The 102,016-nt window shown below is 45.1% G+C and overlaps 2 protein-coding genes and 1 long non-coding RNA gene across 8 annotated transcripts; 1 reads left to right on the top strand and 2 right to left on the bottom strand.

Annotated features, from left to right (window-relative positions):
- Positions 1-1,296: 1,296 nt before the first annotated feature.
- LOC134810395 (uncharacterized) lies at positions 1,297-20,187 on the bottom strand. Its single transcript, XR_010158254.1, has 4 exons — positions 19,941-20,187; positions 17,112-17,206; positions 2,064-2,222; positions 1,297-1,411 (listed from the first exon to the last, which is right to left on the bottom strand). It is a non-coding gene; the product is annotated as an uncharacterized LOC134810395 (long non-coding RNA).
- GPR31 (G protein-coupled receptor 31) lies at positions 8,596-11,325 on the top strand. Its single transcript, XM_527566.4, has one exon. The coding sequence runs from the start codon at positions 8,745-8,747 to the stop codon at positions 9,702-9,704; it is 960 nt and encodes a 319-aa protein (XP_527566.4). The 5' UTR covers positions 8,596-8,744; the 3' UTR covers positions 9,705-11,325.
- Positions 20,188-23,797: 3,610 nt separating the features above from the next.
- On the bottom strand, positions 23,798-55,971 carry CCR6 (C-C motif chemokine receptor 6). 6 transcript variants are annotated; one of them, XR_010158252.1, is made up of 4 exons: positions 55,309-55,711; positions 30,486-30,591; positions 29,202-30,391; positions 23,798-26,095 (listed from the first exon to the last, which is right to left on the bottom strand). XR_010158252.1 is itself a non-coding variant. In XM_063813675.1 (4 exons), exons 3-4 carry the CDS (start codon positions 30,492-30,494, stop codon positions 29,276-29,278), a joined length of 1,125 nt encoding a protein of 374 aa, XP_063669745.1. In that variant the 5' UTR covers positions 30,495-30,591; positions 43,660-43,744; positions 55,309-55,597; the 3' UTR covers positions 27,481-29,275. The 6 variants fall into 6 exon arrangements, 5 of the variants coding, with proteins under 5 accessions (XP_063669745.1, XP_063669747.1, XP_063669748.1 ...); XM_063813675.1 differs by lacking the exon at positions 23,798-26,095 and adding an exon at positions 43,660-43,744 and having other exon boundaries at positions 27,481-30,391; positions 55,309-55,597; XM_063813677.1 differs by lacking the exons at positions 23,798-26,095; positions 55,309-55,711 and adding exons at positions 43,660-43,764; positions 44,985-45,179 and having other exon boundaries at positions 27,481-30,391.
- Between the last annotated feature and the right edge of the window lie 46,045 nt (positions 55,972-102,016).

Here is a 102,016-nt window from a genome sequence, read left to right as displayed (position 1 = left end):
AAATGTGGATACAGCTATGTTTGAAGAAACATGTTATAGGAAAAGAAACTCCGACCTCAGAATCTGAGGATTTGTATAATTTGGCCTTTACACAAAAGAATTATGTAATCTGGGGCAAGTCCCTTAATACAGTATTTGAACTTAATTTTATTGCCCCTTCTAGGTCTAAACTCTCAGCTGTGAGTACTAATTTGTGGCATGATGGTGAGGTGAAATGACAGAGGCTCATGGCACGTCATTGCAGAATATCCACTAGACTTTCACAAGTCACCAGTCATGGATTTCAGGATCTGACTGCTTGTCATCTTGGGAGACATCAGGATCTGACTGCTTGTCTTCATGGGAGACGTCAGGATCTGACCGCTTGTCTTCATGGGAGACGTCAGGTACAGCTTAACAATTAGCTAAGGGGTTCATCTGACAGACATCTCTAATTGCTGCTTTAGCTAAAATCCCCCATGAAAGACACAGGTTTACTGCATCATATGAACCTGTGGTAAATATTCTGTGACCTGATACTTACCCAGTCAGAGCTCTGTTAGACAGAACTAAATAGTTGCAAGAAAAATGAAAACTAATGCTCATAATATTAGTCTTGAAATACTACAAAATCATGGGACTTTTGAGTCATCAGTGAAAGTAAAAGCTTAATTCAACATGTTTCTATTCTGTTCCTTATTATTTTCTAATTCATTAACTGTAAACTAATCAACAACCTCCAGTGCCTAGCACTGTGCAGCCATTGCAAGGCTTAAAGACGAGTGTGAGATGTGGTCCCAGGTGCCTGAGAAGTCAGTGCATAGTGAAAGAGAGGAAGAGACTGTGCTAGGACAATTATCATGAGAACAGCACCAAAGGGGAAATCTGCCCCCATGATCCAATCATCTCCTACCAGGACCCTCCTCCAACATTGGGGATTACAATTCGACATGAGATTTGGGCGGGAACACAAATCCAAACCATATCATTGCTAACCCCCTGCTCACCACTCCTCCAGGTACTGAGTTCCTGAATGTATCCTCCGTCTACAGGAAAGAGGGGGCTCTGGTCCTGACTTGGCTTCCTCCTGTCTTTGCTGATGGAAGCTGGGTTTTGATGAGAAACTTCTCCTGGCATGCTAAGGTCTACTCACAGCAAATGTAAAGTCTTAGAGGTCGAAGGCCTTGATAACTGCCTTTCCTGACCTTGCACTGTTTCTAGTGAGTTTAATTTAATACAAAGCAAAACAAGTTTGATGATAGCCTCTGGCTGACTGCTGGAACCCACCACGCACAGGAATTCATGACTGAGTGACAGCAGGGGCACTTCCCTCATCACACATGATGTGCAGGCCACCCAGCGAGGCACTTCATCTCCAGGTTGACAGTTCCTGGCTGACTCGGGTCTGCCAACTGGAAGAGCGTCTGTAATTCTGTATTGTGGAACAGAAAACAATGTGCAGAAAACATTCTTTAAAACAGAAGTACAAAGTACTTGGAGGCACCTTTATCATATTCCACATCCTCAACTTTATTTGCTTTTTTCTTCTCTTCCATGGATCTTCCTATTTCTGCATCATGATGAGAGTGTTTTAATTTTTATAACTGAAGAGTACACTTTAGTATCTCATTTTAAATGATGGTGTTCCATACTTTTACTTCTTCTTCCAAAAAACAATTACAGAAATTTCTTCAAGTTCTAAGAAAAATACTGTGTCTTTCCTTTTCCCAGTATGTTCTCTATACCCATAGGTGTCCTTCAAATACTGCCTAAGACATTCCCTATTGAGAAGGCCCCGGCCAGTTAGCTGTTCCCGGTGCTCCTGCCTCCATGCTCACGGACTGTGGGTCCTGGCGGAATGTGGCTCCATGGACAGAGGGTCTCTGCTTCACATCCCGCTGCACCCCCAGGGCCGGAGAGGTGCTTGCATGGAGGAGCTATTCACAATACGTTTAGTTGAATGAACAAGCAAATGAATGAACAAAATATTGTTTAAAGTATCCATGTTACACCAAAAATATAATGCAATTTTCTGATGTCTTAAATCAAATTCTCCAGTGGCAATAAACATAACAAGAACTCACCTTTTTAAACCTAGTCTTTTTTTCACTGATAATGTGCTGTCACTTTTACTTCTCTTTATAGCTTCCTGTTGGAATGTCCACGTTGGAAGATCTACGTAGGGGTTTTCCATCATTTTAAGCTTAAAACACTATGTTTATGTTAACCCTGTTGAAATAAAACTGAAAAAAAAAGCTGTTTTTACTAACAAGCACATTTGCACATTTCATGTTTCAACAGTGTTGGAGTCCCAATACAATTATTCAACTTTCATTAAAATTTTATTTTGTAGGACTAAAATTTTTTCTATAACAATATAATTATGTTCAAAATGACTTCTTATACATGAAATGCTGATTTCATTAGTAACTCATTTCTTTGATGGTCTTCACATTGTAGAAATATTGAGGCTGCTAAAATTATTTTATTCCAAACTATACATGTAACTGCCTCATGGGTTCCTCCTGCTCACTGCACGAAGACCATGGCATTGCAGTAAAAAAAGAGTTTAATTGACACAAGGCCCCCGACGCCATGCGAGAGACAGAGTTATTCCTCAAATCAGTCTCACGGAAAGCTCAGAGGTGACGGGTTTTTCAAAGGTAGTTTGGTGGGAAGGGGTGGGGTAGCTAGGCCACGGGGGCTTGCTGCTGCCTGGGGGGTGCAGTCATGGGCATGTGGGAAAGGGTCCTCCTGTGTAGTCAGTCACTTCTGGGTGGGGTCACAGGAGCTGTTGCCAGGTTGAGGCTCCCATCCAGGTGGAGCCAGGCGGAGGCATCTGTGTCACACATGCAGAAAAACTTAAAACAATATCTCAAAAGGACAATCTTAGGTTCTACAACAGTGATGTTACCTGAGGAGTAACTGGGGAAGTTGCATTGTGACCTCCACAATCACTCATATCTACACCTTAGGAGAATTCAGACTCCTCCCCTCCCCCAGCCTGGTGGTCTCTCATTAGCTTTACAAAGGTTGTTGAGCTTTGGGGAAGGGCTATTATCATTTCAATTACAAACTATTTATCTCCCAAAGCTAGCCCAGCCTGAGCCCAGGAATAATTAAGGCAGCGTGAAAGCTAAAGGCCAGAAGGGAGCTGGCTAGATCAAGATCTCCCCCAGTCACAATTTTCTCACTGATTTAATTTTGCCAAGGTGGTTTCAGAAACTCAAACGTGCTCAGGACCATCACAGGCCTCGCAACTTCTAACTTCCAAGATTGTACATTGCCTCTGACCACTCCCAGCTTCTTTTTCTACAATGATTCCTTTTTTTTTTTTTTTTTTCGGAAATGACCATAGCTCCTTTCTCCTGAAGCTCAATTTCCCTGTGGCTGGAGGTGAAAATAAGACAAGAGAAATGAGGGGTTAGCAAGACCTGGACCTGGGAGGGAAGCCAGGTTTAGGAAAATCAGGTGTTTCTGCAGTAAGAGGAAACGGTGACATTACAGAGACGGAGGATGGTTTGGATATGAGAGCAAGACAAGAAAATGAAATGCAATGAACTTGTGAGAGTCGACAAGAAAGTTACTGACTGTGGTTGAAAAAAATGGGGAGCCCTTCCAGCTCGCTATAAATATCTCACAACTGGGTGTCAGTCCAAACTGCACCATTTGGTAAGCTCCCCGCTATTTTGCAGACCTTCGTCAAAGTGAAACATTTCACAGGGATTTGGGCCGTGAGAAGCATCCTGCCTAACCACCTGACCACAAGGTGGACAAAGGCCGACTGAGGAAACAGCACGCCTCTTATCATGTTCTTCTGGGAGAAAGTGCAAGGAGCACCACATTGCGCCCGAACAAGGGTCAGAAGTGCCTCATCATGGGAACATCTGCTCAATATCCTGCCGGGCGCACGCCATAGTGCCCATACCCCTCCTGCCCATACGTTTACGTTGCCCCAGCCTGTAAGCCCGCAGTGGGCACTGGCATTGGGCTGGTCCCCCACTTCTGTTGGCTTTATGCTGGACGTAAAGCCTGCATTTGCTGTCAAGCCACCCTCTTTCTATGTATGTGTCTTTCTTTAACCCTCGCCTTTCCTTCAAAATCTAACACTGGTCACACACAGTGGGCAGTCCCCTCTGCCCAACTGGACCTTCCCTGCCCAGAGCTTTCCCCATCCCTCAGCCCCTTAGCTGACTTCTCTTCACTCTCCTCTCTCCATGACACCTCTCTCATGACACCCACCTCCACTGCAGATGCACCTTCTAGCTAATTGTATCATATTGTTCTCTACAAGTCTGTTTCCACATTCGTCTTCCCCACTAGAACATAAGCCCCTTAAAGTCAGAGTGTGCTATTGTCAGAGGCATTTGAACCAGAGCAACTCCATCTTGAATAGGGGCTGGGGACAATAAGGCTGAGACCTACTGGACTGCATTCCCAGATGGTTAGGCATTCTTAGTCACAGGATGGGATAGGACGTCAGCACAAGGTACAGGCCGCAAAGACCTTGCTGATAAACGGATGTGGTAAAGAAGCTGGCCGAAACCTACCAAACCAAGATGGCAACAAAAGTGAGCTCTGCTCACCCTCAGTATTCATTATGCGCTCATTATAATGCATTAGCATGCTAAAAAGACACTCCCACCAGCACTGTGAGTTTACAAATGCCATGGCAACATCAGGAAGTTACCCCATATGGTCTAAAAAGGGGAGGAACCCTCAGTTTCAGGAATTATCCACCCCTTTTTCAGAAAAATCATGAATAATCCACCCCTTGTTTAGCATATAATCAAGAAATAATCATAAAAATAGCCAACTAGCAGGCCTTGGGCCTGCTCTGCCTATGGAGTAGCCATTCTTTACTTTCTTCATAAACTTGCTTTCACTTTACTCTATGAATTCATCATGAATACTTTCCTGCACAAGGTCCAAGAACCCTTTCTTGGGGTCCGGATCAGGACCGCTTTCTAGTAACACTATAAGCATTTGTATCCTCAGTATAAAATGAGTAACACTCATTGTGTTCTAAATTTGTTGAATAAATAAGAAAAGAGCTAAACTTTTCCCAAAAGGCAAAGTTAAAGAGGTCCGATCTTGGCCCTCAGTAGCCAGGAGGTCACCTCCCAGGCTTTAGGATATCATGCCCAATGGGGATGTCTTTGTTTGCCTGGGGACCCTCAGCCAGGCAGACAGTAATAATGTGGTTTAGGGTGGGGGCTTTGGTCCTGCAGCTGTAGCTCAGCCCCCAGAGCAGCTAGAGACTAAACACAGCCTCACGGATGGCCAGCTATGCCTGGATGAGGTACTCCAATAAAGACTCTGGATGAGGAGACCCAGGTGAGCTTACCAGTGTGGCAGTGGTCTGGGCACTGTCATCCATCGATACTGAGAAAGTAACACTGTCCTGACTCACAGCAAAAGGACAATGGGAGCCCCATGCTTACAATTTTCCTGGGCTCTGTCCCATGCACCTCTTCCCTTGGCTGATTTTAACCTGTGTCTTTTCACTGTAAAAAAAGATATAGCTATGAATGTAACAAATTCCTGTGAGTTCTGTGAGTCCTTCTAGAGGATTATCTAACCTGAGAGTGGTCTTGGGGACCTCCAAACTTTAAGTTAATGTCAGGCAGAAGGTGGTCTTGTGGGAATTGTACTGTCTCCCTAGACTTCACGGCAGGCTAACTTTGCAATAAGTAGCAGGAGAATCTAAGTCTGAGTATTCATTCAGTCTTTATGAATAACCATCTTTCTGATTATTGTAAGATATAACAGAAAAATTAGAAAGGAAAAATGCAGAGAATTAAATTTCTGTATCTGAGTCTGGTGGCACACACCTGTAGTCTTAAGTACTCAGAAGGATCCCTTGAGCCTAGGAGTTGGAGATTACAGTGAGCTATGATACTGCCACTGCACTCCAGTCTGGGCAACAGAACAAGACCTTGTCTCTAAAAAAACAAACAAACAAAAAACCTGTAAATGTATGTTTAAATGTATGTGTGGGTTTAAGCAATAATTCAGTTTTCATTTAAAGTTAGGCACACGTGTAAATAAAATATACAGCATAAAAATTGAAATGAACACAGAGAGGTTTCCTAAACAAGTAGAGTATTGAAGAAATAGTAGTAATGACTGAAAATAGTCTCTAGGAGTGATAAGGTTTAATAAATCAAGATCCCTAAGGGAGAAGCTCAAATACTATAACTTTAAAAGAGATGGTCTGAAAAACAATTCAATGTCTTTCAGAAGTGAAAAAGATGAATCAAAGTACTTTAAAAAGGGGCAGAAGTTTTTTAAAAGGAAAATACGTAATTATTAATGTTCACATGCCAGTTGAGCTAAAATATTTATAATTTAGGAAGTTATTGGTATAAACTGAAATCTGAAATTAAGGAGTAGCTTTTGAGGTCTGTTAAAGTTTTTAGTGTGTTGCAAGAAAGATATTTCAATCCATTTCTTTCCCGCATTTATGAAACTTTAATCACTAAAGAGTTGAATTTGCTGCCAGCTTTTCTGAGGGTCATTGTGTGCCTGACAACATTCGTCCAAATGAGACTAACTACAGCACCCACAGGTTAGTGTTGTGCTCTATCCTCTTGTTCCCCAGGAAACGTGTCGTAATGAGCATGCAACCAGAGATCCTCACTCATAGAAGGTGTCACTGTGCAGAGACTAATTGGGACATTTCCACAATTCCAGATGCTTGGAGGACTCTCCAAATTCACCTCCTTAGAAAACAAAGAGGCATGCGGACTTGTATGACATAGAAATGGGATGATATGTGGGCTGGTAGTCCCATTTTAAAAAATAATGGAATAATGAAAGCAAGAAGAATGCAAGTCAAATTACCTTGATATCATACAAATCACAGCCCTATGGGACTTGAAAAGGAGTGAAGCCTGACCCATTAGCCATAGGACTATAGGGAAGCTGTGAACCCAGTTCTGGTTGAAATTTGGGCTGGGAGGGTCCTGGTCCCACCACTTACCTGCCTGTGACCTTGAGCAAATTACCTAATCTTACCATGCCTCCATTTCTTTACTCATAAAATAGAGCTTAACATTGTATCTACTTCATCTCACTATTGTACGGTTCATTGAAATAACTTAGGCCAGCACTAACAATGACTGACACGCAATGAACATGCAGTATACTTTAGTAATAATAATTATTAAAGCCTTAAACTTGGATACTATAATTGAAGGCATCAAAACACCATAGAACGGATATTTAGTACAAAAGTGTTTTATCGCGTTAAGAGATAAAGAATAGTTTTTTTAAGCGTATGCATCAGAGAGGCTTAATAAATACTCTAGTAAAAGCATCAAGCTCTCACAACGCCCAGACATGGCGCTAAGTGCTTTACCTGTAATAGTACCTTGACTACTCAAAAGAACTCTTCAAGAAGGTGTTACCATCTTCACCTCTCAGGTGAAGAGCCTGGAGTTCAGAGAAGTTAATTTGCTTTCCCAAAACCACACTGCTAATAAATGGAGAAACAAAAATTATAGCTAAAGTTTACTTAACTCCAAAATTCAAACCAGGCTGAATGGAACCAAGATAAATTAGAGTCAACAGTGGGAGAGGACCAACTTAAATTAGAGTCAATGTGGGTAAGACCCATGATGAAGTAGGGTCACCAGTTGGTAAGGATCAAGATGAAGTAGGATCAAGAATGGTTAGGACTGAGATAAATTAGGATCATCAGTGGGTAAGAACCAAGATGCAGTAAGGTCAAAAGTGGGAAAAGATCAAGATGAAGTAGGGTCAATAGTGGGTAAGGACCAAGGTAAATTAGGGTCAACATTGGGTGAGAACCAAGTATAATAGGGTCATTGATGGGTAAGGACTGAGATGTATTAGGGTCACCAGAGGGTAATGATGACTGCACACGTTTATTCATCAAAGAAATGCTTGTTGATAATGCTGTGTGCCAGGCATTGTCTGTCACTAGCGACACATGGATATATGGAGTATGTCCCTGGCTGATGAACCTAACTTTCTAGTGGATTCTATGCATTTTTACAAGCCATTGATTTTTCCATGCTTCCAGGGCCCACTCCAGGCCCTGCTGGTCCAGATCCCAATCCAAGTGGTGTACTAGGTAGGAAAGACTCCAGCAGAGAAAATAAAATAAATTTGTATTTAACAAAACACAAGTACAAGTGAAACCATCGGCTATGGAATGAGCAGGTTGTCTCAAATCCCCTTTCAAGTTTAAGTGTGGGGACCACATCTGACCAGTGTGTAAAATCAAGCCCCATGCAGAAGGATCCCAGCAAGCGTCCTTTATGTATGAAAAGGAAGAAGAAAATTTCCCCATGAAACATATTCAAAGTAGAGAACAATCTTTTTGATTCCATTGTTATTTTAATTGTTTACAGACATAGGAGTCTTTGCATAATTAGACTTTTCCTTCTTTCATGACTGTGGATGCAAAGCCCTGGACCCCCAGACGTTGTAGGACATTACTCCTCAGCTTTGCAGCCCGGTGATGTGAAGCGAAACACCATTTCCCCTTTTTTATGGCGGAAGAAAACAGAACACAACTGCAAAGGGGCTTTTCCCTCCCCTGCTCATCCTCTTTCCCCAAATGAATTTTGGTTTGCTGTGGACTCTATTCTGCTGAGGAACTGTTCTTGTTGGGCAAATGTAGATCTTGTCTACTCTGTGGCAGGAAAAGGCCTCTTCTTTCATTTTGTAAGAAAGAGCACAGAGTTCCTCCTGTACCTGCTCCAGCTGTGCCTGCAGCCCCTCACGGCCGGGTGATGCCATTCCCAAACTGCTCAGCCCCCAGCACTGTGGTGGCCACAGCTGTGGGTGTCTTGCTGGGGCTGGAGTGTGGGCTGGGTCTGCTGGGCAACGCGGTGGCGCTGTGGACCTTCCTGTTCCGGGTCAGGGTGTGGAAGCCGTACGCTGTCTACCTGCTCAACCTGGCCCTGGCTGACCTGCTGTTGGCTGCGTGCCTGCCGTTCCTGGCCGCCTTCTACCTGAGCCTCCAGGCTTGGCATCCGGGCCGTGTGGGCTGCTGGGCCCTGCGCTTCCTGCTGGACCTCAGCCGCAGCGTGGGGATGGCCTTCCTGGCCGCCGTGGCTTTGGACCGGTACCTCCGTGTGGTCCACCCTCGGCTTAAGGTCAACCTGCTGTCTCCTCGGGCGGCCCTGGGGGTCTCGGGCCTCGTCTGGCTCCTGATGGTCGCCCTCACCTGCCCGGGCTTGCTCATCTCTGAGGCCGCCCAGAACTCCACCAGGTGCCACAGTTTCTACTCCAGGGCAGACGGCTCCTTCAGCATCATCTGGCAGGAAGCACTCTCCTGCCTTCAGTTTGTCCTCCCCTTTGGCCTCATCGTGTTCTGCAATGCAGGCATCATCAGGGCTCTCCAGAAAAGACTCCGGGAGCCTGAGAAACAGCCCAAGCTTCAGCGGGCCCAGGCACTGGTCACCTTGGTGGTGGTGCTGTTTGCTCTGTGCTTTCTGCCCTGCTTCCTGGCCAGAGTCCTGATGCACATCTTCCAGAATCTGGGGAGCTGCAGGGCCCTTTGTGTGGTGGCTCATACCTCGGATGTCACGGGCAGCCTCACCTACCTGCACAGTGTGCTCAACCCCGTGGTGTACTGCTTCTCCAGCCCCACCTTCAGGAGCTCCTATCGGAGGGTCTTCCACACCCTCCGAGGCAAAGGGCAGGCAGCAGAGCCCCCAGATTTCAACCCCAGAGACTCCTATTCCTGACAACAGCCAGCGTCCTCAACGCCCGTGTTTATGGAACTACCTGCGACCTAAATAATAATTACTCCTACTTTGGGATTCTGGAAGAAGAAGTCTTAAGACTGCAATACAAGGATCAGAGCATAAACATGGGCACAGTTGCTGCAGGTGTGGTCTTGTACTTTGTTGACCAGGATGGTCCTCTGTGATTTTACCTTGCAGAGTGGCAAATCAAAATGAACAAGCCAGAACCTCCTCCTACCCAACTATGATGCAGATTCAGTTGCTGAACTGAAAAGTCGGGCAGCTACTGCATCTCCACACTTGAAGAAATGTAATTTGCTAAATCAGTGAAGGAAGAGAAGAAAGCCGGGTGATGGCATCTTTCCAACTCTTACTTGGTCTCAGCGAGTCATTTTCATTTATTATGCTTCAGTTTTAAGTACAAAAAAAAACTATGTTTTCTTCTCACCTGCTGTGCAGACTGGGGATGACCGACATCAGAAAGTGCCCTGGTTCTAAAAAGAGACTCTGCTGTATATAAGGTACTGTCGTACATGCTAGCCTTTATTTGGAACATAACATTTTTGTTTTCATAAAATTTTGCTTCATTTTTCTAGATTATACATTATGTTAAGGAAAATGTAGTGAGTTCCCTAGTTTACTGTAAGAAACGCTTTCCTGATACGTTTCTGGAATTTGTCTCTAGAGCTGTTTTTTAAGTTTGAATGTCTAAAAGGCTTCTGAAATGTACTTTGCTTCCCCCGATGTGAAAAAAAGGTCACAGAACTTTATACCTCCTGAGAGAAGTGCACAATGTAAGCTATCACGTGGTGTTTGAAATGGTCATTTCCAACCCCGCTGGCACAGCTGGTGGACAATGGTGCTCGGGACATGCCAGGGCTCCATGGGCCATAGTGTGAAGGTGGGCAGGCGTCCAGCCCCAGCCTCTGGATGCCGTTACAACAGCTGCCATCTTTTCATCTCATTCCTTATAAATTGTATTCCAAAACTGAGTCTCACGATGATGATAAAAGATTTTCAAAGTCACTTTCCTTGTTGCCTTATCTCTCATTCTCTGCTCAAACCTAACAGTTTGCTTAGGGCCAAAAAGCAGTCAGCACCATGCCCAGAGGAGGCGGGAGGCCTGCCTTGTCACGACATGGGCCTCGTGAGCTGCCCCTCAGCCTCCCTGGAGCTGCACTCATGTTATTCGTGTGCAGAAACTATTCTTTATCTCCTAACACGATAAAACACTTTTGTACTAAATATCAGTTCTGTGGTGTTTTGATGCCTTCAATTATCCCACAGGGGTAGTCCCAAGCTTTCTGTCAAATTCGAGGTCAAAAATGATGGCTCTAGGCAACAGAAAATGGCAAGTCTCCCATCTGCAGAGCTGACAGCCTGCCAGGGAGGTTCCTTATCAGAACCAAATTTGAAATGTGGGAGTGGGTTCCGCCTGTTCTGCTAAGGAAGGATGTAAAAATCTGCCCAATGAAAGGAGTATAATTTGGAATTCTACCAGCATTACTTTGCTACTGTCTGAGGTTTTATTTCCTCCTAAGTGAATAGAATTTCAAAGGGCTAAGGAGGGAACAGTGACCAGATAGTTGTGAAATGTCTGAATAAAATTCTTTAATGTGGACTCATTCTACACTGTGCCTGTTTTCTTCCCTTGAAACAGAAAAGAAATATCTTCATTTTTCTTCCCCTGATCTTAATGCATATATAATTTTAAGTGCTGCTTTGAAAAACCTAACATTTAACAGAATCATTTTTCATATATAATAAATGCCCCATAAGGATTCTTTGCACGGTTACACAATAGTCGACACTATGGGTGTTTCTTAACTGTTTTTCTGCTGTTGGATGTTGAGATCCATAACTCTCTGCACAGGTGGAATCCACACAGTGAAGTGGCATGGTCCCCTGACAGATGCCCTGTAGGAATAGACCCCCACAGGTGGGGACAGATGCCCTGTAGGAATAGACCCCCACAGGTGGGGACAGATGCCCTGTAGGAATAGGCTCCCACTGGAGGGATACAGCCCACCCCTCCACTCACAGGAAAAGCTCTGCAGTCCAGCACTGTGCGCGGGGATGTCATGGGGCTACAGACTCTCCCAAACCCCGTGATCTATGGCTTTTTCCCTGGGAATGCACTGTCTTTTCTCCAGGATGCCACAACTTTCTGTACACTCTGCCTTCCCTGTGTGCATTTTTAGCCTGGCAAAATCCGCCTATATCTGGGGTGGTCTCAGCTCCACACCGCTGTCTCTCGAGTTCTTTCTGACATCTCCTGGGTGGAGCTGGCAGCCCTCCACTCTGCTCACAGGTGTGCCTGATGCAGCGCTGCAGGCCTGGGGGGTCCAGAGCTTTTAGGAAGCCCTGATACCTCGGCCAGCCCCGGGCGTTCCGGTTCAGTTGGCCTTGGGAGGAGCCTGGGCACTGGTAGGTCTGAAGTCCCCTCATTAATTCTATCAATGGGCAGTCAGGTCTAAGACTCACCGGGTGAGTGGCTCAGGGCCTGGGCAACAACATCCTGCCCCATCACTTCTTAGCTCTGTGACCTGGGACAAATCACTTCACTGCTCTCAACTTTCCCCTTCTGTAAAATGGGGATAGTAAAATGTACCTCATGGGATTATGGTGGGGATTAAGTAAAATAACACAAAACATTTAGCACAGTATGTCATAAGCATTCAGTAAATACTAATTTGCTGTTTTTAAGTGATCACACAATTCTATTTTCATTGCTTACTTCCCCAACCAGATTGTGGGGGCTTTGGGGACATAGTTTTTCCCTCTGTATTCTCAACACAGAACCTGGCGTGGGAAGGGTGTTTTATGAACTGGAAGTTGAAAAGTTCTGTTAAATCAAAGGTTGATTATCATTCTTCTTGTGTAGCAGATCCTTTTGGGATCTCCTATGGCTATTCTGTGTGCCTCATTTCACTTCTCACATCTATGAAATGGGACTTTTCTTGTCCCTTGGGAGGCTGAGGATCACGCGAGTGGCCCCCACCTCCAGGGATGTTTCTCACGTGTCCAGCCCCATCTCATCAAAGGAGCATCCACAGCACTGCACATAGATGGGGTTTCTTCTTCAAGGAGATGAGATAACAAGGGTCTTATTCTTCTCCACGTTATTGTCTCTGAATAAGGAAATGACTCAAAAGGGAAGTGTGGACAGACGGTGAATGGCGAGTGTCAGGACCACGACTGTTTTGCTGTCAACAGCAAGTTCCAGTTTCTTTTCTCCCGTGACTCACTTGCTGTGATGAGGCAGGGGCACCATCATGTCTGAGAGTCATGCAAATCGGCACCGTCAGAATTCTGGCAGATCCAGGAAAGACAGCCGGGAGCTTCAGTTTCCACGGGAGTGATGAATTTCTTGTCCATACGGAGGCAATGCTATCAGCTGGGAAACTCGTTAGTTGTTTCTCTTTCTAAAATCTACTGGGTGACAGCTAGAGAAAGCTCGTCCTCTGTCTTCTCATAATCATTTCTGCCAGTAATAAAATCAACACTTTCAGTTTATTTAAAGGTCAGGACAATAAAAGGACTCTGCATTTGCCTGTGGGCATGGCTGGGGACTGTGAAATGCATTTCGTGACTCTCAGGGGCTTCCAGAACATTCCACTAAGTACTTGTGAGGTCCTCAAATAATAGCCATCCTCATAATGCCTCTTTAGCGTGTGTGGTAAAAGACACATAAAATGTATCATTCTCATCATTTGTAAGTGCAATTCAGTGGCATTAAGTACATCACACTGCTGTGCAACCACCACCACCGGCGACCGCCAGAACTCTCCTCGGCTGGTAAAACTGAAACTCTGCCCCATTATATAGCAACCCCCTACTTCCGTTTCCCCGGCCCCTGTCAACAACCACTCTACTTTCTCTCGCTATGGATTTGACCACTCTATGTTCCTCCTATGACTGGAAACCTATAGGATTTTCCTTTTATGGCTAGATTATTCTACTTAGCATGATATCCTCAAGGCTCACCCATGTGACAGCATGTGTCAGAATTTCCTTTTTGTTGAAGGATGAATGATATTCCACTGCTTGCATATACCACATTTTGCTTATCCACTCATCCATGGGTTACATTCACCTTTTGGTTGTTGTAAATAGTGCTGTTGTGAACACAGGTGTACAAACATCTCTTGGAGACCTAGTTGAGTTCTTTTGCAGATATACCCAGGAGTGGAATTTCTGAATCATATGACAATTCAGTGTTTGATGTTTTGAGGAACTGCCATATTGTTTTCACAGCAGCTGCACTTTTTGCATTCCCAGCAGCAGCACTCAAGGGTTCCAGTTTCTTCATATCCTCACCAACACTTGTTCTTCTCCAGCTTGTTTGTCTGTTTTTATAGTAGCCATCCTAATGGGTGTGAAGTGGAAAAGTGCTTCTTTGAAAATCAGGAAATGCTTAGTATCTTCAGAAACTAAGAAGAAATCTCTGTAGCTGGAACCTGGACACTACAACCAGGCCGACAATAAGTGTATGATGTGGCCACACCACACTCTAGTCCATGAGCTCACAGGCCATTTCCATTTTTAAGTCTTCTTTGTCACTGAAATCGCAGGTTAGAGGACAAGTGTATCCAGGAATTCTGTCAGCATGACCGTGATCAGTGGCAGAGCGCCCTCGTGACAGCTCCATGTGCCATTGGATCATCTCCTCTCATGCCACCAAGCTCTGCAATTAGAACAGGAGCCTGAACCTCCCATTCCATCACACAGCTAAAGAGCAGCAGAGATAAGACTCAAACTAAAGGCCTACAGTCTTTAAGTCCAGGAAACTGCAGCATCTCCGCTCGTCTCATACTCCACATTTTGGTTTACGGTTCACTGGACTGGAAGCTTGTAGGCCCTCAGTTTGGGTCTTATCTCTGCTGCTCTTTAGCTGTGTGGTCTTGGGCACAACAACACATGATGTCTACTTTTTTATCTGAAAAAAATGAAGATAGTTGCACCTTCTTCAAGGGACTGTGGAGACGGCTGAACAAGCACACAAAAGTACCACTCAAAACCACCCAGGGGAATTCAGCTGCTTGCAGGCCAGACCCTGCCCGACATGCAGAGGAGTGATCAACGTTTCCCTCGGTGTAACTTAGAAGGCCACATTCTCCTCTCCACAAATGGCGCAAGATTTTTCAATAAAAGGGGGACCCTTAAAAAATATTGTGTGGTTTGTGGTGAGAAATCAAAAGTACAGTGAAAACAGGAGAGCGAAATATCTTCTCTTTTGTCTTCCTTGAGTAGCACCCTTTCTCCTGCCTTCCTCCCAGCATTGCAGCAATGCTGCTGTTACACAGAGAGCCCAGCCCTCTTGTTTTCTTCTTTCTCTGCAGGTAATGCTCCCTTACTCCTTCACTCTCTGACATTTCAAAACCCAGTTCAGCTAATGACCTTCCTTTACAAGAATGTGACAGGCACTCCTATACGGCCCTGGCTGTTTTATCTTCGCTTCCTCATAATCAGCCTGCTGTGATTTGAATGTCCTCTCCAAAACTCAAGGTGAAACTTAATTGTCATTCTAAGAGGGCAGGAGGTGAGGCCTTTAGGAAGTGATTAGGTCATGCAGCCCCACCCACATGAATAAATGGGTTAGTTATAGCAAGAATGGGTTGTTATAAACTGAGCCTGGCCCCTTGTGCTTTCTCTTTCACAAACACTTGCTTGCCCTTCTACTCTTCCATTCTGAGATAACATAGTAAGAAGGCCCTCACAAGATGCAGCTGCTGATCCTGGACTTCTCGGCCTCTAGAACCATGAGCTAAATCAACCTCCATTCTTTATAAATTACCCTGTCTGTGGTATTCAGTTGCAGCAAGAGAAAACTGACTCATACTCTGACACACTTTTCCATAAATCAGACACATGGTTCGAGAGTGTAGACCATCTACACTCACACACCCAGTGTGTGCCTGCTTCCATAAGCCAGCACAGCCAAAATGCAAAAAGCCCCAATGTAGTTGTATAATAAGTAGTTCTTGTTGACAAAACCTGTGAGGTAAGCAAGGAAGGTATCAATATCCTCATTTATAGATCAGAAAACTGATACTCCAAGAGGCTCAGGAGCTTGGCCAAGCCCACACGGCCACTAAACGACAAAACTGAGATGCAGTCCTAGATCTCCTGGAACTGCTCCAGCGCTCTTACGTTCTGGTCTCCTCTTGTCTTAGTCTCTTTGGGCTGCTCTAACACAACACTGTAGACTGGGTAATTTATAAATAACAAAAATGCATTGATTGAGGCTCTGGAGCCTGGGAAGTCCAAGATAAGGTGCCAGCAGATCCAGTGTCTGGTGAGGGCTGCTCTCAGCTTCAAAAATGGCACCATGTTGCTGTGCCCTCACATGGTGGAAAAGGCCAGGGAACTTCCTTGAGCCCTTTCTATAAGAGCAGTAGCCCCATTCATGAGGGCCCCATCCTCAGGACCTAATCAAAAAGCCCTACCTCTTAATACCACCACAGGTTGTTTTATTATTATTTTTTGAGACAGTTGTGTTCCGTTGCCCAGGCTGGAGTGCAATGGCGTGATCTCGGAATCTCGGCTCACTGCAACCTCCACCTCTGGGATTCTCATACCTCAGCCTCCCAAGTAACTGGGATTACAGGTGTGCACCATCATGCCTGGGTAATTTTTGTATTTTTAGTTGAGATGGAGTTTTCGCTATGTTGCCCAGATTGGTCTCAAACTCCTGGGCTCAAGTGATCCACCCACCTCGGCCTCCTGAAGTGCTGGGATTAGAGGCATGAGCCACCATGCCCAACCCTACCACCACGAGTTTAAACATGAATTTTGTGGGGAACACTAACCTTCAGACTGTAGCCCCCATTTTTCTCCTCCTTGCCACTTTTGTCTTTGGGCTTATTTTTGCTCACTTATATTTTGCTTTTCTTTATATCCAGAGGTGTACTGGCAAAACTGACTCTCTGTGGAAAAAGAAAAGCAGCAGCAGTTTTGACTTGTAGCATTTTCCAATTTCCAGTGTATATATACTCCCAGCATGGCTGATAATAAGCTACCAACAGTTTTAACAACTGGCTGTCCAAATTCCTGAATATTTCACAGCCGACTCTCCAGAACGTCACTGCCCATGCCCCCTTGTCTGCTGTGCCATCAGTCCCCAAGAGCTGTGTGTCTGCCGCTCTCGACCTGCTGTCACCCATGCAGAATAGAAGGCTAGGACAGAACTGAAATATATTAAAGCCATCCAAAGGAGAATTTCCTGCATACCCCAATAGAAAAACATCTACAAGTGTTGGCAAGGAGAACAGATGCTGAGCTTGGGCTCGGGAAGGTGCTGGAAGCCTGTGGTCCTGGCCAGCGTTTGACCCTGGCAGCACGCTTGCTTGCTGTCAACTCAAATGCATCACCTGCACCTGGTGGAAACTTGCAGAAACATCTTACCATGAAGTCTCTTCTTAAAGGCCACCAAACGGTCACCAAATCCAGGCGCCCAGAAGAAACTCAGTGAAATGCTTCACAGCATGATCATGTAGTAACTGTAGGAGGACAAAGACAAGGCCTTTAATTTCCAAAGAACTAAAACAAGGCAAGAGGCTGAGGTAGATGGTGCATGAAGCCAGACATCCTTGGGTTAAAATTCCAGGTTCTCCATGTGTCACTTGTAACTTACACCCTCCGGCAAGTCACATAACCACCTTGTTTCCGTGTCTATAAAAAGGAGGTCATACTAATCTGTACCCAGTAAGGTTCTTGGAAACGTTGAATTGCTAAAGCAGCCTCCTTCAATGTGAGTTCATGCCAACGCTTGTCCTTGGAGATGCCCCACAGGAAAGTTCCATGATGAAGTATGTTTGGGAAACATTGCATTCTGTACCCTCAATCGATCAGACTCTCTTTTTGTAATGAGTGAATAAAACAGCAATGCATCTACAGATATGGGAACTTAAGATTATTTTTGGAGAGTATTTTAAATGAAAAGAAAACTTACATATGTAAGAGTTAGCAACCAAGAAGTGCTAGAGGATTTCTCTTTTATAGATTTTATTCCAAAAGTATACAATAACATGAAACAGTTCTGTTGTATTTAACATTCCAATAAAGGATAGCAGCATTAATATTGGGCCCAAACTACTTCTTGTTTCCTAAGTTAAACCAACTGAGTCCAACATGGTAGGAATTGTAGGAATTGGGGAAGAGGCTGGGTCTCCTCCACGGCTGATTAGCAGATGATAACCAGTTTCCACCCTGCCTACCCTGGCTTTCTTGCCTATAACCCATCTTCATCTTAAACACACATGGGATAAGTACTATCATTAATACCCATTTTACAGATAAGAAAACTGGAAATGTGAGAGTTGGAATAACTCACACAAACTCACACAACCAGCAAGGGACAAGACTAGGACTCAAATGCCAAATGTAGGCTCTAGGGGATGGCTCTGCCCTCTCTCCTATCTGCTGGTGAAACCTAGGGACTGCATTTCCCAGCAGCCACCTGCTTCCAAAAGTCATACAAGGACAAAAAAACTGAGTTTGCCAAGGAACTGAGTTGGGCCAAGACCACCAACTTTGTGTGTGTCAACCTCCTCCCCTGGGATGTGGCTGCCAGTTCAGGCTGTGGCCACTTGGAGCACATGAAGGAATCCTCTCTGTCAGCCCAGCTCAGCCCATGGAAAGGAGAACAAAATGCTCCCCACATCTTCAATCAAAAGTGACAGTTTTCTTAATGTGCCACTTTGAGTCAACAAGGGAATTGAGTTTTCCTTCTGTGACATTTCTTCTATCATTTTCACTTTACATCTCTAGCAGTTTCTGGAGACAAGAGTGGGAAGGAAATCAGCCCCAGAGAGTTTCCCTTTGCTCCTAGATGCCAAGGCAGCCCTTCCAGGCAAGAGGCATCTCTGTCTACAGAGGGAGAAGAGGGAGGAGGAGGAAGCAGGTGAGAGGGAAGGAGAGAAGGCATTAGATCCAGACATGCACTCTCTGTTAGGCCAAGAACACCTGCTTTCTCATCACAGACCTGGCAGCTAGGGTGGGGAGCAAGCTCCCGAGCTGGCGGCTGTGTATTGACCACTCAAATACCGTTCATTTCACAACCCTTTAACTGGCTGCCCAAGGCCTAAATTCAGCTGACTGACAGATTTTGATTGGCTCACAAATAATTTTAAAACGTTCACATTATATTTAGTGAATATATTAAAATTATATTATATCACCTACTTTCAAGTGAGGCTCTGCATTTTTAAAAGGCTAGATTTTCAGCTCTTCTTGAACACCAGAAGATTTGCAAGCCCTGGGCCCTCACTCTGCTCTGCATTGGCTGGACCGAGGAGCTGGCGCCCAGAAGTGGGGTGTGCTCACCCTTCTCTCATTCAGGTCCCTGCCTCGTCCCTGCAGGCATGTATGTGTGTGGACCACACCTCACTGGGTTTCAAACATAATTTTGGTGTCACTTCCTTGGGAAGTGTGATGCTTAATCTGATATGTGAACCTGGCTGGGCCGTGGTGCCGGATGGTCAGACGCAAGTCTAGACGCTGCTGCGGGGGTATGCGGAGGCTGTGATGAGCGCCTGTTCTCAGTTGACTCTGAGTAGAGCAGGTGACCCTCCGCAATGTGTGTGGGCCTCATCCAATCCCTTGGCTTTAAGAGCAAAAACCGCGGGTTCCTGGAGAAGGAATCCCGCCTGCATTCTGTAAGGTACAAACTGCGCTTGAGTTTCCCGCCTGCCAGCCTGCCCTGCGGGTCTCAGACTCGCCCGCCTCAAGCTTGGGCACCAATGCCTTTAAATAAATCCCTTAATCTACATGCACCGCTTGTGATTCTGCCTTCCTGGAGAGCCGCGGCTGACAGTCAGGAATGTGCTGTGCTCTCCAGTTCCCCAGAGGCAGCGATTTCGGGGATGGCTGGCGGTGCAGATTTTCAAAAGGTTTCCTTTTACCCCTTCATTTCCATTGTCACCACCTGCAGCTTCTCTCACCCTCGTGTGCTTTGTGCCTCTTACTTTCAGGCTTTCCTCTCCTCCCTCCCAGTGCCCCCCGCATTACACAGCACGGCGACCCCCAGACGGCCCTACTAAATCCCGCTGTGCTCTGCGGCCCCCAGAGCGGTGGCATGGGCTCTGCTCTACACCAAACCAAACAGTTCTCACGCAACACCACGCCAGTCGTATATTTCTATAGTGCTATTAAGAAATGAAAATTCACCAGATTTCCTATTGACCTCTGGACAGGGCCCAGAAACTCAAATTGCTCTATTAGCTATATACTTACATTATACTTTCTCCATTCAGCAAGATAAAAGCAGCCAACTCTTGCCACAAGCCTATCCCCACTTAACACACGCATGAAACAGAATCACCAATTCTGAGTGAAGTGCTTTTGCCATTTAAAACACACTAAAGATCTATTTAATAGTAGTGATTATTTTTAACTTTTTTAAGTACTAGCAAAAGAAACCCCCTTTAAACCTGAGCAGGCACTGGGGCCGGAACACACCGGACGTTTTAGAGCAGGAAACGTGTTCCCGGAACACGGCTCCTCTGCGCTGGGGGCAGCGCAGTGCGCAGGAGAACCTGCGCGGAGGATTTTGGTTTCTGATGTGCACATGAATGGCTAGAAAAATTCCTCCGGGAAAGGAAACACCCTCGTCTTTAATGACTCCTTCTTCTCATATTTACTAAAACTCTGAAGCCCTCATACATCTGTTTTCAAAAGGCTCCAATCCTGTTCCATAATGAGTCCACGGTGCCTGGAGCACACGTGTGATTGCATTATTTTACCTACAACAGGCTAAAAGCAGTTAGAGCTTTTATTGTATTACAAAACATTTTGTGTTTCAAAAAATTTCGAACACCAGAATCCTACAATTTTAAGAGCTTGCTGTCTAGAAAAATGCATTAATTGTTTCTTTTGCCAATATGAAGGTTACAAATGAAAACCTGCTTTAAAAAAAAAAGGAAAGAAAGGAAACAAAGGATTAAAATGTAGGCAATGTACTGGAAAGCAGTGACTTCGTCACCGAATTGCTTGGTACGTAAGGAGTGAGTGGGGTGGGGGAACTGATGAAAATAGCTTCATTAAGCAGACGGGGCAGACGACACCCACCACCCTTCATGGGTGGCAGAGGGGTGGGGATGGAAGATGACACAGACTGATCTGGAACCACCACAGGCGCAACACCCGTTCATATCCAGACGGCAGATGGAGTGGCCCCACTGGGCGCTGGTGGTGGGTAGGTGGGCGCCCTCCCCTCAGCCCCGCCCACCCTCACTGAGACCCTCTGGGGCCCCAGCTGCCCTCTGAACCATGACAACTGTAACAGCCAGCAGGAGCCTCGGGGTAGTCATGGTTGGCAGCCAGCCGGCCCAGCATCCCTCCTTTGGTTGCAAAATATTGACATGGTCTGAAAATCTCTAGGCGAGAGTTAAGGAAGCCAAACCTGTCATTTAAAAGACAAGATCTAAGTAATACCCAAAAAGAGGGTTACACATTTGCTTCTCCGAGAAATATGGCATCAAAACAGACTCAGATAATAGCACATGTTGCTTTGACCCACCTCGCACTCAGCTTATTACTACTAACCATGGCTTAATAAATTCACTGCTTATTCCACAATGCAACCTCAGGACATCTCACCCGCCCCTGTGACTCATCTTACCGAGACAAGCCTGGAACAGTGATGTTCGTGCTGTAGATTGGACCGAAGAGTTTACGCAGAAGAAAACATCTGAGTGACAATTATATGCCTGATGGATGTTTCTCAAACTAGGGACTCAGAATTGAAAAGCTATTCCCTGCCAAAGAACTCACTTTAGGGGCCTCTTATCATGCAAACAAAAATAAAGGTGATGCATTTGTAATTGCTCTAGGTGGTATTTATTTACAAAGCACAATGGAATCAAAAGTGCAGCCCAAACCAAGAAGTCAAGGATGGTTGGACGGACATGGCCCTTGAAGTGGTACTAAGAGCCTTTTCTTTACCTGCATAATAACTGCATGTAGGTCTTGAGTGCATGACTCTGCATGACACAATGCATCCCTAACTCTGCTCCACCTCCACTGGGGACACAGGCTATGGAAAGTAAGATGCACAGGACAAATCCATGAACAGGCAGATAGGTGAGTGTATGTGAAGCAAGGAGGTCAAGAAGAGGGTGCAGCATTGGCAGGAGGGTCCACATGTACAACCTTGCAGGGTGAGCCCACCTGATCCATGCCAAGGAGCCAGAGATGAGTGCCAGGTAGAGGCGGCTGTCCCAGGGCAGGGAAGACATGACCTAGGGAAGAAGGGGCACAGCCATGGGGCTGGACTTGCAGCAGGAAGGGAAGAAGATGGAGGAGAGGGGCAATGAGGACTGCACGGGGTCAGGCCTGGCAGGGTCCTTGAGGAAGATCTAGAGTTGAGATGCACATGCTGGTGCCATCGGCCTGTGTGCCGTCCTGAAGTCCAGGGGAGATAGGGTGGCCTGGGGAGAGGATGCAGGGAGAGGAGAAAGAGAAACCCCACCTGGCATCAGGAGCACCACTGCATGTCAGGGTCAAATAAAGTTGGAGGGGCCAAAGTGAGGCAGAGATGGAGCTGCCCACCTGAGAGGGAGGAGAGCAAAGCCCACTGCCCGGGCCCTGGAGAAGGGCTCGTGCTACCTGCAGGAGGCAGCTGAGAGGCGTCTGCTGCATTGGCTGCACAGGGCACAGGGCAGCCTTCTTGAAGACAGCTTGGTGGGATGGGGGCAGGGGCCAAACTCCAGGGGCTCCAGAGTGAATGGGAGCATTGGAAACAGGCAGAAGACCAGGTGGAGAGAGGGCAGAATACGGAAGTGGGGTTTGGGGTTTGCATCCATCTCACTTTCCTCTTTACTGTTAGATGGGAACAATCTTCCACTTGACCCACGGCAGGCCCAGGGCAGGGGTGTGGGTGTGCAGCTCCGCTACTGGGAGTGGAGTTTAGGACAATCAACAGGCACAGCCCAGGCCAGGTCCACCTTTGCTGGGGAGGGTGGCTTCCACCTTTGAAACTGGTGACAAAGGGTTGGGGGAGACCCAATGCCCTGGGCCCTGGAACTGGCCACAGAAGATGGCAGAGCCCCTGCAACACCACATCTCCTGAGCAAAACTTCCACCAAGGCTGATGGGCACACGTGAGTGGGGAGGAAGGAGGGCGGGTGGAAGGACCCCAGCCAGAGCCGTGGAGAGTCAGGCCTGGGGACAGCTCAGAACGATGGCCCATGCCTCGGATGAGTAAATCATGAAACAAAATTCCATGTAGGTTGACTCAAACCCAACAGAAGTTCATTTCTTGCTCACACAGTAGCACCAGGCACATGGAGGGTCAGTGTATTCAGGTTCTGCTGTTTCCAGCAGCTGCTTCCAAGGTCTCCTGTGCCTGCTTCCTCCGGCCTTCAGGAGAAAGCGAGTGGTTTTGGGCACCAGACCTGGAAACGATGCATTTCACCTGTGTTCAGGCATCTCCGGCCAGACCTCAGTCCCATGCCCCACAGAGTCCCCAGCGGCTGCACAAGGTGGCTCAGCCGTGGGCCCAGGAGGCAAGGGTGGTGGGCAGCTGCCCACACCACAGAATGGATGCTCTGTAGCTGGTTAGAGTGAGTGGCGAGCAGAGCAAACAGCTGACGGGAGAGATCTCGGAGCACTAGCTCTCCCCTGGTTGCACCCCCAGCCCCGCTGCCAGCCACGTTGTCTCTATCACATTCCCTGGAGAAAAGTAAGTAAGGAGGCCCAGAAGGCTGAAGGGCAGGGCCACGGGGCTGGTTCTCAGAGGGCACCCCTGGCCACGGCCTCTCAGGCATCCGTGTGAGATGGTGTCAAGTCAGGTCTGCAGAGGACTAGAGAGAGAGGGGTCCTGAGAAGGCTTTCCCTAAGGAGAGGCTGCCTCCAGGCAGCACCACCTCTCCTGCCCCACCTGGACACCTGGGGGCCCAAAGGCAGCAAGGACAACCATGAAAGCCAGCTCGCCCAGGGTCACACACACTCCTCTGCCATCCTAGTGCACAATCAGATGTGCCAGGATTCACAAAGGTGGAAAAGGGAGGTTGCCTGGAATGTTTATTTACCTTTCTCCTTAATTTTGGACTTGTATAATGAATTCTGGTGAGTAGAGATTACATCATTTTACATATCTTCTTTTTATTAACTTAATATCCTAAAAGTCATTCTACATTATCTGCCATAAAAATATATAGATGCTGTATTTCCTGATTTATACATATATTTATTCTGCTATGTATATGTTCACACAGCAAAAAAATAAAATAAAATAAAATAAAAAGGAAAGAGCCAATCTACTATTGTGAATGTTAAAAGCAACAAGGAGAAAAATGAACAGCGGCAATAGTGCAGTGATATTTTTCTGAAGATTTTATGCCACGGGTGCAAGAAGATAGTATAAGATTGTATTAATTTCACATACTTGTTATCCAAAATAAACTGTAGAGTTTCCCCGCTAAGACATACATGTGACATTTGTCCTTTGACATGTTGCAGAATTAGGGCAACAGCCGGGAAGGTGAGCGTCTCCAGGAGCAGGTGCAGGCGCTGGGAGGCAGCTCCCGCACCAGAGGGCAGCAGCGCCCTGTCCAGGGCAGAGGCACCCCTGGACGGCTCAGGAGCTCGGCTCCTGGTGAAGCCAGGACTTTAGGAATCGCATTTGCTCCCCACTGGCGTGAAGAGAAGTGCTAGCTCATCTATTTACATTCTAGGTTCAGAAAGGGGACCCCAAAATGTTATGTGAAATCCAAGAATCCAGTTCATCTTTCAATGTTAGGCAGAAAAATGAAACCTTATTCAAATGTTAACACTAATTCTAAATACAGTATTCTGAACATGTAGATGGACCGGCCGTGGGCACTGTGGTAATCATCAGTGGGCTACAGGAGAAGAGGCCCCTGTATACAGGGTGCATCCCAGGTGACCCCAGCCTTGCGGCACAGGGCCAGCCGTATCTCCGGAGAGGCCTTGGCCTAGTGGGCTGCCTCGGCTACCGCTTACCTACAGCTGGGGAGATGCAGACCCTCCCCTCTGGTTAAAGAGAGGAGTCCGGCTGCCTCTCCTCCATGGAAGTGGTTTTCTCAGTATCTCTCCCCCTTCTTACATGGTGTGTTTGTGATTACTGCGTGCACATGGACACATGGCCACCCACTGAAGAGCATCCCAGACTTTCCTTCACCTGGCTGTAACCATGTGACTAAGTGAAGGCTCCCACCTTGGGAGCAGAAATGATTTCCACAGCTTTCCAGTTGTGTCTTTAAGGCCACCTGCTTCCCGCATCCTGCTTCTTGTTGTCTAGAATGGAAATGGGCTGGAAGGAGGTACAGCAGCTCCCTTGTGCTGAGGACAGCCTCAAGGTGAGGAGAACAGCACTCTGCCCATCATCCCTGACTGTCCACCTGGACTCTCAATGAAGAGAGGAATCAGCCAAGAAGTAGAAAATAAATCGTTCCTGCCTTAACTCTTATATGGATTTACCTAAATAAGACATCAGGAATATCATGCTATTGGCAAATGCAACACAAGGAAGAAGATTGCAGCTGTGCATACTGAGTCATAAGCATGAAATCAGGTCACAGCAAACCACCCTGAGCTCTGCAAACACACCAGAGCGAGGGTGGCCTTCGTCCGAATGCTGCAGCCTCTTTATTCCGTGAGATCACAAAGACTGAGTGCGTCAGATTCTCAGAGCAGCCAGCGGAATGTAGAATGCAGACCACCCCAAGCTCTGCAAACACGCCAGAGCGAGGGTGGCCTTCATCCGAATGCTGCAGCCTCTTTATTCTGTGAGATCACAAAGACTGAGTGCGTCAGATTCTCAGAGCAGCCAGCGGAATGTAGAATGCATCAGGGCAGCTGTGCTCTGTGAGGCTGCAATGACTCAAATCATCTAATGGTAAATGTAAAATGCCACCTCCTTCTGTGTCCTACAGGAGAATGCGCCCCAAGAATGAGATTAAGACAACAGAGAGCCCCGCTGAAGTCATGAGCCTTGAATGCTCTGTTTATACAAATAGCGGGCAGAATAGGGCCTGGCCTCCCCTGGGCTATCACAGCTGCTTTCTGCTGCCACAGCTGAGATCACCATCCCGAGGTCCACAGCTGAGAGGGGGATGTCTCTGCTTTGAATATGGAGGCCACTCAGACTTGGGGAAATTCCCCACTTCCCTGTCAGAGAACTGGGAAGGGAGGAGATGCCACACCTCAGGGCAGGGGTCAGGGCAGGAGGTGAACCACTGGGATCAGATACTGAAACTTGCACCACGGGTGGGTGCTGGAGCTCAAGGCTGTGCACAGGTGGGTGCTGGAGCTCAAGGCTGTGCACGGGTGGGTGCTGGAGCTCAAGGCTGTGCAGGTTAGATAGGCAGGCGTTGTCTCACCGGGGACCACAACCCTTCTCTGTCATCTCTCTGTGAGGTCTGCACCTGAAAAGCCGAAATGGAAATGAATGTTTGGAACATAACTTATTGGAAAGGGAGAAACTATGTACAAAGAAATTCTCACATGTTTCAGGTTAACTTTAATAGGAAAACATGCCCTACCTTCAGGGAAATAGATGTTAGGGGCTGAATGGTGTCCCCTTAACATTCATATGTCAAAGTCCCAACCCTCAGAATCTCAGAAAGTTGTGATATTTAGAGACAGGGATTTTAAACCGGTGATTAAGTTAAAAGGGCCTTTTCGGTGGTCTGTAATCCCATCTGACTAGTATCCTTATAAGAAGCATCAGCTCACAGAGGAAAAGCCATTTGAGGCCTCAGGAGAAACCAACCCTGCCAACACCTTAACCAGCCTCTAAAAATGTGAGAAATAAATGTGTTGTTTAAGCCACTCAGTCTGTGGTATTTTGTTAGGGCAGCTCCAGCAAACTAATGTTCTAGCAGACTATACATGTACACTGCGTTCATTGAGACCACATTCTCTGTACACATATCTCCAGAATGCCTGTAATTTGCACACATCACCACAAGTCTTAAAAGGATTTGAAAATATTGTGTTTTTCTGGCCTCATTTAAAATCCAGTCTGTCTGTCCTGAGAAGCAAATCACGTACAGTTTGCAAGGTAATACTTAAGTACCTAAATGTTGAGATTTACATACAGTAAGATCTCACGTATCCAGAAATAATTGAATACTTGGAGGTTCTAACACATTGCCCCTATTAACAGACAATTCTGACAAGCGCAGATAGCTGATTTCCCCACCAAACATATAGAATAATGTTTGCAATGAGTGGAGAGGAGGACTAACGGCAGACACAGTTAAGGCTCAGGAAGAGACGGCCAGAGCCTGAGAGCAAAAAGATATGGGGAGAATCAATGGGAACCACTGAAGAACAGCCCCTTCTATCTTAATGTCTCCTGAGAGTGTCAGGTTACCATGGCACCTGTTCTGATGCCCAAGACAGCAAGAAAAATGATGTAACCTAATGTACTACATTTAAGAAGAAATAAAGTATGTGGTATATTTTGGAAACATTTTTATACATCTTAGCTAAAATGTTTAAAAGGTTATTGCTTAAATAAGTCAGCTTCATTTATCTGAACATTTAAATTATGCAGAGAAGCTCATCTCCCAGCTTTGGCAAATAAGCAAGATGTTTCTGTGCCAGTTTTCAAGCATGAATCATCTTCATAGATCACACCAGCGCATTGATCACATCGAAAGAAGTGTCTGGGTAACCACTCCTTTGCTTTGATTTCTAGAATCAAACGCTAACAGATTTGAAGGACATGAGAAAGCCTGAATACCATCCTCTCCAAACAGTGGGCCCCTCAATCTGAACCTTGAAGCTGAAATACGATTCCTACTTCATGTACAAAACACATTTTTTATTTTGCAAAGCCAAAGCCATGCTTTAAAAATACAGACTTTGAATCTTAAGACATTATTTTGCATTTTAAAGAGAGATATAGTTAAAGCTTACAAGAACAATATAAAGTTTCAAATAACACAATTGTCAGGTTTAAACATGTCGGTATTTTTGTAATTCATGACAGTTCTTTCCTTTTTTTTTTTTTTTTTTTTGAGATGGAGTCTCGCTCTGTCACCCAGGCTGGAGTGCAATGGCACGATCTCGGCTCACTGCAACCTCTGCCTCCTGGGTTCAAGCGATTCTCTTGCCTCAGCCTCCCAAGTGGCTGGGATTACAGGCACCCGCCACCACGCCTGGCAAATTTTTGTATTTTTAGTAGAGAGGGGTTTCGCCATGTTGGCCAGGCTGGTCTCGAACTCCTGACGTCAAGTGATCCGCCCATCTTAGCTTCCCAAAATGCTGGGATTACAGGTGTGAGCCACCATGCCTAGCCCATGACAGTACCTTCCTAACACGTGTTTGTATTTTTGTAACACAAGTTGCTATTTTTCTAACGTTCATATATTTACATAGCCCTTTAAAAACATGAGTTCCATGAACTTTCTATGTCATTGAAGAGAGCTGTTAAAATCTGATTCCATCACAAATTTCAGACCCCTTTAAAATCATTATCAGAAGCCAGCATAATTCCAGCTGTCCCCTAGCTAATCTGCAGTTCCTCATAACAAAAGTCTTCAGCCACACATTGCTTTTCAACCACATTAAAGAAACGGAACAAAACTTCTTTCTACATTGTCTCAGTAAAGTTGCTTTCTTTAAAAAAAAAAAAAAGTATTCTATTTATTTAAAAAATTAAAAACATCTAACATTTTAAACTGTACAATAAACCCCAACTTCATTACGATTCATTAATCAAATCTCTCTTGAGTCCATTTTGTTTGCTGGAACTCCGCTAGGCACTCAGAGCACAGCTGTGAGCAAGATTATTCTAGATCCTGTCTTCATAGCACTCTCAGCCTAATGGACGTTTAGAGAAGAGACACTTACGACAGAGAACAGCTCCCAGGGAAATCAAAGCAAAAACCGACACTTTCCTAATGGCCCACTACAACCTGAGCTGCTTTATCCAATTGGTGACAATTGTCACCAACACCTGTTCTGCCATTGTCCCCTTCTTCCCGAAGCACTTCCAGGTTGTGAACACTTGAGCTTGTCTTTCCACCTCCGTTTTACAGGGTCAGGCTTGTTGACTGTATCAAAGGGAAATGAGAGAAAACACTAGCCGGCCAATCCTGCTGCTTATAACCAGCAACAATAAACAATGCTGATAGATTAAAATGTTTAAACATTTGCCTAAAATGAGTGATGTGTGGGCTTCCATTTGTTTTTTTTCTGTTTTTGTTTTTCAAACCACTGCCATCATTTTGTGCTGTAACCAAAAGACACTGTGATCTGTGACCGCTTCATGAATATTTCTGAAAACGTTTACATTTGTCAACAATTCACCTTAATTCAGCATTTCCCAAAGGCTGTTTTGTGAAACACCAGGCGGATATATACCCTAGAGCTACAAAACATTCCTTGCAAAGTGCTGGAAAATGCTACCTATCAGAGACCACCCCACCCTGAAGAGATCACACAGCTCATGAGCACGTTAAGTCCCGCAGGAGAGACGCTTGCTTGATTTTGCTTAATTCCCACATTTTCCATGCATACCTGGCCATAGACTTTTTTTTGCATAACATCTATGAGTATGTTTCACACATGCCTTAGGGAGACTCAGCTTTCTATCACATAGTGAAGGACGACGCATTGTCGTTATCTGCGGTCTCACTGGTCTGCCGAGAAATGTTTTCTGAGTACCTCCCGGCACAGGAGAAGCCTGAGGACTTGTACTTCCTTCTCACACACCACAGGTCCTTCAAGATCTTCAGAAAGTAGTTTCTGAACTTCTGCCCAATAAAAGCATAGAGCACAGGGTTCAGGCAGCAGTGCAGGAAAGCCAGGACTTCTGTGACAGTTTTCGTATAGCCAATTAGCTTTTCGCTCTGGCAGGATCGGTTCATTTTACCCAAATTTGCAGCCGTCACAAGCAGGACCATGTTATGAGGAATCTGACAAGCCAGAAACACAAGCACCACGGCTATGATTACACGGATGGCTTTGTGCCTTTTAGAATTCTGAGCTTGCACCAAGGTTTTGACAATGAACGTGTAACAAAATATCATGAACATCAAAGGGATAAAGAAACCAAAGAGTAGCTCAAGCCCCAACATCAGCAGCTTCCACCTGATGGGCTCCGAGACAGTCTGGTACTTGGGTTCACAGACATCGCTGCCTTGGGTGTTGTATTTCTGGTTGAAGACAAAAGTTGAGCTGGAGATGATGACTGACAGCCCCCACACAACAAGGCAGATGATTTTGCTGCGCGGTAGTGTTCTGGATCGGAGCCGGAATGACTTAGTCGCCTGTACAATGGCGATGTACCGGTCCATGCTAATGCAAGTCAGGAGCAGCATCCCGCAGTTAAAGTTGATGGCATAGATGCCTTTTAGCAACTTGCACGTGGCATTGCTGAAAACCCACACACCGGTGGCATGACTCACTGCCCAGAATGGGAGAGTAAGAACAAAGAGGATGTCTGCAATGGCCATGTTCAAGAGATAGACATCTGTCATAGACCTGGCCTTCTTATAAAAGGCAAAGGTGATCACCACCAGAATATTCCCCAGGAGGCCAAAGACACAGATCAAGGAGTAGGCAATCGGTACAAATAGCCTGGAGAACTGCCTGACCTCCTGCAAGGAGCACAGTAACGTTTCAGAATCAACTGAGTAATATGAAGTATTGACTGACACAAAATAATCTTCACTGGAGTCGAAAACATCGCTGAAATTCATTGATTCCTGGAAAGGAAACAAAGATAGTTAGCTGCAGTGCAGTGTTCAAGTAGCCACAGTGAACCCAAATTATACCCCTTGCCAAAAATAAAAATCTTACCCCGCTCATTGTGGGCAGAAAAAATGCAAGCTGGTTGTAGAAAAAGGAGTGTATGGTTCAGCCCCTTCAGCTCACAGGCAGCGGTAGCAGGAAAGTGGAAGTGACTCTAAGAAGGAAAGAAGGCAGAATGCACCACAGTTAACACAGGTATTCCTGGAGAGCCAGACAGTTAAGTTACCAGCATTCCATCTCGTGTGAACAGAGTGCACAGCACACTATTTCACATACAAATATTTATTGAGAATAGGCATCAGCAACCTCTTTCTGTAAAGGGCCAGATAGTAAATATTTTAGGGCTTTTCAGGCCATATGGTCTCTGTCACAGCTCCTCAAATCTGCCTTTGGAGCTTGAAAGCATCTACAATTACATAACTGAACAGGCCTCGCCGGGGTCCGTTGGCTAGAGGCTATAATTTGCCAACCCTTGATCAATTGTTTAAATAAGGTGCTCTCAGAAATCCACAAGTTTTGATCTGCACAAAAATCTTTACGCAAAATTTAAAAACATTCAACAAGATTTTACTGAACAAAATCTATAGAAGTGTGAAAGTGCATAGAAAATGTATAATTCATAGTCCCGGGCTTTAAATCGTTCACAATATATGTCAGTGATGATCACCCTTGTGGGCATGTGAGAATCTCCAGTAGAATTTAAAGTTTGACTATGAGTGCTGTTCTCAAGACACACTGAACAAGCTGCTCCAGCCTGGGAAGGCACTGGAGAGGAATGCACCTGCTTCTCCACAGCCGCAGACCTTTCCAGTAGACATTCCAGGTCACAAGCATGAATCTGCTATGGCAGAGGCATCCTAATCATCAGAAATCCAAGTGCCAGAGGAAAGGTGGAGGCTGGCACAGTTAGGAAAGACTTCCTGGAGGAGGAGGCTCTGATCAGGGTCCTTGGAGAATGGTGAGGCTATGGGCCAATGATTGACAGAGAATGGCCATCTCCTTCAGGTGACCAGCTCGTCTCAGGCTGAAGAGCAGTCCTGAGTCATGAGCCCTGTATGTTTGTGAAACAGCTGAGCAACCAGCCTGGCTGAATCAACTGGATTGTCCGGAAACAATAGAGTATACCATGTGCTGGGAATGCCAGCAGGGGCCGTGCATGGGTCCACATGGAGTATACCGTGTGCTGGGAACGCCAGCAGTGGCGGTGCAAGGGTCCACATGGAGTATACCGTGTGCTGGGAACGCCAGCAGTGGCGGTGCAAGGGTCCACATGGAGTATACTGTGTGCTGGGAACGCCAGCAGTGGCGGTGCAAGGGTCCACATGGAGTATACCGTGTGCTGGGAACGCCAGCAGTGGCGGTGCATGGGTCCAGGCTGAAGAAGTTTAGCAGGAGACCAGGAAGAGCTGGAGCGGTTGTGGAGCGCCTGAGGATGAAGTGCTTTGAAATCCACCATTTGAAGCAAACTTAAAAAGAAAGAAAAACCCTTCGCTATTCTCAGGCTCACTCCTTCTTTCCAGCATTGTCCATCATCCTGTTTATTAACACGCCCTGGACGTCCCCCAGTAAAATCCATGGCCTGAAACGCTCTGATATTAACGTTGGATGTGCTTCCCAGCCAATCGCCCATCTTCCTCCTCTTTTCCCTGCTCTCGCACCACGTGGGCCTGGCCATGCCAAGCGGGAGCAGCTAGGGAAGTGCAGCCCCAGGTGCACAGGCAGAGAAAGTGGAACTGCCCTCCTCGCCCCCCACACTGTGTCATATCAGTCCTCACTTACGAGTCCACGTGGATACTGACCTTTTGGAGGGGAAGCCCATGTAACACAAAGTTCACCCTGAATTATTTTCCAAACCTATTTCTTACATAATTTTGATTCTCATTTCATTATTTACTCCACCCCATTCCTTCCCCGATGCCTGGAGTCACAACTTCACAGTGAAGAAGAGATCGGTCCTTCACTGCCCCTCAGTCACCGCTTTGGGCCTAAAAAGCTGGAGGAAGGTATGGAGTCACCTCTGCACTTTTGTAATCCCAGCAGGTATACAGTTGAGTGCTTTAGAGTATGCAGAAGAAGCATGGTATAGACCCCTGTGTTGCAAAAGCATGTGACGAGGTAATCATATCAATCGAAAGAAGCACAGCAATCAGAACACCACTGCTAAACTTCAGCTTCCAGCCATGGTGGATCAACAGAGACCAAAGGCACCCTGCTGCATTAAACAACTAGAAAAACCTACAAAATGAAACAACAATTTTCAGACCTTAGCACTAGGCATCACAAGATTATGGCTCCTGGCAGGAGGAGAACAAATACAGTGAGAAATGATACACACTCTTTCTAAGCTGCAGAGCATGGCAGGGGTGGAGGGCATGGGAGGTGAAATATACAATATGTAAAATAAAATACACCAGTTGGAATTACCATTTGGATGTTAAAACTATATATATATATACACATATATCATATATAATAGTATCAACAATTATATATACAATTGTATCATAAAATTTAAAATACTTATGGATAGCTCTAACAAAACTTATGTGAGATTTATATGCTAAAAACTACAAAACATTGTTGGCAAAAATTAAATAAGACCTAAATTAATGGAGAAATTTATCGTGTTCAATTTTCAATGACTTATTTCATGTTCAAATTTATCAATGATTCAATTTCAAGATATAAGTTCTCCCCAAATCGATCTGTAGATACAACATAAACTAAATCAAAATTATGGTAGGGTTTTTTTTTTTGAGAAATTGACAAGTCAATTCCAAAATTTATATAGAAATTCAAGGAAATTAAAATAGCCAAAACAATTTTGAAAAAGATAAAAAAAAATGGAGGACTCACACTACCCAATCTCAGAGCTGACAAGGAACTACACTAACCGTGACAGTGTTGGATTTCTGAAAGGACAGTTACATAAATCACTGGAACAGAACAGAGGCCAGACATAGATCCACATATAGATGGCAGACTGATTTTTAACTTAGGTGCCAAGGTAACTCAATGGGAAAAGAACAGTCTTCAGTAAATGGTCCTGGAATGACATGAACAAAAAGTCGATCCTTATTGCTTACCTCACACCATTTGCAAAAGGTAACTCAAATGAGTTATAAATCTAAATGTGAGAGCTAAAGCATAAAACATCTAGAAGGAAAAATGGGAGAATATCTTTGTGACCCTGGAAAAAGAAGCTTCTTATATAAATTGCAAAAAGAATGAACTGTAAAAAAATTGATAAATTGTACTTGATTGTACAAAATGTAAAACTTCTGCTCTTTGAAAGACACTCAAGAAAATGAAACATATATATATTGAATAGAAAAAAGTATTTTAAAGCTTATATCTGATAATAGGTTATATCCAGAATATACAAATAATTTTTACAACTCCCCATCAAAAACATAAACAATAAGAAACAGGGGGAAATGTGAACAGGCAATTCACCAAGGAAAATACATGGATGGCAAATACACACACAAAAAAGACGCTCAATGCCATTAATCATGAGGAAAATGCAAATTAAAACCACAATGAAGGCTGGGCGCAGTGGCTCAGGCCTGTAATCCCAGCAATTTGGGAGGCCGAGGCAGATGGACCACTTAAGTCCAGGAGTTCGAGACCAGCCTGGCCAACATGGTGAAACCCCATCTTTACTAAAAATACAAAAATTAGCCAGGCGTGATGGCGTGCACCTGTAATCCCAGCTACTTGGGAGGCTGAGGCAGGAGAATCAGTTGAACCCGGGAGGCGGAGGTTGCAATGAGCTGAGATTACGCCACTGCAGTCCAGCCTGGGTGACAGAGAGAGACTCCGTCCAAAACACACACACACACACACACACACACACACACACACACAAACACACACACACAGAGATCCCACTGGAAGGACTAAGATTAAACAGGGGGCAGGAAGCTGGGAGAGGACATGGTGCATCTGGGGCTCTCACACTTTGTTGGTGGGACTGCAAGATCACACAGCCACTCCAAGGAGACAGTGGGGTCCTTTCTTGCACAGCTGAACATGCATCCACCATAGGAACCTGCAACCGACTCCTACATGTCTACCCAAGAGACATGGGAGGATTAACACTGGAACATTCCCAGCAGGTTTATTCTTAACCGTCCCAAACTGAAAAAGACCCAAATGTCTGTGAACTGGTGAGCAGATAACCGAGTTGAAGTGTATCCATACAATGGCATACACTACTCAACCACGAAAAGGAACAGGCGACTAATGCATGCTCCAACGGGGGTTACTCAAAACCTTCGCTCGGTAACAAATCCAGGCAGAAGAGACCATGCACTGCATCATTCCACCCCTAAAATTTCTAGAAAAGGCAAAATAACAGTGGCAGGAATGAAATCAGGGATTGTCATCAGGACGGAAGAAGGGATTGGCTGGGGTTGGGCGACACAAGGGGCTTTTGTGGTGGCAGAAATGTCCTCTATCCTGATTGTGGGGGTGGCACATGGCTGTGTGCCCTTGTCAAGACCTGTTGAATTGTACCCTTCGATCGGTGACATTTAATGCATATAAATTAGCCTCAATAAAGTTAATTTAAAAGTACCTGCGTACTCTTCCATGCAAATGTGTTGGAACAGACACTTAGTGCCATAAACAGTCAAAGCAAGGATCTGCCGCTGAGCACTGAGGGGTAATGGGAGGTTCTGGGGCAAGAAGAGCTTTTGAGGACTCCATAAGGACAGAGGCGGGGACGGTGGGAAGGAGTGGGCAGTGTGGGTGGAAGGCAGGGGCTTGGGGACAGCGAGGGGGAGACCTGCAGCAGGGGCGCGGCTCTGGAGAACAAGGGAGCAGGGCTGTGGGGAGCAGTCGCTGTAGGGTTGGACGGATGCCAGGCCAAGGTGGGGCCAGCGGCACGGGTTCCCAGGTGAGTGGGGCTGGGACGGGATGGGAGGGAGTGACCTCCCCATCACGTGGAGGCTGAGTTGATGACGATGGGAAGGGCAGCAGGGGCCAAAAAGGGAGGGACGGCCCAGCACGCCGTGCACTCAGTGCCCAGCGGGCCCCCATTTAAGGTAAATATTTGTTTAACTGCACCGTGACACACAGTATTTTCTGAATTTAAGTTTAACTCAGTTCAACAAATGTTTATGAACTGTCTACGGAGGAGAGGCACAGAAGTGCAGCGATGACTCAACGCATACTTGAGCTTCAAAAGGCTGCCAGGTAAATAAATCATTATATAACGGTTCCATGCTAGCAGTCATCACGAGATGCACCCCAAAAAGTGAGTAACTCTTGGTGAATAGAAGAAGGCCAGCATTGGGACGCCTGTGTGATGGATCCCTGTCAGCAGAAGTAGTTGGGAGGGGGCCCAGAGAGAAGGGGTCCAGAGGGATGGGGGCCCCAGAAGGAGGGGTCCCAAAGGGAGGGGGTCCAGAGGGAAGGGGGGGTCCTAGAGGGAAAGGTCCCAGAGGGAGGGGGTCAGAGGGACGGTGGTCCCAGAGGGAGGAGTCCCGGAGGGAGGGGGGCCCAGAGGGTGGGGTCCCTGAGAGAAGGAGGCCCAGAGGGAGCCAGAAACACAGGCCACAGGGCAGGAAGTTCCCAGCAGAGCTATGAGAAGCTGGCCTACTCCATCCTGTTCATAAGACACTACTTTAATTTCCTTTCATTTATTCTCATGTCAGAATAAGTCAATGAACCAAAATTTATAAATTCCACGTCTCTTAGGATGGTGTTATGTACCTGTTAGGTATAAACAATGTACAATTCTAGATAATGACAAATTTAATGTCACTGTGGTTAAGAATCAGGATTCTCCATAAAAAGGATGGTTGTCAGGTTCACCTGTATGCCAGCCACAGTCATGGAAAATGATTCGGCCTTCCCCAAGCCACTGTTTTCACGGGAAAAATTGTGTGAATTGTTTTAAGGAAACTGTTTTGGTGACAGATTGGCGTGGGTATCACCTCAACGCGTAAAGGATCCTGTTCACAACTTGCTCTATCATCTCAGATCTCAGGCAGCAGCCACCAGCTCCTTGGAGAAACAGGCTGCAGATTTTCTATTAAGAAAATGTTGATGGTGAAGACACTAAGAAGTTTTTTAGTAGATATTTCTGTTCCTCCTTTAATGAACTGAGAATAAGACACCCTGTTATCTACGAGTGGCAGATGAGAGATGCAGGGAAATGTGCTGAGCCCTGTGTCCAGTTCTTGGTGAACCAGTGAACCCACCCTTGCAAAGCAGCCACCTGCAACACATCTCACGCTGTCTCTTTGAGGTTCAGCACTTCCTATCTCACACGTGGTCCCTATGACCACCATTCTCACCAGATCTCACTTTGATGTCATTAAATCACATGTAAAATACATTCAGCTCAACTGATTCTTAAAGTGTAATTTTCTTGTCTTTGGAATTTAGATATTTCCCAAACAAGTGGGCGGAGGAATACTTCTAGAGCTTCTGTAGGACACACTGTTCTTTGGAGGAGGAGTTTCAGGGGATCTAAGAAAAAGTCATCTAATGACACACTTTAGAAATGTCATTTGACTCAATTCGGTTTTGCAGTTAAGAGGCTTCTTTTCCAATATTCAGCTGCCTCAAGTAAAGTGTCGATTGTTGCTGTCTCAGTAACTCATTGTCACCCCCCACCTGAATGTTAGCCTCTCACAGGACCCGGGGTACCCTGTAGGGCGGGCACACTATGGCATGACACCAAATGAGAGACTCATCATGTCTCATCCCCTGAGTATCTCCTTCACCAGGAAGGCATGTCTCATTGACTGAGCTTTATCACATGTTCTGAAGACAAGAGAAAGCAGAATTTCTTGATTCCTGTTTTGTACCTCTCTACTCTTTTTTTAAAAAATCATTTCAAAAATATTCAGAGAATGTTGCAGTGAATTTGCCTGACTCCAGCGAATGGTGCCTGTGAAGTCCAGGAGCACAGAGCTGGTGTAAGGAAGCTCAAAACCCATTTGCAGAGAGAAAGAAGATAATGCCTCCGAATGAGGTAAAATGTTGGGTGTTGGTTCTCAGCAGGGTGTTGAGGGCATTATGAAGCAAGTGCAGGAGCGTCTGGAACGGAAGTGGTGGGCCCTTGGGCATCAGCGTGGGTTTGGTAACACTCAGTCTTGTCACACTGATTTCCAAGCCTTGGTGGTCACAGTCAATAAACCGCAGATCAGGGAGGTGTTACAGACATTGAACACTTACGATAAAATCTGAAACTTATAAGCAATCAAGAAGAGGAACCATGATCCAGGTGCAAGTACAATTACGTGGCTTGCTAGGTGTCTGGACAATTGGCTCTGTGACACCACTTTGCTGGCAGGCTGGCACAAGGCCCTATTGACATTGCACTGATTTCGGCCTTCAGCTGTGTCCTGCCCATTGCTTCTATTGATGAGAGGGGCAAAAAGAGAGGAGGCAAGTTCATTAGATCTGAAGATGTCAAGAAGCCTAAAAAGATAATTAATATATTGGATGACAGAATCAATGTACAAATATTCTGGACAGAATCAAGCAATGGGTAAATCTAATGTTGTAAAATTCAGTAGGGAAAATAGAAGCTTCTCCACATAGCTTTAAATAAGCAGGCCAGGTGCATTGGCTCACACCTGTAATCCCAGCACTTTGGGAGGCCAAGGCAGGCGGATCACTTGAGGTCAGGAGTTTGAGACCAGCATGGCCAACATGGTGAAACCTTGTCTCTACCAAAAATATAAAAAAATTAGCTGGGTGTGGTGGCACACATCTGTAATCCCAGCTACTCAAGAGGCTGAAGCAAGAGAATCACTTGAACCTGGGAGACAGAGTTTGCAGAGAGCTGAGATTGTGCCATTGCACTCCAGCCTGGGTGACAGAGCAAGACTCCTTCTCAAAAATAAAAAATAAAAATACAAAAATAAATAAGCAACTACACAGATATAAGATGAAAGTGCAGCAGCAGCAAAAATCTTAAGAATTTTATTTGCTAGTAATCTCACCAAGAGGCTGGTTAATCAGTACTATGTGGGCGCAGACATCCAGCCAGCTGGAAAGCCAGCCAGCTCTGCTCACCTCTGGGTACTCTCCACCGTGGTCACTAAGGCTTTCCAACCCAATAATAGATAGAGTGCGGAGGCACCGGACACAGGGGACAGCACTTGTCGGCAGAATCACGGCCCCATGTCACGCTTGTGGTTAGCGGAATCATGGCCCCCTGCCCAGGCCCTGACACAGGCACCAGAACCTGTGTATGTGTTGCCTTACACAGCAAAAGGGATTTTGCATATGCAATGAAGTTAAAGATCTAAGGGCCTGGAGGTAAGCAGAGATCATGCTGGATTATCTAGTTGGACCCACTCCAATCATGAGTCCCTAGAGGTGAAGAGTCCTTCTCCCTGGAGACGGGAGAAGAAAAGATTCAAAGGTGAGAGACTCAATGTATTGTTGCTGGAGTTGCAGACAGAACAGGGGGCCACAAGCCGAGCCATGTGGTTGCCCTGAGAAGCTAAAAAGGCCCTCTGCTGACAGCCAACATGAATATGAGGATCTCAGTCCTACAGTCACAAAGAACTGAACTCTGCCCATGACTGGATTGGGCGAGGACCAGATCTCCTTGTAAACATGCAAATAGTACTTACTAGTGGAAAGAAGCCTGGGAACCCCTATCTAAAAGCACAGAATAGCTGGGCACAGTGGCTCACACCTGTAATCCCAGAACGTTGGGAGGCTGAGGTGGGTGGATCACTTGAGGCCAGGAGTTCGAGAACAGCCCAGCCAACATGGGATGCATCTCTCTGCCTAGTGTTTTTGTTATTGAACCATTAGTAAAGTTTGACATTAGGTAAGATCTATAGATCCTATGGATGTCTGCTTTGAAGATTCAAATCCTTGCATTAACACAATCTCTGTATTATTCTAATGCATACTTCAATTTAGGAGCTGTTTCTTCTTAGGGAATTCATGCATCCAGCATCTAAAAGTGAGTTCCAAGAGATGCTCTGGGTAAAAAGAAGGGAGGGAGACAGACAGGGGTGGGAAATGATTTCTCTGTGGCTAGTATATTAAGACATTAATAAGATGCTAACTACATCCTTCCCTAGTTTATTCCTATTAGAGCTTGTTTATCAATGGCCCTTCAGAGCCCTGCTGGAATAACTCACTATTTCCCAAACCTTCTCACTCACAGAACCTTTTCAGTTCCTGTTCTTTGGAAACATTTTGGGAAATTTTTGAGGCCAGGAGTTCCAAGCTGCAGCGTGTGATTATCGTGTCTGTGAATGGCCACGGCACTCCAGCCTGGGCAACATAGCAAGACCTCATCTCTTTAAAAAAGGTAGTTTATTTATATGATGATATAAATCATATAATCTGACTATATAATCTATATAATTATAGATGTATGATTATATAAACCATATAATCAATAAGTTGACTGTATTAGTCCGTTCTCACACTGCTAATAAAGACATACTTGAGACTGAGTAATTTATAAAGGAAAGAGGTTTAATTGACTCAGTTCAGCGTGGCTGGGGAGGCCTCAGGAAACTGACAATCATGTCAGAAGGGGAAGCAAACACATCCTTCTTCACATGATGGCAGGAAGGAGAAGAATGAGTGCCCAGCAAAGGGAGAAGCCCCCTGTAAAACCATCAGATCCCGTGAGAACTCACTCACTATCATGAGAACAGGATACTGCCCCATGATTCAATTATCTCCACCTGGTCCCTCCCACCACACGTGGGGATTATGGGAACTGCAATTCAAGATGAGATTTGGATGGGGACACAGCCAAAGAATATCACTGACCTAGAGGACTCTTCATTCATTCATCCAAAGACAGGTCTGAGCAGCTCCTAGGGGCCAATCCCTGTTCGAGGCAACAGCAGAGGGAAGACAAGAAGATGGCTACATGCACCCACCACCTGACTGCAGCAGCTCACAGGCCCCCCAGGGCTGGCATTGCCTGACCCAGGGAATGTGGCAAGGGGTGCCACCAAGGCAAACACAGGAGGACTCTTTAGACGGTGTGCTGGTCCCCACACCAGCCTCTGACTTGAAGTGCCTCCATTCCCCTAGCGAATGCATGAAACAAAAGTTGTGCAGGCCTCACGTCTGATTGATTCTCTTCTCTTTGTGGACATATGTTAGACTTAGAAATAAACTCATATTAAAAGATATTTTTAATGGCTTTTTCTTCCCTTACTTAGAGGCAAATAATGATAAGCTATACTTCAGTATGTATTTTGTATTTTAGGCTTGAAATCATATAAATAAACTACCTTTTTTTAGAGATGGGGTCTTGCTATGTTGCCCAGGCTATAGTGCAGTGGCCATTCACAGGCACGATAATAGCACACTGCAGCCTCGAACTCCTGGCCTCAAGCTATCCTACCCTCTCAGCCTCTAGAGTAGCTGGGACTACAAGCCACCACCCTACTCTTTTAAATGAAATGCAAATGTACTAGGATCTCATGAAGATTAAATATATGCACATGGTAAGTAATAACTTAGCCTCTGAATTTCAATTTTAACATTTCAAAGATCTTGTTATCACACATGTTTAAAACTGTTACTTTAATAAAAACTTAATTCCAGAATAATATTTCTTACATAGCATTTAAAATGTTCAATTTTTTTGCAATTTTTATTGCAATAAAGTAATGTGGCTTCCTAGTACAACTTTTATTAGGTACAATATGCAATAGAGTATCTCAGAAAGTAATAATTAATTGGTTAATTCATTTAGAAATGAAAAGAACACCTAATTATACATTCTGCTAAAAAGCAGAACCAGAAGAAAGAGGGAGGGGCTGCCCTCACTATAGGATTTAAGGCCGTGTTCAGTTCTCCAAACACAGCCACACTCATCTCCCCCCGGCCTTCAACGGTGCCTCTACCTTAGAGAAAACCATGTTTTTGGACTTGAGGGCATTGGGAGTCCTCTAATCACAGGCAAATGGCCCCAGAAGAGGTGGGTAGCCACAGCACACACTCTCAGGGAGACCAATACTGGCTGGCTCTGTGGTGGTAGCAAAGGGAGAAGGCCAGTGAGAGCTGTGGGAGGGGGGCTCCCCAAGAGGAGCAGGGGCTGGGGGGACCAAGCAACAGACCGACTGCCATTGTTCATCCCTTTGGCCAAGGACAGACTCTGTCCAAGAAAATTCAATATGGGGAAAACATTAGTAATAGTTATGAAAATATTACTGGTAATAAAAACTGTGTTGACTTGTAATTTAAAAACATTTAATAACTAGCTTAACGATGCGTTACAATTAAGTTGTCAGACAGTTTTAAATTTGTGCTTACTTTCATAAATAGTATTGGCCCTGCAAAACAAGGAGCAAGAACTAAATAAGAGTATGTGTGTATGTGTGCGTATGTCAGTGTATGCGTGTGTATGTGTATATGCACGTGTGCACGTGTGCAGTGTGCATATGCCTGCATATATACACCTGTTTATATCATGTATGTGTATATGCATGTGTATGCATGTGTGTATATAGGTGTGCACATGTGTGTATACATGTGTATGTGTGTATTTGCATGTGTGTGCATGGGTGTCTATTGGTGCCTGCATGTATACATACATGTGTGTATGCGTGCATTGTGTGCAGTATGTGTATAACTGTGTGTGTGTACATATGCACGTGTGTGTATGTATATATGCACGCATATGTGTGTGTGTTTGTGTGTGTGTGTGCGCATATGCTGTGGCATTAGAATCACTGGTTTACAGCTGTTTATCTCTTTTAACCTCACAAAACCCTTTAAGGTAGACATCATACCCATTTTACAGATAGCGAGCCTGTAGCTCATCTAGGACTGTGAGTACTGGTGAGACTCCCATTACTGTCTCTTACTCACCGTTCTAATTCACCTTGCCACCAGCAGGTCTTAGTGAAATGCCATAGAATTCCCACAAGATCTTAAATAATATGTTTATTTTAAAACATCTTATTGATATCAGAGTTTCGCATACTATAATGGTAGGTGTTCAATACATTTATGTTCTCTAAGTTTATTTGAATCATGGGCCCACCACATTTTATACCTTTTTAGATAAGCATCAGTGGAGCTGAAACTCTAGGCTGGCTTCCTTCTGCTTTTGAATGAGAGTGGCTAAGGAGGAGACCAGGAGGTTTGATTTTTTTTTTGTTTTCCCCCGGTGATTTGTTTATTAAGCTTCTGTGGGTTGGTTTTTTTTTTTTTTTTCAGTTCCTTTAATTTCTTTGGAAGTTTGCTTTTATGTTTTCTGTTTTATTTGCAGAAATTACATCTTTAACCATTTAAAGAATAGCTTTAGTTATGGCCTTGCATTTTTGTTTTTCTTTATAAAGCCGATCTCTACAATATCTATGTCCTGCTGCTAAGTGGACTTTGGAGCTGATCTCCGGCTGGAGTGCAGTGGCGTGATCTCGGCTTACTGCAACCTCCGCCTCCCAAGTTCCAGTGATTCTCCTGCCTCAGCCTCCCAAGTAGCTGGGATTACAGGCACATGCCACAATGCCTGGCTAATTTTTGTATTTTTAGTAGAGACGGGATTTTACCATGTTGGCCAGGCTGGTCTCGAACTCCTGACCTCAGGTGATACACCCAGCTCGGTCTCCCAAAGTGCTGAGATTACAGGTATGAGCCACTGCACCTAGCCTGGCTCCCTTTAATATCATTGTGTATTATTTTCTGGTCATAAGATACTGCCTTCATAATCACAGTGGCATTGGCAGCCCTCATGAGAGCTTTGCAACTGAGACTTGTTGAAATTTCCACCTTGTCAATTTCTCTTAACCCCCCCTCACAAGCTCCTTCCTGCTCAATCTTAGGCTGTCCGGGATGCCCACTCATCAGCCTTCATTGCATAAATGACTTACTGCCTCCAAAATATTTCTTAGCTTAATTTTTTTGTTTTCCAAAATCTTTCAGTGTATTTGATCAAATAAAGAATCACATTCCTCTCCAGACTGATGCCCTGAGGATATCTCCTGTATGAGGAGCAAGTACTCAGACCATCACCCAAGCTCCAGTGCAGGGAGCGAGTATGAAATCCCTTACTATACACTTAGAGGAAAAGTGGGCTTCCTAAAACCATAAAGTCAATGCTTTCAGGAAAGGAAGTCCGTGTCATTAAGCATAAACATGGTCAATATGCCAGCATTCTGGAAGATTAATGAGTAAAACAGTCCCATTCCTGTCAGACTAGGGGATCAAAGAAGTTATATTTTTGAAAGAAAAGTCTCAGGGGCCTTGGCATGCTCACCTCAGGCAGTGCTCTGATCCACTCCCTTCAGCCTCACTCCGGGCCCCACAATCTGATGACTCCAGCTCACCAATGTGATGACCATCTGTCAATAAGATGCAGCTTCTAGCAGTCATTAAGAAAAAAGCGGTGAGCTACTAGAATTGCCCAAAAGCAAGTTCTGGATTGCCACTTCCTATTGAAAAGTAACGCCTATTTGCCCAAATGCAAATGGTTAACCATGTATATCCTGTAGGGTATTGAGTAATCGTAGGATCCCTGGAATCAAAGTCCAACCAATGGTAAAGTGATAAGAAAAAGAGAGGCATTGAGCTCCCCAGAGGAAGACAGCCTTTGCATGGTTTTCAATTTGCAGCAATGAGTTTGTACCCAAACTTTCATACTCCTTTACCTGGTTATCTCCTGGGAGCAAGGAGTCTCTGCAAGCCGACTGGGAAGATTTGGGAACGTTTGCAAGAGGCCTTGTGAGTTAAAGACATGGGCCGGGAGCACTTTTGTGTGGAGTCAGTCAGTCCTGGCCCCACCCCGAAAGCTGTGCAGCCACAGAAGGGCCACTGAGCCCCAGCAAGCCTCGGTTTCCTCTTTTAGAAGAAAGACCATGACAGCTCTAACCTCAGAGGGTTCCGAGAAATAGCCATGCCCGTCCACGGAAGCCGAGGAGCAGTGCCTGAAGGAGAGGTGGTTCTCCGTGCATCTCAGCTATTATTACCAGATACTTTGAGAGCAACAGAGGAGCTCCTCAATCAAAAGCGGGCACCTAATCTTCATGTGGCACAGAGACAGCATCTCTGGGTGACAATGCGGGTCACTGCCCTGTCATTAGACACATCAAGGAAAGCAGCTGATGACAAGTCACTCGGAAATTTACTTGTAGACGCAAGTGATTAAAAAACAGAAAAGAGCCCTAGAATCATAAGGTTGTTCGCACCTGGGTTGCTGTGAACCACGTCTCAGGAAATAACAAAAGTTTTACAGACAATAGGCTCGTGATCAATTCTCACCAGCCTGACGGACTCACACTTTCTCCCTCCCAGTGCACTGTGCCTCCCCACCCCCAGGCTGCCCACGAGGCTCCACTGCCCGCTGCCCAGCTCTGCTCTGTCTTGACCACACATCACCTGGGTCGCTCCTTCCTGCAGAGCCCTGAGCTCCACGTCCTCACGCCTGAGTGAGCCTGAGAAGCTGGAGCGCACCCCTTATCATCTCTCTGGGGAATCAGCTAGACACAGCAGGACCTGTGTCCTGCTCAACCCCACTGGCCATTTTCCCGGGTTTGTCCAGGGTCCCCTCCAAAGACCCTGCTGGCCCCAGTGGCTCCCTCTTACTGGATAAAAGAAGGGCCTTTTCTGTTTGAAGCGCTTGCAGACCTATGGTCACGGGGTCCTCTTGCTGCCATCATTCCTTTCCCTGCCTTACAACAATCCTTCCAAACAAAGCCTCTCCTGACTAAGTCCTGGCTGTTTCCCTCTAACAGAGCTCACAACTTCCTTCACTCTGGGTGACCTGTCCCTCCTCCATCTGAGAGAAGCCCTGGGGCGCTGCTCCCCAGTAGTTCACCCCAACCCGAAACCTGCTGATTATTGGATGGCGAACAAAGCAAGACCCTCCCCTCTGCTCTTCCGACCCCTCCCCTGCTACCTCAGCTCCATCCCCTCCTCCTCATTTCTACCATCGCCCCTGAGGCTTCTGCTTCCTGTAGAAGGGCTGCCCATAGGAGGAAGAAACAGGCCACCAGGTAACACACCCCTCCTGCGTTCTCAGGTGCCCTCTAACACTGCCCTTGGATGGTCTTGCTTAGCATGAAGGTAAGAAAGTAAGCCCTTTTATAGATGATTAGCCCTGGCAATGCCTGCCTGGAAAGAAAACAAAGAAAACGAAAAACAGATTGGACTTTGCTGGGGACCAAAAATGAACATTAATTAAGCAGAAATGTAACATGTTGAACAAAACCGCGTTGTGTGGCCACGCAGATGCTGAGGGACCCAGGAGGCCCAATGACACCCCCTTCCTTGCAGAACAAAGAGACTCACGGCCACTGTGGGGGCCCCTTCTGTTAGACTGCACAGAGGCAGGGATCTGGAGGTCTCCAAGAGTGGCCTCCTCCCTGCAACACCCTCCCTGCCCCAGAGGGGAAAGTAGTGGATGGAGATTGAGACCCTGCTGCTGACTGGCTCCCAGCCTGGGCTGGTTGCCTTTACTTCGAGAGCTGAGGTGGAAGCTCCATATGGCACTGACCTCTGCAATGCTTCTCATGTCCTTTGCCCCATATTCCTTCCATAGTTCCAAGTCAAATCTAAATTATATGTCACCCTGAGAAAGCTGAGACCCATTTGGTTTTTATCTCTCTAAAAATGCCCCTATATTAAAGATTCTCTTAGATCTCACTCTTATTGAAACTTCCTCAAATTTAAAATCACATTGTTCATTTGCATAGACACTGTGAGGTGCATAAAAGGCAAGGAATGTGGCTTACAGTCACATGTTTCATAATAATAATTTTCCAGGCAGAAAATTCCCCAGTAACATCAGAAGTTCATTCCTAAGAAAAGCCAGGGACAGTTTGGTAAATTCAGATAACAGTCATAAGGAATTGCTTTAAAACTCACATTGAGGCATTTCTAGGAAAGCCATTTGCCTCTGGCTACAATCCTACAGAGGACACTGTGTACAGCTCAGAATGGGTCACCATGACCGTTTCTCCTTGTGATTGCCTTTAATTCACAAACAGGCTCTGCACACACTGGAGGCCATAGCACACACACTGGAGGCCATGGCACACCACTTTGTGGACATTGGTCATCTGGGTGTCAGTCATCTTTTGAAATTATCAGCAAAGTTGAAAAGATAGTAAATGCTTTGTTAACCCCTAAAGTAACACTCTGTATAAACTTTGAGGAAGTCAATGTGGTGAGCTGGTTGGGAATTCTTGCTGAGATACCAGGCAGCAGCAGTGCACCACCTGCCGGCCACATGTGGGAGCCCCCAGCCCAATAGAGCCTTCGGATGACATGGCTCCCACCCACTCTCTGATAGTACCTGCAGTGGAGGCCCCAACTGAGAAGCACTCAGCCAAGCCCAGTTGACCCCCAGAGCCACAAGAGATTGTAAATAAATCACTGTTAAAGCCACCATGACTCAAGGTGGTAGATAACTGGGGCAGTTTTCTACTCTCATTGTGTGCACAAAACTTCTGAAGTAATGAACATGTTTTTAAAAAACAAAACAAATTAAAATAAAAGCGTCATTTGTTGGTTTTTACAAAACCCTCCCCAGGAAAGCCTAGAGTTAGCACAGGTGCTGGGAGTGGAGGGACAGGAAGAAGAAACCTACAACAATGACAGCTGGCAGGCAGCCACAGGCTCACACCCATTGCAAAAACATAGACTACCGAGCCCAGCAGTGCTTGGATCTGTGTTATGTGGTTTGGATCTATATCTTTTTCTTCATAAAAAAGTAAAAAAAGGCTACTTAACAAATTACATCAGCAAATTCTCTAGTAGGGACAAAAACACATTTTATAAGAGGAAGTACAAGCTGTGCTGACACCTTGAATTCTGGAGTTTACAAAGATGTCAAATGGTGTATCCTTCAATGCTCACTGTATATGCTAATACATTTGGGCCTGGGGAGTCACTCTGTGTTATTCTACCCCATAAAGTAGCTGGCCTGAAAATTACTCTCCCAAATAGCCAGGAGAACACCTGTTATAAATTATTTTTCAGATATGAATCATTTTTTCAGATAGTTACTATGTACAGCACACAAGCTACAGAAATAGTTAAAAGTATGGCATTTACTTCCCACCTTTTGGGAACTCATAGTTGGAAAGTTGAGGCCTAAATACATGACAATACAAGCAACATGTGATGTGCAGAGAGCCTACGTGTGACGGATCAGTGAAGAAATGCCACTGCGAGCGTCCAGTTCACAGGAGGGAGCACACAGGAGCCCCTCCACCTCCAGCCTCCTGGACGTCAGGCTCTTCATGAAAGGCTGGGACTCAGCCAGGAAGGCGACTCAGATCTGACCAGGTAGGCAGGGGGAGGAAGGCAATTCGGGGACAAACAGGTGAGCCTGGGTGGGGAGGCAGAAAGGCACTGAGGTGGAGAGCAGTAAGGACAGGTGGGGGCACCAGCCCTCAGTGGGGAGCTGGGGTGGGTGGCTGCAGGACCGGAAGGCTGGCAGCAATACAAAGACACAGATGTCTGTGGGCCGTGGAGGGACCGGGAGCGAGTTTACAGTAGGGAGAAGAGCAGGTCACAGGGCAGGTGCACCCTCCTCCTGGCGGCAGCCCTGCCTGACGTCACAGAGTAGAGAACGGAGCCGGGACCACGGGCGTCCAGCATGTGGGGCTGACCCTCGCCATTTCACCCATTCATTTTCATTAATCCTCACTACAGGCCCAGGGGCCCTGGGGTTGTCATAGTCCTCCTCAAGTGACAGATGAGAAAACTGAAACTCAGAGGAAAAACGCAACTTCCTCAAGTTCATACACCAATAAGTTGAAGAGCCAATCTCAAAGCCATGTCATCTGATCCAAAAGTTCATACCTTTCTGGGATACATGTGAAGAGAAAATGATGTGGGGAGGTGTTTTGGAAAATATCAGTAAGGAACAAGCAAAAGGGGAATCAAGATGATGCCAAATTTTATATCGGGACAGAAATAGGGAAATCAAACTGAAAGCTTACTTTTTATTTACTAATTTATTTCTACGTGGAAGAACAGTTATAGAAACTGGTCTAAGAGGGAAGAAAATGGATGTCATTGGAAGTACCTGGAATGTGAAGAGATTGATGTCTCGTGTAACTGAAAATTCTTGGAGATTCTTGACATGACTTTAGACTCGTGTCAAGAATCGAAAGTCACTTTTCAAGTTCACCTCTAGATGTCTGTCTCCTAATCAACACACGAGGATTTTAGATTTGTAAATGATTCATGCGAAGATCGAAGACAAAGTTCATGCCTCACACAGCATTAGGTGCACAGTGGCAGCTTTGTAATTTTGATTGTTGTCGTGGTGGTGGAGACGGGCATGGAAGTTACCACTATTGAGTCATAAAGAGGGGGCTTAGCAAGAGATGCAGGAACAGTCTTGCATGGAGAGGTTGTAATTAAACCCAGAGACGCAGATGGAACTGCTGGAATGTTGGGCTCAAGTTTACGAAGCAGAAGGACAGATTGAAGTTGGAAAAGTGACACTTCAGAAGTGGCCAGAGGATAGGTCCTAAAATATTAGTACATTGTCTTTAAAGAAAAAAAAAAAAAAAAAAAAACAGAAAAGTGCTTATAGGAAACCTGCAGAGTGAAGAATTTGAGCACTGAAAAGCGACCTGTGCATTTCTTCACTACTGTTCTCAGTGCTCTTTGAGACAAAATTTCTTTAAGAATGTCCAAGTGAGAGCTTAACTAAAGGGTTCAAGAAGGAAGAATACATTGAGGGAATAGAGACCACAGGGGTGGAAAACATTAAGGACTGACAGGGAGACTCAAAAAAGAAAATAGAGTTCCAGTAAGCAGCAAACCCAGGAGACAGGTTATTTCCTTAACTGAAAACAAGCAGGCAACACCTTCCATTCCCACCGCCCAGATCCCTCCAACACTCTTCTGACATAAGATGCAGCTGTGGTAGGCAGAGATGCAGAGACGGTGGTGGGGAGGGATGCGGGGACTGTGGTGGGGAGGGATGCGGGGACGGTGGTGGGGAGGGACGTGGGGACGGTGGTGGGGAGGGATGCGGGGACGGTGGTGGGGAGGGACGCGGGGACGGTGGTGGGGAGGGATGCGGGGACTGTGGTGGGGAGGGATGCGGGGACGGTGGTGGGGAGGGATGCGGGGACTGTAGTGGGGAGGGATGCGGGGACTGTGGTGGGGAGGGAGGCGGGGACGGTGGTGGGGAGGGATGCGGGGACGGTGGTGGGGAGGGATGCGGGGACGGTGGTGGGGAGGGAGGCGGGGACGGTGGTGGGGAGGGATGCGGGGACTGTGGTGGGGAGGGATGCGGGGACTGTGGTGGGGAGGGATGCGGGGACTGTGGTGGGGAGGGATGCGGGACGGTGGTGGGCAGGGATGCGGGGACTGTGGTGGGGAGGGATGCGGGACGGTGGTGGGCAGGGATGCGGGGACTGTGGTGGGGAGGGATGCGGGGACGGTGGTGGGGAGGGATGCGGGGACTGTGGTGGGGAGGGATGCGGGGACTGTGGTGGGGAGGGATGCGGGACTGTGGTGGGGAGGGATGCGGGGACTGTGGTGGGGAGGGATGCGGGACTGTGGTGGGGAGGGATGCGGGGACTGTGGTGGGGAGGGATGCGGGACTGTGGTGGGGAGGGATGCGGGACTGTGGTGGGGAGGGATGCGGGGACTGTGGTGGGGAGGGATGCGGGGACTGTGGTGGGGAGGGATGCGGGACTGTGGTGGGGAGGGATGCGGGGACTGTGGTGGGGAGGGATGCGGGGACTGTGGTGGGGAGGGATGCGGGACTGTGGTGGGGAGGGATAAAGAGGCTGTGGTGGTCGGAGACGCAGCAGTATTCTTGGACACTTTCCATCCAAGCACCCTGAACTCTGGTTTTCTAAGAAGTCTTTGTGCTCAGCCCTCAGGAACAGCGCAGAAGTGGAGAGGAATCAGTGATGGATGATGGACAGCTCTCCGGCCACAGGAGGACGACAGGAGTCACCCTCCACCCACCGCGGGAGGGGAGGGAACCCTCACCCACGGGACGGGTCATCTCCTGCAGCATTATCTTCCTGGCTCTCCCAGGATTAGGGGGCCAACCCTCCCAGTTTTCCAGAGACTTCCCGGAAAGTAGAAACGTCTGTGCTAAAATCAGGACAGTGCTGCCACAGCAGGAAGGCCAGCCACTCTGGGCCTAACGGATGTGCAGGCGTCCGGGACTGGGAGGCGGTCGCCCTTCTCCTCTGCAATGGTTAGGGTACCCCTGGGTGCCTCTCTGCTAGGGGGTGGCATAGGCGGGAAGCCCTGACACCTGAGAAAGCAAGAGGGCCACTGGAAATGAGGGGCGGGGTGCAGCGGGAGGCCGAGGGGGCGGCTGCCGTCAGTATGTGAAGGGTGCCTGCAGGGAGAAAGAGCAGCTCTACTCTCAGCTGAAGCAAAAGGAGAACTTTGGCCAAAAGCCATGCAGGTGGGAGGAGGTGGCTTGGGCTGGGAGAAGGGAGGACACATTTCCCCGCAGGGATCTGCCGCGCTGTGGGCTGAGAGGAGGGCCTCAGAGAAAGGCCCAGCTGCCTCCTGTGCTGGAAAGGGTGTCAAGCCAGAAAGGTCAACTTGATCTAAAACAGAAAGCGTCGGGGGTGCTGGAGAGAGAGAATTCCCAAGAGGGAGCGAGGGCGGGGAGGCCCCGGTGAAAGACTCCAGAGGCTCTGGAGAGTTCGGGAAGGAGACAGCGGCATAAGAAAGCGCTCCTTCTGGCTCCAGCACAACCTCTGGAATGTTGTCCAGAGACAGAGCCAGGAGTTCCGCATTCTCTCTCGTGATCTCTTCTTGCAGTTGGACCCTGGAGCTTTTCAAGAAAGGAGACACAACAACGCCCATCCAGGCCTGCTGGTGTGCTCCCTCCTGGTGGCAGCCACGGCTTCAGAAATGAATTCCACCTAACCAGTAGTCATTCGCTTTATAACGCCTGCGGATCTTTGAACTAGGAGGAAAATGGGGAGCTTTTCATAGCATCCCCTTTGAAAAATCTTCTTTGAGGTCTCAAATTTAAACTTCCAACCCTGACCATGACATTTTAGATACAGCCTCAGTTTTGCAAAATTTTAGCAATAAAAGTGAGAAACTGCCACAAGTATGAGAAGAGACATGAAAATCATAATGGTGTTTGTATAAGGAGGTAGAAATATAAGAAATGTAATTATTAGAAATTTCTCTTTGTACTTTCATTTCATAACAAAATAAGCTGGTTGCATAATGAAACAGAATTTCTAAGAAAAGCAAAAGGACTAATTATAGTGACTATTATGGATATCACTAATTTTCACTGCTGGAAAAATAACACCTTCTAGACGTTTCCAGATAAACTATTGTGTGAGTGCTGCCATGGTCACAATTTCTTTCTGTGTTAGTTTCCAGAACAGTGGACAATACTATTTTGCTTCAAGTCAGATACAGAAAACGGGGAAAAGACGCTAGGGTTTTGGACAAGGCACCCTGCTTAAACACCAGGAATGTTGAAAAAGAGGTAGTGTTGAACCAACAAGATTTTTATGATGAATGAAACAGCTCTCAGCAGCTCTAAAACCGACTTCCAGCGGAATCAGCTTTCCTCTGACTTACTTAAAAATCTCGCAATCGTATTCCACAAAGGCATGATTGACTGCCAGAAAGGACAGGTCTGCTCACAGAATGAGGACCACAGAAAGCCTCTCTCGCCCTTCTGCAACATCTAGAGGGCGCTGGGCGCTGGGGTCTGGCTGGCACACTCTCTGACCCACCAGCCAACTGCGGGGTGGACCAGTGAGACCCCCACCCAGTGTCTGAGGAGTGGGCAGCACAGCCCCCATTAGCCCGCCGCTGTCTTGGCGATGTATGTCGGAGGAGACAGATTCTTTACAGAACCTGAAAAGACTCATTCTGACAAAAAGAGCAAAGGAAAATGACTGATTTTATTACGTAGTCACTTAATTACACTCACAAGGCTGATTTTTTGATTTACTAAAACATCTGTTTGTCTACCAGAAAGAGATCTGAAAGCCACATTCTTTTTAGGTTGGGGATCTCCTATCAAATGATCTTGCCATTGGATAATCACACAGATTTATGTGTCTAAAGCCTCCTCCCTTGGATCTGTGAAGACATCCTCACCTCAGGTCCTCACTGGATGCAGAGCTAAGGACGGGGCCTCCCCTGGGATTTACAGCGCTGCTCGGTGACCCAGATTCAGTGTGCTAATTTCCATTTCTGTCTGCCGGGAACAGCCTCACTGACTTATAAACTGCTACAGAAATGAAAAAGGGTGACGTGTGCACAGTGACATCAGAGCCACAGGCTGGTTACAGCAGCCGTCACAGCAGGCCTCGGCCAGGGGGCTCTGCATAGAGAAGGGGGCCCTGCTCATCTCCGTGCCAGGGTTTGAAATTTAGGCCACTCAATGGCAGTAACCCCTCCGAAATATGAAGTGATGCCTCTGGACTGGGGTTTCCTATGCCTGGAGGAAGGGTTTCCAAGTGCACTGTGCTTATGAATTGCCTCTCCTTGGGGTTGAAATGTAGGTTCTGGGTGGATAGACCAGGGCTGGGTCCTGCGGTCCTGTGATTCTGAACTCCTCTCGAGGTCTAGCACTGCTCAGAAGACCACCTGGGAGCAGGAGGGAGCTAGACCTTCTCAGCTAAGTCATGTGATTTATAACCCATCAAACCACCATCTCCACCAGCCCCTAGGATTTCAGGCAGCTTGTGTGGCAGGAGGTGGGGACAGCACAGGGAGGATGACGTCCCCATGACATGAGCCCAATCAAGGGAAGGTGAGGAGGGAGAGGCAGAAGCTGCCGGAGAGACCTCCTACACCCAGCTCCAGGTCATGCGCCGGCTGCCGAAGGGCCCTGCTTTGCATCTTGATCCTGTCTGCTGTGACGCGGTTGTCAGAGCCCAGAGCCGTGTCTGTCACGGTTGTGTGACCTGGTCCACCCACCCTGCCCTAACAATCTCTGCTCATAAGATCTCATGTCTATTTTATCCTGGAACCTCTTCCTTGCCCTGCCCTTTTTCCTTTCTTTGTTCCATTTTCCCTTTCTTCATCTATCCGTCTTCTCATTCTATCCCCCAAAATAGGAGTGCTTTAAAAAGTAAAGAGGAATGCGTGTCTTTCCTAGATGTCCCATCCTCTCTAACGCAGTCATCTGAACGCTGAAGGATGCGCTGCATATTTACTGTATTTTACTCAGCAACACAGCAATGTCCAACCAACATTTTGGTCTTGGGGAAGCCTATTTCAAATTAACTTTCAACTAATCATTTTAAACATTTAAAACTTGGGATCTGATGGGTGAAAATATTGCTAAGACATGTGATGAGATTTCTGGCTGTCTCCAGGGGAGCTGGGCATCGTCCAACCCTGCCTGGGCCCCATTCGTGGAGCCGCTGGGGACGTGTGCTTTCTCACCTGCAGCAGCACACCAAATTCCACACTGAGATCCTTCCAATACTTGGAACTACAGTATCTGCTTCCGCATTAAATGGGCCCATGTGAGGTCTACTGAGTTGCCCTCTCTGTGTTTTGGGGTTCTTCCAGCCCACCTCTTGACTGCACCTTGCTGTCTGCCATTCCTCATCACTTCCAGCGTGCCTGACTCCAGCAGGTGACATTCCCACTGAATGTGTCGCTTCCAATAAGCTCTGGGCTGGGAAACCAAACAGCCCCCCCTTATCAGAACTGTGCCTAAAATAAGAGCCAGTGTATCTGAATGTGCACCTGAGGGTCTCCCCTGGGAGAAAAACACACCAAGTTTGGGTACAGGCTTCGTGGTATCTATTTTGGTGCAGAGTCTCTTTGGGTTCATTTCCTCTTTCTCAGGCTGCCTTAGAGGTTGATATTATTAGATAAGAGAGCTCCAGGTAAGTCAGGCCTCAGAGGGTTCAGATGTTTAATTAGAGAAGACATAATGCAAAATTACAACAAGTGCATCCGAGATTGTCATACAAATGGAATCGCAGTATTGTTAAATGACATAAATACATTCACCCACAACACAGTGAAACTGACTGTCACTGGTTTATCACTTTCACTTGGGAGACAATGCTATCACTAGAACTCCTTCTGATGCATTGCAGCATCAAGAATTCTCTTGAAGCAGACCCATCAGTGTATCCAGAGACACACGTTCCAGACACATCTGTGTATTCCACGAAGCTGGCTCTGGGCTTCTCTGTGTCTTTCCCACCTCACCCCATCCCACCTTCGTCAGCACGCTGTGGCTCTTTCCTCCCTCCTGGGATGTGCTTCTCACCTGCGATGCCACCTGCTGCCCTTGTTCATCCCAACCTCCCGCACAAAGCCAGCCCCTCCATCGAGCCTCATTCATGTTAGATCCACCAGCACCCCCTGTTCTGCAGCAGCCACAGCCCCCAGGGTGAGAAGTTTGGGAGACATGTTCCATTTTGGTTTGTGGGATCTGCATTTCTTCCTTATAGTTATGGCTCATAGAGATGACTGCTCTTTCAAAGGTGGTTGTGGTCTATTAGAGCGTTTCCAATGTCCCTATACTTCTTTGTCGAGTGCTAGTCAAAAGCGACTTGCAGATGGTATGGAATGTCTTTGTGAGATAGAAAGAACACAGACTAGGATCAGAAAAATCTGCCTCCCAACCCTCCATGGCCATCTTCTGGCTGTGTGACTTTACCCCCCTAACTCTTTAAAATAGCCTCACACCTACCTGCCAGGATTGTCTTCAGAATTACATAAAATAACACATACCAAAGTCTCTAGAATAGAGCATGTCACATAATAGACTCAACAAAGGTCAGCATCTCTTCTTTCTTTTTGGGATGACTAAAGTAGCCTAAATAAATAAGTATTCGCAATGCATGACTTGATAACATAAACTTTTGTAATACTCTATTACCTCCAAAGCATAAAACAATTATTGAGACAAAAGAAATACAATATTTTCTAAGTTCCAAGACAAAAAAAAACTTACCAATAAAGAAGGAGCTGTCTGTTCCACAAACCAACAGCCACAGTTTTTTCTCTTAAATGTCAGACTTTGAAAAGGTTGAGATTTCTGTTCACCAGCATATACACGTGGGCCCTCTCTTACTGATGACCACAGAGTCCTGGGGACCTTCCTGTGTTCCCAGCCCAGCTCTCCTCTCCGGCCACACTGCTGCCTCCTTCACCCATACACTGGGTGGTGTGCTGGGCTGCCCTCCTTACCACAAGTTTTATTCCTCAGCACACACTTCAGATCACAGAAAGGAGACAAATAAGGTGGAGGAAGGAAGATGGGTTGATGTAACTAGGTCACTTGGTAATTTCAATTTCAGATGTAAATTTTTCTTTGTTTCAGAATTATTGATCTGTGGAATATTTCTTGATTCTTCCTGGAAATTACAAATTAATTCAAATGATTGTAAAGTTCTCTGAAAGGCTCTACAGTTTTCTTAAGAGAATAAAAAAACCTGAAAATACCATATGACATATGCTTTATGAGTAAAGACCCAGTGAATAGAGAATGAGTATCTCACCAATATCCCACTGCAGGTCGGTGGCAGCCACAAAAGAAGGCATACCCTAAGCGTAAAGGAGAAATTCCACCCTCAAAATACTCATGTTGTTTTGTTAGCCATTTTCTACAATCTGTGGCCACGTGTCACAACTTGACCAATTTGAGGACGCAGAAACCCCTAAGTTTCCATACTCCCAAGGCAACTGTCAGCGCTCAGCTTAAGAACAACCTCGTAATTTAAGGGGAAATCTAGGTTACCTTCTCCACTTAGGTCTATAATAAGCAAGCTACAAATCCCCTAAGGAAAGTCCAAAATTGTTGCTCGATAGGAAACGCCAACGGCTTCTGCAGGGACAGAAGTGAGAGTCTACAACTCTAGTTCATCCACCCCTCTCCTTCCTTTCTCAAATGATTATAAATAGCATTGTTAAATGTTAATTAATGCATGTGTAATACAATTTAGAAAGTACTTTTCATGTTTATTACTTCATTTAATCCTGACAAACAATTTTGGGAGAATGGACATTGTGACCTTCATTTTGTAGATGGAAAGAAACCAGCACAAAACGCGTTGAGTAACTTCCCAAGAATGTATGAGCCAGGAGTAGTGAATTCAGAAAATAAGCCCTAGGTCTTCCACATCCTCTTTGTACCACACGGCAGTTCAGCGATTCCTCCAGTAAACACTTCCTCATGCCCACCGCGTGCTGGGCACTGCTTCAGGCACAAGGGATATGGCAGTGACTAAAACAGGTAAAAGTCTTGGCCTCCTGGGGTTTCCATTCTAGTCATGGAACACAGGTAACAACCAAAAAAAAAAAATGAATGAAAAGATACGTAGTATGGAAGTTAGCCAATACCGTGGAGAAAAATCAAGCAGGGAAGTGCAACTGAGGCAGCTGCAATTTCAATGAGGGTGAACAGGGGAGGTTTCACTGAGAATGTGGCATTTAAATAGAGCCCCAGAAGAGGGGAAGGAGTGAGCCACGTGTGTACCTGGAGGAAAAGCACTTTGGGTGAAGTCCTTGATGCAGAATTTGCCTGACCTGTTCAAAGCAATGAAGGAGCTCAGTGAGGGTGAGGTGAGCCAGGGAGGGATGAGAGCTGTAGTCAGAGGTGAGGGGCCGGTCGCAGGGCCTCACAGTCCACCACAGTGACTTTGCCTCCTCCAGGGAAGACGGGATGTTACTAAGACTTCGGAGTGACATTATCTGACTTCCATTCTAAGATCACTTTGGCAGCAGTGCTGAAAATGGATTCAAGGGATTTCAGGCAGAATTAAGAAGACCACCCGGGTAAGACGTGAGGGGAATATTTCGGAAACAAACTCAACAGGATTTACTGGCAGACTGGATGTGAGATTTGACAAAAGGACAAGCACAGAGGATGGGTCCAGGTGTCTGGCCTGTGCAGTGAAAGCTGCTCATTCAATGCGCTGGGAATATGAGGAGGAGGTGGGTCTGGGGTGGGAGGGAGTGTTCACAGGAAGCCGGTTAGCAAATTGAGACATTAAAGCAGCCACTAGAACATCCCAGTGCATATTCACAAGAGCCAAGACATGGAACCAACCGACGTGTGCCTCGGCAGAGGAATGGGTAAGGAAAATGTGCTGTCTCTACCCGTGGAATGCTACCCAGCCAGAAAGCAGAAGGAACTCCTGGCATGCTCCGCAGGATGGGTGGAACTGGAGGACGTTACGCTAAGTTAAGCCAGGGAGAGAAAGTTAAACACCTCATGTTCTCACTCATGTGTGGAAGCTAAAAAACAGTGGATCTCATAGAAGCAAAAAGTAGAACAGAGGATGCTAGAGGCTGGGAAGGGGAGGGGGAAGAGGATAGGGAGGGTTTTGTGAAAGGACACAAGATCACAGCGAGACAGGAAGAATAAGTCCTCATGTTCCATGCCACTGCAGGATGACCAGAGTTTATATCATATCACTGCAAATGGCTAGAAGGAGGATATTGAACTTTCCCAACACGAAGAAATGATAAATGTTTGAGGTGATGGATATGCCAATTACCCTCCTCTAATCACTGTACATTACAGCTATTGAAACATCACTATGTACACCATAAATATGTACAATTATTATTTGTCAATTAAAAATAAAGACTAGGCCGGGCACGGTGGCTCACGCCTGTAATCCCAGCACTTTGGGAGCCCGAGGCGGGCAGATCACGAGGTCAGGAGATCGAGACCATCCTGGTCAACATGGTGAAACCCCAGCTCTACTAAAAATAAAAAAATTAGCCGGGGGTGGCGGCATAAGCCTATAGTCCCAGCTACTCAGGAGGCTGAGGCAGGAGAATCACTTGAACCTGGGAGGTGGAGACTGCAATGAGCCAAGATTGCGCCACTGCACTCCAGCCTGGGTGACAGAGTGAGACTCTGTGTCAAAAAATAAATTAATAAACAAAATAAAGAATAAAAAAGAAGATTCCAGTGCAGATATCTGGTGTTCTCAGTGAGAAATGGAGTTGAGGGTGGAGCTCAGGCAGGAGGTGTGCACTGAGGAGCCACCAGCTAGGGCACCCAGGCAGTGAGAGCAGACGGCCAAGAGGAGCAGTTGCCTCCAGATGGAGAGAACGTCGGCTATGTCAATGCTGCTGACCACAAGCAGCACAAAACTGAAAACTGACCACTGTATGTAGCAACTTGGAGATCATTGTGGTCTCGGAGTAAGACCAAGCTGCGGAGCCCCCACCCGGCAGCCCTTGAGGACTTGGAGACACCCAAAGTGGGCACATCTGGACCCCGCCCCACCTGGCACACACGTGGCAACCAGATGAGCTTCTCGTGCCACGTGTGGTCATGCTCAATGGCATGGAGTGGTGTGGGAGGATACCTGGCTGGGAGAGGGATAAACACAGGAGAGAATGCAAACATTTATTCCAGGGAGGCTGTGTGGAGAGAAACAGACATGGGTCTCAGCTGGAGATGACACTGGAGCAAAACATATTTTGTTTAAGATCGGGTCATATTGGTAAGGATGACCCCATAAAGAGGAAAATGCTGACTGTGAAGGAAAGAGAAGGGAGAAGTGTCTGTAGAGTAGACAAAAGGGCAGGCACTCAGTGCACCCCCTGGAGAAGGGGCTGTGTCGGGGATGGGGCTAGTCTCCCTGGTGGCAGGTGAGGAGGCGGAGCCCGGGGTCACAGAGGCCAGGAGACAGGTGGGTGCGTTGGTGAGTGGCCATGGGGGCTCTCTTCTGATTGCTCCTATCTTCTTAGGGAAATAGGAAACCAAGGCATCTGCTGAGGGGGAAGATGGAAAAAGAGGCATCCTAGTTTTAAGAAAAAAGGAAAAGGAATAAATCAGCCATCCAGGAAGAGGGAGAAGCAAGGGGCTAGAGAATTCTAACTGCCCAGTCAGCAGCCATAAACTTAAAATGAAGCAGTCGCCACTATGTTCTCGTCTCTTTTCAGACACATTCAGTTATGTAGGTGCAGTAGCTGAGTAGGAGGAGAGGTGAATTCAACAAGGGCTGTGGTTTAGCCAACTGAGTAAGACAGAGAAGGGGCTGGGGACTGAGGGCGGGGCGATGCATGTATTGCATTGCCTTCTAACCCTCCAAAGATTACTCGGTCCCCAGAACATTCTAGCGGTGGCCCAATGACAGATTAGTTAAAAGGCAGCGGGTTGCTCCCCATCTGGTTTCAGACATGGGGTTTATCCAACCCAGGGCATTGTCTCTAACTTGGTTCCAAGGACTATGTCAGGACGGGATGTCATTGTCCTTGGTGTCAACTACAAATGTAAGAACACTGTTCATCAAAACCCTTGCTTCCTATAAAAATCGATGGTGGTTTTTAACACCATAATTTACCTAAATTGTCCATTATGTTTGTTAATTTTGTCCCTGCCACTTCTCAGGAAAATTAATTATGAAATTTTATTAGGTTGGTGCAAACATAATTGAGTTTTTTGCTATTAAAAGTAATGGCAAAAACAGCAATTACATCTGCACCAACCTAATACTATCATCTATGAATGCAGCACTTCATTCCTTTTAACCCCCACTTACTTTACTCACACACCAAGTCCATTCTAATACTCTGATATTTAGTCAGCAAGCCCACACTCAGTATAGTCAGAGCCCAGATAATAACCAGTGCTGCCAGTCTCTGCGTCTTTACTGAGTACTATATTTGCGGAAAAGTGAAAATGGTAAGCAAGAACTAACAAGTTTCTTGGGTATCCTTGGGTGGTACAATAAATAAGGGAAGTAATTGTGGGCTTATCTGTTCCTTATTGATAAGGATTATCTACTAATGGATGCTTTTGAATCTGCTAATGTAGGCCCACAGGTCAATCTAGGCTGGAGTTGGGGATATATTACTGGCATAATATAACAACAGGAATTTAGAGGTAGAAATTTCTCATATTCAGTTTCAGGTTGTCCTGGCCTTTGCTACAACATAGCCAGCCCTCCACCATCCCCACACATTAAGTAAAAGTCTATTGCATGATTTAGACATACGCTAGAGGGGCTTTAGAGGAGTGAATTTCATAATCAGGCACCCCAAGTGGAAAGAGAAGTGTGGCTTAGGGGCCAAGAGCGATGCTAGAAACTGGGGAATAGCAGCATGCAAGTAGCAAACACCAGGTATCAGATATCCCCAAGCTCCAAGCTCCACACTAATGCGTGAGACCTCGTTTCTCTAGAAATGTGTCTTTCCATGCTTCACATCCCAGTGAGAGCTTCTGAAGCTCTCCCAGTAAGTGTGAAGTTGGAGGGAGGTGTTCAGCTCTTCTCCTTATACTGGCTCACTGGCCTTTTTACCAACTGGAGTAATTTAGTCATCTGTGTCCATGGAAAGGAAGAGTGCTAGTCAGGGGGCAGCCTCTCAGACGTCACACTGGGCACTACAGTGAAGCTTTCATTGCTGAGAAAACAGGATTAGAAAGTTGTGTTGTTTTGAAAAGACACACAAGGGGCAGAGGGTGGGAAATGAATCCTCTAGCCTCAAAGGGGCCTGTGTTCTTGGAGTTGTTCCCACAGATCCAAGCATCTAGAATTGAAATTCCTACAATTAAGGAGAAGGCTGAACTCTGTCAAGCCTTCTTTGGATTTTTTTAAAGATTTTTTAATTTTTTTTAGAGACAGGGTCTCACCATGTTGTCCAGGTTGGTCTTGAACTCCTGAGCTCAAGTGATACTTCTGGGATGTTAGGTGTAAGCCACTGCACCCAGCCCTTCTTTGGATTTTTAAGCAACATATTTGATTATCTTATTCACACCATTTACTGGATGACTTGAAAAGATGCCAGCTTTCTGTGGGTCTGAGGACAAGATGAGAATTCCCAGAGTGGCCCAGGCTAGATAACCCTGCTCCCAGGCTCTGATGACCAGAGGTGCTGTGAGCCCCAAGTGGCTTCTGTGGATCAGGATCCCTAGAATGAGGCTATGGGGCACAAGGGGGAAAATCAAATGGAGACTAAGGAGGCCCCGATTGGGAAATCACAGAGCAGGTCCCTGGATCTGGGGGTCAAGCTCTTGTTGGTATTTATGGCCTGTCCACTGAAGATCAAACATGAATGAGCCTGAGTTGCTGATCATGCACAGCATGCCCAAGGTATTACATGACCCATAAGGTATTACATGACCCATGTGGTCTTACAGTTGGGCACACTTAACCCCACTTCATCATCAATTAAGTAGCACATTCAGGCCTGGACCTGAGCAGGCCTGGAAGCATCGGTTGCATACACAGTTTGCTCACATTTCCAGCATGTTTAGCTCTATCTCAACCCAAGCCCATGGCTCCATGGGCATTTTCTGTGCAAATTGATGAGGATAAGAAGACTTGGCCTCATAGAGTTCACAGTGCACTGTGCTGGCCCGAGCTGGAAGTGGACACACAGCCAGCCCAGTTCAGACCATTCTAAGGTACAACAGAGGAGAAAGATCACCTCGGGAAAGATGAGCACACATGATGGTTGGCCTGCCAGGGCCTCCTGTGAGAACCTCAGTTCATACCTGCTCAGGGTCAGTGGCTTCACCAGAGAGATGCTCAGGATGGGGAACGAGTGTCAGGGAGGTTGGAGAAGGGTGTGTGTGGATGGACTGCTGCTCTTCAAATGGGTCCAACACAAAAAAATCATCCCACGCAATGCCCTCCAGGAGAGGCCCACTATGGAATCACTGGAACAGCAGGTTCTGCTCCGACCGTGCCAGCTGGCCCCTATTGCTAGCCATGCCAGCGGGCAAGGCAGGGGATTCAGTTATGATTGGGCTTCCCTTCACCAAGATTGACTAACACCTTTGCTCAGCTTGCCAAACCTGAGCCCCTGCTGTGGTACTGCAACGTGGGAAACACCAGACAGCTGCCTGGAGTCAGGCCGACCACATGGGCTTCTTCCAGCATGGAAGGGCAGATCTCTGCTCTCACTACAATAGACCCTGATTCTGAGTTCGGATTTGCTTTTCCTGCCTGTTGTGCCTCTGCTCATCTCAGCAGAGTCCCTGAATGCCGTGATGACCATGATGATATCCCATTGAATGTAGCTTCCGAGAAATCCAGCTCCCCGTGAAAGGGGCAAAGCCATGTGGTGATAGCCAGCAGGCTTATCCCGTCCTCATCAAGCCCAAGTGATTGGCATTAAAGAATGCTGGAATGAACTATGGAAGACTTCTTTATAGGATAACTGGGGCACAGCACATTGAAATGTTACGATGCTGTCTGAATCACACACAAATGTTCCAAGTCAATATCCATGGCTAGAATTCATGGTTCCAGGAACCAAAAGAGGGTAATTCTTCATGAAATTACATCTGCTAAAACATCCTCAAAATTGCTGCATCCCATTCCTGAATCTCTGGGGTCTCCAAGACTTTAGTTCCCAAGGCAGAGTCCTTCCACCTGGAACATCATCGTGCTTCCAACAAGTCTGGAGCTGAGGCTGCCACTGTGGTGCCCACTGAGGCTGCCCATGCTGCTCTGCAAAGGCCCCATGGAGGGTCACTCTGCAGGCTGAGGGACTTGCCCTTGGCTGCCATAGAGAAAATCGGGTTTCTCTACAAAGTGGAGCCAGAAGCAATATGAGTAGACGTTTTGGTGGGGAAGATCCCTGGAGGCACTGCCATGTGCAATGGAAAAGGTGAATGGAAGATGATTAGAAGATGATTAGAACAGAATTATTATAGGCTGAATGTGCCCCCCGCCCAGAAGATGTCAAGGTCCTGACCCCCAGTATCTGTGCATGTGTCCTTACTTGGAAATAGGGTCTTTGCAGATCATCAGGTTAAAATGAGGTCATGAGTGTAGTCCTAATATCCAATATGACTGGTGTCCTTGAAAGAAAAGAAAATTTGGATACAGATACACAAACACACATTTGGGGAAGTCAGCAAGCTGCAAGCCTAAGAGAGGGGCCTAGAACAGATCCTTGCCTCGTGGCCTTAGCAGGAACCAGCCCTGCTGACATCTGGACCTCAGAGGCCTGGCCTCCAAAACTGAGACAATAAATGTCTGTTGCTTAAGCTGCCCAGTCTAGGGTACACTGTTACAGCATTTGTCTGTTCAGACTGCTATAACAAAGTACCTTTGACCATGTGGCTTTATGAACAGCAGAAGTTCAGCCTTCACAGTTCTGGGCCTGGAAGTCTGAGATCAAGGTGCTGCAGATTGGGTGTCTGGTGAGGGCCACTTCCTGGTTTATAGATAGCACCTTCTCCCTGTGTCCGCACATGGTGGAAGGGATGAGCTGACTCTCTTGAGCCTCCTTTATAAAGGCCCCAATCCCATTCTTGAGGCTCTGCCCCCATGACCTAATCACCTCCTGCACTTCCCACTTTCTAATACCATCAAGCCTTGCGGGTGAGGGCTTCAACATATGAATTTTGGGGAACACATTCAGCCCACAGCACTCACACAGACAGGACTCAGAGAACCGGAGAATGAAAGTTTGGCTCTCCACCTAAAGAACCTTGACCTCCTGAGAGGCTGGCTGAGGGCAAGGGAAACAGAAACTCATCTGCAACCACAGAAACTTAGAGATACCCCACACTTCCTTGTTGGGAGTCAGAGTGCAGGTGCACCGGCCCTGAGTGTCCAAGCACAGCTCCTGTTTGGCAAATGGTAGGGGGCCCTCACTCCTTCCCTTAGGGATGGACTAAAGGACTGAGAAGGAGGGGCAGTTGTTTCAGCAACTTATTATGACAAAAAGTAAACACGCTCAGGTCCTCTTCCTGGCATACGTGGATAGCAGCACCCACTCGCCTACTCCAAGGCCACCCTAACATCACTGAGTCCAGACAGCAAGGTACTGCACCCCCTGCACAGATGGCTGCAGCCCCCACCCTGGAACCCTCTCCTCCCACCACCTCCAACCCTCTAGGGGAAACACTGCTCATTTGTGACTCCTTGTCCCCCTCAACGCTGACCTTCATGTCGATGTTGGCAGAAGATGTGAATGTGGTGCTGAGATATGCAGTGATGTGGATGAGGACAAAGTGCTGCCTTCACTCTCTCATCAGGTCATCGGTCTCAACTTCATGGCCCCTAAAGCTTCACTGAGAAATCTCTGGCATGAGGCCGATTGATTAACAGGAGAAAAGATAAATGTATTTAATGTGTATACACAGGAGCCTCCAGAATGAAAACCCAAGGGTACTGGGGAAGTTGTCTATGTCTATGCTTAGGTTCAACAAAGTATGGACAGCTGTGTAGAAAGGGGATTGGACAAAAAGAGCAGGATGGAATGCTGATGGACTGAGTGGGGAACCAGGGCCTGCTGGCCTGGAAGTGCTGGAGAACGAATGCCTCACAAAGGAGCAGGCCCCACTTAATATCTGATGGGCCTTTGGTGTATAAATAACCCCACTCCCTCCCTTTGGGTGGGGAAAGTTTATGGTACATGTTCTACCCTGGCTTGGCCAGAATCCCCATGGGGAGTCAAGCCCAGGTATCCCCCCCGGGAGCGTTGCTGGGCCATGCCCCTTTCATCAGAGACCCTCCTTTCCCACCCTCACCGTCACTTTCCAGGACCCTGGTGATGCCTCCCAGGTAACACACCCACACTCAAATGCAGGGGCTGCTGCCAGCAAACCCCAAACTAAGGCAGAACTTAGGAAACTTGTAAACACTGCCTGTTCCATCCTGGGATCAACATCTGCTTTTATTGTTCTAATATGTACATTTTTTTCAATACACACACACACATATTTTACAGGTAAGCCTTTTGTTTTGGCTTACTGAAATACACATTATAAAGATGCCGGTGGGATGCTGGCAGAGTGAGCAAAAGAGCCACTTGGAAATAAACTTTCTTCATGTTTGCTGCAGAAAACAGTATTAGTACCAACATTCATTTATTCTGAAGGAATAAAATGGGTCCAATTCTTCCCTACTATAGCCACATGGAACCGTGCTATAGAACTCAATTATTTTTAAATAAGAGCTGCCCATCATCACTGACACTGGCACTGTAAAGACTTGAGAATGCGCCACATGGAGGAATCTGGAGATTCAGTGTGAACATGAACAATCAACCTTAGTCATGGTAATCATCATGGTGATTACTTCCTTTAATGCATGTTTAAATCTGATTATTTAGGAATATTACCTGCTGGTATCTATTATTATGCTTTGGATTGACATTCTTATTAATAAAAAGCAAAGTTTTAATTATTAGAATGAAAAGGTTCAGTCTTTCATCCATCCCTGCCTCCAACTCTCCTGAGGAAGAGTGCCAAAGTGAAGCCTTACTTAAACTCTGACTAAGCTGGACATGGTCACTGTCATTCCCAAATATAATCCTATTATTTCTTGGGATTAAATTTCTAAGCATCTGTCGCATGAAGACATTCAGACAGGGGCCACTCAGAGCTCAGAGCCAATTTTTCAGTGGTTTTTGTCTGTTTCTGTATGTTGGTGCTCCACAAAGAACAAATGGTCAAATAAAATGAAAAGTTAATAATTAAAAATCAATGAAAAGGGAATCTGGCCCCAAATATCTGATGCTAAAGAGACAAATGATGATAAAAATAAAATATTGATTCCATTGGTGCACAATTCAATCACCAAACATATTTCAATGAACATAGTTCTGTCCTTTTCTTACGGAAAATATTCAAAACTCTTCAAAACAAAGTAGTTTCTGGCAAACCTAACTTTCTGTGTTTCTCTTTTAGTGACTTAAAAAATTTTTTCCTATCATTATTATGTTCTACAACTCTACGTTTAACGTAGGCAGAAAATATAAAAGAAGCTATTGGTGGCCAGTTTACATTTTACTATCCGAAGAGCACGGTTGGGGAGGCTGAAGCAGCTCCAGCTTGGATGCTAATCTTCCATGTTGACTTCTAATTAACCCCTGTTCCAGGAAGGCCTCTAAGATTTCTATTTTATTTACTGTTCCCTGGGTAAGATCTTGTGCTTGCCATAAATCCTGCCCTTAGGTCAACACAACTTTGACAATAACCCCTGCCTTCGGGCAGGTTCACATAGCACTCTTGCCTTTCCTTGGGGATCTACTTCAATTGTCCTACACATTCCTTCCCTATGCTGTAGAAGCCCTGGACCTGGGGGTCATAGCCCAGGGGGCCACCATCTTGTTTCATGGCTGCCCAAGACCACGGGTTCTGTTTGTAAGTCCCTATTAAATGTCTCTTCCTGAGAAACCAAATTTGTCAGCCTCTTTCTTTGACCTCTCGGCTTCCTTGGACTTTGGGGGTAGGTTTGCATAGGCCTGCCCGCCGCAGAACAATAATGGCAAGGATTCATCGATTTGCTGAGGCAAGAAGAATTGATACCTGCACAACAGCCCTGACGAATTGCATAGCGCACCCTTGACGTAAGTAACTCCATCTTAGAAAAACACTCCATCTTATACTTCAAAAGGCACCTCGTCACAGGGACCAGAAGTTTGCCTCATCAATAAAGACTGCACCAGATAAGGACATTCCCAGGCACACTCTTCCACTATCAGTCTTCACCAGAGGACTCTGTGGCCATAAAGAACATAAAGAGAGCAGTGCTTCACTAGCTGGAAATGGCCATTTCAACAGACACCATCTTGCCATCACTCATGATAAGCACCCAGCATCTGTCACCAAAGGCTCTGCCCACATCAAAGATTCCTTCTTGCATGACGCTGATGCTGATGACCGCCCGGGCCAGGCCAGGACATTCTTTTTGTCCACATCACTCTCCCTGGACTGGCCTGTTAACCCTTTTTCCTATCCTCTTTCTCTTGATGTTAAATGTCACTTTGTTTATTGTGGAGTGTTTAATCTATAACATCTATGTATTGATTAAGTATATTATGATGTACAGTTTGCAGTATTGACTGGCTTGTGGCTTGAGCCTGTGTGCCGGTGGCTCTGACAACTGAGTGAATGGAAGCACTAAGAATTGCCTGCTTGGGAACTCCATGTAGCATATGGCTTTATGAGTAAAATAGCATCAGTAAAAGTGTGACATTGTAAAATGACGCAAACGTGAGTAGACCTGGTTATCTCCGACCTTGCGCAGCCCACAACACACATCCACCATCTAATCAGAGATGCAGGCAGAGATTCAGGCCCCATTAACATCCTCCCTAGCAAAAGCATTCAATCTAGAATCACACGTGTTTGTTTCTCAGATTCTCTTTAGTCCCCTTCAAAATAAGTCCGTTTCCTCTTTCCCGGGAACCATAACCTTGGGATGTGGGACAATGGCAGCGTATATGACGTTCCTCAATTTGGGTTTGTTTCATGTTTCCTTATGACCAGACACGGGACCAACATTTCTGACAGAAATCGCACAGAAGTGGTGCTGAGCTCTCGCCATTGGTCCTATCAGGTGGTGCTCAGTTTCCATTCGTCCCGTTGGACTTGGATACTTGAATCTTCCCCCAGTCCAGACTCCCATTCAGCATTTATTCCCTAGAATTGAGATGTCTCCTGGGACCACGACCTTTGGTTTCTGGGATACTTTCTTGGACACATAAAAGCAAGAGAAGGGACTTTTATCCATGACCAGTTATTCTAGTTATTCCCAGTAAAAGTCATTACTTAAGTACTTTCTCCAAGCAGCCTGAAAACAAAGCCTGCTTTTCCTGTTCACAAATGCCTTTGTCTCTCTTTTTCTCGCAAGTCTCTCTATTCACCTCCTGGGGGATTGTGGTTTTAACTCAACAAGCCCTAAGCGTGTTGGTTGTCATCAACCAAGGGTGGGAGTAACTGCTGCCCCCTACTCTCCATATCCTTCTTCCCTGCAGCTTGGCCTCCTCCTCTTCCTCCTTCTTCCTCTTGCTCCCATTGTGTAAAAGGCAACTCAGTGTTGACTGACATAATCACAAAAGATTAAAGATAATGCAACCACAAGGGGGTTCCCAGGATGTGAGGACTGTGGGTTGAACAGAATCGACACCCATGGCTGGAGATCTAAGAGGAGCTACGGAAGACAGACGTGCCAGGAGATGCACCCACAGCAGATGCTCTTCACGCACCCACAGCAGATGCTTTTTATCCCCAAGGGTGCCTGACATGGGGCAGCAGGGAGGGGAGCTAGGAGGTTCCCTGCAGAGTGAAGCGTGTCCATGGAGGAACCCAGGGAGGAAAACTGCAGGGAGGTATGGGGAACAGTGTGGAGGTGTCTCGGCGAGTTCGTGCCTGGAGACTGGAATAAGGATGTTAGACTTGGGCTTTAGAAAGCAGGTACTTTGACCTGGGGACAGGGGCACTTCCATCATAAGAAACTTACTTCAAATTGTTAGAATAACGTGCCCCACACATCCACACCCAGATCGGTCCTGGGAAGCTTTCCCGGGCCTTGAGGAGCAGCGCAGCAGGAGTAAGGTCCAGGGTGGAGCGTTGAAGGATGCAGAGGCGTTTGCCACACAGGTGAGAGTCAGAGAGCACTCCAGGCCTGAGGGACTGTGTGACTCAGCCTGAGGCCAGGGAACCAGGTGCGGGAGAGAGAGCAGGGCTCCCCGATTATGACCTCCGGGCATCCACAGGACCCCACGTTTGTGCAGGGCACACTGGGGTTAGCGGGGGTGGTCTGGGCACCGAGAAGAGGCTTGGTGGAAAAAAATTGTTGCATTTCCTGTGTATAGGAGGAAGAATTATACATGAGAAAAGTGAAACAGGAGGTATTAGGGAAGGTATTGAACTGAATCAAACTTGCAAGCGGAATCTCTTCACTTTTTAAGTAGAAAACTGAGCTTGCATCCATGAACGTAGCTTTTTATATCTGGTGTTAGGCTGGGAGTGGCTCTGTGGAATCCCCTTGATGAAGACATCTCCCTGTGTCGGAGCGCCGGCTCCAGCACCCGGAAGGACCTGAGAAGGGGGAAAGGCACCCTTGGAGCCCAAGACGACAGCCGTCTTGAGCTCCAAAAGGAAAGCTGTGAAGAAACCCAGGCGGCCATGACTCGACATCAGGAAACACTTCAGGCCACGCTGTCTAATGAACACCCTGTGGGCATTTAGAAGTAAACGGGACAAGCACTTCGCGTGCATCGGCCCCAGCCAGCCTTGGTTCGGTTCTGGCTGGGCCTTGAGCGCTGGGCTCGGGCAGCACCACCTCCCGCAGATCTGGACTTCAGCAAAGCATCTCGCAGATTCCTTTAAAATCTCCTGAGAGGCCGGGCGCGATGGCTCATGCCTGTAATCCCAGTACTTTGGGAGGTCGAGGTGGGCAGATCACCTGAGGTCAGAGTTCAAGACCAGCCTGGCCACCATGGCAAAACCCCTTCTCTACTAAAAATACAAAAATTAGCCAGGTGCAGTGGCAGCCACCTGTAATCCCAGCTACTCGGGAGACTGAGGCAGAAGAATCGTTTGAACCCAGGAGGCAGAGGTTGCAGTGAGCCAAGATCGCACCATTGCACTCCAGCCCGAGTGACAAGAGTGAAACTATGTCTCAAAAAAAGCAGAAAATAAATAAATAAAATCCCCTGAGATAAAATGGCAAATGTAGGCCAAATGATCCTGCTGCTTAGGTAGATTCCTTGCTGATTGAGTCACTTTGTACCACCAGGAATGGGAAGTGATATTTTTGGTGTGAAAAGAATTGATTAATGAAATGCTACATGATCGTGCCATTGGCCTTGTGCTGGTCAGAATTATTTTAAATCAATGAGTTTTATGCAAAAGGGAAAGATGATTATCAAACCTGCTGAATTCTAAGATCTGTGATGGACAACAGATGCTACAGATAGTGCTCAAGTTTCCATATTATCTCATGTGGTTGGAATTCTGAGCTGAAAACAATAAAATATGAAGATAAGGAAATTAGAAACATGTAGGTTTCCAGGGCTCTGTCTGGGACGCTGCTGTCCAGCAGGGATATAACGTGAGCCACGTATGTCATTTTAATTTTTTAGCAGCCACATTCAAAAAAGCAAACCGAGGCCGGGCACAGTGGTTCACACATGTAATCCCAGCAGTTTGGGAGGCCAAGGCAGGTGGATCACCTGAGGTCAGGAGTTTGAGACCAGCCTGGCCAACATGGAGAAACCCCATCTCTACTAAAAATATAAAATTAGCCGGGTGTGGTGGTGCATGCCTGTAATCCCAGCTATTTGGGAGGCTGAAGCAGGAGAATCTCTTGAACTCGGGAGATGGAGGTTGCAGCCTCCGCACTCCATCCTGGGCAACAGAGCAAGACTCCATCTCAAAACAAACAAACAAACAAACAAAAGAAAGCAAACTGAAATTATTAATTTTTCAAATATTTTTATTTTAACTTGATATATCTAAAATATAATACATTCAACATGTAATCAATAAAAATTATCAGTGAGATCGTTTAGATTTTTGTAGAAAGTCTTCAAAATCAGGTGTGTAGTTTATATTTATAGCACATCTCAATTCAGACTAACATGCTTCAAGCACTCTGTAGTCACACATGACTGGTGGCTACCATGTTGGATGGCACAGGTAGGGAAATTGGTATACATAAAAGTGATCAGATGAAGGTCATAGGTCACAAGTCTGATATAAGTCACTGTCACAGATAATCCAGTCTTGGGCAGTGCTGGTAGTAGGGTGTATGAATTATCTATTGCCAAAACAACACTGCCCGAGAAACAACCCTAAAACCTCAGTGACACACAGTGATAACCATTCAACATTGCCCACAAATCTCCAGGGTGGTCCTAGGGCCACTGTGACCTGGCCCAGCACAATCCCTGTCTGGTCAATCGGTCAGCCAGTGCAGGCTGGTCCAGAATGGCCTTGGCAGGAACAAGTCTTGTGCCTCTTGTGCTCTGTCACCCTCATGCAGGCCAGCCCCAGCCTGCTGTCATGATGGAAGCTGGTTTCCAGCAGAGACCTGGTGGCACAGACTGGAACTGGCACAGCCTCACTTTTCTCACATTCCACTGGCCAAAGCAAGTCTCAGGCCAAGGCAGACTTGGGTGGGGAAGCAGACCCTCCACCTGCAATGGGAGGAGCTGTGGACCACATCCCAGAGGATGGGAGTGCCAGGAACCTGTTCATGGGGGCCATCGGCACCATCAATCCACCTTAGCTGGTATTCCAGACGTGGACAGCAACAGGCCCACAGATTGCTATGCTCATCAGTAGAGAAATGGATCATTTCTTCCAGACCTGGACACCCTATCTTAGAAGTGATGTGAGTTGCATTCAGAAATGCAACCTGAACGGCCACACATTGGGGACCATGCCTTTCCACAGCCACACATCGGGGGCCACACCCCTCTATAAAGAATTATAGCAAGTGAGTGTGTTTAGTCCCAAAATGAGAAAATTAGGGGGCAACATGAGAGCTACCTTCAAATTTTAAAGAGCTACTGTGTGGAAGAAAACAGTCTTGTTCTCAGTTCCCCTAATATTTCCTGAGGGCTCATTATATACTGTACCAGGAACTATGCTAGGTGCAGAGACAAAAGTAGAATAAGGGAAGTTTCCGTAGATACCAGCTTATCCAAAGAAGAACTTTCTAACACATGAATAAGTCACTACGATCCAATAATTCACTTGCCACAGGAGAGCTCTGAAACTGAAACTACTCAAGCAGCTGCATTGTCAAGGGAATTTCTTGCCCAGTTGTTGGTCACTGATCTACCTTCTAAGGGGTCTTCCAAATCTCAATGCTACAAGCTGGCCTTACGTGTGCCTGTTTGGCTTGTGGGGATATAATGTATCATACTTTACATGTACAGACACATCTAATATCTAATAGAGATATATCTAATCAGATATAACAACCTCAAGCAAACCCCAAGTTGCTAGATGCTTAGTAAATTATTTTGTTACACTGAAGGCTGAAAAAGCACAGAATGATTAAATGACTCAAGATCACGTGAGACAATGGGATAAACTGGAACTGAAACAGACTGTGGGGTGCTGGTCTATGCAGTTCACAAAGCCCCCATTGCTGACTAACCACAAGCCCAGAGGGAAGGCACAGAGACTATTGTGCCCCTGCTACTGGTTAGGTTTTTCTTTTACACAGAGAAATAATTTGACTTTATCTAGGCTGCTACAAAGCCAATTGTTAACAGAACTAGGATTAGAATTCAGAAGTACTAGGTGCCAGGTTTCTGTACAAAGAGCAATAGTACTCCACTGAAGCCCTTCTGTTTCCCTGCAAATGCAACGTATCTGTGACTGTGAAACCTCAAGGAATTTGTATTGAGAACCGCTGGCGCGAAGCGGGTGATAACGATAAGAACAGGCATTGTGCACAGCTAGAGGAGCAGTCTGTGGAATGCCGATGGTCGTCTCTTGGTAGAAATAGTAAGAAACCTTAGAACTGATCTTCTTGATTCTGGAAGGCATGGAAACAGAGGACAAGCTGGCCACTGCAGAAAGTTGTAAGACCTTTCGAGGCTGGCTCGACTGCAGCTGCGTTTTGCTTGGCTGTGAGTTTGCAAAACTTTGAGGCTTTCGGGGGAAGGTAGCTAAATCTGTATCAGGGCCAAGGGCACCCCTGGGCAAAAAGAAACACCTTCTCTTTTGAGGTTTAACTCGACTAAAACCTCTCTGATGATTAGGATGGCCTCAACGGAAGCCCACTGGCCAAAAGAACATCGATAGTTCCCAGGGGAAATAAGTCGTGAGGGAAGGAAGAGTCAACAGGAAACCAGGACTCAGGATCCTGGGCAGAGTCTGCTGGTTTCAGCACCGTCTGAGGCTCATCAGGAAGCTCCTCTCTCACCGACCGTGGCACTCAGCACTCAGGGAGCGCCACTGAGCATGCGTGAGAACAGCTACCCTCAGCTCGCGGTGGTGTCCGCTTCCTTTGAAAACCCCCTCTGGTCTGTGTGCACAAGGCTCTGAACTAACCCTAGTGGGTCACCACGCATGGCCCCTTCTCAGTGCCTGCTCTCCGCTCCATGTGAGGGAAGCAAGGGCAGCGGAGAATGCGTCCCACGCAGTCAAGCCAGGGATGGGCCTCAGGCTTCCTTTCTCTGTCCACGATGCCTCTGGAAGCAGGATACGGCCCTCGAGGCGGGCTCCTGGGATTCCTGGGAATACGGGAGGGTGAGCTATGAGCAGGCCGGGGCAGGGCAATCATGGAGACTGGACTTTTGCTCATATGGGCAGAAGAGTGATCAGGAAATTACTCTGAATGTGAAAAGACATGGCCAGTGTGTAACCGGCAGATGTGTGTCCTCCAGTGCAGTTCCCGTTTCTGTGAGGTCAACACTCACACCACGGCCAATGTCAGGCAAACAACCCGGTGTCACCGAAGCAGGGTTGGTAAGAGAAGCACAGCCTGCCCCAGCTGATCGCAGCGCAGCCCAGGAGGCGAGGCCACCGCCCAGAGGATTCTGGAAACAGCTCGCCGGGGCGAAGACGCAGGCACAGACAGTGCCTTCCGTAGGGTTCCAAGTATGCAAAACCCTAGGGGAAGCCTCTTCTATTTAGTCACAGAAAACAGGTGAGCAGTTGCCTGGAGCAGGGAGAGACGGGGAGGGATTGACAGGAAGGGAGCTCAGGGAAGCTGATGGGAGTAGAAAGTTCTAGATCTTGATTGGGGTTGCAGTTACACTGGAACACAGTTGTCAAAACTCACTGAAGTGGACCCTGAGAATGGATGCATTTTGCTGTATGTAAATTATCCCAATAAAGCTGATATTTAAAAATATGTAACACCCCTCCAAGCCAATGCTGATATTGTAAGGATGATTTTCAGTACTGGGCACCGAGCTTCAGTACTGGGCACAAGGGTAGGAGTGAGGTTCCCTGATTTTCAGTCTTTACGGAGCTTTTACCCAGAGAGCTGCAGAGGCAGCACTGGCCAGAATTACTTTGGAATGCACCGTCTGTTTCTTCCTTGTTGCTTTTCACTGGTTAGTAAGAAGATTCACGAAGCTCCTCTGCCTGGCCACCTCCCCCCAACATCAACACACACTGGCACAGGTTCTGGAGGGCATCATTCAGACCCATGCTGTAAACACCCTTTACAGGCTGAACCCTGAGTCCGTTTCCTCAGCAAAGTACCACAAACAAGGTGGTTTAAAACAACGGAAACCTACTTCCTCACTCTTCGGGGGCCAGAGGTCTGAAATCGAGGTGCTGTCAGGGTTGGCTCCATCTGGAGGCTGTGCAGGGAACCGTCCCCAGCCTCGCTTCCCATTTCTGGTGTCTGCAGTTCCTGGTGCCCCTTGACTTGTGAATGCATCACTCCAATCTATGCCTCCGTCTTCACAAACCCTCTGTCTCTGCATTCTCTCCTCTTTTCATAAGGCCTGCCCTGAATGCAAGATAATTTCACTTTGAGTCCCATAACTAATTGCAACTGCAAAGGCTCTATTTCCAAATAATATAAAATAATATTCCAAATAATATTCTGTGTGAACATGAATTTTGGGAAGACACTATCCAGTTAATAATCATATTAACTGACTCCACTCCTACACGCTGTCTTCAGCCTAGAGCCTCCTGTGGAACTCCAGACACCGACCCCCACTCAGAGTATTCAGAAGAGTCTCAGATCTGAAGCCAAACTCAATTTCACTCCCCAGACCTGTTCCTCCAACATGTGCTGTCATCAAAGCAACAGTCAGTCTTTCCAACTGCTCAGGCCCCAAACCTTGCAGTCATGCTTGGATTCTTTCTCCACATCAAATACCTCAGCAAAATCAGCAAATGCTCCTGGCCATCTCCAGGATGTATTAACAGTGTATACCCCACATTCACAGCCAGTCATTCCCACTCCTTCCTGCCCCAAACTTTTGCCCTCCAGAGAAGGCAAAGCTTTTAGCATGATTCAAATCATGTCTGGATTCAGTTCTGAGCTCCCCAGGGCACCCCACATGCGCCAGGATAGTGCCCTGTGTCCTCCCATGACTTAGAGGCCCCGTGGAGTCCTTGCCCTCGCCCTGCTCTCCTCCCGCTGCCCTGTGTCCTTCCCAGCTCTGTTGTTTATGCCAGTTGCCCCGGCAATCACACTCTGTCTGGGATCTGTCCAGCCGGTCCCTGCTCTAGGGCCCTGGTCCTTGCTGCTTCTCTCCCAGGTTGCTCTCCAGACAACCACACTGTCGGCCCCTTGGGTGTCTCAGTTCAAGCTTCCCTGACTACCCAGCTTAAAAGAGCTTCCCGATACCAACTCCCTTCCTGTCTCTGATGCTGCTTCCTTTTCTCCTGGGCACTGGTCCCCTCCTGGCACGTTGTCGCTTGGATGCAAGGCCCCATAGAGGAGGCGCTTAGCCCGCATTCCTGCCTACCCAGGGTCTAGCGCAGACAGCGGGCGCTTAAGAAAGAGTTGCTGAGTGAGCATGTGAATGAAGACTTGATGACTGACATACAAAATTAAAGAATCTGGGGTTTTTTAAAAGCTTATCTCACTTTTTGCAACAATCTTTAGACCTGATCTTCGATCAGCCTTTAGCTGATGTATAGATAGGGTGAGGCTGCCACAATCTGGGGCAGATCAGCTTTGTGACTTGTCATCTAAAAAGGGGAAGAGGTTTAACTTGAAAGAGAAAAAAAAAAGCAGTAGACAACCTTTATGTGGAACAGTTACGCGAAGCCTCATCGGTGGCCAGGCAACTTCCTTTCCAACTTCTTCTTACTCGGGACCCTCTGCCCGTGTTAACACCTTGCCAAAGACCATGGAAACTGGTAAACATCTTGCCAAATAAAGCTGTTTAGACTGACTGAACATGCAAAGACGCCCTCTGTCCCTTGGACAACTACAGGTCAGGGAAATGAATGGAAGTCACATGAGACTCTACTCTTTCAAATTCCCTTTTAAAGTGGAAATTCCCTCGCTTGGTTATAGTATTAAAGGGAACAAGCCTAAGAAGTGGAATTACAGGAAAAATGGGCACGTGAGGATATGAGAGTATAGATGGTGTACGCTCATAGATGGTACAGAGTAGATGGGCATCATTTGGATAGAGAAACACAAAACACTCTTTGCTGAACTTGAAGATGATATTGCTGGTTAAGAGCACAGACTTGGGAATTATATCAGCATTTGAATCTCGACTCTTGACCCTACTACTTCCTAATGGGGTGATGTGTGTAACGTTGTTAATCTTTCTGAGCCCTACCTGCCTCATGTGTGGTATATAGAGATGCAGGCACCTCAAAGGCCTGAGTCTGACACATAGTGGATGGTGAAAATTGGAGAGCTGGAGGAGGAGAGGCACGTAGGTCATGCCTAAGTCATGAGAACATACAAACAACAGAAATCAACAATAGAAATCTAGCTTCACTTGATTGATCCAGCTTGTCAGAAGATTGCTAAGAGATTCCACTCAACAACTAAACCGCCGTTCCACACTATGATTGCTGACTTGAGGCTGGTAACACCTTTTGGGAACGCTGTCTTGGGAACGTTCACAGGAAAATTGCTCCTTTGGGTACAAGGTTTTGAGATACAATCTCTGGGTCAATGAGTACTTTACATACAGGAACCCCAAAATGGAGGAAGTAGGCTATGGAGGAACAAGAAAAGAAGGGAAAAACAAAGCAGCCACAGAGGCGAGGTGGCTGCTCCCCTTCCTGCCACCTGGAGGAAGTTGGAGGCTAGTTCTGGAGACATCACAGTTTCTATTACTTTGGTTACTTGGCAGAGCCTAAAAACTTCCTCTTGAGTGGAAGAGAGAAAATCCTTTCTGTGTTGCTCCCTGGAGGGAAGAAGACCAGGCTGACTCTTGCTTCCATTTGAGGAGCTCATAGGAAGCCATTTCCCACGATGGTCCCCCAGGCACAATCCCGCAAGGAGCCCAGCCCTGGCCCACAGCTCCTTGACTACAATCCCCTTGACCCATTCATCACCCTTGCCACTGGCCCTATTCTTTGCGAGTTGGCTCAACACTGGTGACTTCTTCTGCTGCCCTATTCACCTCCAGTCTGAGACTCAGGAGCATGTGGCCACCTGCTGCCACAGAGATGCCACACACATGGCCCAACGCCAGCAGGGGTCGCTTAAAATACATTGCTGATCTGTGGCCTGTGTCTGGAGGAAAGGGGCCGGTGGGGTCCTACAGTGACCCGAGAGGCTCCTATTCTGAACCACAGAGAGCACCACACCTAGAGGCTGGTGTGATATGCTGCTGGGCCCACAGTTTTCATGGGCCCCATGTGCGTGGAGTGAAAGGTCCTTAGATCAATCAAAGACATCCAGTGTCTGGGGAGTTCTTGTTTCTTCACACTGACCACTTCAATAACGCAAGGACGGGGATTTTCTTGGCTTTGACCAAGGCTGCAGTCTCTCCAGAGCTGAAAACTCAAGTTACTTCTGCCTGGTTCTGGCCTCCCCTGACTCGGCTCTGCCATTAACCAGTAAAACTAGTATCTCCTATTCTAGAGGGAGGTCGTCATCCTGGCAGAGGGCCATGTGTCAGGATCTGCACCCCTCTGTCTAATTCTCCAGGAAGGTCACTGCAGCTGAGGTCAACTTCCTCCCCAGAGAAACAAAACCTGTTGGCTGCAGAGGCTGCTTGTTAAACAGAGAGGCATTACTTCCAGGAGATGTGTGACATCAGACTTTTCAGGGATAGTGCCCAGAAAGCTCAGAAACTTTGCTTCACAAACTCTTCCAGGTGATTCTGATATTAGCTAAATCTGAAAACCACAGAATTAAATGATGTTCGTTTTTTTCCCTCGAAATTTAAGTTTCATATTGACCCTTGAACTACTTATACTGAAAACATTTCAAACATTGATAGTTCATTGATACTAGCAACTGATCTGAAATTATTACTTTGTCTAAAAAAAACTGACAATTTCAGAATATTATCATTCCTTAGTAGTTTGCATTTATGACATTATATACTTCCAACTCCTTCCTCCACTTTGTGCAAATGATTTCACGTATCTTATTTCTACATCTGTCATAAACCCTGTTTACTATTTTTAATTTAGTTAACAATTTTTTTTTTTTTTTTGAGACAGGTTCTCACTCTGTTGCTCAGGCTGGAGGGCAGTGGTGCAGTCATGCCTGACTGCAACCTCACCCTCCTGGGCTCAACCTCCTTGCCTCAGCCTCCTGAGTAGCTGGGACTACAGGCATACACCACCATGCCCAGCTAATTTTTGTATTATTTGTAGAGACAGGGTTTCACCATGTTGCCCAGACTTGTCTTAAACTCCTGAACCCAAGCCATCTGCCCATCTCAGCCTCCCAAAGTGCTGGGATTACAGGCATGAGCCACTGCACCTGGCCACCATAGTTGACAGTCTTTTAAAGAATCAGCCATGAGAAAATGTTTTTAATATCCACTTTTACTATTTCTGGTGCTCACTTCTCTGTGTAACCCCAAATTTTTATCTGGTATAATTTTCCTATAGCCTAAAGAACTACCTTTAACATTTATTGCAGCACAACTCTCTCAGCAATGAGTTATCTTAGTTTTTCAGGGTCTGAAAAGGTTTTATTTTTGCCTTTAATTTAAAACAATATTTTAATGGATCTGTAATAGAATAATAGAATTCTGGATGAATTGTTTCAGTACTTTAAGATGTCAGTTCATTAACATCCAGCTTACATGTCTGACAAGAAATCTATTACGATTATCTTTCTTCTTGGGTATGTAATGTCCCCCACAACTCCCAAATGCATTCTACATTTTCTCCTTATCTTTGGTTTTAAAAAGTTTGATTTTATGTGTCTAGGTGGGTTTTTTTTTTTTGGTATGGAGATTTTTTATTTGTTTTTGTATTTATACTGTTGGGATTCCCTGAGCTTCTTGGACCTGAGGTTTGCTGTCTTTCATTATATTTGCAAATTATCTCTTTAAATATTTCTTCTGTTTTATTCCTTGCTGTTTGTTTGCTTGTTCTGGGACTCCAATTGCATGTACATTAGATGATCTCACAGCTCTTGGAGGCCTTGTTAGACAGAGTTTTTCCCTCCATTTTATGTTTTTTTGTTTTTTTTTTTTTTCTGAGACAGAGTGTCACTCTGTCACCAAGGCTAGAGTGTAGTGGTGTAATCTTGGCTCACTGCAACCTCCGCTTCCTGGGTTCAAGCAATTCTCCTGCCTCAGCCTCCCGAGTAGCTGGGAGTGCAGGCATATGCCCCCACACCAGGCTAATTTTTGTATTTTTAGTAGAGATGGGATTTCACTGTGTTGGCCAGGTGGGTCTTGAACTCCTGACCTTGTGATCCAACTGTCTTGGCCTCCTGAAGTGCTGGGATTACAGGCGTAAGCCACTGTGCCCAGCCCATTTTATGTTCTTTGTGTGTCATTTTATATGATTCCTGTTGACCTATCTTCAAGTTCCTTAATCTTTCTTCAGCTGAGGCTAGTTCACTGATAAGCTTTCTGAAGGAATTCTTTATGTCTTATTTTTTTTTTTGTAGCATTCCCACATGTCTTTTATACTCTCTATCTCTCTGCTGAAATTTCCCATCTGTTCATGTATGCCATAGGCCTTTTCCTCTAGATCATTTAACAAATTCTTCAGGGCTTTTTTGTATTGTTTTGTTTTTGTTTTTGTTTTGTTTTGAGATGGAGTTTTTGTTCTTGCCGCTCAGGCTGGAGTGCAATGGTGCAATCTCGGCTCACTGCAACCTCTGCCTTCTGGGTTCAAGCAATTCTCCTGCCTCAACCTCCCTAGTAGCTGGGACTACAGGCACCCAGCACCACGCCTGGCTAATTTTTGTATTTTTAGTAGAGATGGGGTTTCACCATGTTGGGCAGACTGGTCTCGAGCTCCTGACCTTAGGTGATCTGCCCACTTTGACCTCCCAAAGTGCTGAGATTACAAGTGAGAGCCACCATGCACAGCCTCATCAGAGTTATTTTAAAGCCCCTGTCTTAGAGTTCCCACATCTGGGCCATCTTGAATTCTGGTTCTATCGATTGATTGCTTTATAAGTTGACTATGAGTTGTTTTTGTTTTTGTTTTATTTTGTTTTCTTAACTGTCATTTTTTGATTTACTGCTGGAAATCATGTGTAAAAGTAGACACTGTTTATGCCCTTAAAAAATAGTTTCATGTCAGGGTGAGGCATCGCCTCACCCGGGAAGTGCAAGGGGTAAGGGAATTCTCTCTCCTAGCCAAGGAAAGGGGTGACAGACGGCACCTGGAAAATCGGGTCACTCCCACCCTAATACTGCACTTTTCCGACAGTCTTAGCAAACGGCACACCAGGAGATTATATCCTGTGCCTGGCTCAGAGAATCCCATGCCCACGGAGCCTCACTCATTGCTAGCACAGCAGTCTGAGATCAAACTGCAAGGTGGCAGCGAGGCTGGGGGAGGGGTGCCCACCATTGCCCAGGCTTGATTAGGTAAACAAAGTGGCCTGGAAGCTCGAACTGGGTGGAGCCCACCACAGCTCAAGGAGGCCTGCCTGCCTGCCTCTATAGACTCCACCTCTAGGGGCAGGGCATAGCCAAACAAAAGGCAGCAGAAACCTCTGCCGACTTGAATGTCCCTGTCTGAAAGCTTTGAAGAGAGTAGTGGTTCTCCCAGCATGCAGCTGGAGATCTGAGAACGGACAGACTGCTTCCTCAAGTGTGTCCCTGACCCGCAAGTAGCCTGCCTGACTGGGAGGCACCCCCCAGTAGGGGCAGACTGACATCTCACACGGCCAGGTACTCCTCTGAGACAAAACTTCCAGAGGAATGATCAGGCAGCAACATTTGCTGTTCACCAATATCCGCTGTTCTGCAGCCTCTGCTGCTGATACCCAGGCAAACAGGGTCTGGAGTAGACCTCCGGCAAAGTCCAACAGACCTGTAGCTGAGGGTCCTGACTGTTAGAAGGAAAACTAACAAACAGGACATCCACACCAAAACCCCATCTGTATGTCACCATCATCAAAGACCAAAGGTAGATAAAACCACAAAGATGGGAAAAAAACAGAGCAGAAAAACTGAAAATTCTAAAAATCAGAATGCCTCTCCTCCTCCAAAGGAATGCAGCTCCTCACCAGCAATGGAACAAAGCTGGACAGAGAATGACTTTGATGAGTTGAGAGAAGAAGACTTCAGACAATCAAACTACTCCAAGCTAAAGGAGGAAGTTCGAACCCATGGCAAAGAAGTTAAAAACCTTGAAAAAAGATTAGACGAATGGCTAACTAGAATAACCAATGCAGAGAAATCCTTAAAGGACCCGATGGAGCTGAAAACCACAGCATGAGAACTACGTGACGAATGCACAAGCCTCAGTAGCCAATTCCATCAACTGGAAGAAAGGGTATCAGTGATGGAAGATCAAATGAATGAAATGAAGTGAGAAGAGAAGTTTAGAGAAAAAAGAATAGAAAGAAATGAACAAAGCCTCCATGAAATATGGGACTATGTGAAAAGACCTAATCTACGTCTGATTGGTGTACCTGAAAGTGACGGGGAGAATAGAACCAAGTTGGAAAACACTCTGCAGGATATTATCCAGGAGAACTTCCTCAATCTAGCAAGGCAGGCCAACATTCAAATTCAGGAAATACAGAGAACACCACCAAGATACTCCTCGAGAAGAGCAACTCCAAGACACGTAATTGTCAGATTCACCAAAGTTGAAATGAAGGAAAAAATGTTAAGGGCAGCCAGAGAGAAAGGTTGGGTTACCCACAAAGGGAAGCCCATCAGACTAACAGCGGATCTCTCGGCAGAAACTCTACAAGCCAGAGGAGAGTGGGGGCCAATATTCAACATTCTTAAAGCAAAGAATTTTCAACCTAGAATTTCATATCCAGCCACACTAAGCTTCATAAGTGAAGGAGAAATAAAATCATTTACAGACAAGCAAATGCTGAGAGATTTTGTCACCACCAGGCCTGCCCTAAAAGAGCTCCTGAAGGAAGCACTAAACATGGAAAGGAACAACCGGTACCAGCCCCTGCAAAAACATGCCAAATTGTAAAGACCATCGATACTAGGAAGAAACTGCATCAACTAACGAGCAAAATAACCAGCTAACATCATAATGACAGGATCAAATTCACACATAACAATATTAACCTTAAATGTAAATGGGCTAAATGCTCCAATTAAAAGACACAGACTGGCAAATTCGATAAAGAGTCAAGACCCATCAGTGTGCTGTATTCAGGAAACCCATCTCACGTGCAGAGACACACATAGGCTCAAAATAAAGGGATGGAGGAATATCTACAAAGCAAATGGAAAACAAAAAAAGGCAGGGGTTGCAATCCTAGTCTCTGATAGAACAGACTTTAAACCAACAAAGATCAAAAGAGACAAAGAAGGCCATTACATAATGGTAAAGGGATCAATTCAACAAGAAGAGCTAACTATCCTAAATACATATGCACCCAATACAAGAGCACACAGATTCATAAAGCATGTCCTTAGAGACCTACAAAGAGACTTAGACTCCCACACAATAATGGGAGACTTTAACACCCTACTGTCAACATTAGACAGATCAATGAGACAGAAAGTTAAAAAGGATATCCAGGAATTGAACTCAGCTCTGCACCAAGAAGATCTAATAGACATCTACAAAACTCTCCACCCCAAATCAACAGAATATACATTCTTCTCAGCACCACACCACACCTATTCCAAAATTGACCACATAGTTGGAAGTAAAGCACTCCTCAGCAAATGTAAAAGAACAGAAATTATAACAAACTGTCTCTCAGACCACAGTGCAATCAAACTAGAACTCAGGATTAAGAAACTCACTCAAAACTGCTCGACTACATGGAAACTGAACAACCTGCTCCTGAATGACTACTGGGTACATAACAAAATGAAGGCAGAAATAAAGATGTTCTTTGAAACCAATGAGAACAAAGACATAACATACCAGAATCTCTGGGACACATTTAAAGCAGTGTGTAGAGGGAAATTTATAGCACTAAATGCCCACAAGAGAAAGCAGGAAAGATCTAAAATTGACACCCTAACATCACAATTAAAAGAACTAGAGAAGCAAGAGCAAACACATTCAAAAGCTAGCAGAAGGCAAGAAATAACTAAGATCACAGCAGAACTGAAGGAAATAGAGACACAAAAAAACCCTCCAAAAAATCAAGGAAACCAGGAGCTGGTTTTTTGAAGAGATCAACAAAATTGATAGACTGCTAGCAAGACTAATAAAGAAGAAAAGAGAGAAGAATCAAATAGACGCAATAAAAAAATGATAAAGGGGATATCACCACCAATCCCATAGAAATACAAACTACCATCAGAGAATACTATAAACACCTCTACGCAAATAAACTAGAAAATCTAGAAGAAATGGATAAATTCCTTGACACATACACCCTCCCAAGACTAAACCAGGAAGAAGTTGAATCTCTGAATAGACCAATAACAGGCTCTGAAATTGAGGCAATAATTAATAGCTTACCAATCAAAAAAAGTCAAGGACCAGATGGATTCACAGCCGAATTCTACCAGAGGTATAAGGAGGAGCTGGTACCATTCCTTCTGAAACTATTCCAATCAATAGAAAAAGAGGGATTCCTCCCTAACTCATTTTATGAGGCCAGCATCATCCTGATACCAAAGCCCGGCAGAGACACAACAAAAAAAGAGAATTTTGACCAATATCCCTGATGAACATCGATGCAAAAATCCTCAATAAAATACCGGCAAACCAAATCCAGCAGCACATCAAAAAGCTTATCCACAATGATCAAGTGGGCTTCATCCCTGGGATGCAAGGCTGGCTCAGCATACGAAAATCAATAAACGTAATCCATCACATAAACAGAACCAACGACAAAAACCACATGATTTCTCAATAGACGCAGAAAAGGTCTACGACAAAATTCAACAGCCCTTCATGCTAAAAACTCTCAATAAATTAGGTATTGATGGGACGTATCTCAAAATAATAAGAGCTATCTATGACAAACCCACAGCCAATATCATACTGAATGGGCAAAAACTGGAAGCATTCCCTTTGAAAACTGGCACAAGACAGGGATGACCTCTCTCACCACTCCTAGTCAACATAGTGTTGGAAGTTCTGGCCAGGGCAATTAGGCAGGAGAAGGAAATAAAGGGTATTCACTTAGGAAAAAAGGAAGTCAAATTGTCCCTGTTTGCAGATGACATGATTGTATATCTAGAAAACCCCATCGTCTCAGCCCAAAATCTCCTTAAGCTGATAAGCAACTTCAGCAGAGTCTCAGGTTACAAAATCAATGTGCAAAAATCACAAGCATTCTTATACACCAATAACAGACCAACAGAGAGCCAAATCATGAGTGAACTCTCATTCACAATTGCTTCAAAGAGAATAAAATACCTAGGAATCCAACTTACAAGGGATGTGAAGGACCTCTTCAAGGAGAACTACAAACCACTGCTCAATGAAATAAAAGAGGATACAAACAAATGGAAGAACATTCCATGCTCATGGGTAGGAAGAATCAATATCGTGAAAATGGCCATATTGCCCAAGGTAATTTATAGATTCAATGCCATTCCCATCAAGCTACCAATGACTTTCTTCACAGAATTGGAAAAAACTACTTTAAAGTTCATATGGAACCAAAAAAGAGCCCGCATCGCCAAGTCAATCCTAAGCCAAAAGAACAAAGCTGGAGGCATCATGCTACCTGACTTCAAACTATACTGCAAGGCTACAGTAACCAAAACAGCACGGTACTGGTACCAAAACAGAGATATAGACCAATGGAACAGAACAGAGCTCTAAAAAATAATGCCGCGTATCTACAACCATCTGATCTTTGACAAACCTGACAAAAACAAGAAATGGGTAAAGGATTCCCTATTTAATAAATGGTGCTGGGAAAACTGGCTAGCCATATGTAGAAAGCTGAAACTGGATCCCATCCTTACACCTTACAGAAAAATTAATTCAAGATGGATTAAAGACTTAAATGCTAGACCTAAAACCATAAAAACCCTACAAGAAAACGTAGGCAATACCATTCAGGACATAGGCATGGGCAAGGACTTCATATCTAAAACACCAAAAGCAATGGCAACAAAAGACAAAATCGATAAATGGGATCTAATTAAACTAAAGAGCTTCTGCACAGCAAAAGAAACTACCATCAGAGTGAACAGGCAACCTACAGAATGGGAGAAAATTTTTGCAATCTACTCCTCTGACAAAGGGCTAATATCCAGAATCTACAACGAACTCAAACAAATTTACAAGAAAAAAACAAACAACCCCATCAACAAGTGGGCGAAGGATATGAACAGACACTTCTCAAAAGAAGACATTTATGCAGCCAAAAGACACATGAAAAAATGCTCATCATCACTGGCCATCAGAGAAATGCAAATCAAAACCACAATGAGATATCATCTCACACCAGTTAGAATGGCGATCATTAAAAAGTCAGGAAACAACAGGTGCTGGAGAGGATGTGGAAAAATAGGAACACTTTTACACTGTTGGTGGGACTGTAAACTAGTTCAACCATTGTGGAAGTCAGTGTGGAGATTCCTCAGGGATCTAGAACTAGAAATACCATTTGACCCAGCCATCCCATTACTGGGTATATACCCAAAGGATTGATTATAAATCATGCTGCTATAAAGACACATGCACACGTATGTTTATTGCAGCACTATTCACAATAGCAAAGACTTGGAACCAACCCAAATGTCCAACAGTGATAGACTGGATTAAGAAAATGTGGCACATATACACCATGGAATACTATGTACCCATAAAAAATAATGAGTTCATGTCCTTTGTAGGGACATGGATGAAGGTGGAAACCATCATTCTCAGCAAACTATCGCAAAGACAAAAAACCAAACACCGCATGTTCTCACTCATAGGTGGGAATTGAACAATAAGAACACATGGACACAGGAAGGGGAACATCACACACCAGAGCCTGTTGTGGGGTGGGGGGAGTGGGGAGGGATAGCATTAGGAGACATACCTAATGTTAAATGACGAGTTAATGGGTGCAGCACACCAACATGGCACATGTATACATATGTAACAAACCTGCACGTTGTGCACATGTACCCTAAAACTTAAAGTATAATAATAAAAAAAGAAAGCTTCATGTGTGGTGCAGGGGATGAAGTGTTTGCCCATCTAGTCAGGAGTGGAGCTGGATTTGATTTTTTCTTTTGTAATGATCACCTTCAGTGCACCACAAGCTTCAGAACCCTCCGGTGATAGATGCTGGGGCTGACATGGGGCTGACCTATGGAGGGTTATTCTCAGGATTCTCTCTCCATCTTCCACTTTCAGCCATTCCCACGGAGGACCAGGAAGTTGCGGCTGTTTTCTCCAGTGACCCCATTCGAACGCTGCTGCAGTGACTGATTTCAACTGAGAAAGGGTGAGGCCTAGACAGGCAAGCATGAGACGAGGGACGCGTCTTCGAGTCACTTGTTGGGGCTGAACACTGTGTCATTTGCTGTTCTGTAAGGAACGCCTGTAGTGGTTCTTGGGGACCAGAGTGGAAGAAAAAAATACACTCCTCCTTCTCTCAGAAGTTGAAGATTCAGGGAACGCAAAGCCATTGTCATTGATTGGCTGTGCAACTGCCCATTTCTTAATGAGAACCCTAGAAAGCATAACTTCTAATTCAGAAAGGATGCTGAGGTGTTCTCTAGGCTAGTGTTTCTCAAGCTTTCATGTGCAGATGAAGCACTGCAATGTGAATTCATGTGGATTCACTGGTTCTGATACAGTAGCCCTCGGAGGGCCTGAGAGCTCCAGGTGACAGCAAGGCCCTGGCCTGGGGCCACACTTTGGGCAGCAAGGCTCTGGCACACAGAATGAGAGCCAGACCCGGGACCCGTGGAGCACTTCCCGAGGATCCGAGGCTCTCATCGCTCTCCACCACAAAACACGCTCTACTGGAGGCAGTGACACAGAATTAGAAACTCCACAAGTTGACTGAAAGGATGTCTCAACTTGAGGACCTGAAACTGAGACGTTTATCAAGGGCCCCACTGGAACAACTGGGACTTCCCCAGGTTTCCAAGACAGACCAAAAAGCACAGCAACAGCACAAATGGCAGTGCCCCTCAATGGCTGTGAGTGACATGACATGTGGCAAGCCCTGCTCTGAGCCAGGCTGTAAGCCAAGCATGTTTAGGAACGTACAGCCTCGTCCCAGGGTTCATGGTGTACTTGCTTTTCAAATGAATGTCTCATCTGCAAATCACATATTATCATGCCTGGAGAACATGACAAATGTGTTGTTCATATTTCATTTTGTTTTCTATAAATATTTCATATCCTCCTCTGAAGCCCAGGAATCTACCTTGCCAGCCATAGGACTTCCACTTGTCATTCCCATTATTCACAGACCCGCTAGAGGTTCTGCCTGTGTGTGTCCCTCTATATTAAGGAATATTTCATTCCACTTATGCTAGAGCACAGTAGACATCTGCTGCTACATGAGTGTTTCTAAAGCTTCCACCTCTGTGAAAATGTGCATACTGGGGATCTGTGCTATATTTAAAGGAAGATCTTAAGAAACGCCAATTCTCCATCGTAAGATAGAACTCATGCAGTGTTGTCTAATAACAGATCATCCAATGACATGAAAGTTTTCACCAAAAGAAAAGGAGTTCCTGCTGATGCTTCCATGGGAATAGGGTCTATAGGAATCTGCTGTTCTTTCTGAAAAGGTTTCTTATCAGCCCCTCAGCAGCACTCTGTAGGAAATCCTCACTTGCTGTTAGAAGCAACTATGCTCAGATTTTCATTATAGAAAGAGTATTGCTTCAGGCTCCAAGTCTACAGTCCCAAACCCAACTTTATCTGATTATTAGTTCCTAGAAAAAGGTATTCCTAAATATCACTTTAAATTAGACCATAAAATGATGAGTCTTATTTTGAATTTTCTTCTGGGAATAAAAGGCTGTCATCCATTGTGACATCTCACACGGCACAGGCATTTATAGAACGCCAGAGTCATGTTATCTGAAAGTGAAATTAGTGTGCTCCAGAATCTCTCATCTTTCTCTGTGTCTGTGGGGCAGTCATTCGTGTTTCATCAGTATTTCCAGGTCTCCACCTTCTGAGCATGGAACAGATCAGCCTTCATCACTGTCGGGGGTTACAGGACTTGCTCTGCTAATTTACTGAGACGAAGGCAATGTGTGCACTTCTGAGCGAAGCCTTCTGGTTCTGGTGTCCAATTTGCTCTGTTCTTTCCTCTCCCTGGCACCCCACAGGGTGGAACCATGTGCAGCGCCTCCAAGTGACAGCCCTGTGGGGCAGGCCTGGGAGGACACGGAGCCAGGTGAGACATGAGGCTGTTGGTTACTGTAGGAGAGTCTAGCCTCTCCTTACTGGTATGGGTGTTTTATCATAAGTAACAGGTTTGGAAAAATCCGAAGGCAAACAAAGATTTGCATAAAGATAAACAGTCTTAAAACCGTCTTACCCTTCTAGAGCACTTCTGCAAGAGAAGCTGCAATGGACTGGATTACGTCTCTCCAAAATGCAATATGGTGTAATGGGCTGAATATCTGTGTGGTCCCCAAAATTCCTATGTCAAAATCCTCACCCTTAAAGAAAGGGATGCTATTAGGAGGTGGGGCCTCTGGGAGGTGATTAGGTCGTGAGGGTGAAACCCCATGAATGGGCTTAGTGCCCGTATAACAGACCCCTGAGAGCTCCTTCGTCCCTTCTCCCTGTGAGGATGCAGTGAAGGCAAGAAGGTGCTGTCTGTGAACCAGGAATTGGGCCCTCACCAGACATCGAATCTGCCAGCACCTCGATCTTGGACTTCTAGCCTCCAGAACTGTGAGAAATAAATGTCTATTGTTACAACAGCCAGAACGAACTAAGACTGAGATGTGTTTTTGACAGACTCTGAAGGCTATTTCTGTGCTGGGATCATTGCAATCTGTTCTTCACCTTTTTAAGAGTGTGGGATTTCACTTCCTAGATGTTATCAAACAGGCTGCATTCATAATTCTGGCTAACTATATGTGAGTGATTTCTCTGTACCCAGCAATGTGCTAAGTACTTTGCATGGAGTAATAATATTTCTCTTAATAAACCTATGCAAAAAAATATTACAGATGAGGAAAGTGGAATTGAGAGAGGAAAGAAAACATACCCAGAGTCACAGGCCTGTAAGCAATGAAACTAGGGTCAGAGCTCAGGCCTATGTTGTGCTCTTAGTAAACAGAGAAGCTGTGACCTATGGACCTGTCTCTACACCTGCTCCCTATGTCTGGAGCATACACCATTGAGAATTGCTGGCTCTGTGTGGCGGCCCCACAGACCATTGTTAACAGCCTTACACATTGCTGAGGACTGATGGACCTTGGCAAGAACTCGGTCCTCTTAACATCCTCGACAGCTTGGGAATCGCAGAGATGAGCAGAAAATAATAAAGTCTGAGAACCCACTATGTACTAGATATGGTTTTCCCATTTAAAACTCACAGCCTTTATGCAAGCTAGGTGTTATCTCCATTTACAGATGCGAAACTGAGACTCGGAGAGAGTGGAAATGGCTTGACCCTAACACAATCCGTGCACTTCAGAATTAGATTTCAACACAAAATTGGCCTGTTATGTACTGACCCTGTTTCCCCACATGACGGTACGAGTTATAGGACTGGATTCCAGGAAAGGCAAGCCATACTGGAGGTCACTGGAAAGGTCAGATGCTGAACAGCTGCACCGTGAGGAATGAGGCTATGGGGCACTAGGGGGAAGCGTCAAAAGGGGACTCAGGAAGCTGATCTGCTTCGTAATTACATCTCCCAGGCCAGGTGCTTTGTCTCCATCTCACATCTGACTTAGTCACCACATTGTCCAGGTTATTTTGAGGAAAACTCAGAAACTGAACCGATTTTTTTGCCAAACTGCTGAGGCTTTGTTATAAAGAAAAAACCAATCTAACCACCTGCTGGCTGTTCCCCCAAATCCATTCTCCCCTTCTTTCTGGAGAGCTGGAGAATGAATTTTCAAAAATTGACACATCAACTTGATTTCTACAATGGTTATGTTTAATTAAGATCCAAGGATTTACTATTTTAGTTTAGACAAGATCTATCCAAAATTTTAAGGACTCTGGTAACTAAGATTTATAAAATACAAGTCTAAAGTATTCCACTCTAAAGAGTTTAGCAGATAAAAACACTATAGGTAAATTTCCAGGAGAAAGAAGATGAGAAAATAGGTCTAAATTCCAAGTCACCAAGTTTCACCACCCCTTTAGTACTGCCTCAAAATCTTGACAAAATTAGGGGTTGCCTCACCCTCCTGGACAAAGTCTAACTTAGATTTATTTCCTTGCAATGAGGCAAGCTTCAGGACACTCAGAGGCAGAGTCCAGCCCAACAATCTTGCTCTGCCTTTGTCCCATAAGGTACAGTTTTCATTGGGGTGCAGATAGCATCTGCTTTGCTTCCAGCCCCCTGTTGAAAGTGGAACCTTTTCCCTGTTTCAATAGCCCAACTCAAAACACTTCACCCCACCCCACTCGCTGGCATGAGCCCACCTGGTTTCAGGGACAGACACTGGGAGATGCTCTGATCATGGCTGGGGTCTGTGGACTGTCCAGGTGACTCCTTCAGAAAGGGGAGGTTTTCTGATGTCTTTGAACAAGTTCTACTGGGCAGAAATGGTGAACTAATGTTGCCATTTAAATATAACTCTCTGCTACTTTTGGATAAACGTTCGGTGGAACACTAAATCATTCTTCTCATGTCATTTGAAGCAAAAAAAGGAAGGAAGGAAAGAAGGAAAGAGGGGAGGGAGGGAGGGAGGGAGAGAGGATGGAAGGAAGGAAGGAAGGAAGGAAAGGGGGAGGGAGGGAGAGAGGAAGGAAGGAAGGAAGTGAGGGAGGGAGAGAGGAAGGAAGGGAGTAAGGAAGGAAGGAAGGAGGGAGGGAGGAAGGGAGGATGGAAGGAAAGAAGGAAGGAAGGAAGGAAAGAAGACAGGGAGACAGGTAGATCCCTTTTCTCTAACAGAAAAAAATACCTAGCAAGTATGTTTCTAAAAACATGAGCTGGCCGGGCGCAGTGGCTCATGCTTGTAATCTCAGCACTTTGGGAGGCCAAGACAGGCGGATCACCTGAGGTCAGGAGTTCGAGACCAGCCTGGCCAAGATGGGGAAACTCCGTCCTCACAAAAATATAAAAATAAGCTGGGTGTGGTGACTTGTGCTTGTAATCCCAGCTACTCAGGAGGCTAAGGCAGGAGAATCACTCAAACCTGGGAGGTGGAGGTTGCAGTGAGCTGAGATCACGCCACTGCACTCCAGCCTGGGCATCAAGCAAGACTCCATCTCAAAAAGGAAAAAAAAAACCAAAAACCATGAACTGATTGAACTGATTAAATAGGTATGATTTCCCATTTTTAGATAATGAAACTGAGAGATTAAATAACTGTCTCAGAGTTTAACCAGAGAAGCAAAACCAGTAGAAAATCTATTCGGAGTGTAAGTTTGTTTTGTCTCCATCTGATGCTGGTGCTTCAGGTTGGCAGGGCAGGCAGTCAGGAACGAAAATGGATGTCGAGTGGGAAAGAAGGGAGCAAACTGGATGTAAGGCATGAGAACCAGGTGGACCCTGAGTTAGCTCTAGTTGCCTCTGACCCAGGTGACCGGGAATCTTTGTCACAGAGCTAAACACTAGCTGAATACACTGAGTGAACAGTGTGAGAAATTGGAGGGGGATCAAGGTTGTCTGGAATCCTAAGGCCAAGGATTTCTACATAGAAAATCACCAAGTCTGTGAGTAGGAACAGTTTTGTATCTTCTTTCAAATCTGTAAGCTTTTCTTTCTTGCTTTATTGCACAGGGTATCACTTCCAGTAAAATATCGAGCAGGAGTGATGAGAATGGACAGCTTTGGAAGGAAAGCATTCATTCCTCCACCATCATGTTAGCTGTAGGTTTTTTGTGGACATCCTCTATCAGGTTGAGTAAATTCCCTTCTATTCCTAGTTTGTTGAGAATTTTATCATGAATGGATGTTTAATTTTATCAAATGAATGATTTTTCTATATAAATTGGCATGATAAGGTGGTGTTTCTTTAGAATGTTAACATATTGGATGACATTGTCTTTCAAATATTGAACCACCCTAGCACTCCCCCAGAAAAACTCAACGTAGTCACCATGTATTATTAATTTTACCTATTGCTGGATTTCATTTGCTAATATTTTGCCATATTTTTGTATCTGTGTTTATGAGGGACATGGGTGTTGGGGGGTTATTTTAGTGCACTGTCCGTCTGGTTTGGTGTCTGTTGAGAAGTGCTCCCTCTTCCTCATTTCTGCAAGACTTCATGAAGGATTTCTATTATTTCTTCTTTAAATGATTGGTAGAGTTAATCAGTAAAATCATCTGGATCTAGAGTTTCCTTATTTGAAAGATTTTGCTGTTAAACAAATTTAATTTCTCTAATAGACGTAGGACCATTTAGGATACCTATTCCTTCTTGAGTAAATTTTGGTAATTTGTATCTATCAAGGAATTTAGACATTTTTCCCAAGTCGTCAATTTCATGTGTAAAGAGTTTTCATGGTATGCCTTTATGAGCCTTTTTATGGGGTCTATCGTGAGATTCGGTATTTTATTCATTTTATTAGCAATTTCTGTCTTCTCTCATTTTCCTTTGTCTTGCTAGAGCTTAATGAATTTTACTGATATTTTCAAAGAATGAGCTTTTGGTTTCACTGATTCTATTGTTTTTCTACTTTTAACTTCATTGATTTTGGTTTTTTATCATTTTTGCATTTATTTTCCTCTTCTTTTTGAATAAGATTCTATTTAAATCCCTTCTTTTCTAATATAAGCATTGAATGCTTTATGTTTTCTGCTAAGTACTGCTTTAGTGTATCCCATGTGTTTTGATATATTTTCATTTTCATTCAGTTCAGAATACTTTCCAACATCTGTTGAGACTTCCTCTTTTACCCAAGGACTATGTAATGTACAGTTTAATTTCTAAGTGTTTAAAGATGCTCTTGTGATAGCTCAAGAATAGTATCTTGTCAGCATTTGAGAAAGCCAGCACACTAAACATATCTACAACCAAGGACTCTCACACAGTCTGCTTCACTCCCCTGCCACCTCCACCAGAGCAGGTGCTGGTATCCATGGCTGGGGGACCTGAAGATGGATTGCATCACAGGACTCTTTGCAGACACCAGCCCAAAGCCCAGTAGACCTGCTGGGTAACTAGACCCAGAAAAGCAACAACAATTATTGCAATCTGGTTCACAGGAAGCCCTATCCCTAGGGTGAGGGGGAGTGCACCACATCAAAGGATCATCCTGTGGAACAAAAGAATCTGAACAGCAGCCCTTGACTTCCATATTTTTCCACTGAAATAGTCTATCCAAATGAGAAGGAATCAAAAAAGTAATTCTGGTAATATGACAAAACAAGGTTCTATAACACCCCTAAAAGACCACACTGGCTCCCCAGCAATGGATCAAACCAAGAAAAAAAAATCTCCGAATTGTCAGATGAAGAATTCAGAAGGTTGATTATTAAGCTACTCAAGGAGGTACTAGAGAAAGGTAAAAACCAACTTAAAGAAATTTAAAAAACAATACAAGATTGGGAGAAAAAAATGCTCCAGAGAAATAGGTATCATAAAGAGAAAATAATCACAACTTTTGGAAATCAAAGACACACTTAGAGAAATACAAAGTGCACTGGAAAGTTTCAACAATAGAATCAAACAAGTAGAAAAAAGAAACTCAAGGCTCGAAAACTAGGCTTTTAAATTAACCCAATCCAACAAAGACAAACAAAAAATAACTTTAAAAAATTAACAAAGCCCCCAAGAAATTTCAGATTATGGTAAATGAAAAATCTAAGAATAATTGGTGTTCCCAAGGAAGAAGAGAAGTCTAAAAGTCTGGAAAACATATCTGAGATAATAATTGAGGAAAACTTCCCCAGCCTCAATAGATACCTAGAAATCCAAATACAAGAAGCTCTAAAGACACCTGGGAAATTCATTGCAAAATGATTATAACCCAGGCACGTAGTCATCATAGGTTATCTAAAGTCATGATAAAGGAAAGAATCTTAAGAGCTGTGAGGCAAAAGCATCAGATAATGTATAAAGGAAAACCCATCATTAACAGCAGATTTCTTAGCAGAAACCCTATAAGCCAAAAGGGATTGGGGTCCTATCTTTAGCCTCCCTAAACAAAATAATTTCTAGTCAAGAATTTTATATGCAGAAAAACTAAGCTTCAAAAATGAAGAAGAAAGAAAGTCTATTTCAGACAAACAAATGCTGAGATAATTCACCACTACCAAGCCAGCACTATAAGACATGCTAAAAGGAGTTCTAAATCTTGAAACAAAACCTCAAAACACACCAAAATAGAACCTCCTAAAAGCATAAATCTCACAGGAACTAAACAATAACACAATGAGCAACAACAACAACAAAAACCAAGGTATTCAGACAACAACTAGCATAATGAATAAAACAACACTTTACAGCTCAATAATAACATTAAATGTAAATGGCCTAAATGCTCCACTTAAAAGGTACAGAATGGCAGAATGGATAAAAATCCACCAACCAAGTATCTGCTGTTTTCAAGAGACTCACCTAACACATAAGGACTCATATAAACTTATGATAAAGGGGTGGAAAAACATGTTCCATGCAAATGGACACCAAAAGTAAGCAGAAGTACCTATTCTTATATCAGACAAAACAGACTTTAAAGCAACAACAGTTGAAAAAGACAAAGAGGGACATTATATAATGATAAAATTACTAGTCCAAGAGGAAAATATCACAATCCTAAATATATATGCACATAACACTGGAGCTGCCAAAATTATAAAATAATTATTACTAGACATAAGAAATGAGATAGATGGCAACACAGTAACAGTGGGGGACTTCAATATTCCACTGATTGCACTAGACAGGTCATCGAGACAGAAAGGCAACAAAGAAACAATGGACTTAAACTGTACTCTAAAACAAATGGACTTAACAGATATTTACAGAACATTCTACCCAACAACAGTAGAATATACATTCTTTTCATCAGCACATGGAATATTCTTCAAGATAGACCATATGATAGGCCACAAAACAAGTCTCAGTAAATTAAAGAAAACTGAAATTATATCAAGTACCCTGTCAGGCTACAGCAGAATAAAATTGGAAATTAACTCCAAAAGGAACCCTCAAAACCAGGCAAATACATGGAAATTAAATGATCTGTTCCTGAATAATCTTTGAGTCAACACTGAAATCAAGATGTAAATTAAAAATTTTTTTGAACTGAACGATAATTATGACACAACTTATCAAAACCTCTGGGACACTACAAAAGTGGTGCTAAGAGGAAAGTTCACAGCATTAAATGCCTACATCAAAAACTATGAAAGAGTACAAATAGACAATCTAAGGTCACATCTCAAGGAACTAGAGAAACAAGAACAAACCAAACCCAAACCCAGCAGAAGAAAAGAAATAACAAAGATCAGAGCAGAACTAAATAAAATTGAAACAAAAAAAAATACAAAAGCTAAATGAAACAAGAAGCTGGTTCTTTGAAAAAATAAAACAAAATTTATAGACCATTAGTAAGATTAACCAAGAAAAGATGAGAGAAGATCAATTAGAACTGAAATAGCTGAATTAGAGCTGAAATGGGAGCTACTGCAACCAATACCACAGAAATACAAAAAAATTATTGAAGGCTACTATAAACACCTTCATGTGCACAAACTAGAAAATCTAGAGGAGATGTATAAATTCCTGGAAATATACAACTCGCATAGATCAAGCCAGGAAGAAACAGAAACTCTGAACAGACCAATAACAGGCAGTGAGATTGAAATAGTAATAAAAAATTGCCAACAAAAAAAGTCCAGGACCAGATGGATTCACAGCTGAATTCTATCAGGCATTCAAAGAAGAATTGGTACCAACCTTACTGAAACTATTCCAAAAGATAAAGAAAGAGGGAATTCTCCCTAAATCATTCTATGAAGCCACTATCACCCTAATACAAAACCCTATCACCCTAATACAAAAACCAGGAGAAAACATAACAAAAAAAAGAAAACTACAAACCAATATCCCTGATGAACATAGATGCAAAAACCCTCAATAAAATACTAGCTAACTGAATACAATAGCATATAAAAAAGATAATACAGCATGATCAAGTGGGTTTCATACCAGGAGTGCAGAGATGGTTTAACCTATGCAAGTCAATAAATGTGATGCATCACATAAACAGAATAAATTAAAAACAAAAGTCATATCATCATCTCAATAGATGCAAAAAAAAGCATTTGACAAAATCCAACATGTAGATGTAGAGATGGTGAAACCCCATCTCTACAAAAAAAAAAAAAATTAGCTGGGCGTGGTGGCGCATGCCTGTAGTCCCCGCTACCCAGGAGGCTGAGGCAGGAGAATCGCTTGAACCCAGGAGGTGGAGGTTGCAGTGAACCGAGATAGCACCACTGCACTGAAGCCTGGTGACAGAGCGAGACTCTGTCTAAAAAAAAAAAAAAAAGCAGGGCCAGGTGTGGTGGCTCATGCCTGTAATCCCAGCACTTACTTTGAGAGGCTGAGGCAGGTGGATCACGAGGTAAGGAGATGGAGACCATTCTAGCTAACACAGTGAAACCCCATCTCTACTAAAAATACAAAAAAATAAACAAAAAACAAAAAACAAAACAACAACAACAACAAAAACCCTCAGCAGAATCAGCATAGAAGGGACATACCTCAAGGTAATAAAAGACATCTATGACAGACCCACAGCCAACATTATATCGAATGAAGAAAAGTTGAAAGCATTACCCATGAGAACTGGAACAAGACAAGGATGCCCACTTCTACCACTTCTATTCAACATAGTACTGGAAGTCCTAGCCAGAGCAATCAGACAAGAGAAAGAAATCAAGGGCATCTAAATCAGTAAAGAGAAAGTCAAGCTGTCACTCTTTGCCAATGATATGATTATATACTTAGAAAACACTAAAGACTCACCAAAAAGCTCCTAGAGCTAATAAATGAATTCAGTAAAGTTTCAGGATACAAAATCAATGTATCAGTGTACATAAATTAGTAGCACTGCTATACACCAACAATGACCAAGGTGAGCATCAAATCAAGAACTGAACCCTTTTGACAACAGCTGCCAAAAAAGAAAGAAAGAAAGAAAGAAATACTTAGGAATATACCTAACCAAGGAGGTGAAAGATCTCTACAAGGAAAACTACAAAACACTGCTGAAAGAAATCGTAGACAACACATGCAAATGGAAATACATCCTATGCTTATGGATAAGTAGAATCAATATTGTGAAAATGACCATATTGCCAAAAGCAATCTATAAATTCAATCCAATTCCCATCAAAATACTATCATCATTTTTCACAGAACTAGAAAAAACATTCTAAAATTCATATGAAACCAAAAAAGAACCACATAGCCAAAGCAGGACTAAACAAAAAGAACAAATCTGGAGGCATCACATTACCTGACTTTAAACTATACTACAAGGCCATAGTTAATAAAATATACTGGTATAAAAATAGGCATGTAGACCAATGGCAAAGAATAGATAACCCAGAAATAAAGCCAAATAATAGAGGACCCAGAATTACAGCCAACTGATCTCCAGCAAAGCAAACAAAAACATAAAGTGGAGAAAGGACACCTATTCAACAAATGGTGCTGGAATAATTGGCAAGCCATGTGTAGAAGAATGATGCTGGATCCTCCTCTCTCACCTTATACAAAAACCAACTCAACATGGATCAAAGACTTAAATCTAAGACCTAAAAATAAGAATAAAAATTCTAGAAGATAACATCAGAAAAACTCTCCTAGATATTGGCTTAGGCAAAAAGTTTATGACCAAGAACCCAAAAGCGAATGCAACAAAAACAAAACTAAATAATTGGGACCTAATTAAACTAAGAAGCTTCTACACAGCAAAAGAAATAATCAGCAGAGTAAACAAACAACCCACAGAGTGGGAGAAAATATTCACAAACTATGCATCTGACAAAGAACCAATATCCAAAATCTACAAGGAACTCAAACAAATCAGAAGAAAAACATAATAATCCCATCAAGAAATGGGCAAAGGACTGAAATAGATAATTCTCAAAAGAAGATATACAAATGGTTACAAATGGCTAACAAACATATGAAAAAATGCTCAACATCACTGTCAGGGAAATGCAAATCAAAACCACATGAGATACCACCTTACTCCTGCAAGTGTGGCCATAACTTAGAAATCAAAAAATAATATTATATATGTTGGTGGGAATGTGGTGAAAAGGGAACACTTTTACTGCTGGTGGGAATGTAAACTAGTACAACCACTATGGAAAACAGTATGGAGATTCCTTAAAGAAATAAAAGTAGAACTACTGTTTGATCCAGCAATCCCACTACTGGGTATCTACCCAGAGGAAAAGAAGTCATTATATGAAAAAGACACTTGCACACACATGTTTACAGCAGCACAATTCACAATTGCAAAAATATACACCAGTCTAAATGCCCATCAACCAACAAGTGGATAAAGAAAATGTGGTATATATTTACCATGGAATACCACTTAGCCATAAAAAGGAACAAAATAATGGCATTTTCGGTAACCTGGATGGAGTTGGAGACCATTATTCTAAGTGAAGTAACTCAGGAATGGGAAACCAAACATTGTATGTTCTCACTTATAAGCAGGAACTAAGCTATAAGGATGCAAAGGAATAAAATGATATAATGGACTTTGGGGACTCAGGGGAAAGGGTGGGAGAGGCTGAAGGATAACAGACTACACACTGGGTACAGTGTACATTGCTTGGATGATGGGTGCACCGTAATGTCAGAAATCATGACTAAATAACTTTTCCATGCAACCAAATACCACCTGTTCCCCCAAAACTATTAAAATAAAAAAATTTTTAAAGAATATTATCTTGTGATAACATTAATAAAATATTTAGTTATTTTCTGATTTAAAATTATGTGGTCAGAAACATACTTCACATTTTTCAGTTCTTTTAAATTGGTTAAGTGTCTTTTAATAACGTAAGATGTGCTCTGTGTATGTGACTATTCCATGTGCACTTGAAAAGCACGTTTATTCTGCTGTTGTTGGGTGAAGTGGTCCACAATTGTCAATATGGTCCAGCTGAATGGTGATGCTGTTTGCCTCTTCTTTATCCTTGCTGATTGTCTGCTTATGGTTCTATCAATTACTAAGCCAGGCATGTTGAAATATTCAACTATTATTGTGAATTTGTTCTTTACCTTCAATTTTGTCAGTTTTTCTTTTGTGCAATTTGAAGTTCTGTTGTTAGGTGTCTTCTTGGTGAACTGACACTTCTGTCATTAGGTAATGTCCCTTGTAATCCCTGGTAATTGTCTTTGCTCTGAAATCTATTTTGTCTGATACTAATCACCCAGCTTTCTTTTGATTTGTGTTTACACAGTATATCTTTTTCATCCTTTATTTTTTGCTTTTTTTTTTTTAGGGTTAGGTTTAACAACTTTATTGAGATATAATTTGTATACCATACAATTTCTTGGTCTTTTAAGTTGTCTTTCCACTTAAACTATACAATTCAGTGGGTTTTTTTGTTGTTGTTGTTTTGTTTTGTTTTTTGAGATGGAGTCTCGCCCTCTCACCCAGGCTGGAGTGCAATGGCGCAATCTCAGCTCACTGCAACCTCAGCTTCCTGGGTTCATGCTATTATCCTGTCTCAGCCTCCCGAGTAGCTGGGATTACAGGTGCCTGCCACCACAGCACAGTAGCTCACGCCTGTAATCCTAGCACTTTGGGAGGCCGAGGTGGGTGGATCACTTGAGGTCAGGAGTTCGAGACCAGCCTGACATATTGAAACCCTGTCTCTACTACAAATTCAGTGGGTTTTTAGGATATTCAGAGTTGTACAACCATCACCACAGTCAACTTTAGGACATTTTCATCTCAAAAAGAAACATCATACCCTTTAGCACTCATCAGCTCATCCTCACCCCCACCATTCCTAAGCAGCAATCACTAACCTACTTCCTGTCTCTATAGATTTACCTATTCTGGACTCTCATAGGAATGGATATATACATGTGGGCTTTGAGTTCCATCCAAGTTGTAGCATGTATCAGTAACTTATTCTTTTTTCTGGCCAAATAATGGATATACCACTTTTTTCATGCTTCATTTATAAACATTTGGGCTGTGTCCACCTTTGGCTATTATGAATAATGCTGCTATAAACATCCGTGTAGCAGTTATTTTGTGGTCATGCTATTTGTAAATGGAAAAAACACAAACTGTTTATTTTCTATATTCTCACAGCATAACTGCAATCAACACAGAAGACTTCCGTGACCAAATGTTGGAGGGTTTTCTCCACACACCAAGCAAGCAATCAGTTCTGCAGTGGGCTGGTGTCCTCCAATTCAATTCTGACTCTACCTGGAGGTAGTGTCAGATCCCACAGGTTGAGGGCTGAGTCCCAGAAAACTGTCACCACCTTCAGGCACCAGTCGCAGGTCTGGGCCTCTGGAACTTCTGACCAACCAGGTTTAAGTTGAGGTTCCCATGACCCTCTCTTTAAATTAGATAAATTGGCTACAACAGCTCACAGGAGTCAGGGAAACACTTACTTACATTTACCAGTTTGTTATAAAGGATATTACAAAAGACACAGATAAAGAGATGTATAGGGTGAGGTATGAGGAATGGGCTCAGAGCTTGCATGTCCTCCCCAGGTGCTCCACTCTTTAGGAACCTCCACATGCTAAGTGATTCGGAAGCTCTCCAAACCCTGTCCTTTTGTGTTTTTATGGAGGCTTCATTATGTAGACATTTTATTAAACTGTTGGCCACCGATGATCAACTTAACCTTCAGCCCCTCTCCCCTCCCTGGAGCTAGGAGTGAGCTGAAAGTTTCGACCTCCTAATTTTGCCTTGGTCTTCCTGTTAACCAGCCCCCATCCTGAAGCTACCTAGGAGAAGCCAACCATCAGCCAATCATTAGCATACAAAAAGACATCATTTTGGAGATACTAAGGATTTTAGAAGTTGTATGCCAGGAAATTGGATCAAATACCAAATGTATATTTCACAATATCACAATTTGTCTTCACAATTTGTCTTGGATATATAGCTATGAGTGGAATTACTTGGTCGTATGGTAAGTCTATGTTTAATCATTTAAGGAACTGCTAAACTGTTTTCCAAAGTAGCTATGATATTTTTCATTCTCAGCAGCAGTGTAGGAGGGTTCTGATTTCTCCATATCCTTATCAGCATTTGTGATTATCTGACCTTTTCATTCTAGCCATCCTAGTGGATAGGAAGTTGTATTTGGTTGATTTGCATTTCCCTAATATTCAAGCATCTTTTCAAGTGCTTGTCGTCCATTTGTTTATCTTCTTTAGAGAAATCTATTCAGATATTTGCCCATTTTTCAATTGGATTATTTAGGGTTTATTATTATTGAGCTGCAAGAGTTGTTTATGTATTCTAGATGCATGTACCTTATTTGATTTACAAATATTCTCTACCATTCTTTGGGTTGTTCATGTTTTTTCTTGATGTCCTTTGGGTCACAAAGATTTTAATTTTGATGAAGTCAAATTTATTTTTCTTTTGTTCCTCATGCTTTTGGTATCATATCTAAAAATCCTTTGCCAAATCCAAAGTCATAAAGATTTCTCTGTATGGTTTGTGATGGTTAATATTGAGTGTCAACTTGATTGGATTGAAGGATGCAAAGTATTGTTCTTGGGTGTGTCTGTGAGGGTGTTGCCAAAGGAGATTAACATTTGAGTCAGTGGATTGGGAAAGGCAGACCCACCCTCAATCTGAATGGGCGCCATCTAATCTAAACACTGAGCTCTCAATATGGCACCATTCC

The sequence above is a fragment of the Pan troglodytes genome, chromosome 5 (assembly GCF_028858775.2).
Source record: "Pan troglodytes isolate AG18354 chromosome 5, NHGRI_mPanTro3-v2.0_pri, whole genome shotgun sequence".
Lineage (NCBI taxonomy): Eukaryota > Metazoa > Chordata > Mammalia > Primates > Hominidae > Pan > Pan troglodytes.
Note: the sequence above shows the minus strand (reverse complement) of the source record. Positions and strands in the feature narration are given on the sequence as shown.

Coding starts and splice junctions, on each gene's coding strand:
- GPR31 (XM_527566.4), top strand. CDS start 8,745: ATGCCATTCCCAAACTGCTCAGCCCCCAGCACTGTGGTGGCCACAGCT.